This window comes from Strongylocentrotus purpuratus, unplaced genomic scaffold (assembly GCF_000002235.5).
Source record: "Strongylocentrotus purpuratus isolate Spur 01 unplaced genomic scaffold, Spur_5.0 spur5_scaffold_14, whole genome shotgun sequence".
Classification (NCBI taxonomy): Eukaryota; Metazoa; Echinodermata; class Echinoidea; order Camarodonta; family Strongylocentrotidae; genus Strongylocentrotus; species Strongylocentrotus purpuratus.
In genome coordinates this window covers 36584237-36728415 of record NW_022145599.1, presented here as the reverse complement: position 1 = coordinate 36728415, position 144179 = coordinate 36584237, and the positions used below count along the sequence as shown (strand labels likewise).

The 144179-nt window shown below is 36.3% G+C and overlaps 6 protein-coding genes across 9 annotated transcripts; 4 read left to right on the top strand and 2 right to left on the bottom strand.

The window, feature by feature from the left end:
* Positions 1 to 24486: 24486 nt before the first annotated feature.
* LOC582291 (aqualysin-1) lies at positions 24487 to 33158 on the top strand. The gene is made up of 10 exons (XM_011680218.2): positions 24487 to 24565; positions 24776 to 24888; positions 25712 to 25834; positions 26901 to 27027; positions 28043 to 28152; positions 28477 to 28615; positions 29801 to 29991; positions 31025 to 31196; positions 31642 to 31748; positions 32812 to 33158. The coding sequence occupies exons 2-9, from the start codon at positions 24778 to 24780 to the stop codon at positions 31746 to 31748; spliced, it is 1080 nt and encodes a 359-aa protein (XP_011678520.2). The 5' UTR covers positions 24487 to 24565; positions 24776 to 24777; the 3' UTR covers positions 32812 to 33158.
* Positions 33159 to 37512: 4354 nt separating this feature from the next.
* On the bottom strand, positions 37513 to 86238 carry LOC582329 (neurogenic locus notch homolog protein 1). Of its 4 annotated transcripts, XM_030984875.1 has the most exons (53): positions 85789 to 86238; positions 78692 to 78805; positions 76168 to 76515; positions 75689 to 75802; positions 75064 to 75174; positions 74273 to 74386; positions 73633 to 73746; positions 73138 to 73251; positions 72213 to 72326; positions 71900 to 72010; positions 71199 to 71312; positions 70708 to 70821; positions 70139 to 70252; positions 68947 to 69060; positions 68165 to 68275; positions 67722 to 67835; positions 66953 to 67066; positions 66354 to 66467; positions 64585 to 64698; positions 63979 to 64092; positions 62941 to 63054; positions 62278 to 62391; positions 61442 to 61555; positions 60983 to 61096; positions 60480 to 60593; positions 59609 to 59722; positions 58700 to 58813; positions 57932 to 58045; positions 57206 to 57319; positions 56552 to 56665; positions 55938 to 56051; positions 55350 to 55463; positions 54476 to 54589; positions 53751 to 53864; positions 53249 to 53362; positions 52570 to 52683; positions 52031 to 52144; positions 51473 to 51586; positions 50688 to 50801; positions 49805 to 49918; positions 49078 to 49188; positions 48243 to 48593; positions 47471 to 47596; positions 46906 to 47022; positions 45441 to 45545; positions 44431 to 44538; positions 43730 to 43852; positions 43148 to 43264; positions 42234 to 42344; positions 41465 to 41578; positions 40775 to 40910; positions 40115 to 40291; positions 37513 to 39477 (listed from the first exon to the last, which is right to left on the bottom strand). In XM_030984875.1, the coding sequence occupies exons 1-53, from the start codon at positions 85859 to 85861 to the stop codon at positions 39393 to 39395; spliced, it is 6525 nt and encodes a 2174-aa protein (XP_030840735.1). In that variant the 5' UTR covers positions 85862 to 86238; the 3' UTR covers positions 37513 to 39392. The 4 variants fall into 4 exon arrangements, with proteins under 4 accessions (XP_030840735.1, XP_030840736.1, XP_030840737.1 ...); XM_030984876.1 differs by lacking the exon at positions 68947 to 69060; XM_030984877.1 differs by lacking the exon at positions 72213 to 72326.
* A 6295-nt stretch (positions 86239 to 92533) lies between these two features.
* Positions 92534 to 98596, bottom strand: LOC582363. The gene is made up of 5 exons (XM_030984874.1): positions 98479 to 98596; positions 97649 to 97815; positions 96326 to 96701; positions 93953 to 94075; positions 92534 to 93053 (listed from the first exon to the last, which is right to left on the bottom strand). The coding sequence occupies exons 2-5, from the start codon at positions 97755 to 97757 to the stop codon at positions 92744 to 92746; spliced, it is 918 nt and encodes a 305-aa protein (XP_030840734.1). The 5' UTR covers positions 97758 to 97815; positions 98479 to 98596; the 3' UTR covers positions 92534 to 92743.
* Positions 98597 to 109854: 11258 nt separating this feature from the next.
* LOC756679 (fibropellin-1) lies at positions 109855 to 130968 on the top strand. Its single transcript, XM_030985267.1, has 27 exons — positions 109855 to 109921; positions 110155 to 110502; positions 110888 to 111001; positions 111528 to 111638; positions 112259 to 112372; positions 113470 to 113583; positions 113967 to 114080; positions 114898 to 114907; positions 115125 to 115228; positions 115430 to 115540; positions 115906 to 116019; positions 116393 to 116506; positions 116947 to 117060; positions 118973 to 119086; positions 119748 to 119858; positions 120190 to 120303; positions 120788 to 120901; positions 121360 to 121473; positions 122227 to 122340; positions 123088 to 123201; positions 123608 to 123721; positions 124318 to 124431; positions 125224 to 125337; positions 126577 to 126690; positions 127265 to 127378; positions 130183 to 130313; positions 130859 to 130968. Exons 1-26 carry the CDS (start codon positions 109855 to 109857, stop codon positions 130227 to 130229), a joined length of 2961 nt encoding a protein of 986 aa, XP_030841127.1. The 3' UTR covers positions 130230 to 130313; positions 130859 to 130968.
* On the top strand, positions 127385 to 142341 carry LOC100893870. The gene is made up of 7 exons (XM_030984873.1): positions 127385 to 129221; positions 136909 to 136989; positions 137797 to 137853; positions 138281 to 138351; positions 138918 to 139293; positions 140922 to 141044; positions 141592 to 142341. Exons 3-7 carry the CDS (start codon positions 137819 to 137821, stop codon positions 141908 to 141910), a joined length of 924 nt encoding a protein of 307 aa, XP_030840733.1. The 5' UTR covers positions 127385 to 129221; positions 136909 to 136989; positions 137797 to 137818; the 3' UTR covers positions 141911 to 142341.
* On the top strand, positions 130259 to 132917 carry LOC115918060. Its single transcript, XM_030985266.1, has 4 exons — positions 130259 to 130313; positions 130859 to 131234; positions 131768 to 131890; positions 132599 to 132917. The coding sequence occupies exons 1-4, from the start codon at positions 130259 to 130261 to the stop codon at positions 132915 to 132917; spliced, it is 873 nt and encodes a 290-aa protein (XP_030841126.1).
* Positions 142342 to 144179: the final 1838 nt, after the last annotated feature.

The following is a 144179-nucleotide window of genomic DNA, read 5'->3' as shown; positions in this document are numbered from 1 at the left end:
GCTTATTCAGCGGCTGGCTGAGTCGTTGCTTTCGACCCGATTTATAAATGTTAACCCCCCCCCCCCTTGAAAAAATCCCGCGTACGTGCCTGACTGCAGTATTATCATTTATTAGTAGGCCTGTAGTAGAACTAAAAGTTTAGTGAGTAAAAGTAGAAGTATAGTAGAAGTACATGTACATGTAGTACTATAGTATATTAGTAATAGTCAGTGGCGTAATTAGCAACAACTTTAGGGGGGGGGGAGAAAAAACCGTGGAAAATCATGTCATTTCAGCAACATTTGTAAAGCACTGGTAAGTGGTAGCGAATTAGAGATAGGCCTAATACCACGTTCAATTGATTATTATTATTATCATTATTATTATTATTATTATTATTTTTTTTTTATTTTATTTTTTTTATTTATTTATTGTTTTTTTTTTTTTTTTTTTTTTTTTGGGGGGGGGGGGGGGGGGGGTAACCGCCAGTGGTAATCGTAGTCTTGCTGGTATATTAGAAGTTATATTAATTTTTATACCTTGAAAGCGGCCATAACTGTATACAGAACTTATTTGTCCCTCTGCAACCATGAAGATGAATTATGTTGTATCTATATATGAAAGGCTAGCTGTTGAAGAACATGAACAGTTGAGTAATTCATTGGGGTCAAATTCATCTCCTGCATGGATGCCCCAAATTCTGAGATTTATCTTGAAAATGTTCACTGTTTTGATTTCTCCTACAGGGAATAGTGATGATAACAACAACAATTAGTGCTAATAGGCCTAATAACAATCTCTCTCACCCCCCCCCCTCTCTCTCTCTCCCTCCCTACAATGTTGGATTACAATTTGTTTAACCCTCTCTCTCTCTCTCTCTCTCCTTAGTCTCAAGCTCCGCAATGAGAAAGTGGAGAATGTGGGCGCGGGGAGGGGTGGGGCGCGCTTTGGGCGTAGGCCTAGCATTTTATTGGTACCCACGGGGGGGGGGGGGGGATTGTAAGGAGCCAGGCGGAAAAAAAAGGACGGTGCCCGGGCGCGTTATTTTTTCGGCGGCACAGATTTGGGTTAGGTGCGTGTTGAGCCTATGGGAAAGTTTAGGGTTAGGGTTAGGGTTAGGGTTAAATCAAGACCTCTTTTGAAAAAAAAAGCTCCAATCTATGCCGCAGAAAAAAATGACGCTGCCCGGACACCGAACGTATTTTGGGCGGCGAATAAAAGTGAGCAGGCGCCGAGCTAAAAATTCAGCAGGCTAAAAATTTGGGGTTGTGACCATAGCTTTAGGTTTCCTCATGGAAATATTGCAAACAACGTTTGCACACAACTTTATTTGGCAAAAATATCCAAACATAATTTGATTAGTTTACAGTGTAATGTGCCCAGTGCACAGTAGTATTTTTAGACTTTGGCTTCTAAGATCCCTTCAGACTGAAGAACTTTGATATTAATACACATTCCTTAAGTTTGTAAGAATTACACAAACATTAGTTTTATTTCACTTTCCAATATCGGATCTAAATAAAATATAAATCAAACAAAAACACTTGAATAAACAAGTAAATATCCATGGTAGATAGTCATTAGACCAAATCTGTCTAATGCCTAGGTCACATATAAACCGGTTTTCCCTACCCGGTAGCTTGCCGTGGATCTAGAAACCGTACGGGAACCGTCCGATTTTACATTTCTACGGCATGTGTGGTCACATATTCTGCGGCGCCCGGGAGGTGCCCGGAGAAAATTGGTCGAGTGAAATGCAAGGCGCCCGTAAGGGTGCCGGCAGGGTGCCGGCAGGGCGCCGGTCGAGTGCCGACCGGTAACCTTACCGGCTCCGTCCGATGAGCAGGTGTACCGATGGCTCCCGGAAGGTGCCCTGCCAGGGCCCGGCCGGGGTCCTCAAGGCGCCCGGCCGTGTGACGTGCGGTGCACTGAACTACAGAGCGAGTCAGAAAAAATGTCCCACTTTTTAAAAGTTGTATTGTTTGAAGTATGAATATTTATTCATGGGTTTCATGATAGATCTTGATAGAGTTATCATCCCAGTACATTTAGGTACCATTTTTATTTGAATCTCTGCATGCATCACTGAATCAAATATCCAGAAATGGACAATAATACTAAATTGAAATTGAATTGAAATTGAATATCAGACAATCTTTACATGACTGCCAGATCTCACTTGCGCCAAGTTACAGGGTGAGAAATAAAACAGTGCATTGAACAAAGGCAGTCAGACACGTGCACACGCACGCACACCCACACACACATACACACACACACACACACACACGCACACACCACATACACACACACACACACACTACACACCCACACACATTACGTCTCTTCTTGTATCATCTCCTTCTCCTTAAATGCACGCTCCCCGTCTTTATGCCTGAGAACAGCATGAATTGTGCTTTGTAATTGTTAGTATCTAATTGAATATAGGCCCTACCAATATGTTAGATGTAAGGAGAAGAGGAAATAGGTACGTCGTGTTACTAATGTAATGTTAAGGAGATGACCTGATATCCCATTTGCGTGAACCTGCATCCGTTTTCTCGATATTTCCTCGACCAAAATATTCGGGAATTTATAATGTTTGTTTTCTCTTCAAAATTCGAACAAGGAAATGTTATACGGTTGATGAGAACTGGAAGCGGCTTTGTCTCCGCTGCAGTGTTGTGTGAAGACCCTTAATCTTATTGACTCAGGTTACATTATGTTGGTATTGGATCTGCTTTGTCGATTAAAAGTGCGGCTTCATTATCATAATGTTGATTTGTTTTTCTTCTTCTAAATATCACAAGATATATACTTCATAATTTTGTTGCAGAAATGCCTTTCTAAAAAGAAGCACTTTCAATGTCTTAGAGTATACACCCCGGAACAAGCTAGAGCATCTATTTCACACTCTGTCTTTATAGTCCACATACGTTTAGACGCTATCCTATGTTAATAAGTACAGAAAACAACAATTTTGTGCTTTCTGCTTACTTATTTGCAATCTTGAATTTTTACTTTCGATTTCTATTTACAGGTTGTGCGAGGATAGAAAATGATTTGATAATACGCTTACTTTATTGAAATATCATCCATCTGAGTAAATACGTTTTTATCAACAAATATAATGGATACATATGCCATGTTGAAGATAATACAATGTAGTTTTACTCTGCTTTCATGAAATATCCAATTAGACCCTACTTTAATAAATTTGCTTCTCATAATTCTCATAAGCGATCAAGATTATGGATTAATAGATGCCTTCTTTAATATTTTCTCCATTGCCTCGTGTGTTCAAGGTAGCAAAAGGCAAACAAACCATAACAGTGTGTTATCCTTTCAAATGTCATGATTATACACCGATTTAGAAAATCCGGATTAAGATGGATTTCTTCCGTTCATGACGAAAGAACAAAATTAACCTATTTTGTTTTACATAGTGCACAAATTTACACGGTAATTTTTGACTACTTGAAACATTTCACAATCCTATGATTGAGCAAAAGCTTGTTAACAAAATTACACAATGATAATGCATGGTAAAAAAATAATGTTTACAATTAAAAGAGAACATTTAATTATAATTATATAACTATTAATGGAATCGTTTAACAATATTAAATCTGAGATGCATGGCCCTGGTATACGTGTTATAAGTGTCTGTTATAGGATGTAATATTGAAGCCCTAACAAAAATTGCGCTTCAAAATTACCATACTCATTGTTCCCTATAGACTGTAGTGTTATAAAAAAACCGTTAGGAAAACAAATTCTGAAATTTCTAATTCTAATCATAGATATCTTGATAATAAGACAGGCGATTGGCTTGTAAAAGTCATGGGATTCATGTATGACCTAAAGGTTTATAATTATGATTGCAGCTTGAGCAAAGTCTAGGATTTTTTTTAAATCTGAGGCAAAATTACCCAATCCCTTTAAGAACGTTCATGCTAAATCAAAATTAAGGCAAAAGATGTACCATTGTAGAACAGTGTGATGTATGAACACCTATACAACCATAGCCATGATAGAGACAAATTTGAGGTCCTAACTAACGTAATTTTTCTTAAATGGTATTGATGGTATTTTGTTTGTATTACGGTCAGTTAGAAAGAAGAAATTACTTATTTGCTAGATTATAAAAGTGATCAGTTTACATTCTTTATCCCGAACAAATATACAGAAAGCGGTTTCAATAGCCATGTGCATTACCTTTTGAATGGAGCGAACATTACAATGACATGTTACATTATTCTAACAAGATTTCTGTATTAAAGCAACGATAGCCTATTGAAAATACCCTTTGGTTGATTAAATGTCACCAACAAGCAATCAATGACTTCGACAAAAAGCAAACTTGATTAGAATTCAAATCTCATTTATCTTAATTCTCTTTTTAAATTCGAAACCTAGTTTAGTTTGAGTTTTCATCACAACCAACATATCATATCGCCGTAACACTACACTTAAGAAAACATTTGTACTTTCCGACACTCCAAACGATGGTATTATCTAGAGCCCTTAATAGACTCCTAAACTTGTCAAACCAGCAGATAACCACAAGTTAATTTGAATTTTAACAATTTAACATAATCGTGTTTTTTTCTTGGTCTAATAAACATCGACATACAATGCATCAACACTGTCTACCTCATCCTTAGGCAAGGTTGGTGTCTGTCCTGCTTCTGGAGTGGCCTTCAAGGTATTCCTGGTTGGTCCTTCATCTGGCTACTAGAGCGGAATCTCCTCTGCATCATCTCCTGATCCTGACATCTTGACATCGTCATACTGGTCCCCTTTCTGAAGGGTACCCATGATCTGCTCGTGTTGAGTGATGATAGCACTGTTGCCATAGAGACGATCTGAATTGGAAGATCCATCATTAGCATTTGTGGTTGATTTTGACTCACGATTGGTCCCCCTCAATTCCTGAATGGAGGTAGCATACCCTGGACCCTTCCGAGATCCATCTTCAACCGATTCGTAACAAATATCAAGATACTCCTTTTTATCTGCATGATCTGCACTTCGTGGATCCAAGCTGGGTTCCCTCAACCCCTGAATTAAAGTGGTATACCCTGGACCCTTCCCAGATGATGCAGATCCATCTTCAACTGATTCGTAACGAACTTCAGGATGCTCCTCTTTAATCGATGCGTTGCCAATGTCTTTATTTTTTCGTCGATCTCTCGTTTTCTTACACCGCAGAACGATAATGATTAACAATCAATATGAGACTGAAAACAGGACCAAGAATGGCGATAATCAGGGTTATATTGCCACCACTCGTGTTTTGGTCCGAGCTGGAATTCTTGTTCGTTGGTGAGTGATGTTTTGTTGTAGAAATTGATGAAGGTGTACCGACGGACATTTTTCTCGACGCTGTATACGATAATGTTGATTTTCTATTTTGCGTCGTTTGTTTCAAAGAAGTCGTTGGTAGCGTAGTCGTAGGAAAGGAGGATGGCGTGGGCTGAGTTGATAGCATGCATGTGATCCTCGACTCGGTCTCAATTTGCAGATAGAACTCTGAATTAAGCCTGTTTAATGCAGTCACAGTAATCGAAAAAGAAAAGGCGCTCCCTTGAATTAAAGCCGTCCCATTCATGTTCCCGTTCAAAGTGATATATCGAGAAAGCGCCTGGCTTGTCCAATAATTATCTAGATTACAAATCACTTTCGATCCTCTTATCTGGATTCGAATGATTTGATATAATGCAATTAGAACATCCAATGACACGCAAGTCATACGACTGAACAACTTGCTCATAATAGCTCAGACATTGGAAGGTAGCCGAATCATTAATTCTGATGTTAGAAATGTATATAGGCCTACTGTTAGAATCAGGATAACCATTGCGGTTAATACCTTGTGTAAAACGAGGATCATTGATGAAGACACCGTTCCAGTTGGCAATTAATGTTCCATTTCTATACCACTGCATGTAGTTTCTATTAACACCAACAGGTACGTAGCAGCTTAGTGTGATATCATCTCCAATGTTACCTAGTTTTACTGTTGTATCACCTTCCACTCTGCATGCAAGATCCACACAGAAAAGTACAACAAACGCAGATAAAAAAACACAAAACACCTGCGATCTAATGAACGCCATCTTGGAACCAAGTATATAAACGAACAATGATGAAAAATCAAAATCTAGGAAGACAATATTGGATGGGCTTTCATCGCTACGGAACAATGTCAGGTACGTTTTTCTCTCGCGGAGTCAAACTAGTAACTGCATGATTCGTTAAAGACGGTGAAGTACCACAATGATTGTATGACCATTGTCTGCATTCGATGATATAGTTCCTGAAGTCCATGGTGTATAACGGAAATAAAGTTTAGAAGTAGGTTGTGATTGAAAAGTGCGTGCGCAGGATTGGGCCGATTTTAAAAAGGGATTTGTTTCCTTCTTCTGATAATTTTGTCATTAAACCTTATCACGATACATCATCAATACATCTATTCCCCATCATGTCCTTATAGTGGCGTAGTAATAAATTAATTTCATGTGTTAGGTTCATTTTATATTGTAAAATTAACAAATTTGTCACATTGCTTGATCTGTACCTCCAGATATCAATGATCAGTGATAGCAGTGATCTTTTGTCAAGATTATAACGATGTTAATGTCGAATCTTTTTCCAGCGATGATCTCGATACGAATCTCAGCATGATCCTAAGTGACTCGTATTGGTGATGAGACTTGTTTTTTTATCAGTCTTAAAAAAATATTAATTTATTTATTTATCATGAAAATCCCGTTTCGTCATGCCTGCAGTCCCGCGGCAGATCCAAGTTTCAAAAGATTTCAAAGTTGGAAAAAAAGATATCCAAAATTCTGGAAGCTAAAACTTCATAGTACATGTATCTTGTTTGATATGACAACCGGTATAATGTATTCTGCCCTCTTGAGTCTAGATGTGTTAATACTTCAATCTACTTGACAAGGAAACGACACTTGTATTGAAGTGAATCCATCGACTGTCCAATCACATATACGATCACTAACTCTTGGAGGCCTACGAAACCAAATTGTATACATAGAAAGTTGTTTGTCAGCATTGTAATATGTATTTTGGAAGATGATTGGTTATAATTATATTTTGACCAACATTGACACCTTTTCTCAGAAAGTAGGCACGGCATTGATATTTTCAGTATCGTACAGAATATGTAGTGTTTTTTCTGTAAGTATTTCCGTGTTAGGTACTTTACTAAATTTGATTCTCATGTCTCTATCGATTAGGACTGTGGATTCATCGATGCCTTTGACAACAATTCCCCATTGCATCGTGTTTCCAAGGTCGCACAAGGCATAAAACCATAACATTGCGATATCGTTTCAAATGTCCTGATTAAGACAGATTTTTTCTGTTCCTCCTGACGAAAACAAACCTTTTTTTTTTGTAATATAGTGCACACATTTACACAATCATTTTTACCACTTGAAACATTTTATAATCCAAAGACTGAGTAAAAACTTGTTTGAAGAATTACATAATGCCAATGCAGGTTCAAAGATTAATTTCAACAAATGAAAAGAATCAGTAATTGGTGATATGTATTTTAAGAGATCCTACACAATTTTTTAAACAACAAATCTCGCGTTTCTGATAAAGAAATTAGTATGTTTATCTTGTGAAAGACGACTTAACGCGTCCTCAATAGCTCTGCGTACAAAATACGTATATCATACTGTTTCGAACGCACAGCATTGTCATTGGATACGATTATTGAATACGTTCTAGCGAACTCAAAAGTAAGCAAAGGGTGTAGCATAATATAGAACATCGTGATATATGAACACCTATACAACTAAAGCCATGATAGAGAAGACAGCTTGATATTTAACGACCTAGCATAATTGTACTTAGATTGTATCGATGTTATTTTTATGTTTATATTGCGGTCGATGAGAATGAAGAAATTACTTATTTTCTAGATAGTAAAAGTGAACAGCGTATTGTCTCCTTTTCCCCCAACAAATCTATAAAAAAAACAGTCTCAATAGTCATGTGCATAACTTTTTGATTGGAGCGAACATTACAATGATATGTTACATTAATAGGCTACTGAAGTTACCCTTTCGCCGATTTCTTGAAAGTCTCTACCATCGTGTTACACGTGAATAGATTTAAGTTCACCGACAAGCATCAATGACTAGGGCTTTAAAAGTAAATAGAGGCAATCCACTTCCTTTAACCTAGTAGAAATATAGAAATCAAACCGGTTCATCAGATTACACCATTTAGACTTCGGCTCATGATAAGAATTTACAAAAGAGGAACTTCATTTGGATTCATATCTGTTTTATTCTTAATGATCTTTTTAACTTCGAAACATAGTTTACTTTGATTTTTTTTCATATAAACGAACATATCATATTGCCGTAAACACTTAAACAGTTGTACTTTTTGTCCACTCTAAACGATGGTTTTATCTAGAGTTATTAAAATATTACTAAACCTGTCACACCAGCAGATAAATTGTAGGAGTTCGTATAAGCATGATTTTATATCTCCTCGTTATTAAGGTGTTAGTGAGAACATTCACTTTTCAAAAAGATGCTTTAAACTATAATAGCAGCCGACATTGTGACAAGATGTAAACACCTTTTCGGAAACCCTGTGTATTTTGTTGTTGTTGCATTTTTCCTTCTTTTGGCTGTTATTTTTCAGTTTTGAAGGCTTTGATAGATATCTTTTTATTAATTTTTTTTTTTTAAATAAAAAAAAATACAGCAATACAGCGACCTTAAAGAAAAAACCTTAATAAGAGCTACTGTGCACGTTTCTTTTTCCATCTGATATTTAGTTTGCATATTTGTATTTAGTTTCCAAAGCCTTAGAACAGTGCACTTCTCAGGGTGAAAACGAAGCTGCCATTTTGCAGCCCTTTCTTCCATTGTCGATATAGATCACTTGCACTGTTTGAATATCATATTTTCGATTGGCTTATCTTTTCACATTTGAGCGTAATACATTTTGAAAAAAACATTTTAATCCAAGGAAACGAAGAGATTGTATCGAACCGTTCATGAACCGAAATGCACCAGGCAAAAGCCTTAGAATTCTTTCATAGTTAAGCAAACATGACTGTGAAGAGCTACACGGGGATGGGGTGAGGGGGGTACTCACATATTAAGTGAGGGGGGGGGGGGGTGCCGCTGTAATGGGTTACGTTTGCACAAACATTTCTAAACATGGGTCGATTTTTCAAAATTTTCGGGTGTTTGAATGGCAAACACCCGAAAAAAATTGCCTTTACTTCAAGAAAAATCCCCCCAAATGGCCCTTAAAAATGGGTAGGAGTTTCGAGGTGTCAACGGCACACCCCCGTCCAAACCAAATTCGAGTACCCCCCCCCCCCACCCGAAGGGCTATCTGGAGCTGCTGTCTACATGAGCATCAGGTAACTTGCTGTAACGTCAAGTCTATGTCCTCGAGAAGAGGTGTTTCATCAACCAAAAGATTATTTCGATTTTAAAAATCAATTAGACTTGCAATCTGAAAAATATTAATTTAGAGGTGTTGCTGTGATTGCTTTTTTCTTGTTATCCATTGTCAGACCGAAAGCGTATTATCATCATTGTGTATTAAAAGTGTATAATTTGGATTGTTGTATTGTATTCTCTTTTTTTAGGGGCCCAGTACCTTAGAATTGGGAAAAGTAATTGTTCTGCTTTCATGCCTAATATATCATATGGATTTTGAGCTTACTGGGCCATACACAACATCAATGTTGCTCATATAAATCTTGTTTTTTTTAATGAAAAGGATATTTAATGTATATCAAATGTAGTATTATGAAAATGGAAACAACAGAATGATTTTTGATGAGGCCATTGTGACTTAAAGTGATATACAAGACTTGTAATGAATCATTTTCATTTTTTGTTCAGGCACTGATGTAGGTATTACCATAGGTGATCCATTTGAAGAAATTTGGTTTAGGGTGATGGGTAAAAATATTACCAAAAACATGATTTCTTGAAAGGTATAATATTCAATAAACAATAAATCATGATATAATCCATTTCATTGCAATGTTTTGTGGGATTAATGTTAATTTTAAACTATGGCTATGTACAACATTTTAAAGTAAAAATAGCAAAATGCGTAAATGTTATGCTTCTGGTAAGTGGACATTTTCATTTGACTATTACGTTGAAGTTATGAACTTTACGTTGTAGCTCTTTTAAAAGCGTCTTTTAAACTTGTTATTTTCTGTCACGTAAAAATGGTCAAGGCTGTAAGATGATGGTCAAGGCTTTAAAATGATGGTCAAGGCTGTAATATGATGGTCAAGGCTGTAAGATGATGGTCAAGGCTGTAAGATGACAGCCTCTCTGCCTGGCACACTCTCCCTCTATCTTCACCAGTTTCATCTCACAGTTTTCTCCCTTTACTCCTTATCTCTCTTTTCTCTTCCTACCTAACGCCACCCCTTTAATAAAAGTGACTCGGTAACATTGTTGAAGGTTGATGAAAAAAATTGCTTAATTTTTGTATAAAATGTTACTTACTATATTCCTTTTACTATACTAACCCTCTGACATGCAAAAAATCCTGAACAAATTCTCAAACCACAAAGATATCTATGATTTTCTTTGAAGGCGTCGATGTGAGGCACCCTCTAACAGTGATTAACAATAAATTCTCCCAACCATTTTTGAATTTTCCCAACCGTTCTTCCATGAGAAAAATCCATAAAACAGGCTTTAAAAATCTGTCAACACTTAACTGTCTGGAATGGAATGTAGAGCCATTTTATTGCTTTGTGACGATTTACCTAAAATTTAATTAAATTGTCCTTGTCTTGATGCTGAACAGGCTTTGACAAGTAGCAGAATAGAAGTAGAATAATATAGTTGGGAGAATTAAGGAATCGATCAGATCAGTTTTTCCCAGTTTGTACCATGAATAATGATCCGTTTTCACTCAAATTTTCAGATTATCTTTAATTGTACATCTAGCATTGAAGTCACTACCTTAGCACCACTATCTCTCATCTGAACAATGTTACAAAATCCCTTTAAGACCCCAACCAACAAACCCTTTTTTTTTTTTTTTTAACAATTTTGTTTTACTTCTCCAGATGTGTAATACAAACCATGACATACAATTGAATAAAATAAACGTGTTCAATATTGATGCTTTTACATAAACATAATTAAACACAAACTTATTTGCAGTATAATATAACTTAGCAACAAAGTAAACGTATAAGTACCTAAACATAATATGTCAATTGTAAATGTTATTTACTTACATATTACAAATATTACAAAACACACGCTTATGTACGCACAAACACACACACACATGCACACACATACATGCACAGGCACACGCAGGCTGGGCACACGCACACAAAATACCATTCCATTCCCGACAAGGCCCACCCAAACCACCCAAACTGTTACTTTATGTCGGGATTTCTTGTTATCGTACGAAAAGTTGAGTGGCCGCTGTCCTGTTGGTGCGTATTGGCGGATGTTGTGCCTCATGATGATGATGATGATGAAGATTAAGATGATGACAATGATGATGATAATGACATGATGGTGGTAGTGAATGTGTACAAAAGAGGAAGATTTTTAGGGTTATGCCACTTAAACATTCAGCGATCTTGATAAAAATCAATGCTCAATCAGAAAAAGGGTAATAATGAAATAATTGTCACCGTGTGTGTTGTGTGTTTTTTTTTTTTTTTTGTCTGTCTGGCCAATTGGATAATTGAAAAAAAATGGCTGTCTTTGTTCAAAATATTATTTTATTCCTCACCTAGGAACTTGGCGCAAGTGAGATCTGGCAGTTTTGTAAAGATTGTCTGATGTTCAGTCATGCATACAGAGATTCAAATGAAAATGGTACCTAAATGTACTGGGAGGATAACTCTATCAAGACATATCATTAAACACTTTTAAAAAGTGGGATTTTTTTTTTCTGACTCACTCTGTAGGTGTCCTCTGGTATCCGCATCTCCTGTAGTTAATACTGCGTTGTACATTTCGAGATGCCGCCGTGAGGGACCCGCACGGGCGATATTCATTTTAAATGGCCCCGGACGGCAGACGCCTTTTGTTGTGCATATCACCCGGGGTTCTTGAGGGGCCCGTGAGGGCGCCGTAGGGTACACGTAAGGAACCCTTGAGCACCGCAAGGCGCCCGAAAAGATTTTTCATGAGAATTGACCCCAAAAATCGTGAGGGGCCCGTCCGGGCACCGTCCGGAGCCCGCACAGGACCCGTAAGGTGCCCTACGGGCCCTTTACGTGCTTTGAACGGCCTAACGGTCAGGTTAAAACGCCGGGAGAATTGGGAGCAGCCAACTCAGCACCACGGAGCCCGTACGGCTTACAAAACTGCCTCGGCGCCCGTAGGAACTTTACGGCAACCGGCCGGACACCGGCCGAAAATTCCCAAAATGTTTGTTTTTACTCGCCGTACGGGCCCCGGAGTGTATATGTGAAAGCCCCATAAAACGTGCACGATCAAACAATGTCTTGAAACATAATTTGCATATGCATTAGATAAACTACACGTGACCATAGCACCCTATATCTAACGGGAATAACGCCATCTACGCCGGAGATATGAGGAAAACGAATTAAGACAAGTGATTTTTCTGATTCCAAACATAGCTACTTACGAAATAAAACCAATTTTGTGACAATTATACAGTGCATACACACACACAAACATCCCAGTATATTAATTTACTTTCAAACACTATTAGAACAGTTGTCGAGAAAGATAAGCCGAAATGTCCATATTCAATCAGTATTTTTAATCTTGTTTTTACTACATGTATCTCAAATACATTGCCAAATCACATAATAGGGGGGAGGGGGGGGGGGGACATAATGCATAGTATGAAGCAGAATCATTGTAAGAAGAATAAATTGTATTCATGATGAGGTACATCTTCTTACTCTTGAGGGAAATTTCCAGGCGTTTTTTTTCTTTTCAAAACAATGATCAATCCTTTTCAGGGGACATCTTCAATATTCGTGCAAACTGACATGAAAAGAAGCTTAAAGCTCCACTGTACTATACTTGTAGCTACTTGCTCCCTCTATATACCGTGCAATGCCTACTCAGTGACCATTGGTCCCCCATGATTCTCTTTTTCTTATGTTAACTGGGAGCTGATTTGATGAGATAACCACCTGTCCAGTGACCTTGCAGTGTGGTATAATCCCTCATGTAAACTAGTACAGATGAGCTTTAAAGAACTATATGAAAAATCACAATTTGCTGCACCTAGGAGAACTCAACATTATCTTTAAAGCTGTCTGGCCTATGTGCAATAACAATGACCTCTGACATTAACCCTCAGACAAGAACAATTGTGTATTCTGAAGATGCTCCTGATATTAAATTAAACTTTGTTCGAAATAACTTGATGAGTTACACAGACGAATCAATATCTTCGTTTTAATGTATTTTGAAAGGAACTGTCTAGAAGACGTTGAAAATAAATGATTTCCTAGAACATAAAATTACTTGTACGCTTTGTGGTCTTGGTATAAGCCATATTCACTTATTCTTACTGAGAAATTACTACACTCATTAAGCATAAAGCAATGCACACGCACGTGGGCATATTCTAAAGACCGTTAAAAAAGCAAAAACAAAATACTTTGGTGATAGGTCCTTTTCATGCTCTGCTCCACGTTTGTGGAATTCTTTTCCAGCCTCCATTCGTTGCATCTCTGATATTACTTTGTTTAGATCAAAATTAAAAACCTACCTAATGGAAAATGCATATTCAACCTAGTTCTTAAATTGTTACCTTACCTTGTTATCTTATGTTCGATAATTTCATTTTAAATTTGTTGTCTTTATTCTGTTTAGTTTTCCTCGCATCAATATTGTAAAGCGCTTTGATATAAATCTCTTATGAAAAGCGCTATATAAATAAAAGTTATTATTATTATTATTATTATTTAAATACATATTAAATGAATAAATGCATTAGTTAATCCGTTGCCTACGGGAACCGGGTGGTTCCTGTATTAAGCCTATTAGACTTTGACAATCCAGTAGACAACAAGTTAAGGTTATCCTCATCCCATTTCAGACCTATACAGTGCGTCTAAAAAAAAACTTTACACTTTTGAAATGGCTGCTGAATAAAAAACATATAATGTATGGAAAGCTCATAAACTCAACTTTCGTATGACACCAAAAAGCCCGAAAATAATTCATGCTTGGGCGAGCGAGCACTGTTCACTTTAGTAAAGGGTATGAAAATTAGGTTGCGCAGGAAGTAGCCTTCCAATTTGTGAGAGGTAAATCCTTTGGAGCTTACAAAATTGAGGGTGATATGATACATTCACGATTTGCTGAGTGAATTTCATGGTTTATTAAACCAAACTTTTATGCATGAGTAAACAGGAATTGTATGTTTTATTGCAGCATTGTAACTTTCCCTGGTAGACTCAGTGTTGTGTTCATGGGAGTCAGGATGGGGTGATGGTGCATGTTGTAATTTCCATGTTACAAACTGTTATTTTTTACATCTGTGACTTTGAATAAAAACCTTCACCTAGTTACCATTTACCTGAAGTATAAGTAGCCGACATCTTGGACATTCCTTTTTTCAACAAACCGTATTTGAATATTCATTTTACAGAATTCCTACCTGGGTATTAAGTAAATCAATGAGATGTTCAACTAATCTTACAATAATTGAAATTTGGGTTGAAGGTTTTGATTCAAAGTCACAGATGTAAAAAATAACAGTTCGTAACATGGAAATTACAACATGTACCATCACCCCATCCTGACTCTCATGAACACACCACTGAGCCTACCACCCTCAATTTTGTAAGCTCCAAAGGATTTACCTCTCACAAATTGGAAGGCTAATTTCTCGCAACCTAATTTTCACACCCTTTGCAAAAGTGAGCAGTGCTCACCCAAGCTTGAATTATTTTCGGACTTTTTAATGTCATATGAAGTTTGAGTTTATGAGCTTTCCCTTCATGTAAAACTTTCCCCCCAGAATCATATATTTCTTATTCGGCAGCTATTTCAAAAGTGTATAGTTTTTTGGGAGACGCACTGTATGCTCCCGATTCTATGAATGAAACCTTGTCAAATCTCTTGGCGAAGATGCTAATTAATCTGTTGATATTATAAATGTCTACGAAATGCATCGGTGATACAACATTGTTCTGGGCTTTATTTCGTCAGAAGTATAGCTAGACTAATAAGGGTTTTTTAATTGGATTTCGGATAGGTTTAGTCTTAGAGATTGGGGATTAGTACAGTTTGTGATCGAAGCTTGAATAAAATTCAGAATGCGATTAGTTAAGAATATTGACAGTGGAGCAGGTGTAGATAGAGCACGTACTATACAGCCGATAGTTCACATCAGGCGCGTACACAGGGGGGGTGTTTGGGGGGGTTAAACCCCCCCCTTTGGTAATTTGTTGTGTGTAAAGTTGAGTGGCCGCTGTCCTGTTGGTGCGTATTGGCGGATGTTGTGCCTCATGATGATGATGATGATGAAGATTAAGATGATGACAATGATGATGATAATGACATGATGGTGGTAGTGAATGTGTACAAAAGAGGAAGATTTTTAGGGTTATGCCACTTAAACATTCAGCGATCTTGATAAAAATCAATGCTCAATCAGAAAAAGGGTAATAATGAAATAATTGTCACCGTGTGTGTTGTGTGTTTTTTTTTTTTTTTTGTCTGTCTGGCCAATTGGATAATTGAAAAAAAATGGCTGTCTTTGTTCAAAATATTATTTTATTCCTCACCTAGGAACTTGGCGCAAGTGAGATCTGGCAGTTTTGTAAAGATTGTCTGATGTTCAGTCATGCATACAGAGATTCAAATGAAAATGGTACCTAAATGTACTGGGAGGATAACTCTATCAAGACATATCATTAAACACTTTTAAAAAGTGGGATTTTTTTTTTCTGACTCACTCTGTAGGTGTCCTCTGGTATCCGCATCTCCTGTAGTTAATACTGCGTTGTACATTTCGAGATGCCGCCGTGAGGGACCCGCACGGGCGATATTCATTTTAAATGGCCCCGGACGGCAGACGCCTTTTGTTGTGCATATCACCCGGGGTTCTTGAGGGGCCCGTGAGGGCGCCGTAGGGTACACGTAAGGAACCCTTGAGCACCGCAAGGCGCCCGAAAAGATTTTTCATGAGAATTGACCCCAAAAATCGTGAGGGGCCCGTCCGGGCACCGTCCGGAGCCCGCACAGGACCCGTAAGGTGCCCTACGGGCCCTTTACGTGCTTTGAACGGCCTAACGGTCAGGTTAAAACGCCGGGAGAATTGGGAGCAGCCAACTCAGCACCACGGAGCCCGTACGGCTTACAAAACTGCCTCGGCGCCCGTAGGAACTTTACGGCAACCGGCCGGACACCGGCCGAAAATTCCCAAAATGTTTGTTTTTACTCGCCGTACGGGCCCCGGAGTGTATATGTGAAAGCCCCATAAAACGTGCACGATCAAACAATGTCTTGAAACATAATTTGCATATGCATTAGATAAACTACACGTGACCATAGCACCCTATATCTAACGGGAATAACGCCATCTACGCCGGAGATATGAGGAAAACGAATTAAGACAAGTGATTTTTCTGATTCCAAACATAGCTACTTACGAAATAAAACCAATTTTGTGACAATTATACAGTGCATACACACACACAAACATCCCAGTATATTAATTTACTTTCAAACACTATTAGAACAGTTGTCGAGAAAGATAAGCCGAAATGTCCATATTCAATCAGTATTTTTAATCTTGTTTTTACTACATGTATCTCAAATACATTGCCAAATCACATAATAGGGGGGAGGGGGGGGGGGGGACATAATGCATAGTATGAAGCAGAATCATTGTAAGAAGAATAAATTGTATTCATGATGAGGTACATCTTCTTACTCTTGAGGGAAATTTCCAGGCGTTTTTTTCTTTTCAAACAATGATCAATCCTTTTCAGGGGACATCTTCAATATTCGTGCAAACTGACATGAAAAGAAGCTTAAAGCTCCACTGTACTATACTTGTAGCTACTTGCTCCCTCTATATACCGTGCAATGCCTACTCAGTGACCATTGGTCCCCCATGATTCTCTTTTTCTTATGTTAACTGGGAGCTGATTTGATGAGATAACCACCTGTCCAGTGACCTTGCAGTGTGGTATAATCCCTCATGTAAACTAGTACAGATGAGCTTTAAAGAACTATATGAAAAATCACAATTTGCTGCACCTAGGAGAACTCAACATTATCTTTAAAGCTGTCTGGCCTATGTGCAATAACAATGACCTCTGACATTAACCCTCAGACAAGAACAATTGTGTATTCTGAAGATGCTCCTGATATTAAATTAAACTTTGTTCGAAATAACTTGATGAGTTACACAGACGAATCAATATCTTCGTTTTAATGTATTTTGAAAGGAACTGTCTAGAAGACGTTGAAAATAAATGATTTCCTAGAACATAAAATTACTTGTACGCTTTGTGGTCTTGGTATAAGCCATATTCACTTATTCTTACTGAGAAATTACTACACTCATTAAGCATAAAGCAATGCACACGCACGTGGGCATATTCTAAAGACCGTTAAAAAAGCAAAAACAAAATACTTTGGTGATAGGTCCTTTTCATGCTCTGCTCCACGTTTGTGGAATTCTTTTCCAGCCTCCATTCGTTGCATCTCTGATATTACTTTGTTTAGATCAAAATTAAAAACCTACCTAATGGAAAATGCATATTCAACCTAGTTCTTAAATTGTTACCTTACCTTGTTATCTTATGTTCGATAATTTCATTTTAAATTTGTTGTCTTTATTCTGTTTAGTTTTCCTCGCATCAATATTGTAAAGCGCTTTGATATAAATCTCTTATGAAAGCGCTATATAAATAAAAGTTATTATTATTATTATTATTATTTAAATACATATTAAATGAATAAATGCATTAGTTAATCCGTTGCCTACGGGAACCGGGTGGTTCCTGTATTAAGCCTATTAGACTTTGACAATCCAGTAGACAACAAGTTAAGGTTATCCTCATCCCATTTCAGACCTATACAGTGCGTCTAAAAAAAAAACTTTACACTTTTGAAATGGCTGCTGAATAAAAAACATATAATGTATGGAAAGCTCATAAACTCAACTTTCGTATGACACCAAAAAGCCCGAAAATAATTCATGCTTGGGCGAGCGAGCACTGTTCACTTTAGTAAAGGGTATGAAAATTAGGTTGCGCAGGAAGTAGCCTTCCAATTTGTGAGAGGTAAATCCTTTGGAGCTTACAAAATTGAGGGTGATATGATACATTCACGATTTGCTGAGTGAATTTCATGGTTTATTAAACCAAACTTTTATGCATGAGTAAACAGGAATTGTATGTTTTATTGCAGCATTGTAACTTTCCCTGGTAGACTCAGTGTTGTGTTCATGGGAGTCAGGATGGGGTGATGGTGCATGTTGTAATTTCCATGTTACAAACTGTTATTTTTTACATCTGTGACTTTGAATAAAAACCTTCACCTAGTTACCATTTACCTGAAGTATAAGTAGCCGACATCTTGGACATTCCTTTTTTCAACAAACCGTATTTGAATATTCATTTTACAGAATTCCTACCTGGGTATTAAGTAAATCAATGAGATGTTCAACTAATCTTACAATAATTGAAATTTGGGTTGAAGGTTTTGATTCAAAGTCACAGATGTAAAAAATAACAGTTCGTAACATGGAAATTACAACATGTACCATCACCCCATCCTGACTCTCATGAACACACCACTGAGCCTACCACCCTCAATTTTGTAAGCTCCAAAGGATTTACCTCTCACAAATTGGAAGGCTAATTTCTCGCAACCTAATTTTCACACCCTTTGCAAAAGTGAGCAGTGCTCACCCAAGCTTGAATTATTTTCGGACTTTTTAATGTCATATGAAGTTTGAGTTTATGAGCTTTCCCTTCATGTAAAACTTTCCCCCCAGAATCATATATTTCTTATTCGGCAGCTATTTCAAAAGTGTATAGTTTTTTGGGAGACGCACTGTATGCTCCCGATTCTATGAATGAAACCTTGTCAAATCTCTTGGCGAAGATGCTAATTAATCTGTTGATATTATAAATGTCTACGAAATGCATCGGTGATACAACATTGTTCTGGGCTTTATTTCGTCAGAAGTATAGCTAGACTAATAAGGGTTTTTAATTGGATTTCGGATAGGTTTAGTCTTAGAGATTGGGGATTAGTACAGTTTGTGATCGAAGCTTGAATAAAATTCAGAATGCGATTAGTTAAGAATATTGACAGTGGAGCAGGTGTAGATAGAGCACGTACTATACAGCCGATAGTTCACATCAGGCGCGTACACAGGGGGGGTGTTTGGGGGGGTTAAACCCCCCCCTTTGGTAATTTGTTGTGTGTAAACCCCCCCTAAATTTCTCTAAAACCCCCCCCCCCCCCTTTTGGATTTTTTTTTTTTTTTTTTTTTTTTTTATTAACAAAAAAAAAAAAAAAAAAAAAAAAAAGGTCCCATGGTTAACCTAAAAAAGCTGACCTTACCCCCCCAACGGAGCAAAATGTCAAATTTTCAAATTTCGAGACCAAAAAAAAAGAAAAAAAACCCCCCCCCCCCCCCCCCCCCCCCCCCCCCCCCCCCCCCCCCCCCCCCCCCCCCCCCCCCCCCCCCCCCCCCCCCCCCCCCCCCGCTTATTCCGCGGTCGGCTGAGTGTTGCGTACGCGCCTGGTTCACATGTCTTGTATTCTTTGAGCAAATATAACATAACCATATCTTGATGAGCTATATATTTGATAATAATATTTCTGAGTTAAAAAAACAGTCCAAAAATAAATATCATATCAGGAACATTGCGAATAGACAGGTGTCATTGCTTGGAGAATGGTTTTGATGTATGTTAGAAGGTTAGTGTGGTAAAGTTTACTGGTTATTGCACGAAGGCCATGGTGACGGTCTTTTGAATGTTGAAATAAGGGACTTGTCTAGGTCCTGACTTCACATGAGAAGGAAAAATATTCAAACTAGTAGAAATTAATGAGAGAGAGCTAAGCGAACGAGCGAAAACACAAACAAACTTTGTTATAACTACAATGTCATTTTATAAACAAAACAGTTTTTGATAAGATATACTCTTGTCCACAAAGTTATGACAATATGGTAAATTCTTGATGGATAAAGTGTATATCTTGTAAGAATGTTTTTAATCAATCTAAAGAATCATAGAGATTAATCGACCGATCAATACAATTCTGAGAAGATATAAACAAAATTCTGTCAGGAAAAGACCATATTGTCACAATCATAACACGACAAAATGGTAAAAAAAAATAATCAGACTGCATTTGATTAGAATAACATACCTGGGCAATCCATTGCCTGAATCTATAAATATAAAGTTAATTTGGGAAGATATTTTTCCAATGTTTGTTCATACATAGGTTAATAGTATTACATGCCTTCTCTCGGGTATTCTATTCCATGCTTAGCTGCTTGTCAGCGTGTACACGGATTTATGCCTATTTTTATATTAAAAGAGAGGAGAGATTTTTTTGTAATCCTAGCCTCACTTTCCCTTGATAAAATCGGCTGTCTCCTCTTTGGAAAGAGAGGCGCTGGAGGTCTATTCCCAGCGGTGGCGACAACCCACCTTCACAATTTATCTGGCTTTCTCATTAATGAATCCCTGAAGAGGACGATTCCTCAATAAGCCGGTTCACGGTTGCAGTCTGAGCATGAGCAGATCAAGGTCATTGCAGAACAAATTTTGAAATACACGGAGACGGAATACTGGATACGTGCTCATGAAAGTTATGTAATCGTTATTCATTCTTGCACATTCAGTGCAATCCATGATACACAGGTGGAAGTATTCTTTGAAAAGGGGAAACAAAGACTAGCACCTCCATCGCTGTAGGAGTGATTATTCCAAAATGTAAAAAGTGGGACCTCTTCATGTTTTGAAGATCTGTGGATATTCGGGGTCATTGCAGTAATGTGCTAACCGTGAACTGGTCTATACTGGAATCTTGGCGTTAAAAATTTTCGTTGCCCGAAAACGAGGTTCACGTTTCTCAAACTTGGCAAGCGAACGAAAGAGCAAAAATGTTTGGACTTTTCTGTCTGATCTTGCATTTTTATTAGATTATAGAATTATGATCATTAAAAACGGGACGAAATGGCGTCCCTGGTGGTTCAAAATGGTCGAAATATTTCAAAAACCCAGAACGTCTCGTCACCCCGGGCCTACGTGCAAAAAGAAAAGAACTCAAACACGATAAAACTTTAAACCTAAAACCAGCAAACAGTGTCATCTGTCTGTTCTCAAGATATAATAGAAATAATTTTTGTAACATAATTGTCCTATCACCGAGATGAGATAATTGATTAAAACACCACCCAACCTTTTATTTACTCAACAGTCAAGAAAATGCGTCAATCAATCCAGAATGTTTTTTTTACATTGTACCAATAGATAAATCAGTATCTGGACGAGAAATGCTAGAAGCTCTAAATAAAACTGGATGTACATCGTCAGAGGCATATTTATACAATATCCTAAAGGGAGGGGTAACTCGGATTATTTTCTATATTTACATAAATATCCGGTTGCTCGTTTTAAACCGAAATTTGTTATATAATGGTTTATTTATTAGAAAATCACATTGCAGCCCAAAGGCTGAATTAGACGACTGTTTACTATAATTATAATGAACATTGTCAAAAGCATTACACAAAGTAATAACCGTTTACAAAATTAGTGACATAATTTATTCAACAAATATTCATTTTACATTTTAAACCTAAATAGCTCGACATTATTGGATGGTATAAATGCACATAGATTAATACATGATCAGATTGAGAGAGGGAGAGAGAGAGAATCAAGAAGGGAGAGAGAAGAGGGTGGGAGTCATAAAGAATGTGGAGAGAGGAAGAGGAAGATATAGAAAGGGAGAGAGAAAGATGAAGATAAAGAAAGAGAGGGGGATGTTTGAGAAAGAGAGATACGTTGAGAGAGGGAGCAAAATAGAGAAAGGGGGACAGAGAGAGAGAGAGAGAGAGAGAAAGAGGGAGATAGAGAAAGAGAGGGGGATGTTTGAGAAGGAGAGATACGTTGAGAGAGGGAGCAAAATAGAGAAAGGGGACAGAGAGAGAGAGAGAGAGAGAAAGAGGGAGATAGAGAAAGGATTGAATAAAAGTAATTGTACGTAAGAGAAGAATATCTCAAACAGCGATATGACAGGAGTGACAAAAACCAGAGATATGGTTTTAGGTATGTGTTTTGGAATGTGTCATCGTCAGATGAGAGAGCAGAACCTGGCACAATTACGATTACATTATATATCGTTATGGGAATGTTATAAAATAAAATGCGATCGACCATCCAAAAGGTTATTTGCTAAAAATTCTACTTTAAAACGTTAAATTAGATTATACAGTATACAGATTCCAAAAATAAATATAAATAGGATAATATTTATGTTTAAAACATCATAGTCGTATAATGGTGGATGCGAGGAAGTAGGCAATAAAAAGGCAAATGTATATATATTATACTATGTTGATGAAGAGGCAGGGCGAGAGAGAGAAAGAGGGGGAGAGAAGGAGAGATGAATAAGATGGGAAAATAGTATGTGAGAAAAGTAATAACTGAAGGAGGGCATGAGTAATATAGTAAAAGGAAACAAATGGAAGGAGTTGAAAGAGAAAGTTCTAATTCATCAATATCCAAATCTAAGGTATTTGTAAACCGAACATACATTGATACCAATACCTACCAATATACATATACCTGATATCATTAATGAATTTTGACTACACAAATTCATCAAAGGCAATCATACGATTATTATCATCAGTCTTATCAAACGTTTCATAAGGTATTGTTTAGTGCGTCAATAAAGAAAGGGATGAAATGTTTCTGTACCTTTCTGTCATATACAGCATATTTGTTGGTAGTGGGTTTCAAAAGTGATCGGGAACTTTCATGTTGTCTCCAAAAGGGTAGCCAGCTATTACAATTGCTAGATTTCGTGGGGGCCTGGGCAAATTTCTGACAAAGATGAATCCTTCTATCTTCAAGTTTCTCAAGATGTCTGTATTCCAGTGCTTCATCGTAAGATGAATAAGCTGAACCTATGATCAATATTCATTGATATCACCAATGAAGAATAAATAATGATTACAAACCATGAGAGCTAGCATAAGCATTATGAGGCATACTTTAAAGGTACTATGTCCCATCTGCAAGCCAAAAAATGAAAAGGTTAAATTCCACGGGCTTTGAAAGACAATACTAATTTAGAACTTCCCTCAAAACGAAAGGGCTTGAAAATGGCTTTGAGTGGGAAAATAACGAGCATTAGTTGTCGAATTGACTTAAGTGATTGCAATCTCCTAAGCAATAGTCTGATTTTCAGACCCTTATACCGAATGGTCGTACGTTGTGTGCTACACAAAGGTTCAATCAGTTTAATTTTGGCCATTACAAGTAGTGGGTTATTGATGTAGACAAGTGCTCATGTACCTGTTACAGCTCATTTTATGTATGTTATTACCAAAGAAAAAAAAAGATGTCGGTCAGTCACTCAATAGTGTATGACAGTGAAGTCTTGAAGGTAAACGGATTTCCTTGCATAATTTGAATACTAGGACACTGCTAATGTGTAAATGTCACAGATAGGACATAGAAGACATATTCATCATTCCTGCAAAGTTCTACAGATTTTGATGTTTGCTGCAAAAGGAACAAAGTATCTGTAAATCATACTTTATATCTAATACCGTTATTTACTAATATCTAGAGTAAGTGACAACAATATGGTTTGATTTGTTTCAATCTCCATCTTTAATACAGCAGTCATCCTGGATCTGTTTTGAAATGCAAGCAAAGCATGTGAGCCTCCTTTAGTTAAACTTTCAACAGCTGACGAGAAATATACCACATATGTAAAAATATCTTCAATATCTAGAACTGTTATTTATCATTTTACAATGAAACAATGCGCTATAAAACTACCTAAAGGCGTAAATTCGACAAAATAATAAAATACTGTTTTTACAAACGTTACAAACTACCAGATAATAATGAAAATACATTCTAATCAGATTGTTCTCATGAAAGGAGGGATATACCCAAATTCAGATATGCATCTACGCCTTTTAACACGTAAAGATGATAAGAGAGACAAAATAAATGATAAATCTTGTTTGGTTGCATTTTAGACACTCATGAGACTAAAAGAACAGATAATAGAAATAAAAATTATTGCTTGGGTTGCATTTTGACACTCATGAGACTAAAAGAACAGACAATAGAAATAAAATTTATTGCTTGGGTTGCATTTTGATAACGTGTTTTTCTCACCTTTGCCCAGCACGTTGCATTACGCGATCCTCGGGAAAGCTCCATCTGTTGCTCTAAAAAGACTTAAATACAGCTCATCATCAGTGCTCTACTAGATCATCACTCTGCAGACCAACCGAAGCTTTCTTCTAGATCATCACTCGTCCGAGGCCAAGAATCTGGTAAGTTGTTCATATTCACGGGCCAAAATATGTCTCCTGATCCTTCAAAGGAAGAGTCAGAATGTTAAGCACATCCAAACTAGGGCTAGACATTCAGATACCATCAAAAAATAGTGTATATTTCTTCAGAAAATTCCCGCCTGTTATCAAATTATTTCAGAAACATTTCTCAATCGGTATTCATTACTTCTTGTGTCTTTTCTTTTTCAGTCATGATGCGTTTTTTCATTTCCCTTCTCTTCGTGGCTGTTGCCACTGCCGAGCTGGCCCCTCTGTTAGAGAACTCTGAGCCCATCCCAGGAAAGTACATCATCAAGCTGAATGTAAGTATTCAGTTATTTTAACGTCACCACCAGTATCCTGAAACTTTAGTTTTGTTCATAAATACATCATGACTTTGACATTACAAAATAAAAAGACTTCTCTTTTTATCTCACTGCTTATCAAGTGCTACCTGACGATAATGAGCCACTGTTTCAAGCCTTGCAGAACTGAACGATTTCCTCTCATGTTATTTGAACGAAAACTATGTTTTTTTTAAAATATATACATAGATTAATAATTATACATCCAATAAAAAGTATGGAATGGTGTTTTTGGGGCAAGTAACAAAGTCCCTTTTCTTTCGTTATATATTCTTCACCTATATCAAGAAATTGGATTAATAATAAAATTATTTTTATCGGGAAAGTTACCAAATTAATTGCTTCAACGTAGTGTGCATGTAAGCGATATGTAAGCGATAAAAGAAAGAAGTAGGCATGTGTCCTTTATTATTCCAGGAAATGGCTCAATCGGTAAAGCATCTGCCTGTTAAACAAAAGGTTGTTGGTTCGAATCCAACCCATGTAGAAGACCGAAGCCTGCGTTCCCCTGTTTCATAGACACAGGCTAGGTCACAGTTGAAAAATCCCAGTCCCTTGAATAGGACGTAAAGGAGGCCCCGTGTAGAGGATACTCAACATCATTGCACACATGAAGCAAACTGCTTACTTAATAACAAATCCCTTTAAAATATATTTTTTCGCTGTGCCTTTCCAGACAACAATTAAAGAAAGTACTGACCTTGAAGCGAAATTAAGCGAAGAAGGGACGGGTAAGGCTTTTAAAATGGGCTATGTAACATCTTATCAACTCCTATTGCAGGAAGAATTCGATGTTGATGAAATGGCCGCTACCGTTCGTCTCTCCGGCGGAAACGTTGGTAACATTATGAGAGACGCCCTGTATGGATTCGCTGCCGAGCTCGAAGATGATATCCTCGATATTGTAAGTAATGGTCACCTTGCTAGTTTTCGGTTTCAGTTTATTTTCTCGTATGGGCTTCAGCAGCAAGGAGAGGAGGGGATAGAGACACGGGTTTAATTGAAACTCTTCTTTTCCTTGATTGAGAAGAGAACGCCTTATTGAAGATCCTTCTTTGTAATGTTAGGATTCGAGCCTGAATGCTTTTTCCAATAAAATTTTAAGTTTAGAGGCACTCTTTGTTGTCAATGTACTTAATGCAAACAGACAAAGTTTTATTAAATCAAAAGAATAATACCAGGACCGAGCTTCCTGGAGTTTTACTCTCTTAAATTTTCGGTGGCCAGCTCGCGTCCGATGGTTATATCTTATCTGACTCTCAAATACTTAAGACATAAAAGTTGGTGGCTGCTGCCCTAGGGAACACACGTTTTTTAATATTTTTTTTTTATCTATAGAGGGGGCTTATTGTAAATTTCATTAGACAGGATGGCCCTAAAACGGACTAGCATACTTCCAATAATAGAGGGTAAATTCACCGGTACCGCTCGATGGGAACTCTGCAGAAGAGAAAAGACACTAAACCTAGATATATTTTTGTTGTAAACATCCACTGGCAGTGCACCTTGTAGAAAATAACGTTTCGCTGTGTAGTTTTAGAAATGATATTACACCAAAGCATTGGGCAAGCTCTTATAATCGTTTAATTGAAAACAAACATAACATTTCAACCAATTTTTTTTTATTTTGCAGGCATTTCTAATGAATTGCTTATTATGCATAGACGTGAAATTAAACGAATTGTTTAAACTACAGTTTCATTGGAAAGAACTCATACCTTGCGCATTTAAAACGCTCCCTATTAATCGAAAACCTCTATTATCCTAATTTGTCAATCTTATTAACAATTTTCGTATGAAAGTTTTCTCCTTCCGCTGGTTCGTGCGAATTTGACCTCACTTTATTGGAAACATACTTGTCCGTTTTCATTTTGAAATAAATGCAATATTTTAACGCCAAGAGCAGTCTTTTTCAAAGGAATATAATGCGATATTATCTAATATACGTATGATATGCATCCTTCACCCAGGTCCGCAGACTTCCCGCCGTTGAGTATGTTGAACGAGATGGTGTCTACCGTGCTCAAGTCACATGGGGTCTTGATCGTGTCGACCAAAGAAGTCTCCCACTTAACAACAGATATTCATCACATAACGGTAGGAGACAGCACTATCCTTTACATCATCAGTAACATAAAAAGTCATAAAGAGTCATTAGGGGTGAATAATTCAGACATAAAAATTGTGTGAAACGTCAGAGGTACTACATTACAAACGATTTCAAAAGATACTGACAGTCTAGACCGTTTGAATTGCATTGTAGATGTTTTTATTATGCGTTCGTTTGCCTGTGTGTGTATGTGTGGGTGTGTGCGTGTGTGTGTGAAAGAGTGTGTGTGAACTAAGGGAATTAAGGTCTATCGACTGGATAGATATCCATTTAGGGTTGTCCAGTACTTCCCCACGAATAAAGATATTTAATACAATTATTTTTGCAATGAAATATTGGATATAATATAGATGCAGGGGAAAGTCCGTAATATTGTTTTGGGGGAGTTTCAAAAAGAACTTTTGGAACTTAGGGAAGAAGAAATGAATATTGCAGGGAGGGCAGGTAAATAGGCTTTACATTTACAGAAGTGGGAACAAGTGAAGTTTTCATGAACTGTTAACACTGGGCTATTGTGGCTATTGTAGCCTCGATTGAATGATTTTTGTTACATGTTTAAATAGATTCTTTCTGTTTGTCTGTCGCTCCAATTTTAGTTATACTGAGGGGGCTAGGAACAGTGTGTGGTGGAAGCGTGGTCGGGTGGTGTTTGTGTCGCATGGTGGGGGGGGGGGGGGGGTAGTAGTGTGTGTGTGGTCGGATGGGGTTATTCGTGTTATGTTACAACTGATTTCATTTTTGTTTTCATCAATCGTAAAATCTATGTTATGATAATGTTTTGTATTGATTTGTATTGTTTGGAATCAATAATAAAAAAAAAACCTATTGAAGAAAAAAAAGTGTGTGTACGTGGAAAAGTAAAAAAATAAAAGAAAATAGGATTTTCCAGGGCAATTTAATTGTTTTTATTAAGAAATGTTGGTTTGTTATTAGTATTTATTATTATTAAAAGTGATGGATGATGATGATGACGATTATGATCATTTTTAATATCTTTTGCAGGAGCTGGGAGTGGAAAAACTGTTTATGTAATCGACACAGGCGTAAAGGACTCACACAATGATTTCAGTGGTCGTGCGAAGCAAGTGGTAAACTATGCTGGTGGGAGTAACGTGAGTAACAAGTGTATATATTTTCGATTGCCTTCCTTTGGTGCAGAGTATTTAACGTTTTAGGTAGAAAAAATTAAATTTGTGTGTGCAGTATGTTTGTTTGGACAATCGTGTTTTTTGTTATTAACATAGGAAATCTGCAAGCAAAACAGGTTTTATCATAATGCTAGATTCAAAACTGACGTTACACTCACCTATGCAGTAAATGACATAATTGCAGTTTTGCTGTGAGGGAATGGGCTGTAGCCTTACTTATGTACATTTGCCCATGAAGCAGGATTAAAAAAATATACCTGAACAGAATCGAATTGCTTTGCACAACAGGCCGATTGCAACGGACATGGAACTCACTGCGCTGGAACGGTCGGCTCCAATACCTACGGTGTGGCCAAATCAGTCCAAATCAGGGGAGTCAAGGTTCTGAACTGTCTGGGTTCTGGCAGCAACAGTGGTGTCATCAGTGGTAAAACACACGTCAATAATGTCATCAAAATGTGACATAACATTAAGTAACGATATTTAAATTCTGGAGCCTATTCCGGAACCTCTTCGAAAATATAAGATATATTTTGTACTACATTTATTATTTTTTTATGTATTTCTGACATTTTTTACAGGGTATTATATTTTCACCAATAGTGGTGGTCTTCCATGAAGCCCTGTTTTGTTTAAAAAAAAATCCATAACAATCATGAATATATACTCATAACAGTAAACACGAAGAGACAGTGAAGAATATATATATATATATATATATATATATGTATACGAAATACTACTGCATATTTGTGATATCGTATTCTATGTACAGATAATCTTAAATTTGGTGAAATATAATCGTTAATTTGTAGACACTTTTTTTATAGAAAATATCCTCGTATAGTGTCGGAATCTCATAAACAAATAAGAAAGGCGATCTTGTATCAACGTAAAGCCACACATGAGATAGCAAAAGGTTTAAACACATATTTACATTGCATATATTGCAAAATTAGATTCGTTGTTTAATAATAAACATTAATTGGAATTAATAAATCATTTGAATATACTAGCTAAATACTAATGAACGTCAATGTATTTCATCCTGATAATGAAAATGTCATTAATTCGATTAGAAAATCTTCATGTAATACTACATTGGTAGAACTATGAAGCAAAGTCCATCAAATACGATGATGGGTACAGTTGTGAGCTAAAAGCGACAAGAAATCAATCTTGTGATTCACACATATTACAAGTATATTACCATTTCGATTGACCATATTTAAAAGGTGTTCACAGAACTTGCCATATTCGATGATCTTTCCAATTGATTCCAAACTGTTATTGATGACCCGAGGAGGGGGCTGTGTTTAAAACATTCTAAGATGACGACGATAGAAAGATATATATCATCTCCTCTTTTCAATCTATATTAAAATTTGGAAGGACAGGCATTTTTCCTGATTATTCCTAAATGATAACAATTTGTTTTATCCCGCCCCAGAATCATCGATAAAAATTTGAAACATAACGACTAGGGCGGGGCTGGGGTGTATCTGCCAAGCTTACACCAAACATGTCAAAACATTCATATTCCCTTTTATTGACGCTGAGCTCGTGTATTATGTTTTATTCTTCAAATATTGGGTTTTATTCCTTTTCACAGGGATAAATTATGTAATAAATGCTGCAAGGTCGAGTTCGAATCTTATTGCCTCGATGTCTCTTGGAGGAGGCGCCTCAACTTCCCTGGACAACGCCGTCAAGAACTTGGTCAGTGCAGGAGTTCCAACTGCCGTGGCCGCTGGTAATGACAACAAGAATGCTTGCAATTATTCTCCAGCTCGTGCTTCCACCGTAAGTTTAACCATTGTCTTACAGTTTATTTCATGCTGGCCCTTACGGATCAGGATTTTTAATTTCCTTTATTCTTTCGTTCTAGACTTTTTGATATGTGTAAAATTTTACGAATTATTGTTGTTCTATAAGGGTCTGCACTGTTTTCTGTACATATCGCTACACACAATCGTTTTTTCTACATCAGGCAAATAACCTTTTTACAATTTCCTTCAGTTAGTTTAGTTTCGAACGCTCTGACAGCACTCAAAATAAAATATCGAATAGGGTTGGTATAACAGTTTTAGTTGTGTTGCCAAAAAGAAAGAAAAACAGAGCATTGCCGAAATTACTCTGGACATCTTTACATGTTTCTTGGTAAAGAAAACCCTCATGACAACATTCATCTAATTGATTATTCAAACTATGCTGATTTCTAAATATTCTTAGTAAGCTCAATGTTAATTGCCGGAAACCTAAGAAGAAAAAACGAAGAGCATAAGCAATATCGTGATCATTAATCTAGGTAACTGTTATTTTTTACGCATCATTATTATCATCATTATCATAAAAACTATTATGACTATTATTAGTAGTAGAAGTGGTAATGATGGTAGTAGTAGTTTAATCATCATTACTTTTACAAACTACTTTTCAGCTAAGTATTCTAGTAGTCTTTAACTTCTATTTTGCACAATAATAAACGTTCTGTTTCTAAAGTGGGATTTGATTTATAGTTATTCTGTACTTTAATAACTTTTATTTATTAATGAATGATCCTATTTAACGAACATTTTTACATTTGGAATATTTGCAATTAGTCCTCGGGCTATCAATTTCTATATTCTGAATATATTAGATTGAATGGAATTGAATCGAAGTTTTACATGTTTTTTTGTTATGTTATTTTTATTATCATTATCATTATCATCATCATTATTACTATCATTATGTATATAAAAATTACTTTGATTATTATTTTAATTGCCATCATCGTCATCATTTTCATTAATATTAAAGCTAAAATGAAGGAAAACACTGTACTACATTGCAGGCAATCACTGTTGGAGCTACGGACAAGACCGATAAGCGTTCCTCCTTCTCCAACTACGGAAGCTGCCTAGACATCTTTGCTCCTGGTACTTCCATCACCTCCACTTGGTATACTAGTAACAGTGCTACCAAAACAATCAGCGGGACCTCCATGGCCTGCCCTCACGTTGCTGGTATGCATGGATTTTGATTAATTTCTTGTTTAAAAACTCAACCACATAACTAAGACCACGCTATATATGAGATAATTTCACATGTACATCTGTAGTTAATTATTGGTTTTGCTTCTTTCTTGATTGTCCATGTATTCTATCTTCTAATTCAATCTATAATTTAAAATGCTAGTGCTCTGTCGAAGTTGATTTTCGGACACATTCGGGAACCCTGCACTTGTCCAGCTCATCTCTGTCTACAAATTGTGTCTACATGTTCTATGAATTTATACTCTTGAATATCATTGATCAAGCTAGGGAAAGCGATCATGCGAAACGGGCCTAATAGTACCCTCCCTGACACATGTGGTTCATATTTGATGGTTTGTGCCTTCGAAGTGGAAATCTATGCTTGCATGACTCAAATTATTTTATATTTATTTGATTGACTGTCATTTTGTCATAGGTGCCCTTGCTTGCTACGGAACCAGTTCAAAAATGCTTGCAAACACCTCCAACTACAAGATTTCTAACACAGGAAGTGGAAGTCCTAACAAGCTCCTCTACGTCTAGGTGGGTACAAGTCCTATTTATCTGTTCTCTCTCATTTTTCGGCATATTTTATGAATCTAAAGTATGCGTGTGCCTGCATGCAGTTCCATTTAGCTTACGAATCTATTTCATGGGAGTGTAGGCTGCATGGATTATTCAATTATAATTGTAGTCATTGAAATAATGATAATAATAATAATAATAATAATAGTCGCAATAATAGTGATACTAAAAGTATCATCAATAATAATAACAGAAATACTGCTGTTCCTTCTTATTATGATAACAAACATTATAACCATGCTTATAATAATTCTATTACTAATCGAAATAATGACAATAATAGTAATAATCATAATGGTGTCAATATTACCCATTGGTCAATAACCCCAGTTGACAATTACGCCACCCTTGCAAAAGACCCCCGGAGGGAAAAACCCCCTTCCCCCCGGCCCGGAAATGACTTCCTGTCGAATATCCACCCTGAAAATAAGTTGGTTTTAACTAATGCAGGTTATATCGGGGGGAATTGTCATGGGGGGGGGGGGGGGGGTTATTACCTTAGGTGGTAATTTTCCGGGGGGGGGGGTAATTTTCTGGAAGGTTTTGTTATTTGGGGGTAATTGTCCCGCTGGTAATTGGCCGGGGGTGATTTTCTAGGGGTTAATTGTCCTAAAACCGAAATATATTATTAACAACGTTGTTTAGTGTTACGCAAATTATATCAAAAATCAGAAATGAACCAGCGAGAAGTTAGGATAAAGATACAATATAAAAATATAAATGTACATAAATATCCATGAATACCATATGAAAATTTTCTTACTTAAGTTGAAAATAAGAACATACTAATATTAATTTGAATGCTAGTTGAGCAGTTTCTAAATTGAATGACAAATCTATGAAACCCTTCGACCAAAATCCTAAATTAAATACAAAAACTGGGAAATTGAATGATAATTGGCATGGCAAAGCCGATCTGCGCTAACTTACATGCAAAGTAAATGAATTCGAATGACCAACACGCGAATTTGGCCGGGAAATCCTATATTACAAATTTTCTGCTCTGTTATTTGATTTTCAGGTGGTGACGCTGGCCGTGCCCCTAGAGCAGAGATTAAAAAAATGTGGAACGTGGAATATGGAACAGATAACACATAATTGCGTTTGATTCCTTTTTCAAATCATCATCTACTTTTGATTATTCCTGAAGTGCGTTAATTGGAGACTCAATTGCGTGTAACAACTTCACATTTTCTTTCGCCTTGCAGATGATAACCTCAACAAGATTGTAATATGAATTGTAATTGTATTGAATAGAGATACATGTACTTGATGTATTATTGGTATTTTAAAGTCATAAAACACATTCTAAAAGTGCCACTAAAATATCGAATTCTTTACCGAATAAAATTTCATTTGAACAAACAACTTGGCTTTGCAAAACATATGTGGTATTGCAGTGAGTGACAAAACACACAATGAAATAAAGATATTCGGGCTGTTTCATCTAACACTTTTAGCATGATTAGAGAAGTTGTTTCTTGCTAGCTCGCATGCTGCTAACAATAAATCAACATAATAGCAAATTACAGCGTTAGAGTCGCCAATCCCTGGTAAGAAATTTCCCCTGCGATTATGCTACATAAGCTTGACCCTAATCTTACGGTACTCGTTAAACCGACCCAGATACAAATGCGTAGGAGAACTCCTGCGTAGGACAGATGAAGTATCACCAAACCCATAAGCATAATGGTCCGTATTCTAATAATTCAATTAAACCTGTCCCTAGGTATACGCTCACGTTTTTAGAAAGGATAACATAAACTAACCTACAATCTTAAATTTTAAGTTTAAATAAGTTAAAGATTGTATTAGAGAGAGGGCTAGAGAGTTGAAGAGATAGATAAATGGCCAAATTTTAAATGAGGCAAGTGATAAGAGTAAAGAATAAACGATAAAAGAAGAAAGAGATATTATGGTATAGACAGTGGGCGGAGCAGTTGAAGAGAGGAGATTAAAAGAGAAAGAGAGAGAGAGAGAGAGAATATGGGGGTCTGAGAAAAGGTATAATTATGAGTAATAATAATAATATATAAAATGTATTAGGCGCTTAATACAGGTGTTTCTAAGCGCACCATTGTCTGAATTAAAATTACCAACTAAAACTTGTAATAAACACACAAATATAAATATGTTCTTTATTCAATAAATCATACATATATAATAACAAAAATAAAAATGTGATCAAACATAAGGTCAAACATGAGATCAAACAAAATATCAAACAAACAAAGAATAAGATGGTGTGCACCTCCTTTGATCGACTCTCAACTGCATAATAGCATATATGAATTAAAAAGGTGTGTTTTCAGTAAGGACTTAAACTGGTCAAGAGAATGAGTATTATGAATATGCGCTGGTAATTTATTCCAAAGGATAGGGGCATTTACTGAAAAAGCTCAATCGCCATATTTTGTAACAGAACGAGGTCCAAGGGTTAACTGCAAGGTTGATGATGATCGAAGAGGTCTTAAAGAACTAGAAGAACGTAAGGAAATCAAATCTGAAAGATATTTAGGGGCTTGGCCATGGAGAATTTTGTATGTCAGAAGAAGAACTTTAAAATTAATGTTGTACGATGGTGTATGGGAAGCCAACGGAGAGAACGCAATATTGGGGTTATGTGCTCAAATTTTCTCGAGAGAGTAACAAGCCTTGCAGCAGTATTCTGAATTATTTGGAGTGGAAGTAAGTATGAATGAGGAAGGCCAGAAAAAATTGAATTACAATAATCAAGGTGGGAGGATACAAAAGCATGGGTTAATTTTGCAGTTGTGGGTCGGTCAAGTAATAGGGGCTGGATAAAGTAAAAGGTTTTCAAGGACTGGAGTGGGGGTGAGAGCCTGGGAGAGACAGCAAGTTGGTGGAATACAGATTTTGGCGCAAAATTGATGGTGAATTGTGTGTGTCTGTATGTGTGTTTGTGTGTACGTATACTTTATATACACTGTTGGAATGATTTTGACAATAATTTATTCCTAATATATCTAGATAATAGTTTACATTCTCAGATTTTATTGAATAATTTGCGAGTGTTTGTTTTGCGTGACTGCTAAAGCATATGTGTGCTACTATGTTAATCAACTAGGGGAACTACGCCCTTAAGTGATAACTGATAGTAATGATGATATATGCCTTACAAAAGGGCATTAATATAGATGATCGACACGGTTTTGATTCTTGGGCCTCACAGTAACGCGACCATTGCTGAATCATGTCTGTACGCAGCGGGGGTCTGGGTACGTCGCCAACCCCACAAATACAAAAAACCCAAAGAAAATGCAATAAGTTATCAATAATTCATTGCATTTTCACGCGGTCCCCAACAGGGAAAAGTCCTATGTATAGGGCCATGCATTATGATTCAAGGCCTGGCCACACAAAAGATTTTTTTTCTGTTGGGGATCGGGGCAAAATTCAATGAATTATTGATCATTTATTGCATTTTTTGTTTTGTTGTATTTGTTGGGGCGGCGACGTACCCTAGCCCCCTAATACAACCATTATACAACTATGAGTCATATGCCCAAACCCCAGTCACTTGCACTCTCCATAGCCACTCCCCATAATACCATGACAACCCTGACAATTGACCAATCATAAGCATGTTTAAATCTCCCATCCCAACATTGTTTCTCCCCCCAAACTTTCTGATTGAAAAGTTGGCTAATCAGAAAAACTTCGGTTTCAGCCATCAGCCGCTGAACAAGGATTCTAGAATCGTCTACTAGAGAGTCATTGTGTTATGTAGTTAAGTATCGAGATTGAATAAATGTTTCTGAAACTGTAAACAAGAACGATTACAAGTCTCGTTTTATTTATGCTCCTCGCCTCATCACCGATCCCTATACACGACATGGTGGAGAACCCGGCTTTGAAGAATTTTCTTCAATATACTTACTAAGATCGATGAGAACCCGGTTTTGTAGAAATTTATTTCTGCTTCAGACGTGAGGAGGACCAGCAATTGAAGTGAACATTTACATATCTCGATTTTGTCTGCTGAAAACGACACTAAACATGACAGGAAATTAACCAAAGACGACGACAACATGCACGGCGACGTAGACTTAAACCTATAGCTCAGCTCATCCTGCATGAAGCTCGACCGACGACATCGCATTATGAAAGTAATGGACAACACCCTTGACGTGGAGGACTACGCCAACAGCAAACCACGTTGGATGCAACACTCAGCTAGACATCGACGGACGTCACCCAGGAGATCTAACAATTCACGCCCATGACATGACATTAACCTTAGCATGCACCCAGGACCATGATGAGGACATCGACGCTTCGATCACTGTCTCAAGCTCCGCAATGAGAAAGTTGAGAGGAAGTGGGCGGTGAGGGGTACGGGGGCGCGGTTTGGGCGTTTCATTATTATTATTTCTACCGCGGGGAGTTTGTGGAAATGTAGGAGCCACCTCAGGTCTGGCAGGACTTGAATGGAGGGGGTAGCACCGCAGCTGTCTGACATCAGCAGCTCTTCGATTGGTCAATTCTCTTTATGCACATTCAACCAATCAGTCAGTAGAAAACTAAAGCAGAAGAGGTTCGCTTGTCCTGATATGTTTGGATGATAACGCGAGGTTGCATAACGTTTCATATGTTCCAAGTTGTAGGCACATTCTTTACCTTTCATAGGAGTATTGTCTTCTCATTTTTATGAGTCGAAAATGATAGTTTAATATTGTTTTATTGTAGGCCTATAAACCGTTTCGATTCCTTCGAAAATCCTTGCCTATTTTGGCTATATAGTCTTCCATTTTTATTCTCAGTTTCTACGAGCTACTTCTATATATAGCTATAACTAAGTAGCTAGTTGTCACGTGCTTCGTGTTACTTATAATCTAATTGATATTTGACCTATGTCATGTCAGTTGATACCTAAAACCTGTGATCTCAATTAATTCAATGAGATCAGTCACGAATAAACGCAAACTAAAGCATGACATGAGCCAGCACATTATGATGACATTGCAAACTCATTTATTATATCCAGTTTTGACCAGCTACATACATGTACATTATATACACAATCTGCCTTTCAAGCAGCAACAAAATGATTGGTCGATACATCATGATTATTCGATTTATCAGTATAATTGGGATTTTGCAACTATAATTTAAAGTAAGCATACAAGAACATTATTTTCAAGTTTAAGTACGCCCTCGTGATTATTTATTTAAAAGGAAACAAATGATAAAAGTACTAGAAAGAAAACTTTAAAAGGCAGCACCAAAATCAATCTGCGAATGGCATATACATTTCTAGTACAATTTCAATAATTTCATTATATTTAACATTTCATGAACACATATGAATTATTACAGAATTTTATTACAAACAAGGAAGTTGAAATTGTGCGCGAAACGCCATTTTTCCCGGGATAGTGGTTAATACCTGAAAAATACTGTTCCCTTTTAAACCAAATTTCCGTCTCTTCTACAAGCCTTTCAGTGTTACAACACGAATATATCATCACCAAGTCACGGCCGTTCAGTTTTAACATACACAAGTTTAAAGCTTTATAAAACAATATAACGAAAATTGAAACCAAACTATACATTTTCCAATACATATTGCAAATGTGTTTCTCTCCTGTCGACAATTGTGGTATGTGCCATATGTAACCGACATTTTGATACCATTTGAACACTAGTTGCACATTATGATTTAATAATATACTGCACGAAATATGTTTATTTCGTTTCATTGCTCTGCTATGAACAATCAAAATAACAATAGAGCATATCCTGTAAAAACAAGTCTTAATCAAATACTAAAATACTGCAATAAGTATGTACAGATACATATTATAAATCTTACGATTAGAATTTAGAATACACTGGCCTATTCAGCTTTGTATGCTGCACGTCAAATTGATTGGACATAAAACAAATCTGCAAACCTATAAAACACACTAAACATTACAAACAAAATCACAATTCATTTTATTTTCATATTGTGTGCCAGCACACAAAATCTATAAGGAAATCAACTATTATAACCAATCATTAAACGAGGTTCTATTTGTCTTTATCTCTTCCACTTTTTTTCTTGACTGATGATAAAACCATATAAAACGAAAGTTATTATCAAATGAATACATAAATGCCTTGACTTTAAATGAACGCCATTGTTGGATGTGCACTCATATCACATTATGAATGAAACATATTCGAGTACTTTTTTATATACTGATTATCTTTGCCAAACTCATACAGTATTTCCTTTCATATGGGAATACTTTTGTTATCATTTCTTCAACAGGAGAACTAAATTCATCTTATTTTTCTTTTATGTCGAAAGGACATGATATATCAACATTCTACTTTCTTTAAAGACTTGTCCAACATATCTTAACACCATTCTGGTTTTCAGTATGAAGCTAACAGTTAGAGTGACCTCCATATAATATGAATTGCTGATTCTGTTGCAAAACATTGGTGAATATAATTGTTTTTGATAAACAGATAGGTGTACACACATAGAATATATACGCATCAAATTGAGCAAAGTTATCACTAAACTTGCGACCTATGTACATCAACTATAGGTATAAACAAACAGTTTTACATGATGTAGTAAAATCTGCAAACAACACAGAGATAATATTCCAATTTAAATCAGAATGAAGATAAATGTTATCAGTTGTAAGACTTCAAGGTTTAGTAGTGATCTTTAAAATGGATGAAAGACATTGAGCTGGAGAGAATATAAAAGTGTAATACAAGAGGTCAGTTAAGAAACCCTGTTTTGAATGTAATACTGTATAACACCTTATAGCATGAGTCGGTTCGAAAAACACGAATAACTTCTTATGAAAGCCCATATCGGTTGCAAGATGATCTACAAGTATTCAATACTTTAAAAGTTGAGTACTTTGGTTAAATATGAATAAACAATTCAAGGTGATACATATACGTTGGTGTCATGCAGCTTTTAAAACTATATTTAAAGTACTAATTTGTATTTGCCACTGATATCGAGAGAGTACATGTGTAAATGTTTAAATATGAATTCACAATTCAAGATGATACATTATTGGTGTGATGCAGCTTTAAAAACCATTTAAAGTACTAATCTTTATTTGCCACTGATATCGAGAGAGTACATGTGCGAATGTTTTAAAACAGGCCAACACAGCTTTTCAAATAACAATCAATATAAAAAAACACTTTCTATATAAAACATTGCATTCATAGTACTTATACAATCATGTTTATTTTTCCACCTAATCTTAGTTTTGGTAAAACTTACTTAACAGGATGCTTAAATCATAATTAATGTCATAATACATGTATATCCATTTAGATGTACTGAACCATAGTTCCTATTTGATAATAATGCTTTTTTTTTAAATTGTTTAAAAAAAAATAATCAAGACTGATCTGTATTGTTGAAATCAAAATTTAACGACTGAAATTGTATCGCAGGAAAAACACATGTCATTTAAAATCAAACTAACAATTTCAGAAGAAGACCAAAACAAAACAAAATAGAATTGAATTAAAAACACGCACGCACGTATATAGTTACTTCTCAGTTTGTACAAATCAAATACAGTATATACAAAGAATTGTTGGAGTAGTCTATAATACCGTCCTAGGTGGTTCAAATTCGTCAGTTGTTATCGGCCAAGGAGCTTCGTAGCTATTCACCTCAGCAACCGTAGCACTGTGGAATAAAATATAATAGACATCGATGATGACTTTATGGGTAACAGATTGAATTTCAAATTGCTTAAATTATCAGAGGGCCTACTATCCTCCCGTAAGATAGATGTCTCTATCTGGTATTCTTTGCTTTAATAACAGTGAATTTTCTTTAGTAGCGGAGACAATTTGTACTACCATATTGAACTTATTTAATGATTGGTATTTTCAAATGATTTAAATAAGATTGCTTTGAAGTTTGATACAAAATATAAATGGGTCAATCAAATTGACACATTGCATCAGCTTCTGATTTTAAACAGAACTGTTAATATAATTAGGGCTCGAAGTCGACACATGTACAGTTTGTAATTACAAGGATATTGACCTATTAATGTAACGTTAACAAATCTCAAGTCTGTTCCCGTATGCCGCGGTCTACCTTTACTTTGGCACATGAGCCAACCATACACTTCACTTCATGAGTATCTGAAGTTTCAGTTAATTATTATTATTCATGGAACAATGTTTTGGGTCAGCTAAATGTTTGTTTGCAATCACGTTGCATCGGAAAACTTCCACATTTTAGCAGAAAATCTTTATGAGAGTATATTATGTTCATGCTGAATAGCTGAACAAGATGAAAGATTCAAACTTACTGAGCGCCATTATCTGGAGGCACAAAGCCATAGATGTTTTCATCAGCATGATTTTTACTAGCTGATGATGGGATCCCATGCTGACGAGACATTGCTGATAACCGTCCATCATCTAGAGCACCGTCACCGTGGTGACGAGCTGCCTGCTCAGCGTCATAACGGATTCGACGATTTTTGCTGAAGGAGAAAGAAGAGAAAAATAAAATGAACTAGGGTTGCATCACTGCAGAGTGAATACATTAAAATAACAGCATTGAGTGAGACTTATGTTTTACAGAGAGCGAGGGGGAGGGGACGAGGGGCGAGGAATAAGAATACGGGCACATCAAACAAAAACAGATGTCAAGACGAAAGGACGTTAACAAAAATATAATGGTACAAAGGGAAAATGGTAATTACGGTTTATGATCCAAATAACCTCGAAAAAACAGCATTGATTTTGTTCAATGTCTATAATTTGCAGGGTGCAACATTGAAATAATGGAACTTGAACGTCATGCACCATAAGTGTGAACATTGCAATGACGTATTACATAATGTCTCTATTGGATACACAATGCAGTATTGAAATTGCCCTTGATTGTGTTGATACTGTAAATATAGTTGTGATCGTGATCATTATTTACTATTAAACGGAAAAGAGGTTTTAAATGGTCTTACTTTGAATTGCAATTCTTGACAATCACAGTGCAGACGACGATAATGAAGACGATACCAAGGACAACACCGACGATAACTGCGATCCATTTGGGTTCCTGTAGGACTTGCAGAATGCTGCTGGACGTAGCATCAACCACTACAAGTACAATATCAAACATAGAATCTGTCAATGTGATTTATACATTGGTGTGTATGTTAAAGGAAAGGAAACAAAATATAGCATGTCTGCTAAAACCAGCCTTTAGGTTTCATAAACTTTGCAGAAAATATTCTCCTTTCATGCAGATAAAATCTACAACGAAGTTAATCCTCAGCATTTTACAATACGACTTGGAAATTTAAAACCAATAAATCATGTACGAAAGAACTAAATACATGTAAAGCAAAAACACATACCTTACTAAAGCACTGTAGGCCTGCAATATTTGGTCATTGCTTTAAACGGAATGCCTTCTTCGTAATTGTTTATGGTTGTAGTCATCCAAAATATATAACAAATAATATTAAAATTGCACCATTCATAATCTCTTAATAGTAAAGATTATACATCAAAAAAAGCTTAAAATCTCTTCTTGATTTAATCTAACTCGTAACGTAATGAAACCAAACACGACCCCGAATGAAATAGTTCGAATATAAATTATAAATCAGTTTAAACTGGATCTTCTTAAACCATGAGAAGGGACATACCTAATTCACAGTTATTTCCGTTGAAGCCTGCTTCACACTGACAGCTATAGGCGGCTCCATTAGGGATACAAGCAGCTCCATTCGCACATGGGTTACTCGTACAACCAGCTTGAACTAAAGGGTATAGAAACGAGAACACATAAAACAGTCAATAGTCTGTTAAAAGGGTTAGCACTTAATCAGGTTCAAGGAAACTATACTCTCGAGCCAATACCTGTAAGTAGATATCATATTCAAGTTATGTCAGAGCCCATTTTTATGTCCATACATTTCAATGTTGCGATTGTGTTTGTCTTACATCGACTAGGCAATTCAAAGTCAGATCCCAGTTGAAATATTTAATTGATTTTACAAAAGATATAACCATGATTCTTTTGATCAACCACCAACTGTAGCGATTTAGTTTTTTTTACTCCTAAATACCGTTTTAATGTCTCTCTGAAAACAATCCATCGTTTCATAACGTGTAATTAGTTGAGTCTCCATAGACTAATGTAATAAATTGAAAAAAGAAATGCCCGTTTTTTTTAAACACATCGATTTTAAACCACTAAATGAGTTGTCAATTGATCAAATGATTTTAAAACTGATTTTCCTTTTTTTAATTCCTAGCATTAAGCGCAATACGGTCATGCAAAAAATAAATGAAGTCTGTGCAGAATTTTTCGCAATTTCTGCTGATGCATTGATTTAGGGCTCTGAATTGAAAGTTATTGAACCAAACCACAAAATGGGGAGGGATTTTCGCTAAAGGGGTAACAGTTCTTACCTTCGCAGTTAGTACCCAAATAATCAGGCGCACATGCACAGGTATACTGATTATCACCATTGATACACGGTCGGTTATTCATGCACGGACTGCTAGCACACTCGTCAATATCTGGAAAGAAAATAGTATTTTGATTGCATCAATTCGTTTTATTTATCCAGTTTTTCAAATTGAAATCAATGACAGAAGGCCTATGATGATTATTATTTCTATTCACGAATTTATTATTTGAAAAAAAACATGTTGGTGAAAAACATTTCCAAATGGACAATTAACAGTTCATATCAATTTAAATTTGTATGCAGGAATACAGTAAATGAAGAACTGAGAGGTTGAAAAACAATGGACTATAGCACCTAATTAAAGATTACACGATTTTCGCTGAGCGCTCGCCTCATGAGCAGCTAGCGTATATCCTATCCCCCCAAAATACATTCACTGGGAATCCGATATTCAATGCTTAAAGACATTCATAGAATATAAGAATTAAACATGGTGCATATACTTTCTTGTTTGACAATACTGGTAGACAGGACAGCAAAGCACATCAGCACCGACTTTGGAGTAAGAAAATTGGTCAGTGCATTCACGATGACATGCACGAATAGAAAGAATAATTCTTATGCCAAAAATGTTGGTTTGGAATGAAGCAATGCATTTATTAGTAAATTATTTCCAGTTATTTTCATGAAGGCATAACAAGCAGATCATTCTCAGGTAGAAGGCTGGTTCATATCTTCCAAAACAAAAAAGCAAAAACAACTAATCCAATAAGAGAGAGATGAGAGAGAGACATAGAAAAATAGAGAGAGAGAGAGAGAGAGAAAAAAGAAAGAAAGAGAGAAAGAGAGAGAGAGAGATAGAGAGAAGAAGAAGGAGGAGGATCAGTAGAAGTAGTAGTAGTAATAACCTACCTTCTGAACATTGTGAACCTGTTCTCCCACTGCGGCATGCACATGTGTGTCCACCAATGGTGTTGGTACATTGCTGGTATGACTGACATGGGCTGCTGGTAAGACATTCATTCGCATCTAAAAGGGGGTAAACAAATGAATAATAAATGAATGCATTGGTACTGGATTAGAAACATTCATACCCACAGGATAATCCTAAATAAAATTAAATACTTTGATAAACTCTAAGCATGTGATGCACACGGCTACTGAGCAGGAGAATGATGGAAAAAATATCAATGAAAACAGAGTGAAACACATGTAAAAACAGAACTTCAGAATTATTCATACAGCCAAGAATTTTGATCCTTTGTACCGCTATCCTGATAAGAATCTAAATCTATGTATTGATATGTATCAACTTGACAATAATATCACGTTCATGATGAGAAAAATCCTTTCTATTTGAGAATCACGAAGAGGAAATAGCCAAAGAGCCGATTGGGAAGAGAAAACGAGTCTGTGCAAACAATGTGAAAAGAATCAATAGTCTAACTTATTTCTTTTACAGTTGAATCCCGACTATAAAACAAAAATAGTTACCTGTTTCACAAATGTCACCAGTCCAGGTTGGTGGGCAGTCACACATAGCTATACCAGATAATGTGTCGATGTAACATGTACCAGCATTAAAGCAGTCTTTCTCTGGAGGGTCACTACAAGAACCTGTGAAATCAAATCAAATCAAATCAAACATCAGAATTTTGTTGGGTTTTCGAAACCGAATTTGTCACTAACCTTTAAAATATTAAACCCTTTGTATATTAAATCTTGTACATTATCATGTAATTTGATTGTAATGCGGTTTAAACAAAAATAGACATATTATAATTAAGTACCACATGAGTATTTCAACTTAGCTAGCATCATATATTTGTAGCATTCAAGGTGATAATAAGCGCCCCATGATATTTCAGCATCATTGATTGATCATGAAGTCTGACATAAGTTTGGTAATGAAAGATAAATATGGGGACAAAAAGGGGGTAAAGCAAGATATAAAAACAAAACAAAACATATGAATCTAAAATGAGCCCAGCTCGATATAGTCGAGAGGACAAATAAGCAGAAAGAGAGAGAGAGAGAGAGAGAGAGAGAGGGAGAGGGGGGAGGGAGGGAGAGCAAGAAACAGCAGAAAGAAAAGTTCTAATCTTCGCCTGTCCGACATGTGGGCGTGGACTCGGGAGCAGCAGACACGAACATCTTTAATAACAGTAACTTGAATCATAGTTAATGCTACTCACCTCTTTCACAACGGCTTCCTGAAAATCCTCCTGAACATGAACAGCTGTATCCAGCAGTTGTAGTTGTACAGACACCATTATTCAAACATGGGTCTGGATCGCAAGTATCTGATGAAGAAGAAGAAAAAAAGTGTCATAAACTGGTTACCAATACTCATAGATCTGGTTCATCCGTACAAGAGATAGGCATTCAAATATGTCATATTCTATGAGAACAAATGTGGAACAGTTCATTGAAATTATCCCTTATATAATCATATGTGATTTATTAGGTTTAATTTTTAAAGTCAGGCGCCGTCCGAAATTAGTTACTCGTCTTATTCATCAATTAATATTCAATTCTTGGAAATTAAATGCTCGGGAGCGTGTTTACATGTCCAGATTAAAACCCCCTACACCACATGCAGGCAGAAATACACACCTGCATGCTTTACACTCGAGCAACACCATCTGCCTTACTTTGTGTATTCAGAGAAACTTCTAAATATTATTCTTGTACCCATATTCATATAATACAGCATTACCTATAACTGTTTTCAAACCTATGATTTTGTAATGATTATTTCCATTTGTATTACCTGCCATGAACGATGTCCTGTCATGTTTTGTCATGTTTTGTCACGTATGTTTCTGTTTTAGTTTTGTTTTTATATGTAAATCTGTTAACTATTGTTCAGTGAACTGTGCCTCCACAAGGCCATTTGGCCTTATTTTTTAGTTCCCTATTTTTATTTTCTTATATATTGCAAATGCTTATCGTTGTATATACCTTTGTATTTTTTTTTTTATTGAAAATGGAAATGAATAAAATGAAAATGACTTCTTGATCCATTTTTTACATGATTATGCAGGAGCGGACCAAGGACTTAAAAAAAAGGGGGGGGGGGGGACGATATGCTAAAAACACACAATTAAGGTACTTTTTATTATATACATAAAGTATACCAATTGGTTTAAAACGAGAGGGTTATGTTGTGTCCCCCTCTAAATCCACCAGTGATTATTCTTACTTATATTCTCGCAGTTGTCACCATCAAATCCTGGTAAGCAATCACATGTACCGTCTGTTTGACAGGTTCCACCATTAACACAAGGATCAGGATCGCATGGGTTAACTGAAACACAAGCATTACAATACAGAAATAAAGCATAGGTATAGGCCATAAAATACCATCTTACTTTAATATGTGAATATTATCTTCAAATTCATTCATGCCATTATGTATATGGTCCTACATTATATCAATTGAGTATTTTGTTGATATGAAAAAAGACGAGGAAAAAATGTGATTCTAAACCAGCATTGCTTGTAAAAGGATATGAATCATAAAAGGTTCAAAGTGAAACTGAATGATTACCTTATCATAAACATTCTCATACTTGCACTCGTCTTTTTGTCGTGAAGTAAAATGAAGCATTATCATTGAAAAGCGATATAATAGAAATGTGGTCACAGGAGAAATACATTAAAACATTTGGTTAGATATGAATAAGTCATAAATCTCCATTCACATTCTTTGGCCTTACTTCTCAAAAGCATGTTTTAATGATTTTATCCAAATACTGTTAGGAAGAGATTATAGTTAGTTAATGTGATCCATATTAGAAGAGAAATTATTGATAATAATATAGTTATAATGTCATGATTATACGTCTTTAAACTGGAATGCTTATTAATGTGTTTGAAACAGGCAACCAAGCGTCACGCTTCAAAGGTAGTTACAATCAGTTATCTTATATCATGATCAACAATAGTTTAGGAGTCTATGAAAATCTAGAAGAAATAATGAATGTTATGAATTCAGGAAGTATTATTATATATCAAAGAAGGGATGCATGATGGATCGCAACCGTCAAAGATGATTTGCAAAGCGACAAATATGTTGTTGTTATAATGAACCCTGCCTTCCGACCTGGGTATTGCAGATTATTGCATATCTCCCCATTGCAACAGGGGCGTTCAGTGCAATTCGGTGCATGTCATGACATTTTGAAGATAAAATACGTTTACGTAAAAGGAAACCATTTGATATTCACAATGTCACAGTTCAATCCATTTGCCCTGATCTACCGGTAGTAGAAAAACAGTGAAAATAACATTGATGATGATAAGTGGGTGTTCGGCAAATGGAAATGATTAAAATGTTTTGAGGTTGAATGTTCAATGTAGGTTAATGCTGAAAATAAGGATGTTAGATTTGAGGAAAGCGGAAATATAACGATAGGGATAGTAGATGCTTATAACAGGAATAAACCAAACTCCAAAAAGTTAGGAAAGGCTCCTTTGATGTAAAACTAAACATTACGCAAAATACCAAAACAGTATAGACTTTGACGTTAGGACAAGTGTTAGTGCAACGAGAGAGAAAGTATTCCACGATGGTTAGAGATGATTAGTCCCGTGAGTAGTCATGACCTGTTAGAGAAAACTGACTGATTTGATGGCCGACATTCGATGAGGAGTATTGAACATACCGGATGTAAGACATTGAGTACCGGTGAAGGCAGCTGGGCACGTGCATACATAACCATCGACTCCATTACTGCATACACCATTGTTATAACAAGGGCTGCTGATACACGGCACGTCAGCTAGGGTCACAAAGAATATATATATTTTTACAAGAGCTCCTCACGGTGGAGGCAACACATGATACAGTAAGTGCATTTGCGTTTAACAGAGTGTAAGTGCATGTCTTAAAGAAATAAATCTATGCGATGTTGATAAGTCATTCAAATCACTTCGTGCAATAAATTCTATAAAAAACAAAATGGTGAGGTAAGCAAATTAAAGCAAGTGCCAATACTTATAATGGATTGTAACTACAAGTCTTAAAGAACATTCCAAAATAAAGGCAATACAAATAATTCTCTAATGAAAATTCATTCAATACATGTATTACGTAAATACGATAAGAGAACACTAAAAACAAACAAATCAAGAAAATAATATGTCGTCCTATGCTTGCTAGTACATTATGTATTCTGCTTACATTAACACACAGATCACAGCCCTTTCAAATCAGAGGGTCATATTTACCGATAGAAGTTTCACAGTTTGTTCCCGTGTAGCCCGATGCGCACGTACACGTGTAGTCTGCTCCTTGATCCGTACACTGGGCTCCATTCAGACAGGGATTGCTAAGACACGCGTACTGACTGCCCTCTGAAAGTCAGTCGAAATCATAGAGGAAATACAAATGTGTAAATATAATCTTATCACATTAATAGATTATGATAGGATATGAAAAAACGTAAGCAAACACTGACGGGGAATTTCAATGAGAAAGATTTGAATATGTCTTGATTATATGTTGTCTTAAAGCCCCACTGTACTACTTGTAGCTATTTGCTCCCTCTATATAATAAGCGGTGCCTGTTGGTCCCTAATGATCCTCTTTTTCTTATGTTAATTGAGAGCTGAGTTGAAGAGAGAGCCACCTGTCAGTGGCCACGCTGGGTGGTCTAATCCTTCCTGACCAAACTAGTACATTCGGGCTTTAAGTAGAGTACACAGAAGTTCATTATGTTACATCTGTAATTACTCTTCAGAATCACAATGTGTTGATGTGATCAACACATATGTGACTTGCCAATCAAAGATTCCCTTTTAATCTGTTTTCAACATCAGACTCATCAATATTACACTACACCTAGTTGCTCAGATTAAACTTTATTCAACTTTCCTTTGCAGAGGTCTTTATCATTCATGGTGTTTTACTCTTTACATACGGGTCATCTTACATAAGCGAGTCTATATCGCTGTAAGATGTTTTTCATAATGACTTGTTTGATGATAAACTTCTGCTCACCATAGCATTCATCTTGAACCTCTAACGAAAAGCCGATAGCATTCTTTGTATCATCAGTTTTAAAGCGGATCCAAGCCCGGTTCGACTGCGTGAACATCGGTGTTGGTGGTCGTTCATCACCAGAATACTGAGGAGCAGAATCATCGATGTCCGTTCCGTCACCGATCTGTAGGAAGTCATACTGGCCCTCGGTGGTGAAGGCAATGAAGACGATTCGCATGCGGGTGGTTGCGGGAGACTGCAGGAACCAGAAACAGTCTGCGTTATTGCTGTATGGAGAAGGGTAACCAGGCGAGGTCAGACGAGCGAACCCACAGGTTGGTACGATCACGGTTCCTACGCATGATGTAGCTATAATTATGACACATTGAGAGAAAGATGGACACATAATATTAATGCAGGACTACACACAAACAATGGTGTTATTGACGCTTGCTGGCTCGATTGAATTTTGGACTAAAGGGTGAAATGAAAGGAAAGCTATGAGCTGTAGGAATTTCAATACAACTAAATGTTTGATTCAACTTTCAGTCATTAGATTACGAAATACTCACTTTCGACTTTCCTAGGGAGAAATCTGCATATATTTGATAAGGTTATTTGAAAATGTATAAATCATAATTTGCATACAGTTCACCAATTTACAATGGTCCATTTTAAGGATGTGTATTAAATAGACTTTCAAATAATCTTGGAACACGGCGTCCTACTACATTCTGTTTAACCAGTTATTCATTGATATGATGGAATGAAACATCATCTATTATTTACTATATCACCATGGATACCTAAATGACATGGACATGAAATCTATCATATCACCATGGATACTTACATGTCTCGCATCGTGGGCCAGTGTATCCATCAGGGCATAAGCATGAATACGAGTTTATTCCATCCATACACACTCCATTAATACACGAATTCACAGTGCAATCATTGATGTCTGTAGATAAACGCAATTCAGAAAGTAATGAGAATCAGTTATATCATCAATAACGATCATAAGATATATAGATGATTCAGTAACTTGATAATACTTTTATTTAGTGCATATTTTGATTGCATCAACTCTTACAAAGTATTTGTAGCTTTTATCCTAGATTTGGCTCCCACAGCAACTATTAAGACACAATGAATATTAGAACATTGATCATAACAGATGCTACGTTTCTACACATGGATCGAGAGTGGGAAATGTTGCGTCTTCCCAAAGGACTTGAGTGACGTGCTGGGGTTCAAGACCCAAACTTTTGCATTTAAATTTAAGTGCTAAACGTGTTGGTGACCAGAAAGATCAAAAGATGTCTTACATTCATTGCCTGGCCATGTTTAATTCTACAGGTTATTTGTCATGAGGAAAAAAGTATCTTCAAATTATTAACATAATGTTAACATTTTCAAATATGGTTTCTATTTTATATTTGAACACCGTCTTATGTGGTGCTGGTCCATTATGATATAAAACAAAAATGTTACCTTTATCTAACACTTCACACCTTACACCTTATATTAAAAGCTTTTTAAGTTATATATTTCAGAATAAAAGGATTGTTTCTTACTTGTTTGACATTGGTCACCTTCGAATCCTTGAGTACACACACATGTAAAACCATTGACGCTATCTTGGCAGAAGCCACCATTTTGACATGGATTACTGCTGCATTCATTGACACCTATTATGTGAGAAGTAATAATTGAAATTATATTAATGTAACAAATTACAGTAGAAATATAGAGAAATATAGAGAAATATAACATTTAATAAAGTGGCCCGATAGTGTTCTAGTGGAGTTTTTCGTGACGTATCTGTAATAATATTTTCTTGAGATATATTTTAATAAAGATGTATTACTGATTTTTAAAAAGGAAAGAGCTCACTTTACAGATATCTAAATGAATCTGCAAAATGCAACTTAATTAACTGGAAATTTGATATGCAATATATGAGACGGTACAATATATCTATGGCTTATCAGGGGACGTAATTTAAAATACATTGATGAATATCTTTATTTTGAAATGGTTATATATGATAAACATAGTACAAGCAGATCCTGCGTCTATATTTAGCTGACTAGAATGAAATAGATGCGATCTCAGAAGGCAAGCTTCTAGAATTGAGTCATCATGGATGTCCCCTTATAAACCATGACATTCTCAGTAAGTTGATATATATTATGGATGATTAGCACCAACCTTCCTCCCCAGGAAGCCCGGGTTCAGCTGAACCACCTGAGATCAAGAGCATGCCGCTTTGCAGCGAGCATGAAGCTTTAGGGTATCAAAGACTCTGACCTGTGCCTGTGGTCAAATTCAGACTGTTGAGCATGTTCGTAATGGGTGTGCGGTAACAGGACCCAAATGTCCCCTCACTGGGATTAACAACTCACAACCGGTGTCAGTTTAAAATATCAATGGATGATATACAAAATAACAACCTACCTAATAAGCATGTGTCGCCAGTCCAACCAGGTGCACAAAGACAATTGACTGCATTCACCAGATCAATACACGTGGCTCCATTGAAACACGGGGCGTTTGCACACTCGTCAACATCTGCATTTTAGGAAGATTAATAGATCACCAAAAAATTATTAGAATACTCAATATTCCCTGCATACTTCTTAAAAATCAATTCAGGAGTCGTTATTGATGGTGTGAAGAATACCTTCCCTTATTTCTATCATCCTGTCTTGAAGAGAAAATAAAATGAAAGAAGAATTTTTCAAATAAAAATTGTGATAACGATATAGCATTGTAGATCAACTGCTCTCCTGACTATTTCATATTTTGTTATGGTTTCATTTCCTACATTCAACTGTTACACAATGCAGAAAACTCAAACGTTTTTTCGTATCGTGTGAAATGTTTTTGCCAATCAATTAATCCCTTTGTACATTTGTAGATGACAAGTTGGTAAATGAGTCTTCCTCAATTGTTGGAAAAGAGGAAATTATATAACCTGTAATCGAGTACTCGAGCCAGAAAACATGAATACTTTGGAGAAATGGACTGTACTACTTGAGAGGAATATACAGAGATTAAAAACGGATTGAAAACATGTCAACATTTCTTTTCGTAGCTAGAAATTTAATTAACACATGGCTTAGCACATGCATTTCCAAGGTACTTTTAATAAATATAACTTGAAATGATTTCTTAAAAGAATATTCCGTTATTAGCAAACATGGCTATCGAAGACAATGAAATAAAGTTAATTCAATTACTAGTTTGACAGAAGATTCCATTATAGCCGAGGGGACAATTGCAGAAGAAGTATCCTGGTTGATTCACGCAAGTTCCTCCATTATTACAGGGATTGCTGCGGCATTCATCCTCGTCTAACATATATACAAAGACATAAGAAATGGTCAGAGTATCTTGATTAAGCACTTCACAGATAAATGGTATTAAAAATGTATACTTTTTAGGGTGAATATGTTGTACATGGTTTTATAACATACAAAATACAATAAATAATTGAGTGAATTACCAGATAAAAGTGGATTTGTATGATAAAATGCATTTCCGATTTTATAAAGTAATGCATTGCCAGATTTCGTCGTGATTTTACTAATGAGATCCGCAAATCTAAGTCATGTGATATAAAAAAAAGAGTTAATTCTTTGTGCAATGCAGAATATAACTTAATTCTTCGTATATTTGACTTGAGAACACAATTATAACTCAGTTTGGCCAGTTCAGACCATAAACGAAAAAAACACAACGTGTACTTATGAAGGGTAATCAAATCGGAACAATTTCAACATCTCTTTTTTACTTACCTATTTCGCAGAGTGTCCCAGAGAATCCCTGTCTACAGTCACACACAAAGCCATTAGCCAGATCCACGCATGCGCTGTTGAACAGACACGGTGAACTAGCACATTCATCGAGATCTAGAAAATAAACGGATTACATTATAGGAGTCATGAGATGAAATCACGATTCATTTTTAGTTACGATTACATTCATAACGTTTCTATTTCTATATAATGGTCATCATTGGTACTAGGAACAATACCATTTAATTTCATACACAATATTTTTGAATATATTTTTGATAAAAACAGCACCCATATTGCGTTTTACCATTATCAAACAATAATTATTAGATGATACAGTCTAGAGCGTAAGATATATTTATTGTATTTGATAGAATAATAAAGTTGTTTGAATCCATCTGGTTATATACATGCATAATTCAAATGACATGAAAAGCAATACTGAAGTGTAAAACTTTTTGCAGTTTAAATAAAACTTTCATTGAATATGGAAAGAAATTTGGAATCTTTGAACCATTCCTGTGTGTTCTCATACTTACTGAATTCACACCTGACTCCAAAGAAACCATCTGGGCAATCACAGGTGTACATATTGAAGCCATTGGTACATACACCACCATTATCACAAGGCCCGCTAGCACACTCGTTAAAATCTGTTCGGGGGAAATAGCAAATACGTTTCATCAAAAAAATTCTTGGAAAAATGGTATTCATTCTAAGAACTAAATATTGACGGAGATGAATTAAGCAAATTAAAATAATTTCGGAATTAATACTAGAAGTCTGTCAGCGTTAAGTTTTATAACAGGTTTAAATATTAGCAAACAACCTTTCCATTCTGGTGTATTAAAGGGAACTAACATCGACGAAATCAGTATATCACATCAAATGAGACAATATTCAGAGGTATATTGAGTAAAAGCTACAAAGGTACAGTGAAAAATATTTAGATCTACTTAATTTAGTTTTGTCTGAATCCAAAGAACTCATTCATATACCATCTGATGTTTTTTGATATAAAGTAAACAAAAGTACAGTCAAGTACTTTGAAAAGAATTCTCAAGTGAAATTTCAATCTAAATGTACCAGATATGCGCAGGATGTGAAGTAGAATATTATTTGTCGGCATGTAGGACGTTTTAGGGGAGGGTAAAATGCAGAATAAAACCGGATTATAAACTTTAGAGTGTAAATTTGTTGATGCTATGTATGTCATACCTGTTTCACATCTCAGTCCAGTCCATGCATCTGGGCATGCGCAGGAGAACGAGTCTGGACCATCGGTACATACACCACCGTTCATACATGGGTTGCTATCACATTCGTTCAGGTCTAAATAGAAAAGCAGTGAACTCAAATCAATTCCAATTCCAAAGGAGCACGATGCAAAAGGAAGACTATTACATCAACCATATTTTCAATGACCACAGTTTCTCAACATTTCTCTTTCATTTAATAATTTGGGATTAATTTGGGAATCGGAATAAATTATTATAGGCAAATTGAGGGCATGTATTGCTGTGGAAATACAAAAATGCTTAACAGCATAATGTTATCAATTGATATCACATTTACAATTTCTTCGAAGGCTAAAAATATAGGACTTTGAATAAAATACTAGTATATCAATAACGAAACTAGTTTATGATCTAGTAATGGAGACATCGATCGGGGAAACATCAAATTGATTATGTTACAAGCGACTTTTGGTTATACGTACCATTTTGACAATTAAATCCGTCATACCCGCTAGCACATGTGCATTCATATCGATTGAGGTAATCCCTGCATACTGCTCCATTCTGACAAGGGTTGGTGGCACAATTATCAATATCTGGTTCGGAAAGAGATCAAAAATAGTTAAAACCAAATCTACTATAACAAGCACAACAAAGGGCACCATTGTATCACATTCTATATATTAGTGGTAGGATCAAATGTGGAATGTGTATGTGCTTTCTAGAAAAGCATAGATTTGGGGTTTACTTTTTTAAAATTGTCATCATGCAGAGACTTTGTAGGCCCGAACGGCACACTAAAGATTTGATAACCGTTTTTCTTTCGTTTTCTTTATTTTCACAGAATGTTCAGACTTGCCACAGAGTCCTAGTTCCGTCGCAACTGTTTCATAAGATGAAGGCAAATATCTCTTAGTGAATATAATTTACGACATTATATTGATGATAATTATATTAATAATGATAATTATTATAATATTAAAATTATGCATTTGCAAGGCGCAGAATTTTTGCAAATATATATATTACTTCGGTACAAGAGCTCCTGATGTGCTTGAATCTACAAAATAAAGTTACATGAAAAGATCTGCTTTTTAAAGTTTAAAAATACTTAACGATGGTGATTTCCTAATTTATATTCATGCTAATGGTAAGTTATTTCAATAAGTAACTATCCATACCGTTATCATCTCATATCCACACTCACCAGTAAGACATTGTTCTCCTGTCCAGCCTGTATCACAGCTACATCTAAACCCTCCTTGTTGATTAAAGCACGTTCCTCCGTTCATACACGGTTGGCTGTTACACTCATCAACATCTAAGAGCAATGGAAAAGAAAAAACACCAAGTTAAAGCAACACTGTGCTAGAAGCACTACCTCTAGCGCCATCTAAGGTCAGCTGTAGCAGTATGATCTCCTAGCTCGCTGCGCTGTGGGTTCCACTGTATCGTATAGTTCAGTGGGTTGGCAAGATGCAATAAACAGTACGCTAGGATAGAAATTTCGTCAGTATAGTATTGCTTTAAAGTCTGGTTCTCAGTCTCTATAGACTAGGTCTGAAAATACTGCCAAAGAAAGCACTTCACTTGGATACATGTAATAACTTATTGGACTTGCCCACGCCAATCAGTACGAATGCAATAAATTGAATTTGAATGAAAGTGTATATCCATAGAAGGAAATGATTATTTTTGTTTTTCACTTTAAGTCTTTATTACAATTAATACCAAGATTCGATTGTAAAAAACATTCATCAAAGAGCAACCAAGCTCAATTTAGTATGGCTTCAAACTATAGATAAAGATTAGAGTACTGACGAGCTAAAGTCATATTCGCTCATCGTCCAGCTTGATGGTTCTAAACAACAGAGCCTGTGCATGAGGTTCACCGCAAAATAATTCAAGCAACAGACTGGAACATGGCAAATGCAGTGTTCGGGGCTGGTGTGATCGCCACGTCATTGTTTTGCACAAAAAATGTTTGTCTCCAGCAACCTTGACAACTTGGCCTGTATGACGTCACACTTCGGTACTCTATAGATTAGGTTTATATTTCAATTTGAATCGTCCAGACTTACCAATTTCACAGTTGAGCCCTTGGAATCCCTGAGCACATGCACAGCTGTAGACGTTACGTCCATTTACACACTGAGCTCCATTCTGACATGGGTTACTTGAACATTCATTTATATCTGTAAACAAGAAAAGAAATAAATTGTGAATGCATAACAGGCGTTAGCCAGGATTGAAGACAAACAAACATACTAACAAGCAAACAAGCAAACAACAAACCTTATTTGGACAATACTAGACTGCCTTATCTCAATGTATTACTCATTAATCACCGACATATCTGTACCACAAATAAAGATTTTTTTCATGACCTGTTAGCTGCATAAGAAACGTCATATCCTCCCTTTTCCAGCTAATAATAATAATAAATTAAAATTTGGACAGATAAAACAAATTATCACTTTATCACTACTTGAAATGAATTTGCCTTAAAGATGTTTATTACTTAATGGGGAAGCTACTGATATTAGATTCATTTTGAAATCTAGTATTATCCCAAATTAACGTTAATCACTTTTTTTAAAAATCAAATCCTCCTTCCTTATCCACATTCCATCAAAACATAACACATGAGACATGATGAATATTCCTACCTGTATTGCAGTTTGTGCCTTGCCATCCGTTGATACACGTACATGTATATTCATTTTGACCGTTGTTACAAATACCTTCATTTTGACAAGGCAACGTAGCGCATTCATCAATATCTGAAAATAAATGAAAATGAAATAGTCATTGAAACTTTGCAGCATGTACAATTATTCACCTGATAATTATGGGTAAATAGTGATTGATGGAAATACATTTTATATGATCAGAAAATGACAGCGTAGCAACGACAACGAACAGAACGATTACTTCATTCCTTTCTTAAATGAAATCAACTCGGGGCTTTCCGAATTTACATCGAGTGATAAAGCAAATTGACATGAAGCTATCAAAGTTATGGGAGACTTTCGATTTGAAGTTCTAGATGCTAACGAACCAATGTCGTACTCGGGGGAACTAGCGCAGTAAATGGCTACTGAACCTGTGATATCCATTTGCAAGATCACCTATATATACAGTCTTAATACATCAAGAGTTAACAATGATAGGTTTTGATAAATTATAGAATATTTTCAAACAATTAATTTAAAGATCATTGTTGCAGAATGTAAAAGATGGTTTACAATCCCTTTTGATAAAGCAAGGAAGAAGACCATACCTTGATCGCAATTGATACCTGTCCATCCGGGCGGACAGAGACACCTGTATCCATTCACTTGGTCGACACAGGTGGCAGAGTTTAAACAAGGCGCACTACTGCATTCATCGATTTCTGTAAAAATAAACACAGGTAGAAAATTCGTTTATTAAAATGCATGTTATAATAAAAAATGAAATGTTAATAAAACTTTGGAATGAAAATGAGATTTATGAATGAAAATGATTTTAAGATGGCCAATCTTGAATGTATACAACCTATATTGCATAGTTTAGATTTCACTTGTACTTTTGAGGATGATAATCATATAATACTTTTTATCTTTATGATAATAACAACCACATACTGATTTAAAGATAATAACAACCACATACTGATTTAAAGAAGAAACTTAAATAATCCAACTTTCATTTTATTTAGAATAATCTCTATTGGCTGATTGGATGATTAAAGCCTTGTTCAAATATGGCGCGGTAAACTGCGGCGTTAATGTTTTTTTTATATACATATATCATGACGTGAGTGAAATATGCTTCATATTTCTGTATCTTAGAGCACAGATCCGTACCAGGACCTTTGTTGTGCGAAGTTGCCATTCATTTGCAAGGAGTAAAATGAAAGTCGCATTCTAGCACGAGCTTTAAAACAGACTACCTGTTTGGCAGCGTTCTCCCGTGAAACCAAGTAGGCATGCGCACTCGAATTCATCTATCAGATTAGTACAGGTCCCTCCATTAGTACAGGGATTGCTATAACACTCGTTGATTTCTGAAAAGACAGGAAATGTGCTTGTCAAAATCAATACAAAAATCGAGTGTATATCTGATCATAGCATTAACTCTTGTTTCAAAGTCATAAAATGACATGACAAAGACTAGGACACAGAATATAATATGATGGAAATATGATCATTAAGTAGTCCATGTCATGGAATATCGCCTTTTTACAAAAATTAGTGTACATTTATATTCTAACATTTGTGCTCCACATATTTCTAATGCTTTATATGCCAACAATGTTCTAAAACTTTAGTTTTTTTTGATAGATTGGTGAAACATAACATCATCTGAGCGGCAGGGAACCAATTTGATTGGCCTATTCGAGACTCTCCTTACAGAGACTGCTGAGTTGATCAACTGTCAACAATTATCTGTTAATACCTTTAAAAAAATTAAATGACTATTGCTCACAATTCCACAATACATATGGAAGTGTTAAAACGACAATACTGAGCGTCGAACGGAAAAAAAACGACAAGTAAAGACTCTTCCATGGTATTGGTATTTGCACACACTGAGCTCTTCTATAATCTCTCACATAATACAATCATTCTAAGCCAACACCTTACATTAATAAAATTATTTGCAAAAAAGGGTTTACCTGTTTCACAGTTATATCCCTGGTAACCTGCATTGCATTCACATGTATAATGATTCCTTTCATTTACACATGTTCCGTTGTTCTGACACGGGGAAGACGAACATTCATTAATATCTGAAAATGATAGGAAAGAAAAAACATTATCAATCCGATTTGACAAACTTGGTCAAAGTGATGATCAAATAAAAGGCTATTCGATCACCTTTCTGCATCGTATTTTGTTCAGGCATGCACAACACCTATTATTACATATAATTTACAGAGGTAAATGTGTTTTTTTAAATCATTCTCAGTATAGTTGGTAGTCTAGCCGCATGATACGACGTAATGAAACTTTAATTAAGTTCAGTTCACTTTTTTAAAATTCAAAGCAATCAATTTCACATTATATAACATTGCGACAGAACAATTTATGTACAGTAAGTAAAATATAAAAAGGTTTTTTTAACGAGACAGATGATTATTTGGAACATAAAAATGATGAAAAAAAAGAAAGATTAACATTGGGTATATTTTATGAATTGCAGTCATTTACAACACGTTTTTAGGTAAGAATCGAAAACTAGTGTTCATTTGAGATAATACCTATTATTCCTGCAACGAAAATGCACATTTTCTTTTCTTCTATGTTTATCTACTTCAAACTCAACTTGATGTCGACAAAACAAGTCAGAAGACCAATACTAAGGTATGGCACTGCAGCCAAAATTTCTATTCGGTAGGAAAATGAGCCTAAAAGTATTTGTTTGAAAGAGAACGTCTACTAACCTGTTTCACACATGATTCCGGTAAATCCAGGGGCGCATAAACATTCCCAGGCACCTAGGTTATTATTACAGTCTGCTCCATTCAAACATGGGTCGCTTTCACATTCGTTGATTTCTAGCAATGAAAATAAGAATAAATATACCAGACATGAAGAAATGTGAGGATGGAATAACAAATGAAAAGTTTGAAGTATTCATGGGATATTATAGGCCAAGCCCATGTATTTAAACTGTAAATATTATTCAATAATTACGTACAGAAAGTTTTTGTTTGGCGTTTGCTGGTCAGATGTCAAAATCGATACATCGTCAGACTAAAATTTATGTACAAAACAACGACAATGGAAAGCTTTGATACATATTCAATAGTAATGCATATTTGATCCAACTTTAATATTTCTTTAAAGAAAATCAAATTAAAACCAGTTTCAAGAGTTGTCAAAGAAAGAGAGAGAGAGAGAGATGGGGGACAAAGAGACAGAAATAATTTTGATGGAAAGTTATACACTATAGTATAACATAAGTCTTCAGTGATTTTGTTGATTTAATACCTCTTTGCAAGAATGCAACATTTCGTAGCAGCTAGTAGGTTAAAATGATCAAAGGATCAGAACAAGAAGAAAATGCTTTGATTGAAACTTACTTAATCACAGAAACAAACAAACAAACGAAAATTATAATATACAAATATACCGTGTGCTTGTGCATATATAATAATAATAATGATGATAATATACCGCTTTTATACGTCTCTAAGCGCTTTAAAGATATACTGATATAACAGATTGTTGTGTGTCACGTGGCACCTTTTAAGCCAATTGGATATTCGCTGACAAACACCCTACTATATGTCACCATGCAATGTCACATCACATGTCATAATTTATCATAATATCGTAGGTGAACATACCAGTTTGACACATGATTCCTCCGTATCCATTCCTACAATCACAGGTAAACCCATCGATTTCATTATTACACGTTCCCCCGTTCTGGCAAGGGGCGCTATTACATTCGTTGATATCTGCGTAAAAAAAGATAATCAAATAATACCTGTATATAATGTAGCATTACAAGAGTCAACATAAAGAATTATTACCTCTAATAAACGTATATCAATCTCTGACAAAACATATGTAGTTTCGCAATTAAGAAAACAAAGTGGTGTAAATAACCGTCGTACACGTGAAATGTGTCATTGGGAGGATACTGGTAAAGGCGGGGGTACTAATATTGTGGAGCAACAGGAGTGTATCTAGTCTGACAGACATGAGCTCGTACAAGAACCCACTATTGTTATAATTATTATTACAAGAAACATCAAAAGCATTATCTTGTATAATAATATAGCACCAAGGGTTCACAACTACTTAATTAATAATTGTATTTTTTCTCTATTAAGTTAAGGATATAATTCATCATCACTGAATATAATCCAATAGTAAAATATACAAATCTTATGAGGCAGACTTTGCAGATCATGGATAGATATCATTATGTATAATGCATATCAACAGAAAAAATATGAGCAATCATTGAAGTCCTGTGCTTCATTAGGAAACTTGATACTTTGTAAATAAAACATCATTCTCTGAATGATTAAGGTATGATAATGATATAATCGTAATTAGTTTGAAATAGTTATAGACACTTATATATTTTTCATCGATCACAAACAAACTATAATTTATCGGTGCTCGTATTGTCATTTCAAAGAGCTAAATGTCTTTATGTTGCGATAAATGTCTATTCTTTGTCCATCTTTAACGAATTTCACTCACCGTTTTCACACATCTCTCCATCGTAGCCTGGCGGACAGCTACAGACGAATTCATTCTCTTGGTTTGAACATGGTGCACTATTCTGACATGGATTGGACTCGCATTCATTGATATCTGTTATATGAAGAAAAAAAGGCATTCAAAATAACAATTTTTTCTTCAATTAATACAAAATGTGGGCGTAGATGTGCGTTACATTATCTAAAATATGTATACAACTTTTTTTTGAAACTTCATCCATTTCTCTTTACCTCTGTCCTGCTTTTTCTTAAATTTTAATTTTCTTCCTCGTCAATCTCTTTTATTTGCTATTCCGTTTCTTGCCTCCTCCTTTAATAGAGTGACTACATTATACGATGATTTTTGCTGGCCTAATACCAAAATGTATTAGCAATCTTAATATAAAACGATTGGTACACTTCTTAAATGAAATATTAAATGAAATTGTCGAAACACCGAATAGCCAAGCATGAGAGAAACTCCAATGAATGGTTCTGACTTACCTATTCCACAAGTAGTTCCATTCCATCCTGGTGCACATTCGCATTCATAGCCATCGATCATATCAAGACAAGTCGCTCCATTAAAGCATGGCCCGCTAAAACATTCATCGATGTCTGTGTGATGATATATGCAAAATGATGCGTTATTTTATAATTTTTGTACAAGGTCGCCTAAAGAACTTGTTTTCAAGTCGATTTTGGCGCCTTACAAATCTAATTATTATTATCATAATTATGATTTATATTACTACTATTGATATTATTATTATTATAATTATTATTATTATTATTATCATCATCATTATTTTCAAAGAAGTAACAATCCAAAAATCCAATCAAACACAATTTACTTCTCAAATAATGGCAAATGAATCACGCTTTAAGTCCATCCTGAAACAAGATTTATGATGAATTCCTCATTTTAAGAACTGTGGGTGTTGACATTAGAAATTTATTTACTTAGTTCGCAGTTAGGCCCATCCCATCCTGGCAGACATGTACATGTATATCTGTTCTGTCCGTTATTACAGGCTGCTCCATTCTGACAGGGGTTGCTAGCACACTCATTTAGATCTGAAAGAAGAACACAAATATTACAACTTTACATTTAGTCAGTGACAGCAGATATATCATTACATGCTTCCTTTACAATCTTTTGTAAACCATGTTACATTGTTTAAGAACTGATGCAACATTGCTTCATTAATAAACAGGTTATACTAACTCCAAACTGCTTTCAATGAAGCTCCGTCGCTATCTGCAGGTATGATAAGTGAAAATGTGTTTCATATTTTGCAAATCTATTAAAGGGGTTTCATTTATTAAAGTATAAATGTTGCAAAGCTAATTATCTACTTTACATTTGACAGTAGACGTCTGATCAAACATTGAGTGAATTTATAGTGAAATAAAATTGAAAGGTAAGGAATGACTTAGATTTAAAAAATAAATTAAATTCTTCCTTAAGCGGCTTCAAAGGGATGTTCAAATCACTAATATTGAATAATTATAATACTTGACTCACCTAATTTATGATCAGATTTTTCTCTCACTTTGTATTTTTTGATTTCGTTTTGCTTTGACTTCTCTATATCAATATATCTGTCTTCCTTTCTTTTTGTTTTCTTTTTCCTATCATGTCGTCATCATCCTAATTTTGACGGCAGCACCAATTAGGCTCTTGCCGACTATGAGCTCTTTCCTCATTTGTGATCTATTCTTTAATTTGGTAAATGTATTTCTAAAAATGAATGAATGAAAGAAATATCAATCTACAAACATAAACGCTTGCTTACCGACGTCACAATTAGTTGACTGCCATCCAGGAGCACAGGTACACTGATAGCGATTTTCAAAGTTTTGACACTGGGCACCATTTTGACATGGAGAACTGTTGCATTCATCAATATCTGAAAGAAAATATAATGAAGACAATTTAGCATAAACATCTTATCATATAAATGAAACCAATGGATGTTCGTTTGCATTTTGCGTGCAAGTGCAACAAAAAAGAGAATACATGTATAATTTAATAACGATTACCATAACGATTTAAACAAAGTCTTTTATTCATGTTATACGTTTAACAACATTATTTATTGTACATACAATTTCAAGATTCCTATCGTGATTTATAATTTTGAATTGATAAAATTGAACTTAAAATAATTTACATGGTGGAGTAGTAAAGGCAAGTTTAGGTACGAAAACAATACCAAGTACCACCGTGTGACGTCATACTGGCCAGATTGTCATGGTTGCTGGTTCCAAGTAATGTTGTTTAAAAAACGGCGTGGTGATCACACCAGCACACTCAATTTCCTCTACTCCAGCCAGTTGCTTAAATGATTTTTCATAAACCTCAAACACATGCTCTGTTGTTTAGTTAGAACCAGTAACCTGAACTTTGAGTTAATATAAAGTTAGTACTTCGGTACTCTATAGAGCCGTTGTAATACCTCGGTCGCAGATTGTACCGGACCATCCAGGTGGGCAATTACATGTGAATTGATTCAACCCATCCACACATGATGCTCCGTTGAGACAAGGATTGCTCGCACATTCATTGAAGTCTGAGGAAAAAGAACAATAAAAGAAATGCAATGTATCACTGAAACACCAAATGCATGCCATAAGATCTTGCAGAAGAATTCAGAATTAAGATAGGCATATGAAAGGAAAGTAGACCCCTGTTGATTAGAAACTGTTTTGTTTGTGAACGTTATTCAACATTCACATTCCACTATGTAGGTTGTGTACTGTATGTCCTTTCAATGTCTTCTTTTGATTTCCATTCATCTTGATTCTCAATTTAATTTCATATCTTTTAAAGTGATTGTCATTAATGCTAACAGTCAACTCCATCAACTTTACAAAACCATTATCATCAACATCGAAATGTTGGAAACTTGACACTAAAATCGTGTATGGCTCTAATCTCGCGAGATTACATTACATGGCAAAGAGATCACTCAAACACTGAATTGTGTACAATAATGATCATTATCAAAACAAATTTAGAGTTAAAATCAAGTCATCAATTTGATACCCGTATTTAAGACCTTTTCTCGGAACCGAACGTAACAGAAGGTCTACAAGACAAAGAGTTTTGGTCTCTATAACGACCTCTGACCTCATGTGCCTTCCCAGTAAACTAGGAATCTGTATACGACATCTGCAAGAATCTTCAGTATTGAAGGAGGCATATTATCTTGATGAAGGAGAAGAACTACGGGGAGAGTTTGCTGGAGACACTTGTCCACAAAGGCGGATAAATGGGGGGGGGGGGATTAGAGAGAGAGAGAGAGAGAGAGAGAGCGGGAGAAAGGGAGAGGGAAGAAACCGTAATCACTAAGCTTTGTATATTCACATTCCCTTCACAAACACACCCAGTGGACACCGCCCCTAGCTGATGCAAGTGCCCCATCAATGGCTTGGTTAAAGCTACGCCATTGGGTCTTTCATCAAATGTAAAATGACGTCATAATGCTACTCACTTGTTTCACAGCGTGTACCAACCCAGCCGTTGGCACAGTTACATTCATAGCCATTTACTCTATCCACACAGGTGGCTCCATTCTGACAAGGGTTGCTGGCACATTCGTTGATGTCTAGCGGCACAAGGAAAAGAAAACGAAGAAAATTAATCTTGACTATAATTAGGATAATAATGAAAAAGACACTGATAGTTATGCGATACTGATGATGATGATAATAATAGTAGTATAGTAGTTATTTAGATCAACCCAATATAAAATTGCTTCAAAATTGTTTTAACGTACTCGTCTATAAATTATCGATTTCTTACGAGAGCATTGCAATCTTAACTTCAATGTAAATGTAATCGTGAAAGATTGACCATGCATTAAACAAGAATTGGTGTATACTTTGAAGTGAAAGAAATTATTGACCTAATCTTTCTGAAAATCCCACGCACTGCACATAAACATGTCTAAATGGGATTGCACACACACATGTGGCAGAATATTTCAGCTAATTCTCGACATACTCTGAATATAAGGGCATTTCAAAGGACACTTTTCAGTGATATTCTTCCAATTTGACATAAAAAGAATGAGATGTTTAAGTAAATAATAACTTACTGCTTTCACAGTGTGTTCCTGTGAATCCATCCAAACAGCCGCAGAGATATCCATTGACTTGATCAATACACATACCATTGTTCTGACATGGGCTGCTACCGCATTCGTCAATATCTGTCATAATCAACCAGAGTTTGAACATTAATATTAGCATAAGTGTGGATCGGGTAAACGTGATAAAGGGTTCGAATCTCCTGCTATCTCTCTTGGTGATAATTCATTTATGCATTACTAAAAATCATCATAAATATAATGATAACAATAATGATAACATTAATACTAAAAATAAAAATAATGATCATAATGATAATAATGATTATAGGTGATAGCATGAATAATTATAAAGATGATAATGATGAAAAAAAATAACAAAAATGATAAAAGTAATAATGATAATAGTAATGACGAAAAAGAATATTAATAAATGCGCCAACTCCACATGACTAGTATGCTGAAGGCGCAAAATAAAGTGAGAATGGAAATAAACAAAAGTGAGACATCTTTTATAGAAAGCTACTGGATAGCAATTTTGAATTATATTGTATCAAATATATTATATAGAAGCTGTTTATTGCGCATAAACTATGAGATACATATAAATTGAAGAAAAAATACGAACTCACCTTGGACTCTGAATAGTTATGTACACACTTTTAGAAATAATTTATATCTATCGACATATTCGTATGAGTTGGCAAACAATGATGTAAAACTTGAATATACTTATACATAATATGATAAAAACAGCTCTATTCTACTTTGTAAGCGACATGCCTGCCAACTAAATGATAGCAATAAAGACCTGAACTGCATCATACAACAGCAGATATAATAACACACACAGAACAAACCACAAGCATTGAATAACACCGTAAAAGACACGACGATTGTAAGGTCAATGCTAACGTAAGAAACTAAATGCCTGCCCGGTGAACATTAGAAAAGGAATAATACAAAGGCGAAAATTTGAAAATATGTTTTTCCAAATTCATATCTCTCACAAACGTGCCTACAACATACCGTATACCACACCAAATGAAATGAAGGAGACTGATTTCTTTGATAGTAGAAACTAAATGCCTGGTGAAAGCTGGGGAAATGAATGATTCAGAGACGAAAAATGCAGATATTTGTTTTCACATTTATTTTATTCAAATAGTTGCATATCACACTCCATACCATAATAAACAAAGTGAAGTGACTTCTGTAAAAACAGTCAAGAAGAAATCCCCTTGATTCTTGAACCACACCTAGGCTTCTCCAATAATAAAACCACGTATCACACCAACAGATAAAATAAGCCCGACATATCTACTGCAAATCACATTAAGAAACATACATGGTGCGGAAAATGTGCGATAAGAATAAAAAGCATACTTTCGAAGCGTGAACAAAGCAATGAATAAATGTAAAAAAGTATTTGGTTTATTTAACGGAGACAGGAAAATAATATACTCATTCTACTTTTGCTAATTGAAATGCATGATTTATACGATGAAATCAGACTAATGGAATGTCAACGTGCAGCTACATGATATTTTGCTACTTACATAATATGTATTCTAGGCTATATGTAAACATGATAACTACAGCGATCTTGTTCTACTTATATGGAAGAAGTGAAGCACAGCAAGAGAACAGCAACATGAAATAACAATTTGGAAGAGATTCAGTAGATAAACAATGAAATGGCCAGCAAAGTAATTCAATATATGTTTATTGCTATGATAGTTCGCGAGAGGCATGCATGGGAATAAATAGAGTTCTACCTGTCTCGCAAACGGTACCCGTATACCCGCTAGTACAAGAGCAAGAATATGCATTTATCAAATCTGTGCACTGTCCACCATTCTGACAAGGGGTTGAATCACACTCGTTCGTTTCTGTTGCAAAAGAAGAAGAAAAATAAAAGAATTGAACATAAAAAATGATCATTGATAATAAGTAAATTGATAACTTTAATAAAATCAATTTTATATCACTAATTTTCCTGTTATTATAACTGATCTAGTAATTTATTATAACAGTATGTTATACAGTAGGCTTGCGGGTATAAAAGTATGTTGTCGTAATTCCACTTTAAGACATATCATTCATGAACATTTTTCTGTGATGATATATTACACACTACTTGGTCCTATCTAGATGAAAGGTTAATGTGGCTTGTCATTTCTTTGCAATGTTTTTTTCTGATATGGCACTAAAATAACTATACAACCGAGGACATGTCCTGTCTCAATCTCACTATAAACATTCCCAGATACTGAGAGATAAAGAATCATTAAACGTCTTCCTTCTCAACTTAAGAATTACCAAGATGGCTCTACTCTTTTGTGGAGCAGAACCTAACTAAGGGTAAGGGCGTCACCTGTTTCGCAGAGTGTTCCAGTGTAGCCTGAAGCACATGAACAGATGTATCCATTCACCAAATCTCCGCAGTTACCTCCATTTTGGCACGGCAAGCTATTACATTCATTGATATCTACAAACACAATGGAACAAAACAAAGTGGGTTAGCAATAATTTTGATTTCTCTGCAAGTGACAATATGCATCAAACATCATAATGAATGTAAAATATATCCTACACTATGAAAACGAAGTGTTAACCGATCAACAGTATAACGGTTGAATCTGGCATGTTACAAGTATTAATTTACCATTTTGAAAGTATTGTCACTCCTCAGCCCTTTTCAAATATCAACTTAATATTTGAGGTTATTTAGTGTACCTGCACACCGTGTGACCATACAAACGATTGGGATCACTTTTAAAGTTTTGACAATAGAATACCTTTAACGATGTAACACAATGTAATAAAGCTTTTTTGTGATTATTGTTTGGGACACATTGTTTTTTCAAGGAGGGTATATACAGTTTTTTTAATTCAAGTCGTTGCTAAGATTATTTTTAAGATATGAATGTGTTAACAAAGAAAATAATACTAAGCTGGAAAAGTTGTTGAATATACTTTAATCTTTAGCCTATGATATGCTTTACTCAATTATGGAATTAAAAACGTCGCTTGAGGATAAGAGAAGAAAAAAAATACAGTAGAAAAGGATACCATCATTACTGTAATGGTTTGAAACCCAAACCGAGAAATTGCTCTTTTAAATTAAAATGTCTTTCTCTTACTTTGCTGGCAGTTACCGCCAGTCCATCCCGACGTACATGCGCACTGATAGGCAGCCACTAAATCATCACAGATTCCTCCATTAGCACAAGGGTTGCTAACACATTCATTGATATCTGTGGTGAAAGGCAAAGTAACATTATTGGTATCATGTACGAGCAAGAGATTTTACAATCACGATTTAAAGAAAAAACAATTAATGACAATTATTTAATTCATGGGTGGCACCAAGAGTTTTAGAATGGGCATATCGAATAAAACGGCTTGGCAACAGGGAATTTTTTGGTTGAAAATTCAAATTTGCTGAAAACACTTTATAAAACTTTTAATAAGCAAGGACAAATTTCTCAATTGATATGAATCAGCACTGCAAAAGACAGATATAAACCTTTCAAACTGAGATCTACAGTTTCTAAGACATTAGTCAACATTCCACGTAACTTACTTTCTCCGCATGTGACTCCAGTATAGCCGCCCAAACAGACACAGCTGAAGCGAGCAATCATGTCCACACAGTCACCAAACAAACACGGGTTACTCGCACATTCATCGATCTCTGTATGAATGAAGGAAAAACGATTGTTACCGACACAGGCATTACTTTTGATATAAACATGTTAGATGATGAAGACCAATTGAAAAGAAAACAAGCGAGAATAATTGAAAATAATAAAATTATGACATAATCCTATTAGGTTATTAGGAGTATGTCAATTTGGAGTTGGTAATATAATCTGCGAAATGTTGTGAAGATAAGCTACTCAAATATCATTTTATGCAATAAATTATATCACCACTATCCACCATCCTCTTCTTTCTCTACCTTCTTCCTCTCTCTCTCTCTCTCTCTCTCTCTCTTTCTCTGTCATCAATTCTCTGTTAATGTGTATCTCTATTAAGAACATGGAAACAAACTTTAGATGAATTAATCTACAGATAAACTTTCTTTGTAATATTTATATAATTTTATAAAACACTAGTATGGTATCTTACCAAATGATACATAGGTAGATAAGTACATATACAACATAGTGGCGAATAACTTTAAAGGAGATATATATTAGCATCAAATATATCATGAGATGTCTTTCTAGATAATGAATCAAATAGGTAGTAAAGCTGATACAAAATGTCCAGATGACAAAAAGGAAGAGTTCAGAGTGAAAATGGTAAGGATGACATCAGAGATTTAAAAGATCTTGGATTCAAGAATAATAAAAGGTATACCATTTTGGCATTGTGGTCCTTGGAATCCAAGCAAACAGGTGCAGATATAACTGTTGATCTGATCAGTGCATACTCCGGAATTCTGACATGGTAGGCTTAGACACTCGTTTATTTCTGCGAACAGTCGATTGATAAGAGACAAATAGATATTATAATAACAAAACAATAATGAAAAGTAACGCTTGGCGCGACAGGGATTCTACTATTCCTATTTCATATCTTTCTACCTATTCAGATTCCAGATGGAGTGGTCGACGAGACCAGTGGATCACCGAAGTCTTTTGGGTCTCGTACGTGCAAATTTGCCGTTATTATAAAACCATCAGAAATTTGGAAAATAACCATGGGAACATATTCAGGAACATAACTGGTAAGTAGACTGCTATTGGTTCTCATGCATACGATTATAATGGAATAAAGGAAACTTAAATACCGCACATGCATCAAAATCTACAAAATCTAAATTATTAATGATTTTAAACATCTGACAAGTACACAATTTATTGTTGTTTGCTGAAGCTAACATATTTAAATCTGCTTGTATTTAGCAAGATCGATGTTACTGTTTGCATACTTCGGGGTCTAGTTAGTTTTACGTTTTATATCATTTTAATATCACAACAAAGAGATGTCAGGTACTGTATTTAAAAGTGCATGGATACAGAAGTTTCTATTTTTAATAACATATCAGTTACATGAATGTTCCGTCTGTTGTCTGTCTCACTGTAGCGCACCCATCAGACTGAGTATTGTTTTTTCAAAATCTGAAATCCTTTCAAAACCACTTGTCTTGGCCCTTGAGTTAGTAGCACAGCATTAGTTTCTCAATTGAAAGTGAAAAGAGATCTTACCTTATAAGAGTGAGGGATATTGCTGCATCCCGGAAGTCGTCTTGCTGATTTCACCATCGGGTATTCGTTGGTATCAGACATCAAGTCAGATATCTTCAAGTCGATACGACAACAGTATGTCGCTCACCGTCGACCGACATAACTAATTGCGGAAGCGCAGCGCAATTCTTGCACTAAAATTGAACATCTTACCTACAATATCCTTTCAAAATACACATTTTACACGATCTTTCCGCACATAATAAGTTTAGTTACATGAACGCTTGAGTGATTCTCCGTTTCAACAAGTAAATGATCAAGAAAGCATTGAATTTTATGGGCTAGATGTGAGTTGTTCATACCTATTTCACAGTGTGTTCCCTCGTAGCCATTCTGACAATCACAAGTATATCCATTGACGCCATCAACACATAGACCACTATTCTGGCATGGGTTGCTGATGCATTCGTTGATATCTAAAAGCAAAACAAAACAAACAATTATACAACCAACAACAACAATACGAATCATTTAAGGATACCACATAATATGCATTACCGACTCTTCACCCTGCGTCTTCTGTTGAAATAATTGATTCTACCTTAGGTCAGTGTGCATCATAGTTCAATTTACAGTCAAATTCGAAAGTAACTATAATAATATAAGTTCATATGAAGTAACACGGATTTTGATTTAATGAGAGATCAAGGAGACATTATATCGTATTAGTTTGACCTAAATGATAACAACCGTGTGTCACAATGTGTACATGAATTTGCTATATTGTGCTTTCACATTTTCAAAAATAAATAAACCACTACGAATTCCTGAATCACACTTACGTGTGTCTTACTTGGATGCATTTCAGATAAAGAATGAATATCTTATTGCTTAAAACCCCTGTTATGAACAGATTTTCAAAGATACTCACTCTGATCACAGTTTGTGCCCGTCCATCCAGCCTGACACGTACACGTATATCTATTACGACCGTTGGCACACTGTATAGCATTGGCACATGGGTTACTATCGCATTCGTTTACATCTGATGAAAGAAATAGAAACAAATATCGCATTAATTACTAAGATATTAGTCTTTTCAGATGCAGTAAAAAGCTCGTTCATCAACGTATCATCGCAATAATCTTAGGTATATTCATCAGACATCAAAGAATCAATCCATATTATTTACATCTTTTAATAAAACCGTTGTTAAACGTTTTCCAGCCAATTCCCGAATGCTGATGTCTATACAATGTGTCAGCTTTAATTAGAAACATCCTCTCAGGAATGCGTGTCTGTTCCATTAGGTAAAACTTGGACATTCTTAATCGTCTTTGTTATTTGAAGATCAGTTTGACATTTTCAGTTGACAATTTTACGATATCTATCTCCGGGTATGGAGGGATAATGTACACTTACCCTCAGTACAGACGACACCGGTCCAGCCAGAAGTACACACACATGTAAACATGTCTAATCCATTTATACATCCACCTCCATTGAAACATGGCGATTGTCCACATTCATCATAATCTGAACAAAGAAAAAAAAGTATTAATAGGAAAGTTACAACTTGTTGTTCCCTCCCTGGAACCATAAAGGTCATAAATTTTAAGTATACATGGTCAGTAAAAGTAACGTATTTATATTCAAGATTATAAAATCCGTCCATCACTCATTTCACTGTGAAAAATGAAAGGTGGTCTAGAATTCGCGAGGTCAAAAATCGAGGAGTCGGAGCGAATCCAGAAATAATTTAGTAATGACTATAATAATAATAATAATAATGTGTCTTGTTCACCCACGTTAGTCTCTAAAGGCCCTGTAATCATATCGTTTTCCGGCTTTATCCGAGCTACCTTGAAAAGGTGCTCAAGCGTTCAAGAACTTTCTTCCTACCGGGTACCCATTTACCATTAAATGAGGAGGATGCTCGAGTCATGAAGAAGTGGGGGAGAGGAGAGTCATCATGGCGCGAACGCCAGTTAACCCCTCGTAAGAGGGAAAATGGTGACTTTAATAAATTATGATGCTGATGAGGTCCTTAACAGTATGCAAGTTCGCTTTCTTGGTATACATCTTCCAGAATAAGAATAACATATTTGACTCTACTGGCTTACCTAGGTCACAATTAATACCATGCCAGCCAGAATCACAGTCACAGCTATAGCGGTTGATTCCGTCCACACAATCACCGTTGACACAAGGCGAGCTTGCACACTCATTGATATCTGTAAAGAAAAAATACATTGAAAATGTATAAAATTCGAAGGAATATATTATATACGGTAGATCTTTTGTTACTTGAAACCTTTTGTCTAAACTTGTATCTGTATTTAAAGTTATGAATATTGTAATTGCTGGTATTCTGATGGAGATTTCTTAAAAGCTATATGCATCGAAGAGGGTAACTTTGGTAGCACTGATACTTACTTTGATCGCAGATAGTTCCTGTCCATCCCGAGCTGCACACACAGGTGAATCCATTAACAGCATCCTGGCAAACACCTAGGTTTAGACAGGGCTGACTGGCACATTCATTGATATCTGTAAAATAACATTACATTAAATAATCCATTATTAGATAGCTCGTATTGGTATGAATGTGTGATTGGTTCAATTATTTTTAAATTATATGTATGTAGATCAAAACCAAGTAGAATCTAGAACTAATAAAAAATAATAAGATCTAATAAAACAGACATTTGCTGTTAGCTTGGTTTGGGTGTACAATATAACATTATTTGGACCGCCTTGATCTTATTGTTTTCCTCAGCGCTGTACTCTTTGAGAAAACATAACCCTTTGGGAACATATAACTCCCCTCGGCATCCCAAAGAGCGATACATTACACACCATACCAGTCAATATATGTATAACATCGATATTTGTCGCATGAATCTGTTATCGTTTCAGGACATGAAATACGATAAATATGATCGCACCTACTACAAGACTTAACTTGGAATTGGTTCAATAGTGTTCAAAGAAATGGATATTACTCCCATAAACTGTAAATGCATACCATCTAAATAACAAAACATATGATTCAAATTTAAGCTTGAGTGCTTTATAGCAATTTATGATATATTAAAGAGTATAAGATTTTGCAATAATCATGATTGGATTCATCAAAATTATCATCAATTAAAAAAGTACTTTATCTTAAGATTTCATTAAAAAATACAAACCATGTTGGTATTATTAAATTACTCAGACTCTAAAGACAATGAATACATTTTAGATTCATGAAAGGGGTATGGATATTGATAAACATTTAACAAAGTACATACAAATGCAGATATGCAACATTAAAAAAAGCATTAACGCCCCTTCGTTTATGTCAGATAATATTTACCTGTTTCGCAATTAGAGCCTTCAAACCCAGATGCACATATGCAGTTATATCCATTAACAATGTCCCCGCATGTACCTCCGTTTCGACAAGGATTACTGGCACATTCATCAATATCTGTGAAAAGAATGATTAGAGTGAATTCGGTGCTATTAGTCGCCAAGTATAAATACAGTCAAACTGCTTTAGCGACCAGGCAGAGAAAGACTACCTGTCAATAAAGACCACTTTTTTCCTTTGTAATTACCTGCGATAAGAAAGCACATAGGATAATAATTGATACTGTAGAAAATAAGATAACATTCCAACCTCAATACGATAATGAATGGTAATAGTATCTACTGCACAAACTAGTATTTATGTTAATACAAAGGGTTTAAAGTATGCTGTACTGTGATATATGTCTGTACAATTATGATCTCTTTGTAACACTGTCTATTTTGATTATGAAATAAATGATTACATTATGAATGCTTTTGTTGTCAATATGGTACTTACTGAGGTGACAGAATTCCCCAGTCCATCCAGCAGCACATGAGCATGAATACTGGTTGACCTGATCGTTACAAGTCGCTCCATTCACACAAGGGTTACTGGCGCACTCATCAATCTCTGTAGGATCATAAATATTAAATTGATTAATGAAAAGCCGATTTATTTTATCACAATAACGGCCACTAGGACTTAAACCCCGGCCACACCAGGAGACAGACACAAGACCGACACCAAAAGTATTCCACATTTATGACCAACAGTGTACATACACTCCCATATAATATAATACGATTGTGGTTTAAACTATTTTCAAACTGTGTGACACGGTATTATACATTTGGAACACACAGATTAATCCAATGAAAAAAGGGTATCAAGATGTGAGCACACCAAATTGAACCAAAGACATGATTTGAACGCGTTTATATATATTCACAATATTCTCGTAACAAGTGCCATTTTTCGTTTCTTAGTTCATTTCTGTTCATTCATTCTGATGCCTACATGATAGGATTCTTTTGAATTAAAAAATACTTTTCGTAAAAGACTGAAACATGATGTTCCCAAAAGCTTCAGTTGTTAATTATCACCATGGACACCACAATACGACATATAGAATTATTTTTTTCTCCATGTAACTTACCCGTCTCACAATGTGCACTCGTGTATCCTGGCTGGCACACACATGTATAACCGTTAACTCCATCAACACAATCTCCTCCATTAGCGCATGGCAAACTAGAACACTCATCAATATCTGGTGAGGAGAAAAGATAACTCACGTAAGAAAATTTGGATCAATTTAAAGGCCATTTCAAAACTCATAGTTGCACTGCAATATTTATTGTAGTAAATAGATAGTTTTATAATAAATACTTTTTGTCACGTCCTAAAAAAAAGTCTGAGGTGGTTTGTAGCAATAAAAACGCCACAGTTATTATAAAAACTTACCGTACATACTTTGGATATTGTAAAGACTGAGATTAATACACATCCAAGATAGTTTTGGTTAACACATGTTAAATTTCATTTGAAACAAAAGCTTTTTGGCCCATCGACTATCGATCCGGGAAAACTATCCCGGATAACAGTACTTACAAACGTTAAAACTCCGTTGAAAACTGCCCTTTGGAAAACTACTCTCGAACAACAACATCCCTGATTCCCTCCGGAAATCTCCTATAAAGAACTTGAACCCTATGAGGACACCTACCCTGACGAATAACAATCCCAAGACAATTAACCTCTAGTATAATATCCCCAAGACAACTATCCCCATGACAACCATTCCTAAAGGTTTGGGTAATTGCCTGTCCTCGAATTAATATTGGGCGGGACTTTTGAGGGCAAGGATACCAACATTTCCTAGAAACATGTATTATACCATGGACCTTCTACGTCCATGCTCATACTAAGCCCGCACTTATTACTTACTGGTGTCACAATTGGTTCCCGTCCAACCAGCGTCACACGAGCAGATATATCCGTTGATCTGGTCAGAGCACATCCCATTCTGACAGGGATCGCTGTTACACTCATCAATATCTAGCAACAAATCACAAAGGTTTTAACCAAAGCATGAACGAATGGGTTACTGCTAATATTTAGCAAAGAACCACAAAGCATCAAATTTAATCAAAACAAATATCTCTGCTCATAATTATAAGGGCTACTGATAATATTAAGGAACCAAAAGGTATTCAGCTACAAGTAGTCAAAGTGTACATTGATATAAGTCTTACCGCTCCGATTTAGCGTGGAATAACAAGCTATTCAATCTAAAGATGTATGTAATCTCCATTCATATAAGGGTTATTGATAATATTTAGCAATTTTTGGATTTTTAGCATATTCGATTTAGTCGAAGCAAGCTACGTAATCTCTTTTCTATTGGCGTTTACTGCTAATATAGAGCCATCACAGTGTATTCAGCTAATGCCATGTTTGGTACACTCATTCTTTTCCACTATTTACCCAAAATTGTCCGCGCGTGCGCACATAATTACATATTCATGAATATTAATAATAATTTTCCTACGTGTACTTGTACAGAACTTACTTGTGTTACAGGTTGTTCCTGTCCAGCCAGCTGTACAAACACAATCAAATGTGAACACGCCATCTACGCACACTCCAGAGTTCCGACACGGAGACGAAGCACATGCATCCAGATCTATATAGGACACAAAAAAGCCATTCGTGAGGAAAGACGATTGGTAAAAGACTATATTGTATGAAATAATTTTAAAAGAATTAACTTTCACGACGAAATATGGTCATAATTTGAAATCAACTACAAAACAAAAGCTGCTACATGTACTTTAAAAATATCAACCTAAAGCAATTCCAATAGCCTTGTGCTTCACCTATAGAAAAGTGCCTACTATGTAATCTGAACATGATTTATATGGTACATAACATAGTATTTAAATCGCCCTTGAGTTCATTGTTCTAAAATAGTTGCGATCGTGTTCACAATGCAAATTCCATAGAACAGACCTTGAATTTCCAAAAGATATTGAAGTTATTGTCTATTACCTGCGATGTATTCAACTTGAAATCCCTTTTCCTCGTTGTTGATATCACTGTTGAAGATCATCCAAGCTTGTCTGTCGTCGATCAATTCCACAATTGGCAGAGAGAGGTTGGTCCCGGTTAACTGGACCTGACCATCACCGTAGGCCGGTACAGCCCCACCACCAATCTCTAAGAAATCCTTGTTGGTTTCGAGTTTGAACTCAGTCAGTCTGATCTGGATGTTCTGGGCGTTAGGGATTCGGATGAGATAGATACATAGCTCCAATGATCCGTAGTTTAGAGGATAATTAGGAGATGAGAAGATCCCGGCTTGAGAGAAGTATCTACCTCCGCATGATCCGACCCAATCTAGATGGAGAGAAAAGGTTTAGATGACCTTAATCGAAAATCGAAACAACTACATCATCATCATTATCGCTGCCGTCGTCATCGCTTAGCGTGTGTTTTTCTCACGCTCAGTAGGGTTTGACGTTTCATTTCACTTGTTATGGTCATTCTCGACGCCTTCCGATCTTCAGCATCCGTCTAAGGCTGGATAATAATAATAATAATAATAATAATAATAATAATAATAATAATAATATGTCTTGTTTGCCCAGGGTAGCCTCATCAGTATTCATAATTACCCCAGTTATCGGATACAGGATTACCCGCACACAATGTATGCACATTCTCCACTCCCCGGGGAGCATTCCAACCAAGCGTCATTTTTACAAGCGAACACTTGCTAATCTAAGCACATTAGATTTCGCATCCTACCGGGTACCCATTTTACACCTGGGTTGAGAGTGGCAAATGTAGATCTATGTCTTGTCAAAAGACATTAGTGCCGCGTTAGATGCTCTCATTTATTTTCCTAGTGTCTCTTTCCAGGTCTTGTGTGAAGCCAATGACTTTCCTCTTTCCGTACCACGTGGCCATACCAACGCAGTCTACCCATCCTTAACCTAGTCAAATTGTATTAACTTAGTACATGAATTAATCATCAAACTTAAAAACTGGACGATTAAAAGTACTGTGCACAGATTACATGAATTGTTTTTATTAACTTACACTAACAATACTAATTAAGTCATTGGATGATAACATTATTTCGAAGTATTACAAAAACATAACAACATATATGGATGGCGAAATTAACAAGCTTTCAAATGGTAGCTAACGTACTAAAAAATTGCAAAATGAGAGAGATATTTTCCGTAAATTTGAACTATATACAAAAATAAACAAAAGTTAATCGCACGAGAGAATACATTCTGAACGATGACGATGCGTTTTGTAAGATTCAAAACGGAATCATTTCTCTATTAAACAAATTTTTCAATTGATACTAAAATAAAATGAGGATCATATTAATCAAAGAGATATCCTCACTCAAACTAGATTTTTTTTCAAAATGTCATAATTTGTTTAAACCTATACATGTATATATATTTTTTTCTTCAATTCAATAATGGTTTATTATGTAATTTCAAAATACATGCATCATAATTGTCATTTTACATGAAAAGCAGCAGAAGCTGGATTATTCATGTTTACATGTTGACATAATAAACTGACAGGTTGCATTTTTAAATATTTACACGTTAAAAAGATTGTTAAAAATACATTCAAAATAACATTACACGTTAAAAAATAACAAAAGAAAGTTTTATACTCTCGTTTAAAATGAATACATTGGATTTTAAGACTAAAGACGACTGAGGAGAAGACTAGTACTGTGTTTGAAATTTAACATGTAGTTAAAAAAGCATTTAATTATGGTTAATTAGATTGATCAAATATGGTAAAGGGCTGTTTTTGAAGCGATTGGTTTTGCATTTAAAATTATGATATATAGGAGTCTGACGTAATGATATTATAATTTCTTTTTTTTTGGAGGTAGCCAGTTCTGGCATGCTGGGTGAATTGCTAAAGATTTTGCAAATTTCATACACAGTACTAGTCTTCTTTCCTCAAGTGTACTTAAATTGCATACTTGACATGCATGTGAATATGACATAAAATTAGAGCCTAAAATAATTTTGCAAACCCTCCGTTGTATTCGTTCGAGACTGTTTTTCTGTTCAGATGTAAGACCACTATGAAACACAGGGGCGCAATATTCTAATACTGGTCGTGTATATAACCTGTGTAGATTAATACTAAATCATTTAAAGGTAAATTAAATTTCTTGAGTTTCCTCAACATATACATTTTTCTATTACATCTTTTCATTAGCTCATCAATATACAAATTCCATTTTAGATCAGACTGGATGATCACTCCAAGAATCTTAGCACTATGCCTATTACACAACTCGGTGTTGCTAATAAAAAGAGTTTCTGGGTCTGGTGGATTTTTCATGAAACTAACTTGGAGGGTAAAACACTTCGAGGGATTTAGTGACATATTATTCACAATAGACCAAGATTGCACAGAATTAAGTACTGATTGTAATTGTGAGACATCTGTAGATTTCCGACATTGTACTAACGAGAGGTCGTCGACATATTTAAAATTACTCATGGATAAATGTGCTTACTTGGGAATGATGTATCACAGTTTGTTCCGATCCAATTCTGCTGACATATACAGATATAGTGATCAGTGCCCTCTTGACACGCTGCGCCGTTTCTACATGGAAAGCTGTTGCATTCTGTACAAAACGAACGAAAAGAGAACATATTTACCAATTAATACAAATGTACTACTACTAATAACTCCAACAACAATAACAAGAATAATAGTCACATTAATTATAAACAAATAATAATTAATTATAATAAAATATCAACATCGATGATTATAATACTATTAATAATAACAATTATAATTATTAAAACAATAATAAATATCAAAATTGTGTTGTTATTGTAATTATAGTTATTATTATCGTAATAATAATGATATTAATGACGATCATGGTGATGATTAATGAGATTAAACAGTAATAACAATAAAAGTATACTACTACTACTACTACTACTACTATTACTGCTAATACTACAAATTGTAATGATAATAATATTTGATATTTATATTGCGTACATATTGCTCCAATTTTATCCAACACAAACACAACTACACTGTTGGTCATAATGGTGGAATATTTATTTTTACCCCAGTTTAGGGAAGGATTTTTAAAAATTATTTATTTCTAATAGATCTAAATAATGGCATACATTCTCAGATTTTATTGAATATTAATTTGCGAGTGTTTGTTTTGCGTGACTGCTTAATCATATGTGTGCTACTATGCTAATCAGCTAAGGGACCTACGTCCTTAAGTCATAATTGACAGTAATGAGGATTAATGCCTCACAAAAGGGCACTTATATATAGCTGATCGATACGATTTTTTATCCTGGGGCCTCACAGTAACGAGGCCACTGCTTAGCCCCTGAATCATGACTGTACGCAGTGTTTGCTAGGGTACGCGGCCCCTTCCACAAATCCCCCAAAACGAAGAAAATGCAATAAATTGTCAAAAATTCATTGCATTTTCCCCCGGCCCCCTACAGGAAAAATTCCTCTGTAGGGCCATGCATTATGGTTCAAGGCATGGCCACACAGAGGAATTTTTCCTGTAGGGGGCCGGGGGAAAATGCAATGAATTTTTGACAATTTATTGCATTTTCTTCGTTTTGGGGGATTTGTGGAAGGGGCCGCGTACCCTAGCAAACACTGCGTACAGTCATGATTCAGGGGCTAAGCAATAGCCTCGTTACTGTGAGGCCCCAGGATAAAAATCGTGCTGATCAGCTATATTAGTGCCCTTTTGTGAGGCATTAATCCTCATTACTGTCAATTATGATTTAAGGACGTAGGTTCCCTAGCTGATTAGCATAGTAGCACACATATGATATAGCAGTCACGCAAAACAAACACTCGCAATTTAATATTCAATAAAATCTGAGAATGTATGCCATTATTTAGATCTATTAGAAATAAATAATTTTTAAAAATCCTTCCCTAAACTGGGGTAAAAATAAATATTCCACCATTATGACCAACAGTGTACATTGTATCTTGGGTTCTCTTTCATTTCCATTGTATTATTTTTATCATAGTATAATCGTACTTTTTGTCGCGCTCTTAATAATGGTGAAACGCGTTCGATTTCATTTTTTTGTGTTGGTATTTGGCCACTGTTTTTTTTTTCGAGGAGACGGAAGGAGATAGTGCTCAAATTACGTGAATTCGCTATATATTCATTATTTGTTTCTATCGGACATCTCAAACTGACCGTTGAGTTCCATTCTCCAAAATCTGTTCAACGTAATAACTATTATTCAATTCCAATTTCTGCTATTTACATTTCTTTTTTTGCTTCACTTAAACAGACATGCCAGTGACACCTGAGATAACATAATGCAATTTATCGAGCTTAAGTTTAAGTTTATGCATTGTCATCAATAAGTTGTTGTTTTTGTTTTTGTTTTATTTATGATTATGTATAATATTTTAGGCATCCCCTGATGCATCTCCTGGAGTCGGAAGAAAAGACTTACGGGTTATAGGAATTTTACATTCCTTTTTTTCTTCCCGGCAACTTCGGGAGGTGCAGCAGGGGAAGCCAATTTTATTCTTTCATACGTTGTATCCTACAGTATGTAATTCTATTGTACCTTGTATTGTATGTTTGAAATGACAAATAAATAATAATTCAATAATAATAATAATAATAATTTAGAGATGCCATCCTTGAAAATAAAAAAAAATCAGACCGACTGCCGTTCGTGTGCATTAAACACAAATAAAATATATGTATTTTTTCAAAGGTTTCTGTTTTAACACGGACTCGACCTATCTTCATAATATTTTGTTCTGCCGCCTTACAATGACTCACGAGAACAAATAAGCAGCTTTTATATGAAAAGAGACCGAAGCCATTACAACGCTAAACAATCAATGCATGCCATCCATAATCCATGCATGACTGCTTCTATGCTTTAGCTACCATGGCAACGCGTGTGCCCGTTGCTAAGGAGCATCCCAACATGGTATTGACTATTTTCAACCATGGCCGAACAGGTGATTCGTGCCTACCATTGTCTGCTCATCAATTATTGGGAAGTTAAATGGCACCCTTCACTGTAATATTGCCAGTATTCGTGATGTCTAATGGAAGGGAGTAATCTAGACAATTAAAATGATGTATACATACGAATCCTAAGTGGGTCTGAAAACAGGAACCCAATGAGATAGGCCTAGTATTGATCGTGGTTGCTGCTCATCGCTTTTTTACAGTAGATGTATTCAGACTATACTTCAATGTCATGATTAATTGATTCTCTTATTGATCTAGTGGGTTTTTCTTGTTATTATAACAGCCGGGGTATTCATGTAAGACTGTGGCTAAAATGAAAAGACATAATGAAAGTCACCGAGGACTAAACACAATCGAATGTCTATAACAAACTTAAACCAAGTACAAATAGACAGTTACGTATAGCAGAGGGTAAATGTAAATAGATGTTTAGGTTAATTAGATCTACAAACATGAGTTTGAAAGTGACTTGCGTGCGGGATGCATTTGTTTAGGTTAACTTAAAAGAATTTTATATATCATAACATCGTGGTTTTGCTGTTGATGTGGGTTTTTTGCCTTTATTCATTGCGAGTATAACTGTTCCAATTTTCACCCTTTGCTTAAAATCGACATGATTATTAATGCCTTGTTAATTGCTTCCACTCTGGATGAAATATTTAAATAATTTGTGTTTGGCAATATTTCAGGGGCAATTTGCAGCCATTGATATGCAGCCGCTAGCACAGCGGAGCTACATATACTCGCAGATAGAAATATTTGTCTGAGGGGTTGTCGTCTTGGTTAATTTTCACAAATATGCTTACCAAAACTCATGATATAAGACATTCCTTTTTATTATGTTCTATATGCGTATTTGGAGGCACTCCAAGTATGGAAAGGGAAATTTCTTCCTTACAAATTAAGGTTTAAAATGATCTTAAGAGCTTGAACATCACCGCAATAAATGAAAACATAGAGAGCTATATATCCATTCTGTGACGTTATAAAGTGAATTGCCTTTCTTTTCACGCTTAACGTCCTTCAAAACTATTGATATGAGACCACCATCTCATTATAAATTGATTGCACTCCTCACACTGTCACCTAATGACCTTGGCGGAAATTCACACTCCCCCTAATATTAAATGGAGCGTTCAGTGTTTACAATTTAATTTGATTTGATTGAGAAATTTAAGGTTGACCAATGGTCAATTAATGAACGTGGTCAGAAAGTGGTTGGATGTTTTAAATGTTACTTGGGGCTTCGGTCATGTCAGTAGTACCTGTGTAGTTGTAAATCTCTGTTATATTTTGTTACGCCAAATGATGTAAGAACGATTTGGCATATTCTTTTACATTCTCAAAATGAAAGATAGAAAACAAGTATTGATTTTATTAGGTAGAACAAAATAACTCCACAGACATTCACACCAAAACACCACACCATGCAATCTTTGCTCTTGGTAAAATAATGTTCTTCATTCATGTTTATATTTTGTTTTCAATTTTCCAAGAAATTTCCATTTTTTAGAAACTGAATCTAGCAAAAAAACGACAAAATAAAACGTTTCTTTGACTACATCACGAGTGACGAAAAGAAGAAGAAAAACACTGCAAAGAAGCCAGTACGACATACCTAAGTTTGATATCAGCTCGTTTGAATACTGAGCAATTCTTTACGACTACATGGCATTCGATCAAACGTATTTAATTTCTTTTTCTTACTGCAAGAACATGCACCTAGACACACTTGAACTGTTTTATGTAAATAAATTCAGGTGAAGGTGATGACATGAGGAAAAGAAAAGGAAAAAACATGGCCGCTATTAGACGTCACTCAAGTTCATCTGCTAGCGATATTAGCTCTTGGTAAACATCAACATCGCAGGTAAAATCACAGCTTGCCATCACCATTGTTTACTCTGTAATAACACGGCAAACATAACTCAACAGATGGAATTCATCGTTCCGGAGTTTAAACAAAAAACCGAAAAAAGGAATTAGGGGTAATGGTATTGATGTCAGTCATTTATCTTTGCGAATGTAGTTGGTCACTAACGTGGTACTTGATAATACCAATAAATTCACGCGTTTCATTTTGTTCTTAAGGCCATATTTTAATAGAGAAACAAAATACATGTAAACATGGAAGTGAAAGCAGGGAAATCAAAAGAACATTACTGCTTGGTCAAACATTGAAAAAAAGAAAATACAAAATAAAATACAAGAGATATGGAGTTGTGGACACCTATATTGTTAAAATATAACCTCAAATAGGAAAAATTGTCTGGGGCTATTATAATTGATTTGCCAATTATCAATTCGTTTTAAGAAGGCGAACCAATAAATAAATCATCATATTCTCTTTTGAATGTTAAGCTAGAGATACTTATCGATTCCATAGAGTCTATTGATTATTTTGAGTATTGAAGATATCATGTTTTTAGTGATTATTACTTTTGTTACGTTTCTTTTGTTACCATGGCTATACTTTAACCAGTGGTCAGACCATGTATCACATCTTTCTAAATGGCTCTAATAAGTTCGACTGTACAGCCTTCCGAGAAATCAACTCTAGGGAAATTTGATACCCTATTCTATGTTCCATAGAAATCATATTCTGATTATGTAATACATCATTGGAATGTTCAAAAAGATGATGTATAAGGCCTTTGAACTTGCCTTAGGATGACAAGTACATGTGGTTACAATCGTGTTTCCACCACCAAACGAATTTGTGGAGTTTGGAAAGCTTTAGGTACGGAGGGGGGGGGGGGGGGTGGAGCGGTAAGGTTGTATGTGTGCCTGTCTGTGCGTGAGGCTCTTTAAAAAAAAATTGTTATTCATTCAGTGCACAACATATTATGTAACTATTTTTGTTATAAATGAGTAATAACTTCCAACTGTATATACCTCAGCTATGTTTCTGTGATCATAGTTATTAACTAAACGTATATAAGCTTGGTTATGCAATTGTAATAATTTGAGATGTAAAAATGGAAAGTTGCGATTTGTTATCATCATATATATTTCATTTGTGTAAAAGTAATGTAACTCCAACATCTGGTAACAAATTATATATGTATATTATAATTCTGTTATTATTTGTATGCTTTGAAAGAACGATAGAATATCTTTCAAAGAAAAAACAAGCCAAGGTTCAAAATGAATCGTTATGTCTGCCGTACCCGGAAAGTCTTTGTCTTACTTATAGATTTAAAGGGCAACGCCCAGACGAAAAGTCGATATGCCATGAACGAATGGGACTATTGTGCGAAGCGGTTCTCAACCTTTTATATAATTATGTTATTATGTTCAATGGTCTTTCCCCGGACCTAAAGTGAATACAGTGTACGTGTTTAGTTTATTCATATCGCTCTATATCCGGGTAGATAATTGAACGAGATTCAGAGAGTCGCAAGGTTTGACATTGTTCCAGTAAAACAGCGCGATAAAAAGATAAGTCTAATAGACAGGCACTAAACATTATATCTCAAGAGAAATTAAGAAATCTTTTCAACTATGTACCAGGAACTGTGAAGTGATAAAGACTCTAATGGGAAGCTACACTACTTCCTTCATCATCATCATCAAAATGATAAGAATACTAAATATCTTAAGATTGAGAAATATATTATATCAACCCAGATACAACATTAAAAAAATATTTATTCCTGTTTAAGTTGTGATATATGACTTTTCTGAATCTAACTTAATTCCTAAAATGAAAAAGTAAAACCTCAAGTATATATAATTATTCAGATTGTATACTGTTTGCTTTAAATATTTACCGATGTTATTATTAGAGTATATTGAGGGATTTCATTAAGATTTAATCAGAGTTCTGTTCTTTCTGTATATATATCGATTCGAAAAAATGAGCAGCAAATCTCGTTCTCTTGGCAGAACTCATGCTACAACAATTTATAATGTTAATTCTATACTGAATTTTGATATATCCCACAACATTTAAGCAAATACTATTCTATTTATAAGGCACTTAGTATAACAAAAAACTACGACTGACTGAAGCACATTTATTTAAAATAACTTCACCTGGAGTCTCGAATTTAAAGGACATTTTTGGAGAAAATACAGCAATATTCAAATAATATTCACTTTTATGAATATACATGACTTGTATGAGATATGAGGGAACCCAGTCAATGAATGTAAGGCAAAATCTACACCACCATCAGTCAGTAATTTCAGGCCATAATATACCTACATTTTAACATAATAAAATATCATCATTCATATCTCGTCATGTCATTTATCATGCAAATTATGAATGCGATTCATTTTTTATAATGTTAATATCAATTAATCTTTAATACCATTTTATACATAAACATCTTTTATGATGAGGAATATAATATTTTGGAATATCTAATAGCTACATTAATTGTACATCAATTGTCTTTTATATGCGCGGTTTAGCAGTTTACTCGAGTGTCCAAGTAATTCTCGTAGTCCTGTTTTTAGTGAGAGCTCTCAGTGGGTTTTAAATGGAATACAATAGAGCATATACAATGCAACCACATGCACAAATAACAAAAACAGGTGTTTAAATGATGCAACGTAAACAAAATCAAGAAAATACAAACCTCCTACTGCTTCGGAGCCAGGAGAATAAATGGCGACCAGCAAACCTAAACCAAGTATAATCCTGAAATCCATGTTCCCCTTCAAATACTGGTATTCACTGATGACAAGTCTGAGATCGGTATTCTCCGAATGTTATTATGGCTGCAAAGCCAGATCACAGACACTTAAAATCGAAATGAATTCACTCTAAATCAGTCTTTTCAGTTCTAAAATAAATAAACTCGTCAGAATGAGACTTATTTATGTTAGCAATCCATATTCCTACTGGCTAACAAGCACATTTTATATGGCAATAATCCACCACGTTACTGTTTTTGTAATATCCAATAGGTTGAGTAAGTAGTCTCCCGATGCCCGGCAGAGAGCTTCATGCAGTTTTATACAACCTGACGCGATTAGCTCCAATGTGCCGTGGAGGTACGTAATGAGATTCAAAAGCTCTTTCACTAGGGACGCCGTAACGGTCATGCATTAGCAACGGGACTCATAGGTTGGTGTATGCATTGCATTGAAGCGTGCAACACGGCAGGGGGCTATTGAGGCGCCATCAACCATGGCGGCCAAGCAACCAATAGAATCAACTTCATCGATTCTAATGGCGATGTAAATAAAACTTAGCCGAGGGGAGACTATTCTTATGGTAATTCCAGCTATTGTTGTCATTAAGGCAAGATACATACTCATAGGGGAGGAATGCTCGTATGGATTTGATTTGAGAGAGTTTTCGACCACGTTATGTAGAAATAACCTTCGCGAGATCAATATCTAGTTAATGTGAACATTTATCATAATTAGTCTGGCTTAGACAATGTATGACAGATCTATGATGCGCTGGTAGATATATTTACGAATGGATGGGTGGGTGTGTTATGGTGTATTCATCACTAGGTGTGTACGAACGTGCATCAGTTCATCGAAGCGAACACACCCTTCTCATTAGTCATATCGCTTATTGTGATATGCTTTGATACCAATTCTGTTGAGTGGTTCATAAATCGATTACCACCACTCCCCTCTTATCTTCTTTTCGTTTCTAATTTCATCTCGTCACTCTGTCAATAATTTTTCTTGAATTGTACAGTTTACTTCACTGGATTTCATAAATTCTATTGAGGATATCTATATACAGTGCAATCCATATGATATTCCAAAACGAAAGCAGCAACGGCATTAATGAAGGCTTATGATATTAAATCAAATTTATATTCTCGGACAAACATAAATATATGGGGATTTTACATTTTCATGGAAAAGGAAGTCACTTTTATCACAGATGTGATGCGCCTTAGTGAAAAGCACTGATATAACAGAACAGAACACAATTAAATAATTATGAACAATATCAGCACAATAAATTGTTACAGCGGAAATATTAAAGAAATTAATTTTGAGATTCTGATAATATTGTACTTTAAATAGTTTCACGGAGTAGGGAAGGGAAAACGGAGATAATACGTGAGCAGAGGGGGAAAGTAACGAGGGAGAGAGAGAGAAATAGAGGGAGATAGATTTTAAAAATGTACTCATGATAAGGATCAAAGCAATATTTGAATGATTTTACGTAAGCATCATTAAAGGGATAGTTGAGTTATGTTGCAGAGGGCGCTACACAAAATATTTTGATGTGAGATAATGAAAAACTGAGTGTCAAATTTGCAAGAACATACAATTTAAATGGCAAAATCATCTTTGTTTGATCAAAATCGGTTCAGACGGCTGAAATATCCATAAATATAACGATTTATAATACTTGTGTATACCACCCCAAATATTAGATAATTTGAAAAAGCGAAATAGTGCCTTTTACGTCGTATATCAGCCAATGCTGATGTTGGCTTGTTTGTTGGCATTTTCTTGTTGGTTATATTACGGACAGCCAGCTGGCCCATGAATTGCTATTTTTAATTGATTTATTAATTAACGGTCACCATATTTTTTTGAAAGTGGAGCTGAATTGGTATGATCGTATTGGCTAAATTTCACACATTTGGGGGTCTAAATTTATCTTAAAATAGCAATTTGAGGTCCTAAAATGGCCTTAGAAATGTCATACATAGGAATAGGAGCAATAACCATGCACTTTGAAGGCATTTTCGGTCTGAAAACAGAACTCAACTATTCCTTTAACGACATATCAGATGGTTTTCACAATCAAATTTCTACAACAGAGACGTAACGTTCCAGCCATTTAAATACCCCATGTCTACAACGAGGACGATTATAGTTACGGTATGGCAGTTTGATATCTATGTAAACACCCTTATACAACACACACATCCGCCCTAAATGCACATTAGACTAGTAATAACTGGCTTTTAAAGAGGTAATTTGAGTAATTTCTTATTCTACGGATATAGCTACAGTCTCCACCTCAATGATCAAGTAAGGAAACATTATAGAAAGATCAGACTTACTGCATCATTTAACAACAGTTTAAGATGTAGGTCTACTATAAGTGGGTCATATGGTTATTAATCTACTTTTTATGATCAAGATCGCCCAAGTAGAGTGAACAAGAAAACCAGATCAGTTTGATAGATCATTGCTCTCATTTTATCACCCAAGGGTCTTTAAATGAATGTTCGTTTTTTAGGTTTTTTTTCTTCTTGTTGCTACATTGTATTTATAGGGATGATGGCAAGCCCCTTGGCTTGGGTCATGTATTTCAGTTAAAGCCCCTGTAAAGGGGGACCCCAAAATGTTAATGGCAAAATTTCACATATAAATTGTATCATAATGTGAAAGAGGAACCAATAAGACACTCTTCTGCAAAGACCCCCCCCCCCCCCCCAACAAAGAAACACGTTTGAAGATAAATATTGATAAAGGAATATACATAATTGGGGTTTTCTGTTGTATGCAGAAAACCTAAATGTTGCCTTCTTTCATCAATATTAGACTTCAAACACATTCATTTTTTAAATCCTTGCAGGAATGTGCCTAAAAGTGACGACCACTTTCACATTATGATGCAATTTAAGTGTAAGTTTGCGATCGAATTTTGGGGGCTCTTAACACGTTAGAGGGGCTTAAATTATGGGATTAAATGAACCTCTACGACAAAAATATGGAAGCCTTCAGCAATTCAGAATGGCGTATTTTATGAGTTTGATATTTAGAGTTACCTTAAATCGCCATCTTTTATTATACAGGGTCATCTTCATCTGAAGGGCGGGGACGGGGGGGGGGGGGGCGTTATCACATCGAACGCTGGTTACCTCATAGGTCTAGTCAAAATGTTCATAATATTTCAGTCTATAGTTCCAAGCTACAGTAATTGTTTTTCTTTTCTTTTAATCAATTTCGACTGCAAATAGAACAAACAAGACGGAACTATGACCTTTATCGAGTATGCAAAATAGGCAATGTGTATCTTTGAAATAGCATTACTCAAGAAAAATGTTATTTGTTTTACATGAAATTGTTTGATATGATTTTCATAAACTCTGTTATATCAAAAGCAACATCAGTTAGACTGCAAAGAACTAAAATGAATTACAAATAAGATAATTACGCTGCAAAAGTATGAAAAGAACAATTATAGGCCTAATTATACTAATCAATAATCTTGGACATAATATTCCCGATCGATTTCGACCAAATAATAACTCCAACGTAATGGCAAATAACGATTTTCCATAAAATGAAGGTTTTAAGATCAAAATATTTTATTTTCCCACCACAAATTGATAATTGAAACAGCTAGATATTGTTGCCGAGCGCCGGGGAAGGGGCTTATTATATATTAAATAATATGAATAAAGACGTCATTCTGCTCACAGCTGCTGATAGACAGGGGCATCGCTAAAGAAATGTGCCAATTTCTATGGCACCACATGGGCAAATCTTTGAATTCTGACGATCAGTTTTACCCTTGCCTCAAAACCGGAACTCTGAAGACCCCGCCCCTTCTTTTATACATATATTTTGTTTTGCTCATTGTTAATTTTCGGCAAAGTTCACATCAGCAAATTTGGTCTGACCCTATAGCCTACTCCCTCCATTAGAAAATGGTCGGGCGACGCCCGTCCTGATATGCCCGTCCCGCGTATATATCACATTAACTGTAATTCTCTCATCTTGAACACTATGAAAAAACGGGGAATGCGTCTAGGGTAAATTTATTTTACAGCTAGAATTGTAATATATTAATGGTTTTGCTGTACATTTCTAGTTGTGTGCAACTATTGTGTTCTAATATTCAATACATTCCTAACCTTACACAAGCCACAACTCTCCGACTGACGTAACAATAATTACTCTGTAGAAAATATTTTCCAAAACTAAAGATAGAGGGCGCACTAGTTACACCGTCAAATGCCAGTTGAGCTTCCAAAACAGAAGTCATAAGCATGTAAGATATTTGTAGAAGTAGGCGAAAACATAATACCTGCATGAACCCACTGTTGTAACGTTACAATAATGTTTTCTGACACTAGCAATTTATGAATGTATGAATATAAAGGTATATGCGTAAGCCCTACTGATGTCATAAACTTGAACATCCATCTCCATTTTCAAAAAGATAAAATGGCTAAATCATAAATGATTGACCCGAACCAAGTCAATTGATGCACGACATAGATATATTAATTGTCAGCCATTGATATATGTAATTGAAAAAAGGTGCTGATAGACATTTCAATGTGATTGAATTTTTTTCCGGCCAATCCAAAATATTCTATTACCAGGTACTTCACATCTTTTGTGTTTTAAGAGAATGAATGCCACCTTAATAATGGAGCTTCAAAAATGGTTTCTGGCAGATACACGTACTGGACACACAAATAGAGGGGAAGAGAGATAAACATAAACTGATAGACAGATGGATAGATAGATAAACTGATAGATAGCGAGAGGGATAAAAGGAGAGGGGAAAGGGGAAAGAGAGAGAGAGAGATACAGACAGACAGGTAGTGAAATAGAATGAGAGGAGCTTTTCCCTACAACACAATAGAACAATATAAAATTAACAATATTAATGAAGTATAAAAAAGGAATCTATAATAAAGCAGGCATAAACACATGTTTGCTAGATGTAGTTTGAAAGTTTATAAGAAAAATACAGCATTATTTCATACAATAACATAACAGTTTTGTAATAACTGGTTTATAATAACCCCATTCGCATTGTATATCTTATGCAGTCTAAATGACAGAGATCTAATCTTACCGTTCTCCACAATCCAAACACTTAACTTCTTACAATGAAAGACCATAACACAGTTGCACTTTTTTGAGAGGAAAACCCATTCATATTTCTTCCTATTGCATTCACTGCTAAGCAGATATCAAAAGACAAAACGGCTAATTTCCACACGTATAGATACTTTTCTAAAGCCCAAAGGTAATTTTCAATTACGTAAGACCTAAGATTTATCCACATGATTTATGTGAGAATGAAGTAACATGAACATACTTACAAAATGGTTAACATGATATTTTGAGGGTTTTTCCAAGCTGTATAAACACTTTAAAGGTACTGTGTCTCATTTGCAGCCAACATCTTGTTCCGTGCAACTTTGCAGGAATTATAAACATTTCATGTATGTCCTATCTGTGAAATGTAAACGTTAGCTGTGGCCTAATATTCAAATTATGCAAGGAAACGTGTTTACTTGCTAGACTTCACTGTCAGACACTATTGAGATGAGCAACTGACTTATTTTTTTCTTTGGTAATAAGTTCTAATAACATACATGTACATAACATGAGCTGTAATGAGTACATGAGCATTTGTCTAAATCAATAACCCAATTCTTGTAATGGCCAAAATTAAACTGATTGAATCTTTGCGCAGCAAAAAACGTACAACCATTCGGTACAACGGTCTGAAAATCAGACTATTACTTTAGTGATTGCAATCACTTAAGCCGTTTTGACAACTAATGGTCGTTATTTTCCCACTTACAGACATTTTCAAGCACTTTCGTTTGAAGGAAGTCCTAAATTAGCATTATCTTTCAAATGCAGTTGGAATTTAACGTTTTTATTTTTTGGCCTGCAAACAGGATATAGTACCGTTAACATGTGTTTCATTTTGTGTTTTCCCCCTCAAAACACAAACAGCAAATACCTGAATGTCTACCAATACCCCTGAAAGAACATAATAATTCAGCTTTCCTGTAACCCTGCAAAAACCTTACACTACTGTACGACAAGTAACTAAACAACTTTTTTTTCAAAAAATTATTATGTAGTACTGCTGTATTTCAGCTTGTAACTTGTAGCTACCGGTAGTAACTAAAATGGACCAATATAAGTCTTCAACATTTTTATGAAAATATTAGTTCTAAAGCCTAAGCATGAAAGTATACTCTTATTTTTTTTTTACTTAGGGTAAAAGTAATCAATCAGATTTTATTCACATTAAACAATAGTGAACTACTCAATATCATAACATGAACTTTTTTGAGAATTTACAAGCATGACATTGCATTTTTGTTGCATTTACCTTCTTATGTGCATTAAAAAACAAACTATGTGCTTTATAAATTTATCATTATTATCATCAGACCAATTACCCTACATTAAAGCAATTCAATGAAACTTAAATTAGATTTATAAAAAAACAATTCCGACTACATGCATACATGTGAGTAACTACTGGTCATTCTTTTAGGAAATCTCTCATACCAACCACTCCTACTTAAAGCCCATCTGTACTAGTTTGGCTAGGAGGGATTAGACCACCCAGCGTGGTCACTGACTATCTCATCAACTCAGCTCTCAATTAACATAAGAAAAAGAGGATCATGGGGGACCAACGTGCACCGCTTAGGCATTGTTTTCTATATAGAGGGAGCAAGTACCTACAAGTAGTACAGTGGGGCTTTAAATGAGTTGTTTGAACTTGATAGTAGACCTGTCCCTGAACTCTCCAAGAGCTGGTCTAAAGATAGAAAGCAGGGTCTTGGTAACAAAGCAGACGCAGCTAATTCCATCCACTCCTACTTAAATGAGTTGTTTGAACTTGATAGCAGACCTATCCCCGTACTCTCCAAGAGCTGGTCTAAAGATAGAAAGCAGGGTCTTGGTCACGAAGCAGACGCAGCTGATACCAAGCAGGATCGCTCCTAGGAGGAACTGAGGTGCATCCGTCTCCTCGCTGTTAGCAACCAGGAGCGCAGAGAGAGCCCAGATGAAGACAGGGTAGATGGTGAAGACATGACGGGTGTATGGATCCAAGATGGAGACGTCCAAGGCAAAGAAGACAATCAGCTCGGCAGCCAACACGCTCAGACAGATGTACACAACAGTATCACTGAAAATCAAATGAAACATAACAAGGGTTCAGTGACACAAAGACGTAACTCCATTATCTTGCCAAAATGAGTATTTTAATATCAAAATGTTCAGAAAAATGTGGGCTTTCCAGGAAACACAAAGACTTAACTCCACCCAACACCCCATTGAAGTCAATGGCTAGTGAAACATAGACTTAACTCCTTAAGGCCCAAGTGCTCAGTGACACATAAATAACTTTTTCTCAAAATCGAGTTACGTCTTTGTGTCACTGACCACTCGATACAATTGATTATTAATGAATAGTCAAAGGCTGTTATGATGTGATCTTAATTTCTAACGAAACATTTCTGGGCTCCAACATTCAAAATATTGGGTTTACAATGGATCTAGAATAATGAAAATGCCAGAACCAACAAGATTAACTCTTGTTTCCTATTCATTTCCAGGTGGTGACTAAAAACGGTTAAACTTCTAGTCCAGACCAAAGGTCACAAAGGTCACGATGATAAACTGGAAAGAGGAGGAAGAGGAAAGGTGAGGAGAGACCAATGTCTAAGCAGTACATGTCAGAAATTGTTCTAGGAAGAGTTAATTTTCTTAAACCTACATTTGTCTGGGATAAGTGGGCAGGGGTAGCTATCTTATATTTGCCCTTTATGGCCCAAATTCACAAAGGAGATTTAAATGTAACCCATGGTTGGTTTAAAATAAGCGTAAAATAAGCGTACCTTGCCATGCGCGCATCTAATATTAGACCTCTGACTGTGTCAGCTTAATTTGAGCTAATTTTAAACCATGGGTTATGTAAATGAAGATTCAAACCATGGGTTAAATCTAAACCTCCTTTGTGAATTAGGGCCTATAAGTGTATTTCTGAACAATCACACCCTTTCATCACTAAAACATAAGACTTACCTTGGCAGACCAGCATCATAAAGCAGACTCACAGAGACAGCAACCTGAGCAGCAATGGTAGTCCAAGCACAATAGATAGCTAATCCATTACCAACCAGTACTCTACAAGCCCATAGGTCAGCACTGTATATAGCAGAAGAGAATAGAAAATACAATTAAATACCCGTAGAGGAAAACCTCAGGACTATCAAGACTACAGTCAAACCTGTCAACAGCGACCGCCCGAGGAAAACACAAAAATGGTCTTTGTAGACAGGTTCCTTTCATACATGTTTCAATGAGAAACCATTTTCAAGGGAAACAAAATATGTGCTTGTTGTAGACAGGTGGTCACTAAAGCAGGTTTGACTTTATTATATTTTGTTACGAACCTTACACATACATGTATATTATGCACATGAGCAGAAAGGAGAGGTGAAGGGAGATTCATTAAAAAAAAACCCACAGTCATAGCCATAGGTAAAACTTGGTTTGTTTGTATTAATATTCAATGTTGCTGCTTTTTGTGTCTTGGGAGGTGCAGGAGGGATTAATTAAATAATTAAATAATCATCTTCTTGTGATAATATTCAGTTGCACAATGGAGTTGGAAGATGCCAGGCTTGTCAGCATACACAAAGAAAACCACAAAAAAGTCACCAAATATGATTTTGGATCTTTGGATCTTATTCTGAAAGAAGACATTCTCAGCTTAAAAAATATATTATGCAATTGGATGGCCCTAATCCTAAGGAGAAAAAATAATGAATGTCCAGTCCTGTTACTTTGGAGAGAAAGGCAATTACAGTTCATTGTTTAGAAGCACTCTGAGTCTCTGACTCTCAAATTATTGAGCAAGGTGAGAAACAGAGGATTAGATCTGTATTATATAGATATTTCCATCAAAGAATTATCAGATTTTTCTCAAACTTGATACACCGATGAAGCACATCCTGTTCTTTATTTTATCCAGGTATCATTGCAATATCTTATTCCATTTCAAGTTTTTTTGGGGGGGGTTCATTGAGGCCTGTGGGTATTGCATTTCTCACATTTTGTTTGATTCAATACATTTTAGTACACTGCAAATTCAATCTTCATTTATATGAATTGATTTAATATTGTTTGGATTGCTGATTTAAAGTTATAACTTTTTGATAATCCATCCCTTCATGAAAATATATTTGTGAAGTAATGTATTCCATGTATAACTCTGTATTTGTATGAACTTTTATGATGTTGTCCGATATATATATATCTCAATGTTCAGTTACAGTTTGTTTTATGTTAATCCTTAGAAAATGGAAAATAAGAGTAAACTAGATGGAACTTCGACTGCGCGCAGTCGAAATGATGCCTCCGTCATAGAGCAATTTTACAAACCAAAACAGAAGAAATTGTTCAAATTCAAGTTCAATTGTAATCCATTAACAGGTTCTCAGAATATCGTGATTACAAGCAATTTCTCATATACATTTATGACCCTTTAATCTTTGACCACATCTACTCAGTTCATTGGCTCTGCAAGATGTCCCGAGTTAAATAGTAATCCATCTGTCAGTTCTAATGAGAATGCGTTCACAAGCTATTTTTGCATACATAATGAGCCCATGACCTTTGACCTTTGACCTCATGACCCAAGAATCTACTCAGTTCATTGGCTCTGCAAGATACATACATGATCTAAGTTTGGGAGGAATCCATCAATCTGTTCTAATGATAATGCGATCACAAGCTATTTTTGCATGCATAATGAGCCGCATGACCTTTGACCTTGACCTCATGACCCCAAATTTAATCAGTTCATCGGCTCTGCAAGTAACATACATGACCTAAGTTTGGCAGGAATCCATCAATCGGTTCTTGAGATAACGCGATCACAAGCTGTTTCAGCATACATAATGAGCCCTGTGACCTTTGACCTTTGACCTCGTGACCCCAAAATCTAATCAGTTCATCGTCTCTGCAAGATACATACATGACCTAAGTTTGGCAGGAATCCATCAATCGGTTCTTCAGATAACGCGATCACGAGCTGTTTTTGCATACATAATGAGCCCTGTGACCTTTGACCTTTGACCTCGTGACCCCAAAATCTAATCAGTTCATTGGCTCTGCAAGATACATACATGACCAAAGTTTGGCAGGAATCCATCAATCGGTTCTTCAGATAACGCGATCACGAGAACGGGACGTACGGACGGACGGACGTACGTACGGACGTACGTACAGACGTACGTACGGACGTACGTACGGACGGACGGACAACCCGAAAACATAATGCCTCCGGCTACTTCGTAACGGAGGCATAAAAACAGAAATACCACTTTTAAGACTCATTCAAATATGCTGTGGCAGGTTTTAAAAAAAAATGTGTATAGCATTCAGTATTACCTTGATACCGCTAGGAATTCTCGTAGGAAGGTCCAGACTCTGGTCAAGATGATCATCAGGGCGACATAGAGGACCAGAGTGCTTGAGACGAGCACGATGGCAGACACGGTCAGCATCTCCCTATCCCACACAAACAACCATAGGATGTTAAGACAGTTACCCAGGAAGACAGAGAGGAGGAACGGTAGGGAGGTCACAGGGGGGTTGAGGTAGACCGGTCCTCGAGCGTTGGTACGGAAGAGGGTCATTATGATGTAGAGGATCCAGACTGCCATCCATAGATAGATGAGACTCCAGATGCTGAAGGCGTAGCCTGCAGGAGTGATAGGGCTGGGGTACTCACCAGACAGGTTTCCTATGGTGGAGTTGAACCATCCTAGAAATCACAAACATCCACATAAAGAAATGATGTATTTTTGAGATCTTGGAAATCAATTTACAGCTTTTAACCAGGGGCCCTAGTAAAACATACCCAAAATGAAGTAAATATTTATCAAATGTCCAAATAAAGATCATGGGTTAAAAGTCATTATGTTTATTACCTCTTTCGTGTCAATTTTCTTGTTATTTTTGGAGAATTTTTTTGATAAACGTTGATATTAGTATACACTTTTTCACAGGTTTCACGATAAACCGCTGCACAATACAAGTACATACATGTATCAATGGTAGGTTGTGGGCGGGCGTGCGCCTGTGTGAAGTTATCTACCGTAATGTCTCAGATCCTCATTAACTTCACACAGGCAGAGAGTAAAGAAGGTAAATGCAGCCATGTTGTGCAGGATAAGATTTTTACACAATTCTCATTCCTTCTGTAATTATAACTTGCTTGTGACTTATAATGAAAGTGAGGTGTTTGATTACAGAATAGCATTTAGGATATTATCTTAATCAAAATAAAACATATCTTATGTTCTCAGTCAAGATAGTTCTCTTCTTTATTGACCATCTCACAATGTTTTTCTTGCTGATACTGTCAATGATAAAAACTTCATTAGTATTGTTATCTTGTGATAGGAATACTCTCTCAGGAGTGGAGATGGTGCACATTTTGTGCGCATGAATGAATCAAATGACCAGGTAATAATATTTCAAAAGCCTTTAGAGATATTTCTTCTGTTTAAATAAAAAGATCACTATAATTATGATGTTGGGCAGGCCTCCGAGTCAAAATAGTATCAAATGCATAAAGTCAAACCTGTCTACCGTATAGTGACCGCCCAAGGGAAACACAAAAAGTTGTCTTTGTAGACAGACCTGGTAAATAAAGCAGGTTTGACTGTATTACCAATACCAGTAAGTGGTAGTTTGTGATCTACTCACCCAATGAGTACTCAGAATCTGGACCGATAGCAGCTTGAAAGTTGCAGAAGAGTGTGAACACAAACCCAGCTGCTACTAACGCTGTCCCTAGTACGACTGAAACATCCATTGCTGTACAGTGTGTGATCCAGCTCTGTTCAGACGTAGAACACTTTCCTTGTGTAGCACTGCAATGAGATTCATTAGTGGTTACAGTATATTCATTCATTCATATAAATATCAAAAATTCATGAGGACTAAATGAAATGGTAGTGCAGTAATGGTCAACATCGCAGCCATTCTCGAGCGATGTATAGACCTACTCGCTGAGCTGATCGAGGCAGAAATTACACACAATACACACACTGCACACAATGAATAGGAAATGGCTGATCAGCAAGTTTGACAGTAGATCTAGACTCACGATTTGAATTTTCAAAATATTCTCAATATTATTGGTAAGTTGAAAAGGATTGTATTTTACTGCTATATTTAGGTGTCATCAATTGTCGCTAAAGTCTGATTTTGATTGAACTCAGCTCAGTTGAGTTTTGTAGTTGTACAGTGGTGTTTAAAATGTTGAGAATCAACAGAACAGTTTTTAATACAAAGCCCGGATAGTAGTGCAGCTATGTGTGATCGCAGCATCGTCATGTGACAGTGCAGCTAGTGTGTAAACACCACTTTCATTCAATTTACCAGCGCCATTATTACGCCTGTTTAAGTGTTTATTCTACAATATGCCCAAATTACTACATGTATTCATCACCACCAAGCAACTAATCACCCCTTGGTTGCAGCATATCATGTCTACAACATGCAATGTTTTTATTAAAGCTCTAATTACTTACCGCAGGTTCACGATATCACTATCAGAGCAACTCAAATTGCAGCAGTACTGTGTTCAAGCAAGGTGCAGGTGAAAGTGGCACTTTACATAATGTGCTGAATGAACACGTCGCGTACGTCGACGCGGCGCGGTCGCGGCGGCCGTGCATAGCCATAGCGCATGGAGCTGATCTTATAACAATGGAATATAATGTAGGACAGGCACGACCTCGTACCTGACCCAGTAAGTTTATAAAGGAATATTCATGGCATAATTAATGGTTATACAATTGTTATCAACATGGTGTATTCGAATGAATGAAGGGAGAAATGATGTTCCAAATGAAGAGGGAAAATGTTCCAAATAGCAAGAACAAGAACAAGAACAATTAGAACAATTCAGTCAACAACAATAAATAACAACAACAAAAAGAACATGCAAATGAAGAAAAAGAAGAAGAAGAATAGTAATAACAAGAGAAGATTAATATGAGAAGAAAAAAAGCGGAGCCATAAAGACAGGGGCGGCAATTTATTTTCATGACGGGGGGGGGGGCGGGGTGCATGGGGGGGATGCGAGGGTGTCAAGGGGCGGAGCCTCATGAAGCTCAGGGGTTTTAGGCATTTAATTACGGTCAGATGAGCATATTTTGATACCTTAATTATATTTGTGACACTGGCTTGCAGGTCACTTATTCGGGAGTGTGGTCCAGCTACCGGGCCCGGAGCCTGCAGAAGCTCAGGGGTTCATCAGATCCACTGGGCCGTCTTAGGGCCCTTGGTGGGGTACAGGGGGCAGGGCCCCTGGAAGCTCAGGGAAAATCATGCCATTTCAACAACATTTGTAAATCACTGGTATCGAATTAGTTGAATTTGACAGAGTTGGAGGAAACTGCCCCCAAAGCCCCCCCCCCCCCCATCAGTAAGCATGTGCGAGGGAGCATAGTGAATGAGAGGGGAAGTTACTATCCCCTCACAGCCCTTTTTTAAGTTTAGTCGTATTAACAAATTACATTCCTTAATTAGCAGAACTATAGTATAAAAACAAGCGATATACTTTTTTTATACTTCAATTTTCTTTGTATTTGCTATATAGTACATTTTGAAGAATATTATGTGAGGTACGAGCGTAGCTTCCGAGTGAGAAGATTTTTACATTTTTATTTGTCTAACCTGCAGTCTTGGGCCCTCCAGAGCCTAAAAGTGTGTTCCAGTCTTTAGTCAGTATTTGCTAAACATTTCTTTGTTGTTGTATTTTTTTCAAATTTTGAGGGGGGACGACCCCCCCTAAACAAATTGAGGTGGGGGCGTGTCCCCCGTCCCCCCGGGATCGCCGCCCCTGCATAAGAATTAGAAGAAGAAAAACATTTCAATTTCATTGGACAGTTAAGCGTTCACCCGTCCGCACTATTCAGCGCCCGTGTACCGTGAGGAGAGGCCGGGAAGGAATCAGAAGACGGGGGGGGGGGGGGGAGGGTTGGGCGATGAGAAATATAGGCAAGAAAGCGAGATAATAAGGGTGATTCAAGGAACGAGAGATGGGGAAAGGAAGAAAAAAGAGGGAGGCAGAGAGAGAGAGAGAGAGAGAGGAGAGTTGGAACAATGACATATAGTTATGCATGGCCTAGAATTTAATCATTGACATGATGAACTTCCCTTTCAACTTTGAAGGGACCCCACTGGAAATAAGCTCTCGAGCTTTCGTGGGTTATCCTAGGCAAGAAAGCGAGATAATAAGGGTGATTCAAGGAACGAGAGATGGGGAAAGGAAGAAAAAAGAGGGAGGCAGAGAGAGAGTGAGAGAGAGAGGAGAGTTGGAACAATGACATATAGTTATGCATGGCCTAGAATTTAATCATTGACATGATGAACTTCCCTTTCAACTTTGAAGGGACCCCACTGGAAATAAGCTCTCGAGCTTTCGTGGGTTATCCTGTTCAAGCTGACTTATTTTGTATCTGTTATTATTGTTTATAGTTGTATGTTGGAGGCTTGTCGAATACAAATCAATCAATCGAATGTGTCGTATACCAGATAAAAACAGAGATTTGCCCAATGATATAAATGTATCAAGAAAAGACTAATCTCCTGTAAAAAGTTTCTTTGTGCGAGCGCGGATACCATACGGTACGTGCAGTGTGTGTGTGTGTGTGGGTGTGCGATTTCCGAATGATCGTAACATTCAGGCAACTTTCTGATTTTATGTGGTGTTTAACCAATCTTTACTCGTCAGGGAGATCCTTTGTCTTCTTACCTCTTTTTGTTAGTCCATGTGTAAAACAAAACAAATGTCGGCGGGCATCTTGAAAAATAGCCGGACCGTCAGAGAAAAATGTACTGAGCGGCCATTTTGAGCGGCCATTTGAAAAGAAAAAAAAAGGCCTCCTCCTTTCTACTTTTAAAAAAATCAGGACGCTAAACATGTTTTTTTAAATATTTTATTTGGCCTAATAACGTAATTTATTTCAAGTCTTGGTGTGCTAAGGGGGTACGTTTCTGTAAGGATGTGTTAGAAACAGATGGATCATTTCTCTCATATTTTGATTTTCAACGTAAATACAATGTACACGGAAACTTTCTTCAATATTATGGCTTTTGTCATGCTATTCGATATGGTTTTAATACACTGGGGGGGGGGGGGGACCACATTTGTGTTTCCAAAATCTCCGGTATATAAAGGGGTACTTTTCACGCAAGAAGTCCGGCCCGTATTGACTTATATTTTTTTTTGGAATACACACCGGAGATAGCGGGGGGGGGGGGGGTGCTTTCAAAGGGAGGAAACATGCATACGCGTACCCTAAATATAACTGATTGAACCGTTTTGAAAAAGTACCCTTTTTCTTGAAAATGGCCCAAAATAGACGCTTTTGAACCCGTTAATGCGTCACCACGCGGACCGCGTTCAATCTATGAAAAAACATCCCTTTATAAGCGTCTCCTTGGTCACGCATGACTATAGTATTTATACTTGACTGAGCCCTCCCAGGGAGAACATAACTCAAGAGCGAAAGAGCTTTTGATTCTTTTACGTGCCACCACTGCACACTGGAGCTACTTTTATACAACTGCATAAAGCTCTCTGTCGGGCTTCGCGCGGTAGACTGATTATTGCAATAACAAATTAATATGCTTTTTAACCAGTAGGAATATGGATTGCTGAAACAAATCAATCTCATTCTGACTATTTCTTTTATTTTAGAACTGATAATGCTGATTTAGAGTGAATTCATTTCGATTTTAAGTGTCTGTGATCTGGCTTTACAGCCATAATAACATTCGGATTGTTCCCGGGGGATAATACCGATCTCAGAATTGTCATCAGTGAATACCAGTATTTGGAGGAGAACATGGATTTCAGGATTATACTTGGTTTAAGTTTGCTGGTCGCCATTTTTTCTCCAGGCTCCGAAGCAGTAGGAGGTTTGTATTTTCTTGGTGTTATTTACGTTGCATCATCCAAACACCTGTTTTTTGGTATCTGTATAATGCTACTGCATTGTATACTCTGTTTTATTCTATTTAAATTCCACTTAAAGCTCTAAATAAGTACACTCGAGCAAACTACTGCGTTTATAATGAACCTATGAAAAATAGTATGATATGTTTCTGTCGCTTAAAAAAAAAAATTTAACGTACAATATTAATGTAGCTATTAGATATGCCAAAATACAATATTCCTCAATATAAATGATGTACATGGTAAGAATCTCGAGCCAGATGCAAATAAGGTTAAACACAATTCATGACATATTGTCTATTGTCATGATTGTTTTCTCTACTTATTCCTTCTTTTTTTCTAATTTACCTTAAAGGGATTCGGTATAGCATTGTTCAGATGAGAGAAAATGGTGATAAGGTAGTGACTTCCATGCATGCTAGATGTACAATTAAAGATAATCTGAAAGTTTGAGTGAAAATGGACCATTATTAATGATAACAATTGGGAAAAACAGATCTGATCGATTCCTTAATTCTCCCAAATATGTTTTTACAATTTGATTTCATTTTAGGTGAATGTAAATCGTCACAAAGCAATGAATTGGCTCTTTATATACCATTCCAGACATTTAAGTTTTTACAGATTATGTCTTATTTTCATGGAAAAATGGTTGGGAAGATTTAAAAAAGGTTGGAAGAATTGACTGTTATAGGGTGTCGCACAGTCAAAAACCATCCGTTTATCTTTGTGGTTTGAGACTTTTTGCAGGATTTTTTGCATGTTAGACGGGGTAAGTACAGTAAAAGGAATATATTAGGTAACATCAACCTTCAACAATGTTACCGAGTCACTTTAATTTTAAACAAAAATTCAAATTTTTCTTTTGTATTGATTATGTACATTTCTCATTCCTTTGGAGGGGTTCAGAGATAACAACTGCTTTAACGTTCCGTTTTCTATGGCAATAGCCTTATTTTGCTAGTACTTGAAATGACTCAATGTTAATAATAATCAACAGATATTTGAATTTTTAAGAGGCTTCCTATTTGTTTCATGTTGTTGAAAATCATAACATTACCTAATATTTCAACATTTCTTGATTCGTTTTCATTATAACGGGCCAGCACTCACATCGATATTAAAGTAAGGAGGAAGTAACACAAAACAAAAGCGTGGGAAAAGGGAGGCAATGACGACGAGAGAGAGAGAGTGTGTGTGGCCCTTGTTCAAATTCAGTTTTCTTTAAAAACCCGGTACTACCATCATGACGGTACATAAAGATAGTACGAGAGTGTTCTTTATTGTCGTCAAATTGTTCAAAACATTGTAGGGACGACCGGGGAAGGACGATGAACAATAAGAATAGGGACTTTTAGATTTGCACTTATAGTGGACTGTTACGTGTGACGTCCTTTTAAGGCACTAGGGATTTTTAGATTTGCACGTCGACATAGTGGACTGTTACGTGTGACGTCCTTTTAAGGCACTGTGATATCCTTTTAAGGCACTGGCAGTGCCTTAAAAGAAGATCACACGTAGCAGTCCACTATGTCTACGTGCAAATTTCAAAGTCTCTATTGTGCAGGCATGTAGCCACGTGGGGGGGGGGGGCACGGGGGGGGGATCATGTGCCCCCCCCAAAAAAAAAATCAGAGATCGGTTGAACTTTTTTAGACCCCTCCCCAGGACGTCGATCGATAACATGTATGTGCCCTCCCCCCCCCCCCCCCTTCCCCCAAACATCAATTGTGACTATATTGTGACTTCCTTTTAAGGCACTGCATGGCAGTGCCTTAAAAGGACGCCACACGTAGCAGTCCAATATGTAGACGTACAAATCTAAAAGTCCCTAATAATAGTTCAACGTCGTTGATCGTGAGAACGTTTTGTGTCTCTCCAAACAAAAGAGTCAACCGAGCGGAATCAGCTGTTAAGTGAATTTTTAATGAGTCCTAAAATATTAATTTGCTACTGCTTTCCACTTTTCACAATTGAAGAAAAAGCGTCGACAGTTCAGCGTTTGTCAGATCTTTAGAGAAATGTTAATATACCGGGACACGCTGTCTAAATCGTCATGGTGTGACAGGACCATGGGCGTGAGAACAGTCATTTCTATCTCTCTCCGCCAAGTAATCCGAACAATAGAATCAATGAAGAAAAATGATTTTGAACCCGGATCATACTGTCTCTCTCTTTTCGTCAATGCCTTCCTTTTCCCACGCTCATCTACTTCCTCCTTACCACGGAGAGTGCAATGTGCATGTGTAGGCCTATGCCTCGATCATAGAGAATACTCACTAATATCGCCGAAATGACTTTTCTCCTTCCCCTTCTTCGTCACCCCCTGCCCCCCTGGCCCCCCAAAAGACGGCCAGGCACCAGTGTCACATTTATTACACAAAATTAAATTAGCGATACAATTTCAGTGTAAATTATAAACTTTATATGGGGATCGTATTAGGAATAGTGCATCAAACAATTTTTCAAATTTGGGACTCCACCCTTCCTATTATTTGTGTGCCATAGTTGGTAAAAAAACATAGATCCTGACAAAAACTCAATATTTTTGGATCATGCGCTCAGTTTCGCATGTTTTAATATACCGTCATTTAATCCATGATGTACAATCTTCGATAACATAAAGTTTGCTAATGCGTGTTAAGCGTGCTTTTTTATGTTTGCAGTTGGATGGAAAAAGGATGAAATTTAAAAAAGTTTGTGTTCGACAGACGGCAGTAGGCACGAATCACCTGTTCGGCCATGGTTGAAAATATTCAATATTATATACCTCATTTTAAGATTCTTTACTTATCCTGTCTTCTGATTGGTTGAAAATGCAGTCATGTTCTTAACCATGCCCGCTAATTGAAATTCATAGTTATTTTTCCCGGCTCTACCGGTTTATATCCATTTTTCATAGCACTTTTTCCATGGCTGTGAAACGTGACGTCATTTTGCTGCGATCCCCATTTTGGTTTACGTGTTACCGTATAAGTTTCTTTTGTGCGATGACCGATGCGCAATACCGTTAACGGTGTTTGAGTGCAATTCGATTTTGGTCGCTGCATTATTGTTGGTGTTAATATTCATGACTTCAAAGAGATGGAAACCTAAATGGGTGAGTCAACATTTTCCTTTTTTTCGGTATATAAAATATATATTGACTGCTTTTAATATTCGAGGCATAGTTGTTTCTATAGGGTCTCGGGAAACTCACAACCTGCTATGACCCCGCGGCGCAAGCGCCTTGGGGTCATAGCAGGTTGTGAGTTTCCCTTGACCCTATATAAACCACTATGCCTCTCAAAGCAGTCAATATATCCTTACCATGTTGGGATGCTCCTTATCAACGGGTACACGCGTTGCTATGATAGCTGAATCATAGATGCAGTCATGCATGCATGGATTATGGGTGGCATGTGTTGAATGTTTAGCATTGTAGTGGGTTCGATCTCTTTTCATATAAAAGCTGAGTGTTTGTTCTCGTGAGTCATTAGGCGGCCCGCCTCCCCCACTCAGTTATATAGGGGACACGCGTGCATATTCCCTCCCTTTGAAAGCACCCCCCAACCATCTCCGGTGCGTAATGTCAATATTAAGGGACTGTGTTGCGTGAAAAGTACCCTTTTACCGAAATTTTGGGAAAACACGTAAGTGGTCCCTCCGATCCCAGAATGGGGGGGGGGGGGGGGGGGGGGGGGGGGGTGGGGACAGGAAGGCGACACAGCAAAATATTATGAAAACCGAGTTCGAGCTCTTGGTAAAACAGAACCCTTTTAAATTGCCTTGACGTCCAACACATACAGATGTTATACGTGTGTGTCCACGGACGGCAGTCGGTCTGATTTCATTTATTATCAAGGATGGCATCTTTAAAATGATGAATATGGCGAATTCCCGTAGTTTGAGCTCTATTTCCTCCAGACTGTTCGATAATGCCTAGGTCACAATCACTCGCTCTACGGGTAGGATACAGCGGCCGTAGGCCCCCGAAATCGAGAGATACCTGCGGCGGCCGCAGAGGATCTGCGGTGGCCTCAGGCTCACCCGTAGAGCGTATCCTTATCTTTACAAGCCATACGGGTCACCGTGGGATTATAGTGCGGAGTTGCAATTTTTTTAATTTCTAAGTTCGCCGTAGCAATCAGACAATAAGTCACACCGTAGCCATGCCGTAGAGCGGCTACCTTGCGTCTGCATTGGTATTTGTCAAACACCTACGGCTGCCGTAGGAACGGCCTAAGGCGACCGTGCGTCGTCACTTCAAAGGTCGTACGGCAGCTGCAGGTTTTTTGTCTCCACAAATTCAAAATACGCTGTGTGGCTACCCTAACATTTTTGACTGCTACAGTATGTGACCATGGGAATGCTGCGGCGGTTCTATAATTGCTAACGGCCGTATATATTTTTGACACCACGGCCGCCGCGGCAAATGTGACCTAGGCATCAGCAACAAAATGTGACAAATAGATACAAATTAGGCAAAATGCTTTTTACCATTACAGAGCATGGACAAAAATGATTATACTATGATAAAAATGATACAATGGAAATGAGATGAAAAAAAGCATAGTTGTGTTCATAAATTGTGTTTCTATTATATTGGAGCAATTTTAACACCTTGCGTAGTGGATATGTAGGCCTACGCAATACAAATATCAAATATTATTATCATCATTATTGGTGGTAGCAGTAGTATACTATTAACGTTAGTACATATTTATTCTCATCAAGCATCATCATTATCATTATTAATATGATTATTATTGCGATTATATTATTATGATTTTATTGTTATTATGATAATAATTCTTAATATCAATGCTATTAGTAATATAGTAGTATTATCATTATTTTAATTTATTACTATTATTATCATATTTATTATTATTATTATTGGTGGTGTTGTTGTTGGAAATTATTATATTTAGTAGTATTCATTGGTAAATAATTGCAATGACGAACCTTCGTCATTGCCTTGTTTTCGTTCACATTCTGCCCCATTAATATTCTCCTTATCGTCCAGAAATCACATTCGTTTTGCACGTAGTGCTTGTGATTCCTAGTTAGGTGCTTTCCTCATGTCCTTTTCCTCTGAAATTTCGTAGGCATCATCTCTAGCATCTCATCAAGGTCACCTACTTTTTCGATTTTCGAAATCACTCATGCATGACCGTCCAGGCGCCATTTTGTCCGTTTCTGGTCCATTTTAAGGCCTTTCTTTCTTCCTTCCTATCTCCACTATCATAGATCCTACAAACTTCTAACAAATTCCTCTAGATAGTCTAAGAGATGTTCTTTAATCTGCGATGTATAACTTGCCCTTCAAAATGCCATCTTCATACTCAAAATTCAAATCTGAAACCGTCTCCGTCAACAATCTCTCAAATTCTTGAAAAATGGACCCCTAAATAATCTAAAACTGCCATAACTTTCTCATATAAATTCCGTTTTGTATTTAAATCTCACAGTATCTTAATCTCATAAATGCACATAGCCTTGCCAAATTTCACGCTCCAATTGTTTTGCAAAACATAAATAGCGCCCTCTAAAGTTCTGGAAATTGGCTTTCTCTCTGTGGCCGTATCTCCATTATGGCTTGGCAGAGCCGTACCCTTTTTTGGATTTAGATACTTGAGGATATGCCCTTTCCAGCCATATACAAAACTATATACCCTATCACTGACCAAATTTGCGAAAATTGCCCTCCAAATTCGCCATTTTCAAGAAAATTCCGAAATAACTTCAACTTGCTCTAAAATGGCGATCTTTATACCTACGTCGTTGAAACTTGGCAGACACATGTATCCATATACGTGACAACTGTCTGCTAAATTCGGGAAATTTTACTAACGTCAGCGCAAAGTTATCGCCAAAAATGATGAATTTGCTATGCATTACGTAATAGCGCCTTTAATGCGTGCAGTACATTGCGTGCAGATGACAATGGTGTCAAACTGACCGCAATGAAGTGCCCTTTCGAATGATACCAAGTATGGTATATGTTTACACAGAAAATTGTGAGTAAATCGCATTTGAACAAGGGTCACTATACGAATTCCGCCCGATTATAACACTTATCGGCCATGACGTCATTTTTTTCAGACTACTTTTCGCCCCCTAAACATCCTTTTTTTTCCTTGAAAATTTGCAATGACATTCCGAGATGCAATACGCAGGGCACCTCGTGGCCGGATTTTTGAAATTGGTCAAGGGGGCCATTTAAGACGCCATTTTGTCCTTTAAATCTATTTTACATCACATGTTTCGATAGGATTATCATAGAAAAAAAGAGAGTAGTTTACAATAACGACCATGAAATTCTCTTTCCAATGATACCATATACGGCCCATAAAGAGACATAAAGAGAGAGAGAAAAAACAATTTAACTCCGGTCATAATACAGATCCTCTACGTTTTCCGCCCATGCATTACACGCATTGTCTATGGGGCAAATCGGGTTCACGCTTTTGACCCCTAGAACGATCTTGATTGCAATGACGAACATGCAACTAATCCCATTTGTTTTTGCACGCAGTGCTTGCGAGCCCTTTCTAGGTTCTTTCCCCTATCCCAATTTCTTTCAAACATCGTAGGCATAGTCACTACCATCCCATCAAGGTCACTATTGAGGCCTTTCTTTCGCCCTACCTGTCTCCAATATTACAGAAGCTAAAGACTTCGTACAAATTGCTCTGGATAGTCCGAGAGAAGCTATTTCGTTCGACACGTAGAAACACGGCGTCATTGCACGCACATCGTTGTGACACGATTGCATTTCTAGTTATGTTCTCTTTTTGTTCGTTTTGTACAGAATGCAACAGCTTTCCATGTAGAAACGGCGCAGCTTGTCAAGAGGGCACTGATCACTATATCTGTATATGTCAGCAGAATTGGATCGGAACATACTGTGAAACAACATTCACAAGTAAGCATATTTATCCATGAGTAATAATATAGAAGAAGAAAAAATGAAACTTCCAAACAAATCTCTAGTTTCAGTGGTAATATCTCTTTGACTAATATGATTATAATCATTTAATTGTAGTATAAATTCTCGCTACCCCAAATAGCGATTTTGCCGAGATCCGGGGAAAATCCTGAAAACGCGCATTGCATTATGGGATAGCTTTTCGACATTACAGCTTCCTGTGCAGGCGGCGCGATAGCGCAAACGTAAAACGCCGTCGCCACACAACGTGTATGCACCGAATATGTCGTCTGCTCGGTCTTGTTTTTTTTTCGCAAATATTTCAACGTTTATTTGAACATTTCATTCGTTGTTTTTTGCGTCTTTTGACATCAGTGACGATGGTTTTCTTTTGTGAGGCTGCACAGTGCTGGGCTCATGATTCCAAGCGTAAGAACCCTGAAAAATGGGGGTGGATGAAGGCCGTGACTTGGGATGGGACTCTATACCGGAAGTTGTAGTGACGACCCGAGAGAGTGAAAATTACCTCGTCTCGCGAATTTCGAGATTTTTGTACCTATTTAGGGTAGCGAGAATTGAAAGGTGTATATTTTCCAAAACAATGATGCAATTTTGCCATGATCAGTAGACCTGAATAGAGAAAATATTCCGAATTGAATCTTATCAAATGCATCGCCGTTCAGATTGTATTCTCTTTTGCGACAAATGTTTTGTATTATATAGTTAGTTTGATTGAAAATATCTCTCTCACTTTGTCATTTTTTTCAGTACGTTAGCTAGCATTTGAACGCTTGTTAATTTCGCCTTCCATTTCTTGTTGTTATGGAGGCGAATGAAATGAAGTTTTTTTTCTTCATCTTTTTGTAGTACTACGAATTAATGTTGTATAACATCCAGTGACTTAATTAGTATTGGTTGTGTAAGTTAATGAGAACCATTCATGTGATCTGTAATCGTTCCAGTTTTCAAATTTTGTACTAAGTTAATAACGTTTGATTAGGTTAAGGATGGGAAGACTGAGATGCTATGGCCATGTGGTTAGAAGAGAGAACAGTCATTGGCTATACCACAGAGAGCAATGAGCTTCAAGATTGTGGGCGCAACATCCCGTCGTAGACCTTCACAAGACCTGGAAAGAGACACTTGAAAAATATATAAGAACATTCGGCCTATGGAAGGCGTGGGGAAGGTCCATAATAAGTCAAATGAAACGTCCTACGACTACCGAGCGTGGCCGAAAAACACACGCTAAGTGATGATGACCGTACGACGATGATGACGTAGTTGTTTCGAATAAAGTTATCTAAACCTTTTCTCTCCATCTAGATTGGGACGGATCATGTGGAGGTAGATACTTCTCTCAAGCCGGGATCTTTTCATCTCCCAATTATCCTCTAAACTACGGATCCAACGAGGTATGCGTCTATCTCATCCGAATCCCTAACGCCCAGAACATCCAGATCAGACTGACTGAGTTCAAACTCGAAACAAACAGGGATTTCTTAGAGATTGGTGGCGGGGCTGTACCGGCCTACGGTGAGGGTCAGGTCCTGTTAACCGGGAACAACCTCTCACTGCCACTTGAAGAATTGATCGACGACAGACAAGCTTGGATTATCTTCAGCAGTGATTTCAACAGCCAGGAAAAGGGATTTCAAGTTGAATATATCGCAGGTAACAAAAAAAATCAGTCTTCTGGAAATGCAAAGTCTGATCTATGGTATTTGTTTTGTGAACACAATCGCAACTGTTTCAGATAAAATCAACTCAAGGGCAATATAAATATATAGTATAATAAAAATTATGCACCATATAAACCATGTTCGGATCATGTAATACGTTGTTGTTGCGCTAGTTCTTTTCTATGGGTGACGCACAAGGCTATCGAAATTGTTTTAGGTTGATGTTTGGAAAGTACATGTAGTAGCTTTTGTGTAGTAGTTGGTTTTAGATTATATTTCGTCATTGAGGTTAATTTTGTTTAAATTAATTTTCATACAATATAGTCTTTTATCAATCGTCTTTCCTCACGAATGGCTTTCTTTTGTTTCTTATATAGATCTTGATGCATGTGCTTCCTCTCCGTGTCGGAACTCTGGAGGGTGCGTAGATGGCGTGCTCACATTTGATTGTGTTTGTACAGCTGGCTGGACAGGAACAACCTGTACCACGAGTAAGTTCTGTACAAATACATGTTACGAATATTATAGATATTCATGAATATGTAATACATAATAATTTGGTGAATAATGGAATATATATATATATATATATATATATATATAGTACACTGCACATAACATTAGCTGAATACACTCTGTGGTTATATAAAGTATGAGCTGTAAACGCCAATAAAAAGGAGATTACGTAGCTTGTTTCGACTAAATCGAAGATGTGATTCATTGCTAATTAGTATCAATAACCCCTGTATGAATGGAGATTACATTACTTTTGATTAAATTAGATTGAATAGCTTAATTGTGTTTCCTTGCTAAATAAGAGCAGTAAGACTTATACCAATGTACGCTTTGACTAATTGTCACTGATTACCTTTTGATTTCTTGCTATTATCAGTAGCCCCTATATGAGCAGAGATATGTGTTTTAATGAAATGTGATACTTTGTGGTGCTTTGTGTTAAGTATTAGAAGTAGTCCATTCATACATGCCCTGATGTATACCAATTTGACACCTTACTAGATCTTGATGAGTGTAGCAGCGATCCCTGTCTGAATGGGATATGCACTGATCAGATCAACGGATATGTCTGCTCGTGTGACGCTGGTTGGATGGGAACGAATTGCGACACCAGTAAGAAATAAGTATCGGCTTATATAGTATGAGACACGTTTCTAGGAAATGTTGGTATCACAGCCCTCAATAATCCCGCCCAATATTACTTGACGGACGGGCAATTATCCAAACCTTTAGGGAAGGTTGTCATGAGATTAATTGTCTGGGGATTGTTATTCGACAGTTTATGTGTCCTAGGGTTCAGTTCTATATAGGAAATTGCCGGAAAGAATCAGGAATGTTGTTGTTCGAGAGTAGTTTTCCGAAGGGCAGTTTTTTAACGGAGTACCCGTATGTAAGTAGTTTTCCGGGATAGTTTTCACGGATTGATAGTCGATTGGCCTGACAGCTTTTGTGTCAAATGAAATTCAACCTGTGTTAACCAAAAATACCTTGATTATGTATTAATCACAGTCCTTACACTTTCCAAGATATATAATGTGAGTTTCCATAACAATTGTGTCACCACTGCTTTGTATTGCTTCAAACAACCTAAGACTTTGTTAAATGACGTGACAAAAAGTATCATTATAAAACTATCCATTTACTACAATTGAGTGCAACTATGAGTTTTGAAATGGCATTTCATTTAAATTGATCCAAATTTACTAACAAGAGTTTTCTTTTCTCCTCACTAGATATTGATGAGTGTTCTAGTCTGCCATGCGCCAATGGAGGAAATTGTGTTGATGAAGTCAACGGCTATACATGTGTGTGCCAGCCAGGATACGCGAATACACGTTGTGAGACGGGTAAGTTAGATGGAAGATAATAATTCTAGATTTCGTATTGTAGTGTCCATGGTGATAGTTAACATTTGAAGCTTATGGGAACATCATGTTTCAGTCTTTTACGAAAATGCTTTTTAATTTCAAAAGAATCAGATCCTGTGGGCATCTGAATGAGTGAAAAAGAACGTACTAAAAATGAAAGAAATGGCGCAGAAATTTCGAATGGTTGAAACGTCATACTATAAATGGCACTTGTTACGAGAATAGTGTGAATATATATATACACGCGTTCAAATCATGTCTTTGGTTCAAATTGGTGCGCCCACATTGTTTTACGTGCACTTTTTATCATCTGATTTATCTGTCATCTAAATGTATAACACTGTGTCAAACAGTTTGAAAAAAGTATAAACCACATTGGAATAATATTATATGGGAGTGTTTGTACATATTTATACAGTGCGTCCCAGATGTTATTTACAAAATCAATCCAAAAACAAACTTTTATCATGAAGAGATTAGGAGCTTTATTAATACAATTCTTACTAATCATTAAGTAAAGTGATTGGTTTCAAAAGTACGTGGATTTCATTAATAAAAACATGATCATTGAGGATTAATGTTTTGAAAACGGCATGTCAGTCCATATTCATTTGTGCCTGATTTTGGGAACTTCATACAGTTTAGTAAATCTTCTCAGAGTGAATATTGTGTTCCATCTTGTAACTGCCGGCAATGTTTACATCCGACTCAATATCTCTCTCAGCAACTACCCCATACTAACATGGAGCCAAAGAAGGAGCAGGGATATCAATGCTCTATTATGCATCTTGGCACGGCAGTAAACAAACACTCGGGCTTTTTGTCATTACAATCACAAGGGAAATACAAAATAATTGGTTCCGTTTTCTTTGGTACGCGTGTCATGATACCTTAATAGTCACACCGCAAAACCGAGTCTATATCGGCCGATTCTTGGCCATTGAAGGTAATAGAATTGTTTTTTGGGGGTCTGGTGTCAGTCTCCTGGTGTGACCGGGGTATAAGACCTAGCGGCCATTTATTTGATGAAATAAATCAGATTTTAATTTATCCTTTTGTTATTGATAATCCTACAGAGATTGATGAGTGCGCCAGTAACCCGTGTGTGAATGGAGCGCCTTGTAACGATCAGGTCAACCAGTATTCATGCTCATGTTCTCCTGGATGGACTGGTGAATTCTGTCACCTTAGTAAGTACAAGTGTACTATGTTAACAAATTCTGTGATAATGTAATCATTTATTTCATAATCAAAATAGACAGTGTTATAAATAGATCATAATTGTACAGACATATATCACAATGTAGCACACTTAAAAACCCTTTGTATTAACTGAAATACTAATTTATGCAGTAGATATTATAACCATTCAATATAACATTGAGATTGGAACTTTATCGTCTTTTCTACTGTCTCAACTATTATCCTTTGTGCTCTCTTATCGCAATTTACAATGTAAATGTGGTCTTTATAGACAGGTAGTCTTTCTATGCCTGGTCGCTATAGCAGTTTGACTGTATTTATACTTGACGAATAGTGAGCGACGAATTCACTCTAATCATTCTTTTCACAGATATTGATGAATGTGCCAGTAATCCTTGTCGAAACGGAGGTACATGCGAGGACATTGTTAATGGATATAACTGCATATGTGCATCTGGGTTTGAAGGCTCTAATTGCGAGACAGGTAAATATTATCTTACATAAACAAAGGAATGTTCATGCTTTGTTTATGTTAAATATCTGCATTCGTATGTACTTTGTTTAATGTTTATCAATATCCATGCCCTTTTCATGAATCTAAAAGGTATTCATTGTCTTTAGAATCTGAGTAATTAAATACTACCAACACGGTTTGTATTTTTTAATGAAAAAAGAAATCTTGAGATAAAGTACTTTTTTTATTGATGATAATTTTGATGAATCCAATCATGATTATTGCAAAATCTTATACTCTTTAATATATCATAAATTGCTATAAAGCACTCAAGCTTCAATATGAATCATATGTTCTGTTATTTAGATGGTATGCATTTACAGTTTATGGGAGTAATATCCATTTCTTTGAACACTATTGAACCAATTCCAAGTTAAGTATTGTAGCAGGTGCGATCATATTTATCGTATTTCATGCCCTGAAACGATAACAGATTCATGCGACAAATATCGATGTTATACATATATTGACTGGTATGGTGTGTAATGTATCGTTCTTTGGGATGCTGAGGGGAGTTATATGTTCCCAAAGGGTTATGTTTTCTCAAAGAGTACAGCGCTGAGAAAAACAATAAGATCAAGGCGGTCCAAATAACGTTATATTGTACACCCAAACCAAGCTAACAGCAAATGTCTGTTTTATTAGATCTTATTACTTTTTATTAGTTCTAGATTCTACTTGGTTTTGATCTACATGCATATAATTTGAAAATAATAGAACCAATCACACATTCATACCAATACGAGCTATCTAATAATGGATTATTTAATGTAATGTTATTTTACAGATATCAATGAATGTCACTATGAATATGACGAACAAAGAAAGCGGACAAAATATACAGTTCCTCGGGTAGATAAAGGAACATCCCTTCACTGCTATTATGTAAAAAGGTGAAAATGCATGTGAAACCTGTTCTACACATTTGTACATAATAGCAGGGAAGGGATGTTCCTTTGTCTACTTGAGGAACTGTATATTTTGTCCGCTTTCTTTGTCAGTCATGTTCATAGTGTGTGCCAGTCAGCCCTGTCTGAACCTAGGTGTTTGCCAGGATGCTGTCAATGGATTCATCTGTGTGTGCAGCTCGGGATGGACAGGAACTATCTGCGATCAAAGTAAGGATCAGTGCTACCAAAGTTACCTCTTCGATGCATATAGCTTTTAAGAAATCTCCATCAGAATACCAGCAATTACAATATTCATAACTTTAAATACAGATACAAGTTTAGACAAAAGGTTTCAAGTAACAAAAGATCTACCGTATATAATATATTCCTTCGAATCTTATACATTTTTAATGTATTTTTCGTTTACAGATATCAATGAGTGTGCAAGCTCGCCTTGTGTGAACGGTGATTGTGTGGACGGAATCAACCGCTATAGCTGTGACTGTGATTCTGGCTGGCATGGTATTAATTGTGACCTAGGTAAGCCAATAGAGTCAAAGATATTATCCGTATTCTGTAAGATGTACCAAGAAAACGTGCAAATCAGCATGAGCATCATCATTTATGAAATTCACCACTTTCCCTCTTACGAGGGGTAACTAACTTTCGCGCCATGATGGCTCTCCTTTCCACCACTTCTCCTTGACTCGACCCCTCTCCTCATTTAATGGTAAATGGGTACCCGGCGGGATGAAATTCCTCGAATGCTTTGGCACATTTTCAAGGTAGCTCGGCTAAAGCTTGGGAAATGTACATCTACAATTTATGAGCATTATGGTTCCAAGGGAGTGAAAGACAAAAAGTTGTATTCTCCCATAAATATTGATTTTGTTTTCTTTGCTCAGATTATGATGAATGTGGACAATCGCCATGTTTCAATGGAGGTGGCTGTATAAATGGATTAGACATGTTTACATGTGTATGCACTTCTGGCTGGACCGGTGTCGTCTGTACTGAAGGTAAGTATACATTATCCCTCCATACTCGGGGATAAATATCGTAAAATTGTCAACTGTAAATTTAAACTAACCTTCATATAACAAAGACGATTAAGAATGTCAAAATTTACTCAGTAGAGCAGAAACACATTCATGAGATGATGTTCCTAAAAAAGCTGACACATTTTATGGACATCAGCATTTGTGAATTGGCTGGAAAACTTTTAACAACAGTTTTATTAAAAGATGTTAATTATATGGATTGATTCTTTGATGTCTGATAAATATACCTAAGATTATTGCAATGATACATTGATGAACGAGCTTTTTACTGCATCTGAAAAGACTAATATCTTAGTAATTAATGCCATATTTTTTCTATTTCTTTCATCAGATGTAAACGAATGCGATAGTAACCCATGTGCCAATGCTATACAGTGTGCCAACGGTCGTAATAGATATACGTGTACGTGTCAGGCTGGGTGGACGGGCACAAACTGTGATCAGAGTAAGTATTTGTTATCAACATTTTATGAAAATCTGTTCATAACAGGGTTTTTAAGCAATGAAATATTCATCCTATATCTGAAGTAAGAAACACTTTAGTATGAATCATGAATTTGTAGTGGGTGAGGTGTTTTTGAAAATGCGATAGCACAGTATTGCAAATTCATGTACGCATTGTGACACACAATTTTGATCATTAAGGTCAAACTAATATGATAAATGTCTCCTTGATCTCTTATTAAAGCATTTCTTTCAAGTACTAAAGACAATAAGTCACTTTCAAATTTGACAGTAAATTGAACTATTATCCATACTTATCTATATAAGTTAGAATCAATTATTTCAACAGAAGACGCAGGGTGAAGAGTCGGTAATGCATATTATGTGGTATTCTTAAATGATTTGTATTGTTGTTGTTTAATTCTTTGTTTTTGTTTTTAGATATCAACGAATGCATCAGCAACCCATGCCAGAATAGTGGTCTATGTGTTGATGGCGTCAATGGATATACTTGTGATTGTCAGAATGGCTACGAGGGAACACACTGTGAAATAGGTATGAATAACTTACATCTAGCCCATAAAATTCAATGATTTCTTGATCATTTACTTGTTGAAACGGAGAATCACTCAAGCGTTCATGAAACCTAACTTATTATGTGCGGAAAGATCATGTGAAATGTGTATTTTGAAAGGATATTGTAGGTAAGATGTTCAATTTTAGTGCAAGAATTGCGCTGCGCTTCCGCAATTAGTTATGTCGGTCGACGGTGAGCGACATACTGTTGTCATATCGACTTGAAGATATCTGACTTGATGTCTGATACCAACGAATACCCGATGGTGAAATCAGCAATACGACTTCCGGGATGCAGCAATATCCCTCACTCTTATAAGGTAAGATCTCTTTTCACTTTCAATTGAGAAACTAATGCTGTGCTACTAACTCACGGGCCAAGACAAGTGGTTTTGAAAGGATTTCAGATTTTGAAAAAACAATACTCAGTCTGATGGGTGCGCTACAGTGATACAGACAACAGACGGAACATTCATGTAACTGATATGTTATTAAAAATAGAAACTTCTGTATCCATGCACTTTAAATACAGTACCTGACATCTCTTTGTTATGATATTAAAATTATATAAAACGTAAAACCAACTAGACCCCGAAGTATGCAAACAGTAACATCGATCTTGCTAAATACAAGCAGATTTAAATATGTTAGCTTCAGCAAACAACAATAAATTTTGTACTTGTCAGATGTTTAAAATCATTAATAATTTAGATTTTGTAGATTTTGATGCATGTGCGGTATTTAAGTTTCCTTTATTCCATTATAATCGTATGCATGAGTACCAATAGCAGTCTACTTACCAGTTATGTTACTGAATATGTTCCCATGGTAATTTTCCAAATTTCTGATGGTTTTATGATAACGGCAAATGTGCACGTACGAGACCCAAAAGACTTCGGTGATCCACTGGTCTCGTCGACCACTCCATCTGGAATCTGAATAGGTAGAAAGATATGAAATAGGAATAGTAGAATCCCTGTCGCGCCAAGCGTTACTTTTCATTATTGTTTTGTTATTATAATATCTATTTGAAGAGTTTCTTTCCAAAAGGAGCTAAATCCAATTTGGGTACTTCTGAGTAAATCGCCTTTTTTATTTCTCCACTTTCCCTTTAGCCATGGACCTTAATGTTGTTATATATTTTAAAGGTGTCACCCTGGACCAATAATATATGATAAGAAAAAAATCTACCAGTGTTTCCTGATTTTTACTAAATTTTTAGAATTTTTGTTTTCGTGGATTTAGCTCCTTTTGGAATGAAACATGATATTGTACCTGGAAAATTTCATATTTTCTCAATAAAGTCACTGAAATGTATTCAAATTTAGTAGCAAACCTTTCCTTTTAAATAATAATAGTGAAATCACAACTAAAAAAACCTTTTAAAAAGAAAGTAAACAACTTATCACATTTTCATTCCAAAAGGAGCTAAATCCGTTTCATTCCAAAAGGAGCTATATCCATGTTTCATTCCAAAAGGAGCTGAATCCACAAAATCTAAAAATTTAGTAAAAATCAGAAATAACTGGTATTTTTTTTTCTTATCATATATTATTGGGTCAGGGCGACACCTTTAACATATATAACAATGTGAAGGTACATTGCTAAAGGGAAAGTGGAGAAATAAAAAAGGTCATTTACTCAAAGTGGATTTAGCTCCTTTTGGAATGAAACCGATTTGGATTTAGCTCCTTTTGGAATGAAACATGATATTGTACCTAATTTTTTTTTTATACTTCCTAGTGAAATTTTCGAATGTGATAAAGTGCATTTTGTTCCCATGTAGGAAATCATTATTTTAAGACAAATAACTCCATTTTGATAAAATATGGATTTAGCTCCTTTTGGAATCAAGCTCTTCATTTGTCTCTTATCAATCGACTGTTCGCAGAAATAAACGAGTGTCTAAGCCTACCATGTCAGAATTCCGGAGTATGCACTGATCAGATCAACGGGTATATCTGCACCTGTTTGCTTGGATTCCAAGGACCACAATGCCAAAATGGTGTACCTTTTATTATTCTTGAATCCAAGATCTTTTAAATCTCTGATGTCATCCTTACCATTTTCACTCTGAACTCTTCCTTTTTGTCATCTGGACATTTTGTATCAGCTTTACTACCTATTTGATTCATTATCTAGAAATGATATATTTGATGCTAATATATCTCTCCTATAAGTTATTCGCCACTATGTTGTATATGTACTTATCTACCTTTGTATCATTTGGTAAGATACCTTACTAGTGTTTTATAAAATTATATAAATATTACAAAGAAAGTTTATCTGTAGATTAATTCATCTAAAGTTTGTTTCCATGTTCTTAATAGAGATACACATTAACAGAGAATTGATGACAGAGAAAGAGAGAGAGAGAGAGGGAGAGAGAGAGGAAGAAGGTGGAGAAAGAAGAGGATGGTGGATAGTGGTGATATAATTTATTGCATAAAATGATATTTGAGTAGCTTATCTTCACAACATTTTGCAGATTATATTACCAACTCCAAATTGACATACTCCTAATAACCTAATAGGATTATGTCATAATTTTATTATTTTCAATTATTCTCGCTTGTTTTCTTTTCAATTGGTCTTCATCATCTAACATGTTTATATCAAAAGTAATGCCTGTGTCGGTAACAATCGTTTTTCCTTCATTCATACAGAGATCGATGAATGTGCGAGTAACCCGTGTTTGTTTGGTGACTGTGTGGACATGATTGCTCGCTTCAGCTGTGTCTGTTTGGGCGGCTATACTGGAGTCACATGCGGAGAAAGTAAGTTACGTGGAATGTTGACTAATGTCTTAGAAACTGTAGATCTCAGTTTGAAAGGTTTATATCTGTCTTTTGTAGTGCTGATTCATATCAATTGAGAAATTTGTCCTTGCTTATTAAAAGTTTTATAAAGTGTTTTCAGCAAATTTGAATTTTCAACCAAAAAAAATTCCCTGTTGCCAAGCCATTTTATTCGATATGCCCATTCTAAAACTCTTGGTGCCACCCATGAATTAAATAATTGTCATTAATTGTTTTTTCTTTAAATTATGATTGTAAAATCTCTTGCTCGTACATGATACCAATAATGTTACTTTGTCTTTCACCACAGATATCAATGAATGTGTTAGCAACCCTTGTGATAATGGAGGAATCTGTGACGATTTAGTGGCTGCCTATCAGTGCGCATGCACGTCGGGATGGACTGGCGATAACTGCCAGCAAAGTAAGTAGAAATACATTTTATTTAAAAGAGCAATTTCTTGGTTTGGGTTTCAAACCATAACAGTGATGATGATGGTATCCTTATTTACTGTATATACCCTCCTTGAAAAAACAATGTGTCCCAAACAACAATAAAAAAAAAAAGCTTTATTACATTGTGTCACATCGTCAAAGGCATTCTATTGTCAAAACTTTAAAAGTGATCCCAATCATTTGTATGGTCACACAGTGTGCAGGTACAATTAATAACCTCAAATATTAAGTTGATATTTGAAAAGGGCAGAGGAGTGACAATACTTTCAAAATGGTAAATTAATACTTGTAACATGCCGGATTCAACCGTTATACAGTTGATCGGTTAACACTTCGTTTTTCATAGTGTAGGATATATTTTACATTCATTATGATGTTTGATGCATATTGTCACTTGCAGAGAAATCAAAATTATTGCTAACCCACTTTGTTTTGTTCCATTGTGTTTGTAGATATCAATGAATGTAATAGCTTGCCATGCCAAAATGGAGGAAACTGCGGAGATTTGGTGAATGGATACATCTGTTCATGTGCTTCAGGCTACACTGGGACAGTCTGTGAAACAGGTGACGCCCTTACCCTTACTAAGATTCAGTTCCACAAAAGAGTAGGCCATTTTTTAAGTTGGGAAGGAAGATAATTATTGATTCCTTATGTATCTGTATCTGTGAATGTTTATAGTGAAATTGAGACAGGACATGTCTTCGGTTATAAATTTATTTTAGTGCCATATCAGAAAAAAACATTGCAAAGAAATGACAAGCCACATTAACCTTTCATCTAGATAGGACCAAGTAGTGTGTAATATATCATCACAGAAAAATGTTCATGAATGATATGTCTTAAAGTGGAATTACGACAACATACTTTTATAAAAGTAAAACAGAGGTAAAGAGAAAAGGATGAAGATTCGAGAAAAAAATTCAACAGATTTTAGATCATGTAACGCACATCTACGCCCACATTTTGTATTAATTGAAGGAAAAATGATTATTTTGAATGCCGTGTTTTATTCATATAACAGATATCAATGAATGCGAGTCCAATCCATGTCAGAATAGTGCACCATGTTCAAACCAAGAGAATGAATTCGTCTGTAGCTGTCCGGCAGGTTACGATGGAGAGATGTGTGAAAACGGTGAGTGGATTTTGTTAAAGATGGACAAAGAATAAACATTTATCGCAACATAAAGACATTTAGCTCTTTGAAATGACAATACGAGGACCGATACAATTATAGTTTGTTTGTGATCGATGAGAGTTATATAAGTGTATATAACTATTTCAAACTAATTACGATTATATCATTATCATACCTTAATTATCCAGAGGAAGATGTTTTATTTACGAAGTATCAAGTTTCCTAATGAAGCACAGGACTTCAATGATTGCTCATATGTTTGCTGTTGATGTGCATTATACATAATTATATCAATCCATGACAAAGTCTGCCTCATAAGATTTGTATATTTCATTATTGGATTGTATTTAGTGATGATGAATTATAACCTTAACTTAATAGAGGAAAAATACAATTATTCATTAAGTAGTTGTGAACCCTTGGTGCTATATTATTATACAAGATAATGTTGTTGATGTTTCTTGTAATAATAATGATAACAATAGTGGGTTCTAGTACAGTGCTCACGTCTGTCAGACTTGGAACACTCCTGTTGCTCCACAATATTAGTACCCCCGCCTTTACCAGTATCCTCCCAATGACACATTTCACGAGTACGACGGTTATTTACACCACTTTTTGTATTAATTGCGAAAATACATATGTTTTGTCAGAGATTGATATACGTTTATTAGAGGTAATAATTCTTTATGTTGACTCTTGTAATGCTACATTATATACAAGTATTATTTGATTATCTTTTTTACGCAGATATCAACGAATGTAACAGCGCCCCTTGTCAGAACGGGGGAACATGTAATAATGAAATCGATGGGTTTACCTGTGATTGTAGGAATGGATACGGAGGAATCATGTGTCAAACTGGTATGTTCGCCTACGATATTTTAACTTGTGATGTAACATTGTATGGTGACATAAGGTAGGGTGTTTGTCAGCGAATATCCAATTGGCTTAAAAGGTGCCACGTGGAGTATCCACAATGTGTTATATGAGCATGAGCACACGATATATTTGTATATTATCATTTTTGTTTGTTTGTTTCTGTGATTAAGTAATTTTCAATTGTTTAAAGCACTTTCTTCTTGTTCTAATCCTTTGGTCATTTTTACCTACGAGCTGCTACGAAATGTTGCATTCTTACAAAGAGGTATTAAACCAAGAACATCACCGAAAACGTATGTTGTACTACAGTACATACGTTTTCATCGGAACTATTGCTGTCTGTTTGTCCCCCCCCCCCCTCATCTCTCTCTCTCTCTCTCTCTCTCTCTCTCTATCTCTCTTCCTTCGACTACTCTTGAAACTGCTTTGCTTTTGACTTTCCTCAAAGAAATTTTCTAGTTAGATTGAATGTGCATTACTACTTAATATATACTAAAGCATTCCTTTGCCGTTGTTTTGTTCACGAATTAAGTCTGACGGTGTATCGATTTTGATATCTGACCAGCAAACGCAAAATGAAATTCTTTACGTAATTAATGAATATATTTACAGTTTGCATACATGGACTTAGCCTAATGCATCCCATAAATACTTTAAACTCTTCATGTGTTATACCATTCTCACAATTTTTTTCATTTCTGGTATATTTATTCTTATTTTCATTGCTAGAAATCAACGAATGTGAAAGCGACCCATGTTTGAATGGAGCAGACTGTAATAATAACCTAGGTGCCTGGGAATGTTTATGCGCCCCTGGATTTACCGGAATCATGTGTGAAACAGGTTAGTAGACGTTCTCTTTCAACAAAATATTTTCAGGCGCATTTTACTACGAAATCGAAATTGCATTGTTTGGCTACAGTGCATTTTGCTTATACATGTATATGAAATTTCATGCCTTTTATTTTATGTATTTACAAAGAGTTTCACGATGGAATTGAATTAAAAAAGTGAACTGAACTGAAATAAAGTTTCATTACGTCATATAATGTGGTTAGACTTCCAACGATATCGAGAATGATTTAGAAAACACATTTATCTCTGTAAATTATTGTTTAATAATGGATGTTGTGCATGCCTAAACAAATACGATGCAGAAAGGTGATCGAATAGCCTTTTATTTGATCATCACTTTGACCAAGTTTGTCAAATCGGATTGATAATGTTTTTTCTTTCCTATCATTTTCAGATATTGATGAATGTTCGTCTTCCCCATGCCAGAACAACGGAACATGTGTAAATGAAAGGAATCATTATACATGTGAATGCAATGCAGGTTACCAGGGATATAACTGTGAAACAGGTAAACATTCTCCGCAAAATAATTCTGTTAATGTAAGGAGTTGGCTTAGAATGATTGTATTATGTGAGATATTATAGAAGAGCTCAGTGTGTGCAGATGCCAATACCATGAAAGACTCTTGTCGTTTTTCTGTTTTTCTCTGTTTGACGCTCAGTATTGTCGTTTTAACACTTCCATATATATTGTGCAATTGTGAACAATAGTCATTTTAAGTATTAACAATTTTTGGCTGATCACACCGGCAGTCTCTGTAAGGAGAGTCTCGAATATGCCAATCAAATTGGTTCGCTGCCGCTCATATGATGTTATGTTTCACCAATCTATCAAAGAAACTTAAGTTATAAACCATTTCTTACACATGTAACATAAGAAATATGTGGAGTACACAATATTAGAATATAAATGTACACTAATTTTGTAAAAAGGGGACATTCCATGACATGGCCAACTAAATGATCATATTTCTATCATATTATATTCTGTGTCCTAGTCTTTGTCATGTCATTTTATGACTTTGAAACAAGAGTTAATGCTATGATCAGATATACACTCGATTTTTGTATTGATTTTGACAAGCACATTTCCTGTCTTTTCAGAAATCAACGAGTGTTATAGCAATCCCTGTACTAATGGAGGGACCTGTACTAATCTGATAGATGAATTCGAGTGCGCATGCCTACTTGGTTTCACGGGAGAACGCTGCCAAACAGGTGTGTAGTCTTGTTTAACCCTATCTAGCAATATAAAGCAATTGATATATAGTGAGGATATGACGTCACCAACTGATAACCAAATTGGAAATTTGTGTAGTGATTTCACTTGTTCTATAGTTTTACATACTTTTTCAAAAATGCATAACTTTCTTATTAGATATCCGATTTTGCTCAAACTTTTTTGATTAGTATGTCTGATTTCTTTGTTTCTATGGAAAGTAAGATTTTTTTGGAGTAGACTTGTACTCTATCAGATATGAAGCGGTATAATGCGACTGTTATTTTACTACTTGCAAATGAATAGCAACTTTGCACAACAAAGGTCTTACGCGTATTCACTTAGTTCTGTGCTCTAGGAAACAGAAATATGAAGTATATTTCACTCACGTCATGATATATGTATATACAAACAAACATTAACACCGCAGTTTACAGCGCCATATGACAAGGCTAATCATCCAATCAGCCATTAGAGATCATTCTAAATAATCTGAAAGTTGGATTATTTAAGTTTCTTCTTTAAATCAGTATGTGGTTGTTATTATCATAAAGATTAAAAGTATTATGTGATTATCATCCTCAAAAGTATAAGTGAAATCTAAACTATGCAATATAGGTTTTATACATTCAAGATTGGCCTTTTCATTGATAAAATCTCATTTTCATTGATAAAATCTCATTTTCATTGATAAAATCTCATTTTCATTCCAAAGTTTTATTAATATTTCATTTTTTATTTAAACATTCATTTTAATAAACGAATTTTTCTACCTGTGTTTTTTTCTTCAGAAATCGGGGAATGCAGTAGTGCGCCTTGTTTAAACTCTGCCACCTGTGTCGATCAAGTGAATGGATACAGGTGTCTTTGTCCGCCCGGATGGGCAGGTATCAATTGCGATCAAGGTATGGTCTTCTTCCTAGCTTTATCAAAAGGGATTATAAACCATTTTGTACATTCTGCAGCAATGATCTTTAAAAGATTTGTTTGAAAAAATTCTATAATGTATCAAAACCTATCATTGTTATCTCTTGATGTAAAAGATAAATCTTGCAAACGGATATCACAGGTCCAATAGCCATTCACTGCGTTGGTTCACTCGAGTACGACATTGGTTCGTTAGCATCTAGAACTTCAAATCGGAAGTCTCCCATAATTTTGATAGCTTCATGTCAATTTGATTTATCATTCGATGTAAATTCTGAAAGCCCCCGAGTTCATTTCATTTACGAAAGGAATGAAGTTAGTCATTAATTTTGTTGTCGTTGTTACGTTGTCAACGCACTTTCACTGAAGATAGAAGTCCTATCTACACACTGCAACGCACTTTAATTGTATACGCTGCGTATTGCTCTCCTCTTAAAGCGCTTTTTTTTAGTGTTATACAGTGCGTCCCAGAAAAAACGAAACCGAGAAGTATCGATGTTTTATCATAACTTAATCACAACCATAATTAATGAATGATATATATTTAGAAAGCTTAGAGTCTCCTCTTTTAGTTGATGCTACTCACGTGATGCATATTTAAACAGAACTTTGTCATTCCTCGCTCATTGTTCCTGATTGAGGTGTCATATGAAAGGGCAGAAACTCAACTTTCTAGAAATGTGAATTTTTCTTTGAAATGCAGATACCGCCCGCCAAATGTCTTTTTGGTTTCCTTCCTTCAAATTGCTTTTAATCACTCATGCGTGAAATATGCATTATCTGAGTAGCATCACATGAAAGAAGAGACTCTAAGCTTTCCAAATATGTATCATTCATTAATTATAGTTGTGATTAAGTTATGAAAGAACATCGATACTTCTCGGTTTCGTTTTTTCTGGGACGCACTGTATATAGTACGCGAACTTTGGCCACGCGCGAACTATATGGTCATTATATTTAAACGTCTTTGGTCACACCACCATACTGCATGCACTGTACGTATAGTACACCGTTTGCTAGCTGATAGTTTGTTCCATCACCTTCACCAACGGTAATTATTTGCTTACTAGTAGGAATAAATCATTGTCAAAATAACGACAGTGTATATATCTAAATTAGTAACCATGAGAGGTAGCAGGATATTACAACCCTTGTCACGTTTACCCGATTCACACTCATGCTAATATTACTATTAAAACTCTGGTCGATTATGACAGATATTGACGGATGCGGTAGCAGCCCATGTCAGAACAATGGTATGTGTATTGATCAAGTCAATGGATATCTCTGCGGCTGTTTGGATGGATTCGCAGGAACACACTGTGAAAGCAGTAAGTTATTATATACTAAAAATATTTTGTGATTTGATAATAGCCAATCTACCAAACAAAGTCAGGTTATTTTCTCCAGTCATCCAGCTGTTTTTTGCATTTTCTCTAATTTATTTTGCCGATCGATATTTTAAGCACACTGCAAATCAGGTGCGATATGATGTCGTAAATATTTTTCTGACTCATCTGTCCATTGTAAATCGAAATAAGATAACGACTATCGTTGACATGACTTTCAAATCCAAATCAAAATAGTCTTTTCTCTATTTAACTTCTGTCCTGCGACTTCCCCCAACAAACTCTAATTCGTTTAAAATATATTCGAAAGAATTTATATCAGATACATAAAATAAAGTGTCATCTGCATATTGCAGCAGTTTCAGATACAAATAATGATAATGATAATAATAATGATAATAATGATAACAATAATGATCATAGAAATTATAACTATGATAATAATAGTAACAATAAGATTTGTAAGGTGCAAAATTTGACTTGAAAATAAGTTCTCTGGGCACACTTGTGCAAAAAATATAAAATAACGCATCATTTTGCATATATCATCACACAGACATCGATGAATGTTTCAGCGGGCCATGCTTTAATGGAGCGACTTGTCTTGATATGATCGATGGCTATGAATGTGAATGTGCACCAGGGTGGAATGGAACTACTTGTGGAATAGGTAAGTAATAATCTCTCTTTGGAGTTTCTCTCATGCTTGGCTATTCCGTGTATCGACAATTTCATGTAGTATTTCATGTCAGAAATGCACCAATTTCTTTATAAAAAGATTGATAATACATTTTGGTGATTCTTCTTTCAGTCAGGTGGTGCAAGCTGCGCTGCTGTGGCCATTACAAGTTTATCCCATCCTTCTCTGTCTGATTTTGCTTTGGTTGCCTCTGACAGCTTTTTCCCTGCCCATATGTATATGTTTTTCAACCAGGAAATAGCAGGTCTGCCTCTTCTTCGCCTGGTTTCCACTGTTCCTGTTATAAGGGACTTTCCAAGACCATCTCTCCTTTCTACATAGCCAACAAACTGCAGTTTCCTTCTGGCAAAACTCTTTAGGTGTAACATATCTGTACCCAGCTTGCCCAGCACCCATCCGTTTGTTCTTCTGTCTGTCCACGCAACCCTCATTATTCGCCGATACACCCACATTTCAAACGCATCTACTTCTAGTCATGGCCCATGTCTCACGTCCGTTCTTAGCAAAGGGAATATCAATGCTATCTTTAACTGTATACTATTATTTCCCCAGCTTCTCCAGATATTCGTCGATTTCTCCTGATATTCGCCATTTCTGAGTTGTATTCCTTGCAATTGATAATCTCCTTTTGATTTCTTTCTCACTTCATCCTTTAGCACTAACAGATGGTTCCAGGGCCCTGTATGACAAAGAGTTGATATCAATCGCAACTTATTTGCGATTGATATTAATCGTAACAATGTTCATACAAGATCGGAGACTAAAAACTTGCGATTGATTGGAGGATTTGGATCAATCGCAACTCTTTGTAAGACGGGGCCCAGTTACATGAAAGCCATGACTTCATCAGTTTTTTTCTCCATCCAAAATAAAGTCATTACAATCTCTTCGATTACTGTCTATTAGTATTATCTAACTGTGGCTGAAGGTTTTGAAGGTGGAGTGAAAATTGGAGGACAGAGAAGGCACAATCTCAGGTATGCAGATGATACAACTTTAACATCACCAGCAGGGAGGAGCTGCCAGACATGCTGAGAAGAACAGGCCAGTTATGAAAAGAATCTCCTCTTAAACACATAGAAGACAAATATATTAGTAATTTTGGTATTAGGCCAGCACAAATTATCTTGTAATGTAGTCACTCTAGGGAGTAGGCAATGAACGGACTAGAAACAGATAAAAGAGATTCGGGATGAAGAAAAGTAAAATTGAAAAAAGTAAGACGGCGGTAAAGAGAAAGGGTAAATTTTGCCAAAATTTGTTTAACATATTTTAAATGATGTACCGCACATCTTAGTTTTGTAATAATTGACTGTAATTTTGATTATTTCTTCATCAACGACATCAGATGGAATATGAATGGGTTCATTTAGATTCAGACAGCACCAACTTAAGTAGATCTAATTATATTTCACTGTACCTTTGTAGCACGTTACTCAATATACCTCTGAATATTGTCTAATTTGATGTGCTAAACTGATTTCGTCGATGTCATTCCCCTTTAATATATCATAATAAAAAAAGGCCGTTTGCTAATATTTTAACCTATTATCAAACTTAACGCTGACAGATTTATAGTTTTAATTCTGAAATTATTATAATGTGCTTAATTTATCTTCGTCATTATTTAGTTGTTAGAATGGATACAGTTGTTCAATAGATTTTTGATGAAACCATTTCGCTATTCACCCCCGAACGGATTTTAACGAGTGTGCTAGCGGGCCTTGTGATAATGGTGGTATATGTCCCAATGGCTTCAATTTATACACCTGCGATTGCCCATCTGGTTTCTCTGGACTCAGGTCTGAAGTCAGTAAGTATGAGATCAAACAAGAATGGCTCTAAGATTCCAAACTTTGCTAAATCTTCAAAGGCTCCATAATTATACACGTCTCAAGCTATACCACTTTTATGCCATGTAAAGTTATGTTTTATTTTTATTAAAAAAAACAACAGTTGTAAATATACCCAAAAAAAAGAATTAGATGCTTGAATTAATGTGAAAGATTACAAGATTCGCAAGCTGAGTCATTTGATAGCAATGATGGTCTAATTACATCACGTGAGAGGAAAGACAACTCGGTACTTGTCGTGTTTCAATAAACCTTAATCCTCCCTTTGTATAGATCGAATTCATTATCTTATCTGTTACTCAGATAAATGGCAAAGTCGTAAAACAAACTTCAAACGCAAACTACGAGCTAGTATGGCAGAGTCATTATATAAGTAGAGAATTAGCAGTCTTCATTTGTGTAATCTCAAGGAGGTGCTTCTGACCGTGAATGTTATTAGGCGCTTCATCAAGGATTGTGACGTGTACTGCTTGATATTTCAGTTTGTGTAAGTATGATATCTCAAAATAACTTTGTCTCTCAACATTGGCATCCATCATCCTCCCCTCCTCTTATTCCTCCTCCTCCACCTCCCTCCTCTTTCTCCTCCCTCTCCCCTCCTTCTCCTCTTTCTCCTTCTCCTGACTGGGTTTGTACAATGCCTATTTCATTTCATCCTGGACGATCATTCTCATCAAGAGCCCACTTGAGCCCATCAGAGATGATTTTCAATGCTAGTTGTTGAATTATATAGTCCTTCTGAAATATTGTTTTCTTTCAGTGCAATAATATAACTTTACTTAATAATTAAAGTGTTGTACAAGAGAAAAGTAGAACTTGTATAGATTTAAAGACATTACAGTGCCTTTGCAGTTTCGCATAAATAAAGGTTCTTATCCTATTACGATTTGCCGTGTTAATACTTATATTTTTCTGCTCCAGTGATTAAGCAATACAGTGTACCAAGATGGATGTTGTACCTCCACTGACCCTCCTGGTAACCACTGGATACCTCTTGATGCTCTTCTTCAACTGGCAGGCAGGGGTAGGACCAGACTCTGAGTTCTCTTTGGGTAAGGTTTGCAGCGATGCCATTACTGTCAATTTTTACCATTTATAGAAGGCTCTTCATTATTGCTCAAGAAGTTTAATAAAGGGGGTGAACTAAAATGCAAGCTGGTATCGTGGTTTCGCGGGGATAAGTCAGTATGGATCAAAAGGTTGGTCTACCGGGGTTTGAATGACTCTCTCACGACACGTCCTTCCTTTTTACAAGACATTCACGCAGGTGAAAGAACGGGAGACCCGGCGGTAGGAAAAAGACAATCGTTGCATGCTTGATTGCTATTGTACCTCGGCTGCAGCAGGGGTACTTCACAAATTTGTGACGAGAAGGTCAACAATTTTTTAGAGGTTGAAAACTGGGGCTGCTGCTGCCCCCGAGATCAGAAAAGTTTATATTTCAGCCACCCCCCCTTGCCAATTCGTGCCCGTACGCATTATGGTTCCTTTTCTTAGAACAAAATATTAAAAGAAAAATGTCTGCTAATGTTATCCGAACCATTCTGGTAATATACTTCCTATTGAATGATTTTTAATTGTTATTGACAAAATACAGGTCTCTTTCGCTCCACGCCCGGAAACCGGTCGCGCGAGTTCCAGTCACCTATCGCCCCTGCAGGGTACACCTTCGGTATTTGGGGTGTCATCTATTCAGGAACAGGGACCTGGATCATCTACGTCATCACCACCCTGTTCAGAACCAATGCCAAGGGACCTGTCTATCTTAACCCTCCTACTACCAGTCCAGCATTTTTGGTTTCAATCATGCTCGAATTCACTTTCAACGTTACCTGGCTGTTCTGTTCTGATCGAGAAGTGATGATCTTGAGTCAAATCGCATTCTTATTGCAAAACATCTGCCTGTATGTTGCTATTAGTATATCCGCTGCTAGGGTCTACCAGTATCTCTTTGTCTTCAAGGAATACGGAAAGTAAGTGTGATTTATAATTTTGTTTTGATCATCTACCAATTTAGTATTTGTGATGTAGAAATTTGGATTAGAGGCGCGATGGCTCAGTGGCAGAGCAGTGGTCTCGTAACCTAGAGGTCCCGTGTTCGAAACCAAATCGATGCTCTCGTGCCCTTTGGTACAGCACGAATCCTCGTTCCCAAGCCCCTCGGAGAAGACGTAAAGCCGTCGATCTCCTGGTTTCTCACTTACTTAGCAGTCAGGTAATACAGTTATCAAACAAACATTACAGAAGAGAAATCATTGTGGGAGCACCGTAGTATACTGTCAATCGATCCTTGCTCGGCACTGAAAAGTTGTTTTACCCACATTTGCCCCTCTCGATCCAGGTGTGTTAATGGAATGGGTATCTGACATTGCTAGGGTAATGCAGGGTCCGCAAGAAGCCAAGTATTGATACTGATGTTGCTACCCTGGGTATAACAATTCCTCATTATTAATATGAAATTCGAATGAAATATGATAACTTTATAACCATCTTTTGATTTACTTAGATTGGACTTGTGGTTGAACCGCATCCTGATTCACAACGTACTAGCTATTTGGGCTACATGGGTTACTGTCGCTTCTAAAATCGGTATCTCTACAATACTTATATACGTGTTTGGAGTGGATCAGTAAGTAGAATCAGCATACTAATATTCAACCCCTTCATTTTATTATGTTTGTCTCTCCAAGAATATGTTTGAAAGAAGTGAAATAATATTTTTTTGTTCTGACAGTATGGAACTTTAATTGGAAATAACGAAATTGTTTCTGGGTTTTTTTATTTTTGATAGAAACAATATTTTACACTGTTTTCAACAACACTATACATACAAATTGCAGCATGAAAGTCTCGGCTAACGTTTTAAGTATTTAACGTTATGCCGTCTACGTATCACAACAGAGTATTTATATAATAATAATACAATAATGCATTATGTGGTCAATGACAAAATATTATTTGACATATACATTGCACCTAATAAAGTCTATAGTGGAAAGCGCTTCATGTCATTATGCCATTTTATCTTACGATGCAAGCCATGTGCCAAAATTACCAGAGGCAGGTGGATTCAGGCGCGTACACAGGGGGAGGGGGATGGGGTTACCCCCCTTCAGCTTTTTGTTATGTGTATGTTTTTGGGGAACCCCCCTTTAATTAAAAGAAGAAAAAATCCTAATGGATGACCACAAAAGGTTAAACCCCCCTCTTGAAAAATATCCTGCGTACGCCACTGGGTGGATTTACCATGACTTGTATACGTAGTGCACATGACCATTTTTATATTGTATTACACCAATTTGAGGTGATTGATGAATCTTAATCTTTCATTTTACAGAGAAACAACCGTCTATGTATGTTTAGGCTTCCTGGCTTCTCAGCTCATCACCTATTTTATCTTGGATTGTTTCGTCTACGATCGCTACTTTCGATACATTCTCATCGTCTACCCTACAGCAATGTGGGCTTTAGGTGGTATCCTAGTCAACAACATTGATAAACCTACCAGCCCACAGGCCGTCTTAGCCTCTACGCTCTTCGCAATCGTCTTCGTCTTCTTCGTCGTTAAAACCATTCTCGTCATCGTTCGCGATCCCGTATATGTGATCGCTAAGCAGAAGAAAGCCGATGATGTCGCCTATTCAAGAATGGTTTAGTGACACGGAAATCGCATATTTTCAGTCCTTTTTCTTACTCTATTTTGTTTCAAGTATGACAAATCTTGCTAATACTTCCGATCTACAGTAATTGATATTATGTAACGTTACTATTGGTTACTGAATAATTTAGTTCGAACATTGAGTGAAAGGCAAATGTAACGAGATAGATTAAAACGTGCATGATATCACTTTCATCACACATTTTAAATGCTATTCCGATTCTTCGTCTTATCATTGTTATATTTACGTTACATTATCCAGGGGCAATTACTTTGATTTTTTTTGGGGGGGGGGGAGGGGGGGGGAGGGGGGGGGGAGGGGGAGGGGGTTAAGTTTCCAGTAGTTATATTCAGGAGGATATTAGCCCTGAAATGCGAATGAGAATGACTGTTATAGTGACGTGTATGTGTGTAGTGGTAGTAATTTAAGTGATATTGGATGTTTTGATTAAAGTTGATTCGATGACATTGGCACTTGGAAGGGGCAGAGGAAAAAAGAGATCTATAATGATGATTGCAATCATTACATGACAGTATTCCAACGCAAATTGCTGAATTTCTGCTGTTCAAATTTTGTCATGGAAATAACCATAATGACATCGATTTGTCTTAATACGATTATAGAGAAATGGAAGAAAGATGCTGATACAGTTGTATATATATATGGGTTCGAATAAAGTGACAATGGTTATGTGGATGAAGTCAAATATGATGATGATTATGATGATGAGGTTAGTAATACTTTTATGATAATGATTTTATTATAATTTAAAATGGACTTACCTTTCCTCTCACCTTTCTCTTTCTCTCTCTCTCTCTTTCTCTCCGTCCCATTTACCACTAAATAATAATTTTCAAACAATTTTCTGAACTACTATATCAGCTTAATCAACAAAATCTATCCCTGAACGTGAAAAGCATAAAGCACAGAACTACATAAAACGAGAAAATGTCACCTTGCGGAATTTCCTTTTTATGTCGCAGTCAACTTGTTCATGTAGGCAGGAGGGGGCGAGGAGGGGGCAGACTGTATCAACGGGACTGATAATTTTTTTTCAGATACCCATTATCGGAAAGGTGTTACCATATATTCTTGGTCCATGTGGTCATGGTGCCCATCCTTCGTATATACACCAACTGTCCAATAACCTCCACAGTATTGCAGTAAGAGGGGGACGAGACCTTTATACTCAACGCAGGTTTTTCCCATCCGCCTTGACTTGATTCGAACCTATAAGATCTTTTGTTCTACATGCGGGCACTGTCTGTACCCATAGCTATAATTTCCCTTTTAACAATGATACGTGCCTCTTTTCCTTTCTGAAAAGTGACCTATCCCCTTTTCATAAATGCCCATGTTCACCTCTTAAAAACACCCTTTTCATCCCTGGTGAGTGCCTCAGGTGTAGGTCGTGCCCCATTTCACCTCTGATAATAACCGTTTGTACTTTGACACGTGCTCCTTTTCTTTTCTAATAAGTGTCTTATCCCTTTCGATAATTGTCCCCTTTTCCTCTCATAATTAAACATGCCCCTCATTTAAAGCGACAAAGATCGAATTCCGCCAAAACTCGCTCGCATTTATGGGTGATATAATTATCTTACTTATTAAAGGTCTGTTCAGTCTTCCTTATTAGAATGTGCTTACACCCCCATCAGGATTGGGGTCCCCCCTCTTTATAAGATGTGAGTATTCGCACTGCGACCTTATAGATCTTTACAATTTTCATCGATCGTTTCGCACACGCGAATGAATATTCAGTCCATCACACCCGACTGCAAAATATCTTGTACGATGCACAGAAGAAACAAATATTGAAACAATCCCTGATAATGTGATCACAATGATGTAGGGGTATATATATATAAGAATGTCTAAACATAATTGTATATTTTCGCCTTTCTTTTTCCCCAGAAAGTGCCCTTTTTTAATTTGTACTCGATTGATTTTGAAGGGGCAAAATGTTCCAAAGATCAGAAGGAGGAGAATGAGTCGAAGAAGAAGAGGAAGAACAAGAACAAGAAGCTAGTAGAAGATGCCAAGGCTCATTAATTTTGATCATTTATACGTTATATATATATATATATATATATATATATATATATATATATATATAAATACATGTATATCCGGTAGGGATGGATTTGCATAATTATTAATGAGTCTTTCTCTCATATGGGATTTACAATCATTTAGACCAATCACAACATAGCCATACCTTGTGATTCCAATTCCCATTCGCATTGCATTGTTGTTTTTTGTGGGGGCGGGGGATTTCGCTGAACCGAAATTGGAATCCTATAACTTTGATACCAACAGGTGTGAACCGGATGATAGGGTTTACATATTTTCAAATGTATATCGTGATAAAAGACTTATGGAAAGTGTCAGATTTTAACCCCACTCATTTAGAATTAAGCTTCCATGGTTTATTTCTCCATTGCCAACCCTTTGCTGGAATCACTTTTTATAGCCACTAAAACGGGCAATTTTATGCAGACAACACATTCTTTTAATACGTTTGAATTTGTCTCTTGTTTTATAATATTCAAACATGAAAATAGAGATAGGGTCAGGAGTTGGTCAAAAACTTTGACCCAATAGGGATCATAGTTACTAGATAGTACTGAAGAGGGCAGATACCTACGAATTGAATGGCAAAAAAAAAAGAGTCAAATAAGAAAGAAAGGGAAGATTAAACTAGAGAGAGAGAGAGAGAGAATGAGAAAGAATTGGAACTGGAGAGAAGGATACAGAAATATAAAGACAGAGAGAGGAGAGGGAGACAGAGAGAGAGAGAGAGAGAGGGGGGGGAGAGAAGAGGGGGTGGGACGGAACGTAAAAAGGAAATGAGAACCCCTAGCCTCCACACCTGCCGCTTAAAATTGCCTTAAATTCACATATCATCCATGAGTGCCATTAATTTGAAAAGTTTGGCCAACCCAGTTCGAGTAGGGTACACGGTGGCGAATACTGCTTTGCTGGGCAACCTCATTTAACAAACTGATTTTTGCCATGTAGTGACCAACCTGCCCTGCATGCAGTAAGACTGGCGCCCTATCAACGTCTGGAATAAGTTCTTAGGATATTAGTATAATAAGTTTGTATTTATTTAACAAATCTAATTCATGAGCACTTCGCTCAAAGGACTTACAAACTCATATTAGCAAAGTTATATCTATGTATAATGACACTTACACTGTGAAAAGGTTGGGCAATATTTTTTTCAACACTTTGCCCAACGTTGTGCCAACCATCTATTGGGCAATATTTTGCCCAGTGGTATTGATAAACGTAAGAACCCTACTTCACGCATGCATAATTGTTTCGTATTTTGTCCAAGATGTGGGCAAAGATATGACCCTTCAACTGCCCGACTATACGGTAGCCCACTTGTTGGGAAAATCTTAACCAGCTGTTGGTCAAAATACGAAACAATAATGCACGTACTTACGTTTACCAATACCACTGGGCAAAATATTGCCAAATAGATGGTTGGGTTGACTATTGGCACAATGTTTGGCAAAGTGTTGGAAAATATTGCCCAACCCTTTCACAGTGTACAAACTTTGCTAAATCTTCAAAGACTTCATAATTATAAACTCTCAAGTCATACCACTTTATTGCCAGGTAAAATACTGTCTTTTCTTTATTAAAGTGAGAAGTACTTCATAACAACAGTTGTAAATATACCCCAAAGAAAGAATTAGAGGCTTGAATTAATGTAAATGATTACATGATTCGCAAGCTGAGTCATTTGATAGCAATGATCGTCTAATTATATCACGTACGAGGACAGTCGACTCGGTACTTGTCGTGTTTCAATAAACCTTAATCCTCCATTTGTATAGATCGAATTCATTATCTTATCTGTTACTCAGATACATGGCTAATTCGTAAAACAAACTTCAAAGGCAAAATACGAGGTGGTACGGCAGGGTCATTATATAAGCACAGAATTAGCAGTCTTCCTTTTTATAATCTCAAGGAGGTGCTTCTGGCTGTGAATGTTATTAGGCGCTTCATCAAGGATTGTGACGTGTGCTGCATAATATTTCAGTTTGTGTAAGTATGATATCTCAAAATAACTTTGTCTCCCAACATTGGCATCCATCATCCTCCCCTCCTCTTCTTCCTCCTCCTCCACCTCCCTCCTCTTTCTCCTCCCTTTCCCCTCCTTCTCCTCTTTCTCCTTCTCCTGACTGGGTTTGTATAATGCCTATTTTATTTCATCCTGGACGATCATTCTCATCAAGACTCACCCATTTGAGCCCATCAGAGATGATTTTCAATGCCAGCAGTTGAATTACATAGTGTTTTCTTTCAGTGCAATAATATCATTTTACTACATAATTCAAGTGTTGTACAAGGGGAAAGTAAAACTTTTAAGCGGTTAAAGACATTATTCAAATACAGTGCCTTTCGCATAAATAGGTTTTTATCATACCGATTTGCTGTGTTAATACTAATATTTTTTCTCCTCCAGTAATTAAAGATAAACTTTAGTACTGGTAATGCGATTGCATTGTGAAAGAAAAGGTGTGGAAAGGATCAGAAACAGTTGATCATGTAGCATGTAAGTATTGGTGTGCACTGCAAGGTTCTGGAGTCATCAAAATCATAATAAATTTGACCGAGTCTTGGTAAAGTAACAAGCACATACACAGAAAGCTATGTATGGGACAACACGCATGGTGTCGGGGTTGGTACTACCTTGATTCCTTGTCTTTCTATGCTCATTACTCAGCCAGTATACATTTTCTTCCAAAATTGTTTGGCACATGTCATTTATTTGTAATCTTGAACATTCAGTGTAAGTTTCGTTTGATTCTGTGAGAAATAATTTTCTTTTTTTTACCAGTACTCAACCTTCTCTTTAAGCAATACAGTGTTCCAAGATGGACGTTGTACCTCCATTGACCATCCTGGTAACCACTGGATCAGGCGCGGATCCAGGATTTCTTAGGGGAGGGGGCCCAAATTTTTTTTTTATTTTGCTCCCGGAAATTTGAAAATCGCGCCGGCCGAAATGTCGCTCAGTGGGGGGGTGGGGGGGGGGGGGGGGGGGGGGTACAGAGCACAATTTTTTTTTTTTTTTTTTTTTGCTCCCGAAAATTTGAAAAACGCGCCGGCCAAAAATTCGCTCAGTGGGGGGGGGGGGGGGGGGGGGGGGGGGGGGGTAGTGAGCACATTTTTTTTTTTGATCCTCAAAAAAAATTCAATTTGCACCCCCCCCTTGAGCGCCAGGGGGGGGGGCCCAACCCCCCAAAAAGGTAAAAATCACGTGATTTTGCATGATTTTTTTCTCAAGGGGGGGGGGGGCCCGGGCCCCCCGGGCCCCCCCCCTGGATCCGCCACTGCACTGGATACCTCTTGATGCTCTTCTTCAACTGGCAGTCATCGATCGGACCAGACTCTGAGTTCTCTTTGGGTAAGGTTTGCAGCAATGCCATCATTGTCCATTCTAACCATGATAGAAGGCTCTTCATTATTGCTCAAGAAGTTTAATAAAGGGGGTGAACTAAAATGCAAGCTGGTATCGTGGTTTCGCGGGAATAAGTCAGGTATGGATCAAAAGGTTGGTCTACGGGGGTTCGAATGACTCTCTCGCGACACTTCCTTCTTTCTACAAGACTTTTAACTCCACTTTTTCCTCAATCACGCAGGTGAAAGAACGGGGAACCCGGCGGTAGGAAAAAGATAATCGTTGCATGCTTGATTGCTATTTTACCTTGCCTTCAGCAGGGGTACCTCACAAATTAATGACGAGAGGGTCAACGGATTTTTTTTTGTTAAGGGTTGGAGAACTGGGGCTGCTGCCCCCGAGATCAGAAAAGTTTATATTTCAGCCCTCCCTTGCCAATTTGTGCCCGTACGCATTATGGTTCCTATTCGTAGAACAAAATATTTGTTTAAAAAATGTCTTCTAATGTGATCTGAACCATTCTGGTAATATACTTCCAATTTAATGATTTTAATTGTTATTGAAATATACAGGTTTCTTTCGCTCCACGGTCGGAAACCGGTCGGACGAGTTCCCGTCCCCTATAGGCCCTGCAGGGTACACATTCGCTATCTGGGGTGTCATCTATTCAGGAACAGGGACCTGGATCATCTACGTTATCACGACCCTGTTCAGAACCAATGCCAAGGGACCTGTCTATCTTAACCCTCCTACTACCAGTCCAGCATTCTTGGTTTCAATCATGCTCGAATTCACTTTCAATGTTACCTGGTTGTTCTGTTTTGATCGAGAAGTGAAGATCTTGAGTCAAATCGTATTCGTATTGCAAAACGTCTGCCTGTATGTTGCTATTAGTATATCCGCTGCTAGGGTATATCAGTATCTCTTTGTCTTCAAGGAATACGGGAAGTAAGTGTGATTTATAATCTTTTTTGCTCATCTACCAATTTTGTAGTATTTGTGATGTAGAAATTTGGATCAGAGGCGCGATGGCTCAGTGGCAGAGCAGTGGTCTCGTAACCTAGAGGTCCCGTGTTTGAAACCAAGTAGATGCTCTCGTGCCATTTGGTACAGCACGAATCCTCTTTACCAAGCCCCTCGGAGAGGACTTAAAGCCGTCGATCTCCTGGTTTCTCACTTACCTTAGCAGTCAGGTACACACAGAGAAAAATAGGTGTAAATTGATTCCCTATAGGGAGTAACTGCTTGTCGCATAAGTGACACCCCTCAGGGAGTAAATTTACTCCCCAATGTAGGGAGTAAAATAAAAAAATAATAAGAAGGTGTAGATTTGCACCCCAAGGTTATGATTGTACTCCCTTTAAGGAGTGAAATTTGCACCCAATGGTGCTTAATTAACACCTTTTGGTTCCATTTTCATGAAAAATGGGTTCAAATTTACACCCGCGGGGTTGAAATTTATACCCTTTATGATTGATTCCACACACCGTGTGGAGTAAATCTACAGCCTTCTGATGCACAGCATCAACCAATTGATAATTCCTCAAGCAATCAATCATCCATGCTTCGTAATCACCTAAAAGTCACTGATTCTCACCCTTTTGTCTACGTTTCACTGCTCTGAAGAAATCAGACCAGAATGTCGAGTTGTACGTTGAAAGGCTGTAATGCTTACCTAAACAACAATTAGTGTGAACTCAACACAAGTGCAGACTGTAAGAACTAACTTATGGCGGGACGTATCGATTCAAATGTAATGGAAATACCTAAATACACAATCCTGCCATACCGAATATCTTCCCTTTACTTACACGTATAAGAAGACAATGTACTAGTTAGTAAAACAACACTTCTGCTAATTTCATTAAATTATCAAACATAACCTTCGGTACAACCCCTTATTCTTGATCGGATAACTTTCACACAAATATTATGCCCAAATGAAACATGATAATTCCCCTAACATTACTAAAATATGTAAATTATGCTAATTTTCCATCATTTGGCAGTACCTATTTCGAGACGATGCGCCATTGCTGTAGCGCATGCACATATGCACTGACCAATCAGAGCTCGTCTGACTAAAATAGGGTGTAAAATTACATCCCTCAAATATACACCCTTGCGTATTTTCGTGTTTTACTCCCTAAAAGGTGTAATAGGGGGCGACCTATTTTTCCGATTTCGTTTTACTCCCCAAGAACACTTTTTATTTACCTGTGTATAATACAGTTATAAAAAAACATTACATAAGAGAAATCATTGTGGGAGCACCGTAGTATACTGTCAATTTCTCTTGACGCTCATGCGAAAGATTCTTGGTTCGATCCTTGCTCGGTACTTAAAAGTTGTTTTACCCACATTTGCCCCTCTCGATCCAGGTGTGTTAATGGAATGGGTATCTGACATTGCTAGGGTAATGCAGGGTCCGCAAGAAGCCAAGTATTGATACTGATGTTGCTATATACCCTGGGTATAGAAGCATATTAAGACCAAATTAAAACAATTGCTCATTATTATTATGAATTCGAATGAAATATGATAAATTTATAACCATCTTTTGATTTACTTTATAGATTGGACTTGTGGTTTAACCGCATCCTGATTCACAACGGACTAGCTATCTGGGCTACATGGGTTACTGTCGCTTCTAAAGTCGGTATCTCTACAACACTTCTATTCGTGTTTGGAGTGGATGAGTAAGTAGAATCAGCACAATAATATTCAACCCCTTCCTTTCATTATGTTCGTCTCTCCAAGAATATGTTTGAAAGAAGTGAAATAATTTGTTTGTTCTGATTGTATGAAACTTTAATTGGTAATAACGAAATCGTTTCTGTTCTTTTAAATCATTTTTGATAGAAACAATATTTTGCACTGTTTGCAACAACACTAAACATACAAATTTCAGCATGAATATCTTGACTAACGTTTTAACTATTTAACATTATGCCGTTTACGTATCACAACAGAGTATTTATATAATAATAATAATACAATAATGCATTATGTGGTCAATGACAAAATATTTTTTGACATAAACATGGCACTTAATAAAGTCTATAATGGCAAGTGCTTCATGTCATTATGCCATTTTATCTTACCGTCGATGCATGCCATGTGCCAAACATTACGAGAGGCAGGTGGATTTACCATGGATAGGTATTGCACATGATCACAAATCATGTTTATATTGTATTACACCAATTTGAGGTGATTAATGAATCTCAATCTTTCATCTTACAGAGAAACAACCGTCTATGTATGTTTAGGCATCCTGGCTTCTCAGCTCATCACCTATTTTATCTTGGATTGTTTCGTCTACGATCGCTACTTTCGATACATTCTCATCGTCTACCCTACAGCGATGTGGGCTTTAGGTGGTATCCTAGTCGAAAACATTGACAAACCTACCAGTCCACAGGCTGTCTTAACCTCTACGCTCTTCGCTATCGTCTTCGTCTTCTTCGTCGTTAAAACCATCCTCGTCATCGTTCGCAATCCCGTATACGTGATCGCTAAGCAGAAGAAAGCCGACGATGTCGCCTATTCAAGAATGGTTTAGTGACACGGAAATGAGCCATCAATCGCATATTTTCAGTCTATTTTCTTCCTTTTTTTAAAGAATGAAATATCATGCTAATACTTGAAAATCCAATCTAAAGTAATCGTTTCTGTTTTACATCACAGTGATTTTGCTGGTTCACTTTCATTGAATCCTTTTAAATAATAGAGCTTACTCAGTGATTGAGATTGTATTCTCAGAATTTAATTTAATCTCGAATTTTTAAAGTAAATGTAATTTTGCATTGGACATTCGATTCCATAATGATTTAAACAAACAAAAAATCACTGTTGATCATACAGTATGTAACGTTACCATTTGTTACCGAATAATTTAGTTTGAATATTGACTGAAATGCATATGTTAACGAGATACATTTTATGAGATTAAAACATGAATGATATCACGGTCATCACACATTTTAAATGATATTCCGATTCTTCGTCTTAGCATTGTTATTTGTACGTAACATTATCCATAGGCAATGACTTTTTGATTATTTTTTCGGGAGGGGGTTAGGTTTCCGGGAGTTACATTTAGGAGGATATTAGTCCTGATATGCGAATGAGAATTAATGTGATTGTGATGTGTATTTGTGTAGTGATCGTCATTTAAGTATCGTCATTCAAAGGAAGGAAATTCAATTCAATTAAATTCAATTCAATTCATTATAACCGCAAAATGTTCCACAATTTTAGACCACTATATTCTATTGTGGTACGGGAAAGTTCATACTTATACTTTGAAATTCGAATGTGGTTGGACTGTCTAGTGGAGTATGGTACAAAGGAATAATTTTCGGGAAAACAATCATTTAGAAACACTGGCAGCAGACCGTGGAAGTACGAAAAAATAAAACTGTCTAACTGCAACTTGTGTATATCATGAACTTTCATCTGTTTAGCTTGAAAATCGGGCCGACGATATTAAGCTCAGTGCGGAGGGAGGGGGGGGGGGGTCAAGGAGCATTCATTTTTTCATACTCTGCACATCCCCCCCCCCCCCTTGAGCAAAAAGAAATTAAAAAAAATTGAGGGGGAGGGGGGTTTAACCCCCAAAACACCCCCTTACGTATGCGGCTGGGCATGGATATTGAATAATGTGAAGTTTAGTGAAAAGAATGGTCTATGTACATGTACATGTAGTTCAATTTCTTAACTTGTGGAGTTCCATTATAAGGAACACTGATAATGCAGGCTTATTCGATAATTTTAGGATTCCTGACATGTAGGACTTCAACAACAAAAAGATTCTGATACAGATGGCCCCCATATTCAACTCTGAACCCAACAATTTTTAAATTTGAAAGTGGGCCCTAAACATATACAAACCCTAAAAAAAATACAATCATGACCCCCTTTGAAAACAAAATAGTTTGGGATCCTGCATAAGTGCATGGCTCGATCCACACTAACTTTTTCATAAGGGGTCTAGATTGAAATGTTTGGGGTTTGTCTGCATAGGGCACTTGTTTTTATTTTTTTAGAGGGGGGTCATCTTTAACCGATCCCCAAATAAATACTACACATCTGTTTTGTAGTTAACTTTGCATAAGTCGAAGCAATTTTTCAACCAGATCATGCAAAACATGTGTTATATACCTCTTGTTAGCCGAATATATTTCTGTGGTCCCAAGAGGTTTCGACTTATGCTAGGTTACCTGTACATTTAAAGACGAACAACCAAAATTTGGCAAAGGGCCTGCTGTATGATGTAACAATGAATATATCAGTTTTTTATGGGGGTGGGGGCGTGGGAGCTATCCCCTTCTGGATCCGCCAATGCTCGAATAAACGTATAGGCGTTTTAATATTAATGTAACAAACTGTGCATCTTATGGTTAATTCATCCTCAGTGTTACAATTCTTCTCCTAACTTACTTGTTTATGAACCGTTTATTATTCTGGACTAGGAAACATCTCGCCGGAGTACAACTCCTAGGTAAAATTTGTCTAGGCCCAGAAACATACAAGTTTCAATTGATTGCTACTTTTTCAGTACATACAACAAGTCATGCAATTGATTTAGAAAATTAAAATTCTTTTATTTAAATGAGCACATCAAAAAATAAATATATGCTAACAGTTGGTCGAATACCTCAATTACTGAGAAGGGTTTTTCAAAAACCAAACTGAAAATCTTACAAATGTTAATACATGCATGTAGTACATTCAACTACAATGTCATTAACTTTTTATACACCCAGAGAGCAAGAGGGTGTACCTGACATGCTGCGATATTCTTGGGTATAAAAGTATCCAGAGGGGTC

What these genes read in the sequence shown, in the direction of transcription:
- LOC100893870 (XM_030984873.1), top strand. Translation starts at nt 137,819, where the DNA reads ATGGACGTTGTACCTCCATTGACCATCCTGGTAAC. An exon ending in CCATTGACCATCCTGGTAAC is followed by an intron (nt 137,854 to 138,280) that starts CACTGGATCAGG and finishes GATCCGCCACTG; the next exon opens with CACTGGATACCTCTTGATGC. An exon ending in GTCTTCAAGGAATACGGGAA is followed by an intron (nt 139,294 to 140,921) that starts GTAAGTGTGATT and finishes TTTACTTTATAG; the next exon opens with ATTGGACTTGTGGTTTAACC.
- LOC115918060 (XM_030985266.1), top strand. Translation starts at nt 130,259, where the DNA reads ATGCTCTTCTTCAACTGGCAGGCAGGGGTAGGACCAGACTCTGAGTTC. An exon ending in AGACTCTGAGTTCTCTTTGG is followed by an intron (nt 130,314 to 130,858) that starts GTAAGGTTTGCA and finishes GACAAAATACAG; the next exon opens with GTCTCTTTCGCTCCACGCCC. An exon ending in GTCTTCAAGGAATACGGAAA is followed by an intron (nt 131,235 to 131,767) that starts GTAAGTGTGATT and finishes TGATTTACTTAG; the next exon opens with ATTGGACTTGTGGTTGAACC.
- LOC582291 (XM_011680218.2), top strand. Translation starts at nt 24,778, where the DNA reads ATGATGCGTTTTTTCATTTCCCTTCTCTTCGTGGCTGTTGCCACTGCC. An exon ending in ACTATGCTGGTGGGAGTAAC is followed by an intron (nt 28,153 to 28,476) that starts GTGAGTAACAAG and finishes TTTGCACAACAG; the next exon opens with GCCGATTGCAACGGACATGG. An exon ending in CTCCAGCTCGTGCTTCCACC is followed by an intron (nt 29,992 to 31,024) that starts GTAAGTTTAACC and finishes ACTACATTGCAG; the next exon opens with GCAATCACTGTTGGAGCTAC.
- LOC756679 (XM_030985267.1), top strand. Translation starts at nt 109,855, where the DNA reads ATGGCCATGTGGTTAGAAGAGAGAACAGTCATTGGCTATACCACAGAG. An exon ending in TGGTATTAATTGTGACCTAG is followed by an intron (nt 115,541 to 115,905) that starts GTAAGCCAATAG and finishes TTCTTTGCTCAG; the next exon opens with ATTATGATGAATGTGGACAA. An exon ending in GGGAACACACTGTGAAATAG is followed by an intron (nt 117,061 to 118,972) that starts GTATGAATAACT and finishes GACTGTTCGCAG; the next exon opens with AAATAAACGAGTGTCTAAGC.
- LOC582363 (XM_030984874.1), bottom strand. Translation starts at nt 97,757, where the DNA reads ATGGATGTTTCAGTCGTACTAGGGACAGCGTTAGTAGCAGCTGGGTTT. An exon ending in AGATTCTGAGTACTCATTGG is followed by an intron (nt 96,702 to 97,648) that starts GTGAGTAGATCA and finishes TGTGATTTCTAG; the next exon opens with GATGGTTCAACTCCACCATA. An exon ending in TATGATGCTGGTCTGCCAAG is followed by an intron (nt 93,054 to 93,952) that starts GTAAGTCTTATG and finishes TTTGATTTTCAG; the next exon opens with TGATACTGTTGTGTACATCT.
- LOC582329 (XM_030984875.1), bottom strand. Translation starts at nt 85,861, where the DNA reads ATGGATTTCAGGATTATACTTGGTTTAGGTTTGCTGGTCGCCATTTAT. An exon ending in GGGAACCAATTGTGACACCA is followed by an intron (nt 74,387 to 75,063) that starts GTAAGTAATAAG and finishes TCTCCTCACCAG; the next exon opens with ATATTGATGAGTGTTCTAGT. An exon ending in TACTCAATGTCTTACATCCG is followed by an intron (nt 45,546 to 46,905) that starts GTATGTTCAATA and finishes CTTGTGTTTCAG; the next exon opens with TTAACCCATGCGATCCTGAT.